Source organism: Neofelis nebulosa, chromosome 5 (assembly GCF_028018385.1).
Source record: "Neofelis nebulosa isolate mNeoNeb1 chromosome 5, mNeoNeb1.pri, whole genome shotgun sequence".
NCBI classification, from domain to species: Eukaryota; Metazoa; Chordata; class Mammalia; order Carnivora; family Felidae; genus Neofelis; species Neofelis nebulosa.
Window position 1 is genome coordinate 73,682,006 of NC_080786.1, and position 144,179 is coordinate 73,826,184.

General features: G+C 40.8%; 1 protein-coding gene, 2 long non-coding RNA genes and 1 pseudogene across 4 annotated transcripts; 3 read left to right on the forward strand and 1 right to left on the reverse strand.

The window, feature by feature from the left end:
• Positions 1-4,477: 4,477 nt before the first annotated feature.
• On the reverse strand, positions 4,478-33,455 carry LOC131512217 (uncharacterized). The gene is made up of 3 exons (XR_009262030.1): positions 31,902-33,455; positions 5,773-5,856; positions 4,478-4,752 (listed from the first exon to the last, which is right to left on the reverse strand). It is a non-coding gene; the product is annotated as an uncharacterized LOC131512217 (long non-coding RNA).
• A 20,033-nt stretch (positions 33,456-53,488) lies between these two features.
• LOC131512215 (uncharacterized) lies at positions 53,489-98,822 on the forward strand. 2 transcript variants are annotated; one of them, XR_009262026.1, is made up of 4 exons: positions 53,489-53,920; positions 69,400-69,506; positions 95,490-95,808; positions 96,248-98,822. It is a non-coding gene; the product is annotated as an uncharacterized LOC131512215 (long non-coding RNA). The 2 variants fall into 2 exon arrangements; XR_009262025.1 differs by having other exon boundaries at positions 53,511-53,920; positions 95,490-98,822.
• SOX2 (SRY-box transcription factor 2) lies at positions 65,626-68,638 on the forward strand. The gene has a single exon (XM_058730599.1). It carries the CDS (start codon positions 66,552-66,554, stop codon positions 67,515-67,517), a length of 966 nt encoding a protein of 321 aa, XP_058586582.1. The 5' UTR covers positions 65,626-66,551; the 3' UTR covers positions 67,518-68,638.
• A 16,838-nt stretch (positions 98,823-115,660) lies between the features above and the next one.
• On the forward strand, positions 115,661-116,301 carry LOC131511380 (ribosomal biogenesis factor-like; annotated as a pseudogene).
• The last annotated feature ends 27,878 nt before the right edge of the window (positions 116,302-144,179 follow it).

Below are 144,179 nucleotides of genomic sequence, written 5' to 3' on the forward strand. Positions count from 1 at the left end.
CTAAGTTGTGAACATGGTTGTTGTGCTTCAAACAACAACAGCCATCAAGCATGTTTATATCTTCTAAGCGTGAGATTGGGTGCGGCTTTTTACTTATTGACCACACCTATTTAATACAAAGAATCAACTCTGAAGTGAAATAAAACTTACTAATAGTTAATAACTATTTATTGAGTGGTAATTATGTGGTAATTCGCATGAATAATTGTAATCAGTATTGTTGTTCCATAACGAAAGCACATTTTTAGCTTTTGTCTTCTCTTTTTATTCACATTTTGTTCACTTATCAATTATTTATCTTCAATATCAGTATCGAGAGACTGTATAGAGCAAAGTGTGTTGGAACATTGGTTTCCCAACAACATAGCTCCAAAACCCAGTCTGTCACCCAACTAACCCCCAAATCTCTGATAAGAGTTGTCCTTGCTTGGGGTGTCCGGGTGGCTCAGTTGGTTAAGCGTCCAGCTCTTGATTTGGGCTCAGGTCATGATCTCATGAGGGTTTGAGCCCTGCATCTGGTTCTTCAGAGCCTGCTTGGGATTCTCTCTCTCTCCCTCTCTCTGCCACTCCCCTGCATGCTTGCATATACACACATGTGCTCACGCTGTCTCTATCAAAATAAACAAATAAACTTAAAAAAAAAAAAAAAAGATTCTTGCTTGTGTCATAAGTCTGCTCAGGGTTGGGTGACCCTCCTTTATCCTGTAGCTCTGCCATCTAATAGATGCCTTCCAAGATCATCCTCGTAGGGAAAGCAGAACCTGCACTCTTGTAGGAGCCAGTCCATTAGCTAAAACACAGTCATATAGCCCTGACCAAATTACAAGGGAAGCTGTATTCTTCCTCTTGCCCAGGAAGAGAAAATAGCATGGTAAATACATAGCATTTTCACTGCCACAGCTTCTTACGCTACACGTATAACTCTGAGCAAGTTATGTCTTCTGAAGGCCTCAGTTTTTTCATTTGCAAAGTGGCAATAATAATACCTATCTTGCAGAGATACTGTGAAGATAAACAAGGAAAGAAATGTAAAGGGTTTAGCATATGGTAAGTACTTCATGTAATTGTTTTATTACTAATAATCAATAGCTTCTCCCTAGAACACACATGTCTAGGGGACCTGAGTTATTAGCACCTAAGTTATCTGGCCCCTACCAGTCTGGCCCTTTAGTCTCTGCCCAGCCTGTCGGGGGTGCAGGACTCAAGGCAGGTGAGACTCTTGGCTATGGAACTGACATCAGTATGAGCTCGTACTACAGGGGCCGGGATAAGAGGAGACCAAAGCCAGGGCACGACATACAGAACGGGCTCTGGTTTCTCCAAGAGTCTTCGAGGGGAGGACTTTGAGGGGATGAATTAAAGGGGTGGAGGACAGAAGAGAAAACTCGCCAGTGGTTTGAACTTGTGCTTAAAGTAGGCCCTAAATCCCAAGATAGCAGCTGCGAGAAAGGGGGAAAATGAACACATATTGAGTCCTTACAATGTGACAGGCATCATGCTAGGGCTTTCACACAGGTGACCTCATTTAATTCTTACAGGGATCTCTAGGTAAGAATCATTAACCTCAGTTTCCAGTACAAAGTACTCACTCAAGCTGACATAGCTAATAAGGGACATGGCTGGAATTGGGTCGTCAAAGCCCTAGTGTGGTGTTCTTTGTACACACCACCTCTTTACATGGTACTGAATTGTGCTGATGACCAGCAGATCTCAGAGAATACACAGGAAGCGTAACCTCCCTCAGAAGAGCAGGAAGTAGAGCCATTCACCTCCTCAAGCAACCCCTCGACCCCCACTTCACACATGACCAAAGCAGCTTAACTGAGGGTCAGCTTCGGGTACAATGTATTTGCAAACACACACAAATGCATTCCTGTCTGCTTGCAAATGTTTGAAATTAATTTCACTGAGAGAAGCAATGAGTGTGTATATAGGTTCCTATTAACATGCATGTGAGATCATTTCCTTTTGGGGGCACATGGAGGATGGACTGATTTTACTGAGTAGACCACAGAGTTGGATGAAGAAAACTGATCACACCAAGGCCACAGCTCCTTGATTTCATAATCTGACAGCCTGGGCAATGAAAAATGTCCAGAAGTTTTGAGCCCTCTGTAGCCATGAAGGCCTGGAATATGGTGGGAACTTGTCCCATAAAACAGTCCCATGAAATGAACCCTGAGTACCATGCCATCGAGTGCCCTCGGGGTATCCAAATATATCCAGAAAAACCAAGGGATTTGGGGCTTGGCATTTTACAGGAACAGTATTAAAACAGAACTACATCTGCAGCAGCAGAACTGAAACGAATATAAGACTAGGTTTTTCCAATCTGTCAAAATAAATTTACTTGGAGTTGTGAGCAGCATTAACTCTGTAAGTTCCGGTCTCTGCCTTTATTTCTAACATGTGTTAGGATCCAAACTACTGATTTGGACAAGTGTAAGAAATAGTTTATGACCCAACATGCCCCTCATACTTGCAGATATTTTGGAACTTGTCATTTCTATGATACGGTATCTTCCTTACCATTAATTTTCATAGATACTACTTAGAACAAGGTTTTCATGATCCGCATCATACTCTGAGGCAGTACAGTGTAGTGGTTAGTGGTTAAGAATATAAGTTCTGGGGGGCACCTGGGTGGCTCAGTCAGTTAAACGTCCAACTGTTAATCTCAGCTCAGGTCATGATCTCATGGTTCGTGGGTTCGAGCCCCACATTGGGCTCTGTGCTGACAGTACAGAGCCTGCTTGGGATTCCCTCTCTCCTCTCTCTCTCTCTCTCTCTCTCTCTGCCCCTCCCCTGCTCTCATTCTCTCTCAAAATAAATAAATACACTTTTCTTAAAAAAAGAATATAAGCTCTGGAGCCCAAATACCTTTGTTTGAACCCAGGTTTCATCATGTACAAGCTGTCTAACTTTAGGCAAGTTACTCCTGTGTGCCTCAGTTTCCTCATCTGTCAAATTCAGAGGTTAATAGTGCTACCTCATAAGTTTGTTTCAAGGACTTAGCAAATATATGTATATGTAAAGGACTATACTTAAAGGACTTAGCAAATATATGTATGTAAAGGACTTAGCAAATGTAAAGGACTTAGCAAAGTGACTGACACATGGTAAGAGCCCAGTTCCCTAGCAAGGACCTCAAGAATGAGGGAAAGGGACCGGTGGGGAAGAAAAGACAAGCTCCAAGCACTGTTGCCATGCAGCAGGATGGAGAGGAGCTAACACAGAGCAGCTAAAATTTGTCTCACTAGTCTGTGTCTCAACAGTGAGAAACAAAGTTGAGAATCGAATCTTCACGTGCTTATGAACCACCTGTAGATCTTGTGAGAATGTGGATCCTTATCCATTAGGTCGAAGATGCAGCTTGGGATTCTGTATTCCTCATAGGCTTCCCAGTGATGCTAACGGTGCTGGTCTACACACCTCACACTGAGGAACGGGAGTCTAGAGAACACCGAGTTGCTAAACACTACATAGGCTCTTTCTCTAGGAGGAGAAAACTTCCCAGGGATCTTTCCTTTTACCCAGCCTCTTCTGCATTTTGGTCACACGTCATGGGCCAAGAAAATGTTTGAAAATAAGTACTGCTGCAGAGGAAGAAGGCACAGATATCCTATCTTGAATGACATAAAATATTTTTCATCCTTAAGCATTAAATGATTTTCCCCTTAGGGGAAAAATTGGCTTCTCTGATCTGGTCTGAATATCTGAAAAATTGGCTTCCCCTTTATGCTCATTAATTACAAACTAGAGGATTGAGATATTTTTTGAGATAGGCAAAAGGTCTCCCCATCTGCTTTCCAAATAGGGATGGCATCAGCAAGACCAAGCACCCTCTTGCCAAATGATGACCTTTGCCAAGCAACCAGTCTTTTAATTCTAACTTCATGCATATTTCAAGGGAAATGTAAACCATATGTTTGTGCTCCACGGACACATACATCATTGACATAGAAAGATTTCCAGTTGTTAAAGAGCTTTAAAGTGCCCCGCAGGGTTTCGCTAAGACTAAAGTTGGATCTTCGCAGACCGCTAAGCCGAGTAGCATTCCAATTTTAAGAGTCTAAAGCCAATCAGATGACCGTTTTCGACCTTGTGATTCACAGATTCAGGCAAAATTAATTTTTAATCATTGGATCCATTTCTTCACTATCCTTTATAGAAACCTCCTCATAGAAACTCAGGATAAGTAGAAAGTTGAACTTTGTGTGTGTGTGTGTGTGTGTGTGTGTGTGTGTGTTTTAAAAATATATGTAGGAGCAAAATCATCAAACATCATTTCTACTCTTTTCTGAAACCAGCAGAAGACCTCAGGAAGAGTGATCTATATCCCACCATCAAGCCACTTGTGGCAAAATCTTACCTCTAATTCCACCAGGATTAAACCTTAGGCTTGCTCTCATTCTCTCTCAAAATAAATAAATACATTAAAAAAAAAAAAAAAAGAATATAAGCTCTGGAGCCAGAATACCTTTGTTTGAGCCCAGTCATACCATATATTCTTTTGCAAGGGCATTTGTAACAAAGTAACACAAACTGGATGGCTTAAACAACAGAAATGTATTGTGTCACAGCTCTGGAGGCTAGAAGTCTGAGACCAGGGTTTCTGCAGGGTTGGCTCCTTCTGAGGGCTGCGAGAATGTGTTCTGTGCCTCTCTCCTGGCTTTTGGTGGTTTGCTGCCAATCTTTGGTGTTCCTTGGCTGTGTCACCCAGGTCTCTGATGTCTTCTCACGGCGCTCTCCCTGTGGAGAATTTGGCATGCCTGTATCCAAATCTCCCCTCTGTATAAGAACACCAGTCATATTGCAATAGGGGCCTACCCTACTCCTGGATGACTTCTTAACTAATCCTAACTTAACTAATTACATCTGCAATGACCCTATTTCCCCAACTCACTGTTGAGACATAGACTAGTGAGGTCACATTCTGAGGTACTGGGGGTTAGGACTTTAGCTTACTGATTTGGGGGAGGGAGGGGAGGACACGATTCAACATATAATATACAGTATCTGTCCCAGCTACTCAGCTCAGCCTCTATAGTGCAAAAGCAGCCACAGAAAATACATAAACGGGCCTGCCTGTGTTACATATGATAAAGCTTTATTTACTTAGAAAAACAGGCAGCAGGCCTGCAGGCAGTAGTTTGCCATCCCAGTCTTTGAGTACCTCTGATCTGTTCTGAATATGAAAGAAAACAGGAAGAGGTTTGACAGCAAAAAGGGAAGAAAGCATTTGGCAAGGTATTTGGGAATACCTACCATATTCTAGGCACAATTATTTTACATGTAGCTTTAATATGTCTCATGTTTACATCCAGATATAATCTGAGTTAGTGTACATAGCTTTAATTAAGCAAACTGATATAAATTTTATAATGGTGGCTCTAGTTACCACGATACATTTTGTCTTTGGGATGTTACCAAGTTCTAGAATGACAGACAGACTTTTCCATTTGACATTATGCTGCATTCTTTTGATTTTTAGTATGAATGTGTCTAAAACATTAATAATTATTTATGATTTTTAATCCCTTTAGAAACATATATATATATATATATATATTTATCCTCATAAATAGAGATGTACATTTATTTTAATATAATTAATGTTGCTAAAAGCCCTATGTTAGGTTGTGTGCAATGACACCTGAACAAGACACAAATATTGTCTCCAGGGATTTATTCTGTCCTAGAAGATATATACAAAGGAAATAGGTAGTACGGTAACATATTCAAACATCATCCAAAGATTTCCATATGTACCTGCCATGTAGGGGAATTGCTTTGTCCCGTTTGGGTCCGTATACATGCATATACATGTGAATCTTGCACCTTCGCTTATGGAAACTTAAACAGAAACAAATTAGAGTTCTGTAGAGGGTCATAGATGTAAAAGTGCTTTAAAAAGCTTTCACAGAAAGCTTACAAGTTAACTATGGAGTAAAGAAAAGATATCAATCTGGCACATACTATATATTTTGCAATAGTAGCAGAAGTCATGCTCCCACTTACATTAAAACATAGACTGGGCTTATTAACGTCGTTTTATATTAAAACACTGGGCCGCTCAAAAACCCCAGAACTCTTCCTCTACATGGTTATGAAGGTGGCAGGAGTCAGAGGCCAGAATCTGCTTTAAATTTGGAGAAACAGATATATAAGTAGTGAGTGGCCTTATTGAGGATGAAGTGAGCCCACTCACAGGTATCAGTATTGGATGTAAGAGGCCCATTCATCTTCAACAGAGGTGCCTCACGAATCACTTATTGGAGTGCCCCAAAATTGGCCTTGTACTTAGGATCTGAAAGAAAATACCCACGGGATTGTACCAATTATAAAACAGGTCAAATTTGGGGGCCAAAAAAGTGGACCATCTGCCTTTAATCACGTTTGTTACTTAAAAGGTTTTCAGTTCAGACAGATTTTCAGAGAAAGTATCAGCTATGATGATACATATATAAAATTGCTATCTGACCTGCAATGTCAGATGTATGTGGCCTTAATAATTTTAACCATTTTTAGACCCAAAGAAAACTTTCAAAATCATAATTAAAATGTGATTGTTCTCTTATAATTATGGAAACACTACCACATTTCCTGACTGCCACACCCAAGACCTTCAATAGTACAAGCCAAAATCTGCCTTTACATATACAGTTGATTTCATAACCACATATAACTGACTTTATATTGCCTGAAATAGGTTTGAGCTCAAGGAACGAAACTAGAGTTTATTTCACAAACACAACAGTAGAGCCTCCATAATTTTTTTTTTTAATCACGAAATTCTTTTTATTTCTTGGATTCCCTGGCCTGTAGTTTAGAAGCCACTGTCTTATTCTAAAGAATCTTCTACATGCTTGTTTGGATATGGGGCAATTTCTCTCTTTTCCTTCTACTTTTACTAAAATGAAGAGAAGAGCCTTCAGTCTTGTCACAGAACTAGAAAAGGAAGATGCAAGTGAAAAAAAAGGAGAAAGAGAGAGAGGTTGGCTTTTTTTTCCTCTCAACACTTTGCAAACTTTAAGAAATGAAGCACGACAGCATGTCAATGCAGAGTAATGATAATATTAATAATGATGGTGATGATGATGATAATGATGAATTAGACAATATAATTCTCCTCTTATTCTAAGTGTGAAAACTGAAGCAGAATGATGAAGTGCCTTTCCCAAGATCAGTGGCCCCACAATTAGAACTTGGGCTTTGCCTCCCTGCACACCTCTTCTTCAGAAGAGAACAAATATCACTAATGTTCATCCTCCCCAGAAGAAAACCATACTGGCCCATTCAATGGCCAATTAGAATAAATTGTAAATTAGGACAAATACGATAGGTAGTACAAAAATCAAAAGCTCTCTAAAGAAAAGGAACAAAAAACCTGAATAAATAAGCTTAACGGTCCATTGTTTGTGGGGAAAATGATGAAATTATCATCAAAATATTCTATGAATTGAGAATGAAGATAAATTTTTATGTGGAAAAAAAAATCTACCTAGAAAAGTAAGACTCCTTCCAGGACAGGTATTAGTTTTTATAAAAGGGGCATTGGTCTGTGTCTGATAAGAGATAAAAATATGCTTTGTATGAATATTAGTAAATAAACCAGGCAATTAAGATTCTTCATACTGACCGATATTTAAGGGAATATGTGCAACTGTGCTAAGCATTTGGACATTAAAACCATGTCTGCACAGGAGAATGTTCTAATTATCTCGGAATCGGCCTCACAGAGTCGGAGTCATTCAGGTGAAAACACCCTTTCTCTTTAAGAGCAGTTTTAGGGACACAGGTTAACAGTAAATACTACAATGCTTCATTTGGCCTGTAAAAAATAAACCTAGTCTAAATATCAATCTGCAGATGCCAAGTGTGTGTTTAAACAATGTGCCAGTCTGCTTCCTTCATCAAAAGTCCGGGTGAGGTGTTGTTTTCCACATTCAGGGACATTAGCCCAGCAATGCAAGAAAAAAAAAAAATCTTCATTTGGCCAGTGCATCTTTCAGACATTCCCTTCTTTTATTGATTTGTTTTCTCCTGTCCCTTTTCTCCTTCTTTTGTTTCCTTATCATAGCTTCAGGTTATTACGTGCAAAGTATTGATGGGAATGGATGGTTTTGGTCGATGGAGAGCTAATGCATCCCTAATCCCACTATTGTTATAGAGTTATGCTTTACTCTGGTCTCTGATGGGGGAAAAGGTGCAAAGCTGTTGATCCTAGTTTTATTTGTCACAAACCCATCCATCAATCAAGCGCAAGCATGTCTGAATGCTGAATGACATGTGGGTCTCAGCTGAAAAAATTCGATAACACTGTATTGTCAGGTCTCTCACTCTTTTTTTGATAAGAAATACATTTGACTGAAATAGATAAGCATGCAACTACTAAAGACTTGAAGAGAGAAAGTGACATATTGGCACCAAAGGTTATATATCTTTGGTATTAATGATACTTATGAGTAAATAAAATGGGAGGGGGCAGCTGCAGCGGGAGACATACAACATCCCTAAGGCTTGGTTATGTTTAAGTACCGTGGCTCTACTACCATTGGGATTTTCAAATATTAATCTGGCCATATTTCACAGTCGGCTACCCTGGTTAAAATGCAAGCAAATGTGCCATTGGTGAAGGTGGTGGGATGCAGGGAATCAAATAGCACTTGTCTACACTCCTCCGAACAATACAGACAGGTCCCTTTTTGTCATGTATGGTAGGTAAATCGCATGCAATATTTTTATGTATGTGTGAACTCGTAAGTTCACAACTGTCTCCTCTTGTGAGTGAAAGCATTTATGGGGGAAAAAAGCTTTAATTATTTTAAACTGGAAATATATATGTGTGTCATTTTAATAGTGACTTAACTTATAATTACAGTCTCAAAAATGGTTTCTGTGTGTCCCTTTTATCCTAGTTACTAAATTAGGTACTTTAATACATTATGAAAGCCTGTCTTTTCAGTTAGATACAATTTTCTATTCATAGTTATTTCAAGATAATTGCATTTGGAAATAGTTAAAACATTAAAAACAACACCAGTATAATATAATTTTAGGGGCAAAATTAATCAACAAATCAGAACATTTTTAAAACCATTTTATTTCCTTGTCATAACATTTTTAGAGAAGACGAGATTTTTTTTAAATGACCTAAAAAAGCCCATCAAGAAAGGTAACAAAAAAAGGCAGACCTGAATTAGAGGGCACTAAGATGAACGTTTTGTAGCCTTAAATATCACCACACTAGGAAAGTAAGCCATTTTTGTTCTGTTCAGTGACTGGGGGCTAGACAACTGTAAAAATCAATGTGGGAGTGCTTTAGATTTGTGGGGTAAATTACATGTGCTTGGCCGCTCCATTGTATCTGCCCTATATTCTATACAAGATACTTTAGATGGAGCTGTCACATAATACATATACTTCATATTGATTTTTATAGATTTAACAGAACTTGAATTGAACTCCATAATAAAGCAAGAAGAGAAACTATATCTCCTTCAAATCCCTAATACTTCAACTATTCTTGAAATTAACTAAATGGTACCTCCCAATTCTGAATCACGGAGGGAGACAAAAAAAATCATTTGATTCCTGATTCTCCTTCCCTTCCGTTCTGCTTCTCTTATTTACATTTTATCTTAACTTCCTTATATCTTTAAAAGTATGTTAATTCTTAAAGAGTTCCCAGGAGGGCCCATGAATGGGCAGTGGGAGCCAACTGAACCTTTGAGAGTTGCTGGAAGTTCCAAGCAGGGACCTGTCTGTTGACTGTTTTTTTGAGTTTCCAACTTGCTTTAGTTTGGCCTTGCCTTGCAGTGATTTTTAGGTTGATGTGAATTCTGATGCCATTTACATAAAGTATCTAAAGCCACCATAAGGGTTTGAGCAAGGGTTTGGGGAGTCTGTGGTTATGCTACCGGCAACCTCTCCCAGCCAGACACTACCTATGAGGCTCCAAACCATCCCAGTGGAGAGAAAAGCAGTTCAGCCCCTACTCAGAGAAATACTATGAGGTGGTTACAATCAACTCTGGATATGTAGGTCTTGGGCTGTAGGCAGAGCTGTACATACCCTTAGAATTAAGTATTTATTGAATACGGAGTGGGCTTACTTCCAGAGTGAGTCTCCAAGAAGAATATGGACTTTGTAATTATAGTTAGGATGTGAAATGACAACAACATCAAAAATACAAGGAACTGTCTTCAGAAGTGGCAGTATTAAGGACTCCTCTGATCCAGAAATGCCTTGGGCAGAAGGATGAAATGTGGGATAAAAGGGATTCATGTTCTGGTGGCATTTCAAAACCATTTTTCAAGTATTTTAGAAACTATAGAATATTATAAAGAAGAAAATGAAATCATTCATAAGACCATCACCCACATGTGACATTTGTAGCTTCTACAATATAGGATATGTGATACAATGAAATATTAAGAAACAGATTATTGGTCTCATGGCAGTATTTTAATGTGACTAATTCTATATTAATAATGTTACTTCAAACCTCTTCTGATTTTTTTTTTATTTTTTTTTAACGTTTATTTATTTTTGAGACAGAGAGAGACAGAGCATGAACGAGGGAGGGGCAGACAGAGAGGGAGACACAGAATCGGAAGCAGGCTCCAGGCTCTGAGCCATCAGCCCAGAGCCCGACGCGGGGCTCGAACTCACGGACCGCGAGATCGTGACCTGAGCTGAAGTCGGACGCTTAACCGACTGCGCCACCCAGGCGCCCCAAACCTCTTCTGATTTAAAAATAAAAAATATTATGAGAAGATCTATTATTTTGAAGTGACTTGGAGCCTTTTTTTCCCCATAAATGAATGAATGTTAAAGTTATCCAAGATTAAAAAAATACCTATTTTCCCATGAGACAGAGTTTTGAACTCTACTTTCTCAATGGTGAAAAGGTCTAGAAATAACTCTTTCCCAATGACTATGAGATAAAGTTTTTTAGTACTACTTAGCACAGCTTCTCTCTCTCTCTTTCTCCCTGTATGTGTGTGTGTGCATGTGTGTGTGTAAACACATTTGACTTTGGGAACATTTATTATTGTAAATAAATCTTGTCAATCAAACATTTTCTTAAATGAGAAGAAAATAAGATTAAGGGAATAGACATGTATCAGACTACTCCAAACCTCTGTTAAAGAACACAAAAGATTTGAAAAAAAAGAAAGATACCATTTTCTTGATTGAGAAGACTCAATATGATAAACAGATTATTTCTTTCCAAGTGCATGTAATACAAACAACATAAAAACCCATCACCATTTTTAACCTTATAGACTAACTATCAAATTTATTTGGAAGAATAAATGTGTTATCAAAGCCTGAAAAAGTAGAGAAAGAAATTTGAGAAAGGACTTCTTTTCTGCCAGGTGACAAAGTATATTGTAAAGCTTCAGTAATTAAACAGTGTGTGCCCTAGGGATTTGTATCCCCTGGGTCCCCAGTTCTGATGATGTTCACACTTAAACTGTAGTGTCCTGTAGCCTACAGCACTCTCCAAACCCCAAGGGGGAGAGAATAAAATTGTAGCAACAATGATGAGAGACCTTTTCTTCCTACCAGTCTTCCTCAGATTTGCCTCCTAACAAAGGACCAAGGGGTAGAAGAGACAGTGATCATAGGAACACATAAAGAATGGAGAAACCTGATGCACTGTTCTTCCATCTTACAAAGAGGTAGAATTCATTTCAAAAGGGCACAGTGATGGGTGACTGGGTGGCTCATTCGGTTAAGTGTCCAACTTCGTCTCAGGTCATGATCTCGGGGTCTGTGAGTTTGAGCCCCTCCTCTGACTCTGTGCTGATAGCTCAGAGCCTGAATGAAGCCTGCTTCAGATTCTGTGTCTCCCTGTCTCTCTGCCCTTCCCCTGCTCACTTGCTCTCTCTTTCATGAATAAACATTTTAAAAAATTTAATAAATAAATAAATAAATAATTTTTAAAAGGGCACAAAGAGAAATATTTTACACTATTCCCAACCCCCATTTCCATTGCATTAGTCAAAGTTCTAGTAGCTGTGCCTTTAAATAGCTTAAAATCCTCCCCCAAATAGTTATTTTAAAACTCTAACACCTTTGTAGAAAAGAAGAGAAGACAACCCTGCACCCAAAGCTCACTCAAGCTTTTCTGGAACTGATTGTAGAAAAAAGAATTATCTTAATATGATTTGAAAAAGTAGAAACTGTCGCATGGCTTTTAGTCCTGGCCCTGGTTCATGGATTTCCCAAATTCTACCCAAAGAGTGAGATGTTAGTAAAACACACAAAGCAGTATAATAGAAATAGATTCTGGGAATTTGGTATTGATAAAAGTGAGATTTTAAATAAATAGCATTGCTCTCATATACTACTGGGATGAATGTAAAATTGGTAAGCCAATTTAGAAGTCAATTTTGCAGTGTCTGTTTAAATGAAAGACATGTGGAGCCCATGACCCAACAATTTCACTTCTCCATATCTCCCTGAGAAACACGGCCACATGTACATAACAAGACAGGTACATGGATGTAGCACTACTTGAAAAAAAATGAAAATTGTAAATGACCGTCAGTAAGGGACTAGCTAAAGGAATTATACTATCTATATGGAAAGGATGAGATAGATCTCTTTATACAGACACAAAAAGATCTCCAAAACATGCCATTGATGATTTAAAAAAAGGAGCAAGTTTCAGAATATCACTACACAAGGTATTATATGCTGACTTATATATACCTCATACATACACCAATCATCATGAAAAACATCACATAAATTTTCATTAATCTTTATTTATCTCAAACCATACACAAAAATATATTTCTTATGGATTAACAACTTAGATATGACTTTTTTTAGAACTACAGAATTACTAAAAGGAATTATATGAGAATATGTATTTAACTTTGCTAAGCTTAAATAAAGGCCAGAAATTATAAAGGAAATTTCTGACAGCTTTAACTTTATGACAAAATAATAGCAACAAGCTTCTGTATTGGAAATACCACCAAGAAATATTAAAAGAAAAATTGTTGAAGGGAGTTTAATGACTGTAGCATCTTTTAGGGAGAAATCCATCAATATGTACGTGTAAAACACACACACTCTGTATACCCCAGCAATTCCACTTATGAGTTTATGCCAAAGAAATAATTGTACAGATTGTCAGTTATATGTGTAAAAGGATGTTCAGTACAGTATTTTGCATTTATAACAGTACATAAAAAGGGGGGCAGTGATAAGTAAATGATTCAGCAGATAATGATGCTTCCATATGATGGAATACTATACAGCTGTTAAGTTGGATATTAGCATTAACCTTTGTTGAGTTCCAATGGCAAACTCTGAGTTAAATGCCTTATCTCATTCAATCTCTCCAGCAATGCTTTGAGATAAGTATGATTAGAATTCTTATTTTAAAGATGATAGGGCTGAAACTTAAAGAGCTTAAGTGGCCCCAAAACATACACTGTCTCAAAATCTGGAATTTTTGGAAGATCTGTATATAATGACAGAAAGATATTAATGAAATACAGATATGGAGAAAAGGAAGTTGAAGAATAATATATATAGTGTGATCACATTTATGTAAATAAATGTAAAAGTCTGATGGCGAGAGAGAAACATGTCAAAGTGGTGGTCTCTAGAGCGATGTAATATGGGTGTTTTTTCCTTCTTTTTACTTAACTATATTTTCTGACTTTTTTCAGCAAGGAGCATATATTGCACTTTCAAAAACAATTAAATAATTCTAAGATAAAACCACTAGTGTTTTAGAACAATTAAAATTATTATTCTAGCAAAGATAATTATTTAAAATGCAGTTTTGAGACTTAGTATGATTTTGCCTGCAGAACACATTCCAGTTGGTAGATGCTCTGTAAGTTAGAATATGAAAAGAGAGCCAGGCTTTTTCAGTGGTAAAAAAAAAAAAAAAAATTGATATACCAGTGGCGAGATGAAAGCTGTTTCTATTGTCTAATTACCTAGAAGTTCTGGTACAGTTTTAAAGAACATTGGAATAATAGTTTTTGGCCAGGCTAACATAAATTGTGGGTTTCTTGACAAAAAGGAGAAACAAAGCAAATTACTTTAAACTTATTGTCTCGGGCACCTGAGTGGCTCAGAAGGTTAAGCCACCAACTCTTGGTTTTGGCTCGGGTCACGGCCTCACGGTTCATGAGTTCAAGCCCTGCATTGGGCTCTGTGCTGACAGCACAAGCCTGCTTGGGATTCTCTCTCTCCTTTTATCTCTGCCATTCCCTGCCCCTCTTTCTATCTCAAAATAAGTAAACTTAAAAAAAAAAAAAAAAACCCTATTGTCTCCATTTTTCAAACACCATCCTCTGAGATCACATTTTTTTTTCCTAGGCAATGTGCTGATTGATCTAGGGCATCCCCAGTCCGGTGGGCTGTGCCTGCCAGATCAGTACAATGGAACCTGCACTTGTCACTTCCTGGGATGTAGTTCCTGAGACAAAATTACCATCAAACATGAACCCTCAACCCAACTATGATCCTATTAACCACCTCTGCCATTATTTCTTTTCTTTCTCTTATTCTTTTTTTTCTTTTTTTTTGTCAAGTTTATGTATTTATTTTGAGAGAGAGAGAGAATGTGCATGCACCCCCAATGGAGGAAGGGGCAGAGAGAGAGGGAGAAAGAGAGAATCCCAACTAGCTGCCACGCTATCAGCACAGAGCCTGAGGTAGGGCTTGATCTCAGGAACAGAACTGTGAGATCATGACTTGACCAGGAAGCAAGATGTCGCCACTTAACCAACTGAGCCACCCAAGCACCCCTCTTTCTTTTTCGTTTTTAAGTCAAATCAGGTTAAAATGAGTATCAGGAGGAAGGCATGAAGGCACTGTAACGAGACACTGCAATTCTACACTCTCAATTGGCAGATATGTTAAATGGGACCTGAAGTATCAAAAGATTCCCTAGATCCTATAGCTAGAGTCAAAGCTAGAACTGGAATTTAGGCCTCCTGACTCCCCCTGACATCGTTTTTTTTTGGACAACACTAAGTGACATTTGATCTGAGGGGACTGGTGTATGATAAACAGGTAGGGTTTGCCTCAGGGGTAGTGTCAGGTAGAAGTGAGGATGTAGTGAAGAGACAGGGGTGCAGGCAGACTGTAGACACGTACGCTTTAATAGAGCCACTTTCTTTTCCCTTAACCACATTTTCCCCGAAGATGACAAGCCAACGGTCCCCATGTTGTCGATTCCAAAATGCCATATGCTAAGGAAGGCTTGTGTCCACCAGTGAAAGGGCAAGGACTGGGAGGAAAAGAGCAACAGGTGTTTTCTCTCTTCCCCTCATTTGCAATTTGATTGAGAGATATCTAAGATTGGATCGAGGCACAGATAACCACTTTCTGGTATGATTTAAGAAAAGCCGCCCTCCTGCCCCTAATGTGTGTCCTCTAATGACTTGCCGAAGTGCTTGATATACCCATATTGAAGACTCATTCCTTTGGGACAAAGTATTATTAACGTATTCAATATTGGAGAAATATTTATTAAGAACCTATGTGCCAAACACTGTACTTGGTGCTTGCCCGCCCTCCCCCCAGCAGAGAAAGGTGATGCATGAATAATAAACAGTCTCTGTCCTTAAAGCTCTTAAAATCTAGATGGGAATCAGACAAGAAACAAGATAATTTACATTAAACATGATGTGTTAGCACATGGTTAGGATGTTTGTCAAGCTTTCGGGACACCTGAAGGGCAGGTGGCAGGCAAAGCAGGAAAGGACAAAAGGAAAGTGAGACAAACCAAGCAGCAGACAGAGATAGTTCTGACAGGCCCCAGAGCTGCAGAGAAGTGGTGAGATGAAGACAGAGGGTAAACACAAGCTTGCATGATCTATGCTCCCATGATCTATTCATTATATTAAATGTATAATGTACCGGAAAATGTGAGGAAAACATCATCCGTAGTTGACCACAGCTTACATTTAATATAATTCTTTTTTATTGTGTGTATTTAAGCTGATTATCTCATTAAAGCTGGGCTTGCTATTTATTAGTAGATACCTTCAGGTGCCCATTCTGACCGCAAAGCACAAGCAACTATGTTAACTAACCCAGTTTTCCGACCTGTTAACGTACAGTTTTAAGTTTATGTTCAGGGTAATATAGATTTCAGGTTTTGAGCTGAAAGGAATCTCAGGGATTAAGGTCATTGCCCTGGATCAGTGGTTCTCAAAGTGTGAACCTCAGACCAGCAGCTCAGGCTTCACCTGTGGGCTGGTCAGAAATGCAAAATCATAGACCCCACCCCCACCTGCTGTATATGAATTTCTGAGAAAAGGGCCCAGGAAAGGGTGCTTTAACAGATCATTCCCATGCACATACAAGTTTGAGAACCAATGCTGGAGAACACATAGCTAGCTAGTAATAGTCATGAATTTACAGCAAGACTGGGGGAAAACATGTCTGATGTTGCCTACTGTGACTCACACACTGACTTGCACAGAGTAGGTACTTAATAACTGCTTGTTGACTGAAAGAACTGTCTCCTAAATTCTGCCAAATTTCCGGGCTTTTCCCCATACTCTTTTGAACAGCATGGACATTAACTGTCATCTTGTTAGAAAAGTAAGAATGTCAGGCCCTACCCCATATCTACCTGTAGTTTAACAAGATCCCCAGGTGATACATTTACACATTAACGCTTGAGAAGCAGTAGTCTAGGGAGGCATTTACTACTCTTAATCCTGTGTAGATGAGCTTTGTAATAAGTAAATTTCAATATTAACTTTATATGACACTCATTTACTCATTCAATAAGTATTTCTGAAGCACCTACTGTGTACCCCGAGGGGTGGTGTGGAAATACAAAGATGAAGACATGGTCTCAGATTCCTTAAGAAAGTCTCAACAGCTATACTACCAAGCAGGATATGGTAGGAGTTTGCTGAGCTTTCTGAGGTCCCCCTTGTGAAGACATTGAAGAGTATAGTAGAAAGACCCTCCTTGAAAACAGAGAGGCCTGAGTCCAAATCCAGCCAGGTGATTTTGGGAATGTTACTGAGACTCTCTGAAGGTGACATCCTCATCTACAAAAGAACATAATATCGATGTTTCAGGGTTGTTCAGAGGAGACTATGTACAGCTCCCAGAAGAATGTCTGGCACACAGTAGGCACTGGACAGTGGTATTGTTGTTGTTCTTGTTCCCAAAGTTCCCTGTGCCCTGTGCCCTGTCTCCCTTGACTCTGGAAGATGGCAGTAGCTACTTGAATGTGGCCACACTTGGGAGTGGCTGAATATGGCCTAATGAGGTCAAGATCTTCATCACCATCATGTAGCACTTTCTTCATATTTCAATCTCAAAATGGCACATTAAACCTGAAAATTATGTGCGTTTTTGTGAAAATCACTTACTGATCTGCACAAAACAAACAAGATAGCATCAAGTTAATTTATGATTATACGATAGTATAGATCTGGTTATTTTGAAATAGTTTGAATCTGGACTGAATAAGTGAGTTTTCGTTAGGATAATTGGTATCATTTACACATGGTCTCCATTCTTCTCATTCTATCTAGATCAATTTGAACTTGAGCTCAGCTTATGTCTGGTAATGCCAGAAGCCAGGCCCCTTGGAATCTTTACTCTGCCCTCCTTTCTTCTTCCTTGCCCTCTTCCTCATCCTTCTTCTTTCCCTCTCTTTCTCTCTCTTAGCTACTAAATTTTTCATTCACTTCTCTTAAGAACGAGGCTTTACTCTAGCACTGTGCTGCTAAGAAGATGAATAACTAGACTGGCCTGATATCTTACATAAATTATAAAGCAGTCAAAATACTGGTTCAAAATGGTGGTGGTCTAGTGGACTATCTCATAGTCCTTAAGAGGTCTTCATAATTTGTAAAGGAAAGATGACAATATTTTTTAAATGTTAAAGATTCATAAAATAGTAGATGTTGTACCCTCCTATTTCTCTAAGGAAAAAAAAGCAAATGTTTCAAAGCCCAAAAGATTCTAAGGAAGAAGGGGGCAAGAAAAAAATCTTTACAATTACTCTTGAGTACGAAGTTCTTAAAATACCAAGTGTCTCATCCTCCAGTGGACAGATCAACACAGAGGGAGCCCCACACAATCAGCATTGCTATGTAGTTAAAGTGTTCCAGGGTGGTCTTGGCAAACAGGGATTTTTAGCCATCCTACTGAAAGACAAGCAAGGATAAAAATAAGATTCAGAGAAGAGGTGATGGCAGGCAAGGAGATATGGACAAACGATATTTTCCTGCATTTAACAGACGTTTGATCAGATAAGCATATTCATAAAATCAAATTCACTGGGTTACAACTTGATAGGATTTTAGCAGACTGCTTAAAAACCTGCCTCATCTCACTTATTTGGCAAGCTCAGCTACACGGAACATAGCCTGGACCTGAGTCTCTGAGTGGCAAGGCACACCCATTCATAGAAGACACAAAAGAGAAGCCCCTTAAACTTTCCCTTAAAGCTTACTGAATCTTCCTTGAAATGCAACTCATTAACACATTCAGTTAACTAACACTAGCCATAGTCCGTAGAAATAAAAAGTTGTATATCAGGAAATATAATGGGCTTAGCACACTCATGAGCTACAGAGGACCTGATAGCCTCATTATGAAAGAATAGACAGAAGAATCACAAAACACAGTCTCTGTGGCCTATAAACCTATAGCTTCTGAAGACACCACTGTTACACAGCACAGCACAATAACCGATGTTCATCATTATGATCTTGAGTCATCAAGAAGAAAGTTATAATTGAAGTAGAGAAGCAGTGTAGTGACATAGAAAGAACATTGACAATGGAATCAGAAAGACATAGGTTGCAGCCCTAACTCTGCCGTTCACTAGCTTTGTGATCTGGGGTAAATTATTTAATCCCGCTAAACATTATTAGCATTAGCACCACCTGCAAAATAGGAAGAATACCTACCTAAGGTTAATTATAATGACGAATTGTGGCCATGTTTTTAAAAGGCCCAGTACTGTGCCGGCCATGTGGACCTCAACAGTGGAAGTTATTCATAATAACAATAAAAATAAGTTTTATATGTTCTATTTAAGAAGAACATTATCCTGAACGGCAATGGTTGCTAACTGATCCAGTTTAGGGCAGCAGATACCATGGCTTGCTTAGGCATAAAAATCAGATAGCCAGGCATGGTCATAAAGAAAGAAGAAGAATATGAGTAATAGATCCTCACAGACCAACAGACCAGAAAGTGGTTGGGGACTGGATACGCAATGATATCTCAGGGACTAAGTTCAGGCAGTAATAGACTACCCTGGATAACAAGGTCCTCTTTCCAAAGTTGGGGCCTAGAATTGGTGGCAGGTAATTTGACCAGCATGCATAAAATTTAGAAGAAATTTAAATAAGGGGTACCTAGCTGGCTCAGTCGATAGAAGATGTGACTCTAGATCTAAGGGTCATGAGTTTGAGCCCCATTTGCATGTGGAGCCTACTAAAAATTTAAAATAAAAGGTTCTTTTCATAAAATATTAGACTTGGAATTCTCAGAGTAAAATATATTTATAAGTGAATTGCACTGCCTTGAGAAGTAGTCAGTTTCCCATCAACAAAAGAGTATTCAAATGTAACTTAAAAGCCTCTTAATATGGGCATCGTTAAATAGATGTAAGCACTGGCTAGAAAACTGAATTAAATCACCTTACGATGTTCCTTTCTAAAACTAAAACAATATTTCACTTATGTGGAATAATTTAGAGATTCATAAAAATGCGAAGTAAATGAGATGCTATTATAAATAGTTTATTTTTTCTGAATATAAAGTGAATGTAAGTTAATTGAAGAAATTCATAAGGTATCAAAAAATATACACAAGAGAAAATAAATAATCATGACCTACTCTTCCAGAGATAACTATCATAAACATTTTCTTTCAGTCTTTCTTCCACAGATTTTTTTTCCAAAGTTGAGAATATATTGCACATATAATTCTTATCCTACATTTTTTTGCTATGTTATATCATAATCATTTTTGTGTCATCATAAAATGTTTGAGGCAGAATTTTATGATTGAAAAATATTACATTATCTCAATACATCAAATTTGGGCTCCAAAATCACATGCCTAGGCAGGAATCCTGCTTTTCCATTTACCAGCTGTGTGAATTTGAGCAATTTACTAACACCTCTGTGCCTGTTTTCATACCCGTAAAATGTGAATAATATCTACCATGTACTGTAAATGTAGTACTACCTACCATAGTTTTATATTAAAAATTAAATGAGTTAATACATGTAAAATACTTAAAAGGGTGTCTGGTACATAGTTAAGTATTCAATAAATCTTAAGGATTATTGTTGCTACTCATTTTCCTAACATGAGCCATTTAGGCTGCTTTCAATATTTCACTCTAATAAATAGTTCTATGATAAACATCTTTATAGCAAATGAGTTCTTAAAGAGTTCTAAACTCTTCAGCCATTAATTTTTTGTATTTGTATCAGCTGTTCATGTGAGCTATAAAACAATGGATGAATAGGTGCTATTTACCTGTAACCACTGGCTTTGCCAATATATTTTTAAAAAAAAAAATAATAGCTGTCTCTACTGTTTTCTTTGTTATTTGTGATACAATACATAAAATTACTGACATTTAGTACATGCACAATGTTGTACAATTTGTCAGTACGTTTTGAGGCCACTCTTTCCAAAGACAGTCCATTATAATGCACAGAGTGAGAGAAAGAAAAAGTAAACTTTATTACTCTAAAAAGTCTCTCATGAAAGAGGAAAAATAACTTACTCATTCTCAAATTTCCTGGAAACCATTGGGTCCAATCACCAAATTATAATCACCTTAAATGCTTTCTGGAATGTATATACATGCTTATTAATGCTTCAATTGCCTTTATCTGTGGAGTCAGGAGGAGGACAGTCTAGAGAGAACTAACACCTAAGGAGTCCTGTTCAGACATTATGGAAGATGGTAACGTAAATTACCCTACATAGTCCTTACAAAGAGTACAAATTATAACTCCTGTCTTCTTTAACACAGATGAGGAAGCTGAGGTATGGGGACATGAAGAAATTAGTCTACATTTATACAGCCAAAAAGTAGCAGAGGGGGGCCTGGCCGGCTCCATAGGTAGAGCATGCAACTCTTGATCTCGGGGTTGTAAGTTCGAGCCCCATGTTGGGTGTAGCGATTACTTGTTTACTTAAAAATAAAATCTTAAAAAAAAAAAAAAAAGTAGTAGAGATGGGACTCAAACTCAGACCTACCTGATTTCCCAAGGTCTATGCTCTTTTCATGACACCATACTGCTGTGTTGATATAAGTACATAATACTTTTCTAAGAGAAAGAGATTCTCTGAAAGCTACAACAGAAAATCCAATAACCATCTAGATAGAAAATAGCAAGTCTACAAACCAGGGAATCCAGTTTTTGCAGCTTTTCTTGATGGCTGACACCTTTCTTCTAATATTTCATCCTCCTCTATTGCTGTCAGTTTATCGCTTGGGTATCTCAACACCCCTGAAAGGGTTATTCTGAGTGGATTAGGCACTAGCACTCTGTTTTATGCCAAAATACACACAGGCTTGTTGACCCAACAAGAAACTGCTTGTAAAGCAGCTTTACATAAACCGAAATCACAGATCTCAAAAGCTTTCTCCCTTCTTCTATCACAGTTATTTTTTTCATATTTGACAACAAACATACACAGACTATCAAGAAGAAAAGGAAAAAATGTTTTTCATAGGAAGAGTCACTAGAATTCAGTGATAGAAATTCACTACCAGTGAAAAGTAGAAAGTAAGAGTATTATGTTCATAATCTCATTCTATCTAAAGCCTTGTTTTCTGTTTTGTTTTGGTTTGTTTGTTTGCTTGCTTGCTTGTTAAAGTAGGCTCCACACCGGGTGTGGAACCCAATGCAGGGCTCGAACTCACAACCCTGAGATCAAGACCTGAGCTGAGATCAAGAGTGGAACCGACTAAGCCACCCAGGTGCCCCCCCACCCCCCGGCCACCAAACCTTGTTTTTTATTTGCTCATGTTCTTGAGTTTTCCACGATGCTTAATGTCTCATTTGCAACACGGGAATAATTTAAAACCAGTGGCTCAGGAGCACATAAAATCATATTCATAGAGCACTTTGTTTTTAGAAGGGTTAGAAAGTCATCCATGCAGATATGGAGCCCCTAGTTCTGTGCTAAGCACATTTAAAGCAAAGTGATTATACTGACTAGGCATTGGCTGCCTTATGAACACGGTTCTCTCATCCAACCAGTGCCGAGTGGGTTGGTATATTGTGGCTGCTGAGTTCAACCTCCCCTAGTGCTAGTGTGGCCAGGCTGCAGGAATGCCCTGTAATTCACTAATATCGGAAGCCACTAAACTTTAATATATTATATATTAGATAAGTTGTATATTCCTGCCGTCCTACTTCTCTGTTCTTAGCGTTTTTTTTTTTTTTTTCCTGTGGAGGTCCCTGTCTGCTTCACCTGCTCTTATCTTACTTTTCTTGCACCTCCCCAACTCCCATTCTACTCTCCGAGGCAGTATCTGGTTTTCTTGAGATATGACTAACCTTCAAGGAAAAAGAAAAGCAACTAACAAATACTGTAAACCTTACAGGAAAAAAATTTCTTCTTGGATGACCACAATTGAGAAACTTACTATTTAGTCTAAACAGAAATGATTGATTTTAAGTTAACCTTCAACTTTTTTAAGTGAGACCAGAGTTCCTACTCCTGTCTCATGTTCAGCACTTTCAGGTCGGGGTCAGCATGTGTCCATAGAACACAATGCTCTCTTTTTTCCAGAGTGACATTCATCTGCCCAGACAAAATTAACCCCATCAGCAGGAACAAGTTCACAAACAATAACTGTGCAGGTGCACAGTGAAAATTTAGAATCTTCCAGGGCATTTTAACCACAAAATTGTGAAGAATTAAGTTTCTCTTTCCCTCCTTCCCTCCCTGTCTCCCCTCAACTCCCAGAATCATATTATGTGTAATTTGAACATTCCACATGTTTAATAGTAAAAAGGCCCTGGGATGTCACCTCAGTCTGTCAGTAGATAAAGAGGAAGTATACACAAGAAAAAAGAAAGCATCAGAGAGGGATTTTATAGTTTATCAAGATATGAATACTAGTAACTAGTTATTAAATCAACAACAACAACAAAAGAAAGCATTGGGTATGATTGTCATACAGAAAGCCTCTATGGATTTCCTTGAATGACACTGTGACAGGCTGGTGACTTCCAGATATTTGCACTGGTAGGACACTCAAGGCTCCTTAAATCCCTCCACTGACATGGTTGCTTATTCCACTTATGGACTGTATAATTCAATTTTCTAGGGTGTGACTATAGACTATGAAAAAATCTGCTTGTAGAATAGTTTGAGTCAAGCAAATTGTTAAGAAAAAATAATTGAGACCTATCCTTTAGGCAGTTTGGAAAATATAGAATAATAATTCTATAGCCAAGAATTTATCCTGATGAAATACATGTGTACAGAATGACACATATACAAAATTATTTGTGGTATCATTGTTTCTAATATACTGGAAAATGTATTGTAAAATATTGGAAATGACTTAAGTGCTCATTATGGAGGAATTGTTTAAATAAACTATAGGCGATCCATGCAACAGAATATGGAGCCATAGAAAAAGAAGAAGCTCTATAGAAATTTATATAGAAAGCTCTACAAAAGCTAAATTTAAAGTAGCTGAGAAACTACACAAGAAACTAATAACATCAGCTGTGAGGAGGGGAATTAGGTGGCCAGCGATTAAGGATGGGAGAAGAAACTTTCTACATTTTGAATGTTGACCTCTACGAAAGAGTCTGGTTGGTTAGATCAAAATAATGAATGGACAAGGCCTCCAAAAGTAAAACTGCTGTGAACATTCCTCTTATAAATGCTCTCAGACTCCAAGATTTAAAAACTAGTAAAGTAAATAAGCCAATCAACAATAAAAAGGCTTTATATAGTCTTTAATATTTGTATCATATATTGCAAGGCAATTTAATGTTTTGCCTTCACACAGTTACAATTACACTATGTAGACATCATTACTTATTTTATCAATTAGGAGAGCAATTCTTTATTCTTTTAGATATATTATGAGCACCTACAAGGTACCAAATACCAGTTTAGATTCTGTAAATTCAGTGTTGAATAAGACAGACATAGTCTCTGACCTCCTGGACAGTTCTGGTGCTGTAGCTATTAAGGACAAAAAAAGTTCCTTTTTTAGAATGATACATGCAACACTCAATAGCTGCTTTCCCAGCTCAGTAAAATAGTAAACATTCAAATGTGAAATGAAAACAGCTGGAGCAGCTGGCTACAATTTAACTTAACATGAAAAAAAAAAAAAAATGTCCTCAGACATAGATTACTTATTCTCTGCACACACATGAGTAACTCCTGTTCCGGAGGCTCAATGTTAAGGATAGAGTGGGACAAGACCCTGTCTTTCTCAGGTCTCCACCTCCTTCCGGGACGTGCCGACTTTTCCTCAGCCCAGAAAAGGGAGGACACAGGAGGAGTGCTTATAACAAGGCTCCATAATTTATGATTGGATTAAATGATCATTTGCTGGATATAAGCTGTTTGTGTGATACGTGCTCTATTTTTAGAGAGTCTAGGAACGTGTTGCTTAAAACTCGTGAGAAAATGATTGCACAGTCCCTATTAAGATTCATTAGCATACTTGCTCCTTTTATTTGAGTTTAGACATACAGTCATAAATCTCTCCAAACTAGCAAAGCATTCTTGAGTGAAAGGTGACATAGGGAATGGTCTTCAAAAAAGCAGCAGCAGTGAAGGGAGAATGGGGAAAATGCGGTGGGTAACGTCAGCCTCAGTGCCTCCTTCGTGCATAGAGACATTATATGTTAGAAATAAGATGCTCTCCCACCCAAGACAACCAGAGTCAGGGGAGGAGAGCAGTCCCCAGATGAGGGAATAAACAGCGAATTGGTGTACATTCCGTGCAAGCCTGAGTAAACCACAGGAAGGAGACATCGGTGAGGCCCACTGGCTGGGGGACCCCAGATGGCAAAGATGGAGAAACAGCAGAATCACAAACAAGACATCTAAAACATGTTGAATAGGTAAAATGGTATCATCACTGATCATTTGATAAAGTGGGGTTTTTTTTGCCTCCGTGATTTTTTAAAACAATTATGGGACATACATTCTTGTGCAGGTACGCACAAGTTTCACAAGCACAAAGCCTTTGGGAAAACGATACATACATTGCAAAGTCAAGTTCCTTTGCTGAATGAGAGAGATCATTTTGGAAGTGTTTTTTGAGAACATTTAATCATACATAGGAAAGGAAAGAGCCTCTAGTATATCACTGCATTTCTTTTGGCTACCAGGGTAGTGGCTATGATTTGAAGCGACTGTATGTCACTAACTTTATGCTGTAAAGAATTCCAGTCTGCCTCATAGTTTGTGAGACCACACACTTTCAAATGTCTAGCACACACAATAGAAATAATTAGTGAGTGCTGAACCGCATGCGTTGAAACAGGGGAGGAGACACATAAATATGTTAACATGAGATGAACTAGCGACAGCAAATTTACTGTCCAAAATTCTAATATCCCACAGAAATAGCCCTGTGTTGGCTACTTATCACATATATAGTAGACACCAAAATTTTTTATTTGTTAAAACCATCTGTGCTTTTGTATATTTGAGACTTAAATCATGAAGATGCCAGTGCAATTCTCTTATGGCAATAGCCCATGAAATGGTATCTCTTTCGGCTTATGCGGAAATTAAGTCCTATAAAGAGAAATAACAAAATCGAGATCTTATATGTAATCATACTTCAAAAAAGCTAATCTGACAAAATGGTAAATTTTCATGAACCTCTCTCATACATTTTCCTTACCAAATTTTGGCCCTTTGGCCAAATAACTTCTAAGCACCAATAATAAGCCGTTTGTTTTTGGTAAGTATATGCTATCTGAAAGTAGGCCTGATGTAACACAGTGCAAAATGTCAATAGCATCTTTGAAAATTCATTTTTATAAGCAGGAAAGATGATACAGATTGTCTTTGAAATTGCTTTCCAACTCTATTGGTGATTTTAAGGAGCTAATAATGATCTTAGGCCCATAAATATGTAACTACAAGTGAAATTCTTCACATAAAGAAAAAGATCACTAAAGCTTTAGAATTACTAAGGGATTTAGGACCATCTTAAACCACAGAATTCCTAGTCTTCTAGTTATCATGTAAATTCCAGTAGTAGCAGCTGTTGGCCAATACAAAATCTTTTTAAGTAAATAATTCTGAATATCACCATCCATAGTGTGGTTGCTAGAGCAATTGATAGCAAATAAGATTATGTTGCCTGGATTAAAAGAGGCCTTCAAAAAACTCTGAATTGATTAGCTATTCCTAAAATTCATCTTCTTGGTGTTCTGCACAATTTTCCACTGTTGCTTTCCCAGCAGCTACCTTCTCTTTCTTCTTTCATGTTCTTCATTCACCAAATATTTACAGAGAACCTTCCAGGCACTGGGACCAGAGCAACAAATAAGACAGGCAAAGAGTTCGTAGTACAGGTTTTAATTACCTTTGGGCCCTCATTAATCACCCACTGCTCACACCATTCTTAATTCATCAAGTTTGCAAAAGTGATCATCTCCTCTGTTTAATCCTAGATTTAGTTGGCTCAACGTAATATCTCATTTCTTAAAGCCAAGACTAGAAAATAATTTCACCATCATGGCAAGTGTGACCTTGCAATCTGTTAGCTTCTTCCTTAGCCCACCTATCCCAGGCTAAGGTCACTTTTTATACTTTTTTAACTCCCTTTCAAATTCACCCCATGTTATTTGTTGACCGTTTCAGTAGATTTATTCACTAGTTAATTTTTGTGTATATAGCCAATTGTATTAATTGTTGATCTAAGGCAAATGTCTCAGGATGCCTGAGTGGCTTGGTTGGTTGAGGGTGCGATCATTGACTTGGGCTCAGGTCATGATCTCACGGTTCGTGGGATTGAGACCCACATCAGGCTCCACGCTGACAGTGCGGAGCCTGCTTGGAATTCTCTCTCCCTCTCTCTGTCTCTGCCCCTCCCCAACTCGTGCGTGCGCTTTCTCTCTCTCTCTCTCTGTCAAAATAAATAAATAAACTTAAAAAAACAAATAAAGCAAATATCTTCATGTCTTGAGGGAAACGTATTTAGTAAATTAAATATTTTGAGGCACTAATTCCTGAATTTTCACTTTTTATGTGGATGTTTTAATATTGTATGAAATACATTTCCTACATTTCTGCATTTAAAAACTGGTAAGAATTTCAGGGTGCCTGGGTGGCTCAGTCAGTAGGTGTCTGACTTCAGCCTCAGGCCATGATCTCACAGTTCCTGAGTTCAGGCCCTGTGTCGGACTCTGTGCCGACAACTGAGAGCCTTGAGCCAGCTTCAGGTTCTTTGTCTCCCTCTCTCTCTGCACCTCCCTCTCTTGTGCTCTCTCTCTCTCTCTCTCTCTCAAAAATAAATAAACACTTAAAAAAATTTTTTTAATTAAAAAAAACTAATAAAAATTTCAAAAACCTAGAGAGATTACAGAAAACTGCCACCAAACATATGTTAAAAACAAACTATTATCCATCAACACTGTTATGCAATAAACGAATGGACATTTTAAACATTTAAAAGTAGGATGTGACATAATCTTAGTGTAAAGGATAGTCCTAATTTAAAGTGAACCAATTTAATGATGAAAAATGCACCATGTTGTCTTAATATTCCTATTTTACCATAGATGGGTGAAAAGATGAATCATGAATCACTACTAAGGAACCACTTGTATAGATAATGCCAAGTTTAGACATACCAATTATTTTAGGAATTGCATTTGAAAGATATTTGTGAAAATTTTGCTGCCTTTATTTAAAATGTTAGATTAAATTATTAGGCTTTGCTGACCAAAATAGTCATACGTTCTTAAGACACACAAAAAAATCATACATGTGCTTCTAGGTGAGATTTTAATAAAGCTATTTTAGAAATGAGGAACTCTATCCTGTTCTTAAATAGTAACTTTTAAGAGCTTCCAACACTTCTCAGTGGATAAACCATTTTGAGGTTTTTCAACCATGTTGAAGAACTTGGGAGATGTGTTGCCATTGTATCTCAGAGCTCAAGCTGGGTCTGTAGGGTAGTAAAATAGCTGTTACCTATTCAACAGTTTGATTTGCATGCACTCTCAGAAATGAACCCCAGATGTAGAAATCACAAGTTTCCGTAAACATTTTCGGGCAGGCAGACAATGTAACTTTTCTGCTAGTAATGAAAAAAACCTTTGACAGACTTCTCCATAGCTGTGCTCTGGCTCCTCCCATGTGTGAACGGGAGGCAGTCACTGAAGGGGAATTCTCATTCCAACCATATGTGGAAATGGAGCAGTGATGCCTCCAAGTTTGAAATGATGCCTTTTCCCAGAAATTTCTATGCCACACAGTAAAGATAAAAATGAATACCCTCCCCATTAGAATTATTTCTGATTTTTCTTCTAACTATAAAGGTCGATCTCCTAATTTTCCAAATAGAACATTTAAATTTAAATAAAAATGCCTGGGTGGCTCAGTCGGTTAAGTGTCTGACTCTTGATATGGGCTCAAGTTGTGATCTCGTGGTCAGGAGATGGAACCATGCATTGGGCCCCATTCTGAGAGTGGAGACTGCTTGGGATTCTCTCTCTCTCTCTCTCTCTCTGCCCCTCCCCCCTTACATGCACATGCTCTCTCTCGAAAAAAAAAATAACCTTTAAAAATAAAGTAAAATAAAATAAAATAAAATAAAATAAAAATGAAGTAATTTGATCCCATCATGTGGAATCAATTTAAGAGAGTATTGGCCTGAATTTTGTTAGTTATTAAAGTTAAGAGTCTTTAGGATAATAATTTTTACTTAGAAAATTAAGGAATCATTTTTATTTTATTTTATTTTTTTTCAATATATGAAATTTATTGTCAAATTGGTTTCCAAGGAATAATTTAATCATGGAGGTGTATCAAAAACAAATGGCTACAATTATGTCATTTATAAATACACATTTTTTCATCAATGCAAGCTTTAAAAAAAGTGGTGGATGGATTATTTTGTGTTAACACGTGTATATGCCCCCAAAGACATATGTCATACTGTAGAATTGTTCATCAAACAAACTGAATTGCATCTTTGCTCTGTTTTCCAATTACATGTCAGAAATTTGACACAATGGGGGCAACTGGGTATTTCAGTAGGTGAAGCATCAAACTCTTGATTCGGGCTCAGGTCATGATCTCACAGTTCATGGGATCGAGCCCCATGTCAGGCTCTGTGCTGACGGTGTGGAGCTTGCTTGGGATTCTCTCTCTCTCCTCTCTCTCTGCCCTTCCCCTTCGTATGCATACTCTTTCTCTCTCTCTCTATCACTCTCTCTCTCAAAATAAATTAATTAATTTAAAAAATTGATACTATGTAAATGTATTTTGAACTTCTGTTTTTTATAGTTATAAGGGGGAAAAAAACCAAAACATAGGTAGGTGAGGGACACCTAGCTGGCTCATTGGGTACGGTGTGTGACACTTGAACTTGGGGTTGTAGTTTTGAGCCCCACGTTGGATATAGAGATTACTTAAAAATAAAATCTTTAGGGGTGCCTGAGTGGCTCAGATGGTTAGGCATCCGACTTCAGCTCAGGTCATGATCTCACGGTTCGTGGGTTTGAGCCCCACCTTGGGCTCTGTGCTGACAGCTCAGAGCCTGGAGCCTGCTTCAGATTCTGTGTCTCCCTCTCTCTCTGCCCCTCCCCCACCCACAATCTGTCTCTCTCTCCCAAAAATAAATAAACATTAAAAAAATCCTTAAAAAAATAACAAAGTAGGTGAAAAATTTATGGTAATTACAGTATGTGACAATAGGAGTTTATAATAATTTGTATTATGTATAATAGTTCATAAGAGTTTAACTGAGAAAACAAGAAGCTTTTTATTCTTATTCTTGACACACATTAAATATATATTACATTATTATAACGTATTATATTGTATTATATTACATTATATTACCTTACAGTGCAGTAAGTATATATTTTGATTTACTGGACTCTAAGTTCTTATGGAATGTTTTCTGACCAAGCAATTGGTTAGACATAGGAAAAGTATGCACATTCAGAAATCAATGGGTCAATTACAAAATCTCAAACTCTGGGCCTTGTCCTAGAGTTTAGCAATCCAGTTTCTGTCTTCATGTACACAGAGTTTTAAATAAAATTTTCAGTTTCCAGTCCATTTATTTGGCATAATATAGACCCTGTTATATAGTTTGTAAAAGAAAATGGGCATAATTCAGAACCACCAGGATCTCTTACAGACATCTGCCCATTCACACGGAATGTTTCTTCCTTCAAATATGCTTTTATTCAGGTCTAGGTAGTGGTGCATGCGTGGAAACTCACGTTTATGAAAATGAAAAGAACTAGGAAGGAAAGAAGGGTAGGAAAGAAGATTAATGTCCCAAAGAGGAAAGATAATGGAACTAAAAGTGAATTTTATCTTTTGTGTGCACCGTTATCAGAAAATCTACCTAATAGCAATACAATGTCATTACCCATTTGTTTCATTCATCCAATCAATATGCATTAGGTGACTACTGAAAATAAGATACCCTACATAATTTCAATTTCACTTCAGCAGAAAACAGAGGGATTCCTCTTCTTCCTATTTTCTATCTTAGTAACCAGAAAAGAGAAATTTAGTACTTGCTAGGTGATATAGAGAATTTTTTTGAGCCTTTAAAAACTGAATAATATACTCAATTTTTTTTTTCAAAATAAAGTATATAAAGACAGATACACAGTGAAGTCTCCCTCCCTGTTCCTGACCTGATATGCCTCATTGCCATTAACTCCTTCAACATGCAATCATTGTTATTAGTTCCATACTAACAGACAGTTAGTTATTTCTAAACTTTTACAAATACAACCAATATGAAAAAACAAAAATAAAATGAAAACTTTGTATAAATGCAATTTCACATAAATGCATGTGCAAGTCCTTCTGTAAGAAAAATTCCCCACAAGTGGAATTGCTGAGGCAAAGGGTAATTTGCAATCTTGAGAGATACTTCTAAATTGTCCTCTACAGGGGATATAACCATTTATACTCTTCTAAGCACCGTACAGTAATATCCTTTGCCCTATAGTCTTGCCAATATATTATCAAATTTAAAGATTTTGTTGATTCGATAAGTGGGAAATGGTACTTTATTGTAGCTCTAATTTGCACTTATAAAGAGTGAAGTTGAGCATCTTTTCATGTGAAAGAGCGATTCATATTTCCTTTTCTGTAAAATATGTTTATAAGCTCCATCCATTATTCTTCCATAGCCAGGAGTTCTTTATACATTAAGGAGGTTAGTCCTTTGACATAAGTCACATATATTTGTCTTTTGACTTTATGAAATGGTTATTGTCATGCAGAATTGCTTTTTTAAAGGCATTTTTTATCATATAGTTTCTGAAATCATTGTTAGAAATACTTTCCCCACTCTGACACTCAAAGGTTAAAAATAAGTTCTGACATGGAGATTTCTAAAACTACAATACAGTCAGACTAGAGAATATAATTCAAATCTCTCTCTCTCTCTCTTTCTCTTTCTTATTCCTCCCTCCCCTCTTTCTCTGGTAACTTCTGGGTCTTCCTCCCAGATGTTGTTCTGTATCTCAAGTCAAACTCTACTAATTCAGTAACCCTTCTTCAATTGTAAGGAGTGGGAAGAGAAGGACGCTGAGAAAGGGTGTTTGAAATTGAGAATTCTCAAAACAGCTTCCACCCTAGCATATATCAAGACAGTCACACAAAACCCTCCTAGCATTGTCACTCACCACGGTGCAGGGAGGAAAGCCAGTTTCATTTAAGAATGTCCTTGATGGGGGCCTTGGTGGCTCAGTGGGTTAAGCTTCCGACTTCGGCTCAGGTCATGATCTTAGGGTTCTGGAGTTTGAGCCCCGCGTCGTCGTGCTCTGTGCTGACAGCTGGGAGCCTGGAGCCTTCTTCAGATTCTGTGTCTCCCTCTTTCTCTGCCCCTCCCCTGCTTGTGCTCTCTCAAAAATAAACGTTAAAAAAAAGTCCTTGATGAATCAGTAGAACTTATTGATTTTATTAAAGTTCAACCCTTGAGTATGAGTCTTTTTACTATTCTATGTTAACAAAAAGTGCATGAAGCACTTTTCATGCATACTGACTGAAGAGAGAAGCACGGGTATTTCCTCATACTTTAGCCATTGAGTTGCAGACCAGACTACTCACTTGCACCTTGTTTCACCAAACACCATTTCTATTTGAAAGAACAATTGGCAAACAAACCATGGTTTATTCAGACTTGAATATTTGGTGTTTTCTCGAAAATAAACAAAGTGAATCCGTAACCTCAAGGGGGAAAAAATGACAGCATTGTTGCCAATGATAAAATTTGAGCTTTCAAGTAAAAATTAAAATTTTGGAAAACTTGTATCTATCACTGTGAACTTCACAGCTTCCCAATGCTTAAGTGCTCTTCTTACGACATCGGTGTCATAATTAATGAATGTGATTTTTTTTATATTGTATAATGATATGCACAACTCAATGAACCAACAATTTCCAAAAGACCAGTATGTGAAATTACAAAATCATGCACGGGTAAAAGATTCATCAAAGTACAAGACGTGCCTATGGATTTTAATATAACAAACTACAAAAAGTTCATTGATAGTACTTTCAGATTTCACATTGAAAATAACCTTTAAGAAACTAACCACTTGTCGAGCTTTGGTGCAGTATCAAAGAAAAATATCCACGACGATCTGAAAAGGCTGTTATAATACTCCTCACTTTTCCAACGACATGTCTGTGTGAAGCTGGATTTTCTAGATACACTTCAATCAAAACAACATTTCACAAGAGATGAAATGCAGAAGCAAATATGAGAACCCAGCTGTCTTCTATTAAGTCAGACATTAAAGAGATTGTTACACATGTAGAATGATGCCACTCTTCTCACTGTTTGTGTTGCAAAATATAATCATTTTTCATCGTTAAATATTATGTTAACATTTTGTGGTCTTGTGATTCTTTTTTAAATTATTAAATAGTTAAAGTTTTTATTTCTAATGTGGTAAATAACACAAGTTCTTTGGAATCCTCAATGATTTTAAGAGTATCAAGGATTCCCGAGACCAAAATGTTTGAAAGCCGGTGAAGTTTGTCTCTCAGATCACTGAACCTGCAGATCAGTTATGAGGCCACGTAAACACCCTGGGTGGTAGGTAGGCACATAATTATAATTTTACCTCTCTGGTTGGAATACCGTGAGCCTGTCTTAGGAAAGAACAGGAGTAGAGGAGACACCCCCAGAAATGCATAGTACAAGAAAAATGTTGCATTTGTTATTACAAAATGATATAGGACAGACATAGCCGTTGTAGCAAAAGATTGAAAACCACCTAAATGGTTGGTTCATTGTTATTGTTGTTGCTTGTTTTTGAAACTTAGGTGCACAGACAGCAGGTTGATTTAATTGTTGTCTCAGTTTCTCAGTGTGTTATCATCATGGGTCCGTGCAAGATCCCTTTTCTTCACTTTATTTCACTCTTTAATTTTCACTCTCATTTCCTCTCATTCACCTATTTTAAAGAGATTGCTATGTATCTTTAAATGTGTGAAGCGTTATAAAACAGGTATAGTGGTTTTGTATACAATTATGTACATCGTATTTAAATAAATAATATTGGGGCACCAGGGTGGTTCAGTCGTTAAGCGGCCGATTTCACTCAGGTCATGATCTCACAGTCTGTGAGTTTGAGCCCCGCGTTGGGCTCTGTGCTGACAGCTCAGAGCCTGGAGCTGCTTTGGATTCTGTGTCTCCCCCTCTCTCTGCCCTTCCCCGACTCATGCTCTGTCTCTGTCTCTCTCAAAAATAAATAAACATTAAAAAAAGGATAAATAAATAGTATTTGTGCTGTAATTCTCATTCCTATTTTTTCTTTCATGATTAATGTTTTTTCTAACTTTCTCCATGATCAGTTAGCTCATTGGCTTCTTACTGCTGCACAGCATTTCATAGCATGCACCCACTGTATTTTTACTTATTAATTAAATTCGCTTATTGGACACCTCAGATGTATCTATGTACCTTCATTAGGGACGGGTACTATCACATCCAGAAACATGCCCCACTCAAAGTTTTGCCAGTTCTCTGGAAAAAGATATCCATGAGAGGGATTGCTATGCATATGATCACTTTCCAGAAGGATTGTACAATTTATACCCCGAAGGATTGTACAATTTATACCCCTCCCAGCTGTTCTGAAAGATCCACAAGCCCGTATCCTCTCCAATATTTGCTAAGCCACCTTCTGATTGTTGCCATTCAAATACAGTACTTAAAAAGCGTTATTTCCTGGTTGCTCTACTTTGAATTGTACCTCTTTATAATGAACTTCAGCAGTTCATCATATATTTTTTTATTCATTTAGGCCTCTTCTGTGAACTACCTGTTTACCCTCTTAAGAATTTTACGAATTGTTCTCTTTGATTTCCTACCTCGTTCTTATTGATTTAAGGAGTTCGTACATATTTTGGAAATTATCCCTTGCTGGTTTTAAACACTGCGATGCCCTTTCCCAATCTAACATCGGTTTGTTAACTTTATCTGTGGCACATTACATTGACCAAAGTCCTCGGTTTTGGTATAGCCAAATCCACCCACTCTTTTTTGACTTACAATTGGTGATTTCGAGATTTTGTTTAAAAAGCCTCTCCCTGGGGCGCCTGGGTGGCTCAGTCGGTTAAGCGTCCGACTTCAGCTCAGGTCACGATCTCGCGGTCCGTGAGTTCGAGCCCCGCGTCGGGCTCTGGGCTGATGGCTCAGAGCCGGGAGCTTGCTTCCGATTCTGTGTCTCCCTCTCTCTCTGCCCCTCCCCCGTTCATGCTGTGTCTCTCTCTGTCTCAAAAATAAATAAACGTTAAAAAAAATTTTTTTTTAAATATAAATAAATAAATAAATAAAAAGCCTCTCCCTACCCCTTGGTCACAAGGATTTTACTTCACATTTTTCTTCTATTATCTTCATAGATTTATCTCTTAACATTTAGGTCTTTAATCTGTCTGGAGTCAACCTTTGTGTATTAGAGGTCTATGTTTTTCTCCATATAATGATACAGTTATTCTAATATCTAATAAACAATTTATCCTTTTTAAATTGCCATTATCATATAATAAGCCACCACATATACATGGATCTATTTCTGAGCTCTGAATTCTGCTTCATTGGTCTATTTACATTTTGCTGGAACAACAGCATCATCATTTATAGTATGTCTTAATATCTGATGAATGAGAGTGATACTATATATTTGGATCATCCTTATGTACTTTTTTAGAGATTTCGGGGCCGTGAGTCATTATATAAATTTTAAAATTTGTTATGTTCCTCAAAAATCTTTAAGAATTTTGATTAGAAATTCATTTACTTTGCATGTATACTTGGAGAGGATTGATAACGTTACTGGATTAATTCATACCAACCATGAAAACAGTATCTCTCTCCATTGTCTCAAATCTTATTTCTGTTCTATTCTACTAAAGGAAACCAAAAGCATAAGGCTTTATATTTCTTAAAATATCTTACTTTTATTATAAGAATAATTTGTCTAAAAGAAGTGCTTTTTTGAGTTGATTTGTCTATTAATCTTCCTAAACTTTTGTTAGCACTCAAAGTATGTTTATTCAGTTGGATTTTCTATATAGACAATCATATCATCTGCTAATAATGATTTTTATCTCTCACAATCATAATATGCCTTATGCCTTTATCTTACCTTAAAAGACAGGACCTCCAATGATTATGTTTAACTGGTAGTGGAAATTGTAAACTTCCTTTTCTTGTGTTTTTGTTTCAATGGAAATGCTTCTAATTTATTCCAGTGAATCTATCACAAATTTTTCATAAATAGTTCAGGAAGTTCTTTGATGCTTCCAATATTCTGTAAATTTCATCATAAGTATTAATACTTTATTCTGCAAATTTTATCACAAATAAGATGCTTTCTGTGTCTCATGAAATCATCAAAGGATATTTCTTCTTTGGTCTGGTGTTAAAGTGAAATACATTGATACATTTTTTTGATGTTGAACTATCCTTTCATTCTTGGAATGAATACTACTTGATCAATATGTGCTATTTTTTAATAAACTGTTGGATTTGGTTAGCTAATATATTATTTAAAATGATTGCACCTATATTCACAAGTGACGTAGGTTTATGTTTTTCTATATCTTCTTTATCCTTTGTCTTGATTTTATATCAAGATTATGTAAGCTTCATCAAATTAGCTGGGCAACTGGACAGCTTCTCTTCTGTTCTTTTTTTTTTTTTCTAGAGCAATTTATATAAAATAAATACTATTTATCACGTGACAATTTTATAAAATCTCACTAAAAAACCATCTAGTCTAGGAGCTATTTGAGAAGACCGGTTATTGATTATTTTTCTCTAATCATTATTTGTACACTGAGGTAGTTTATAAATTTTATATTATGTGAATGCATAAGTGTCGCAAAAAGGCACGCGCACACACACCCACACACACACCTTTAAAAAAACCAGAGAAGTAATACACAATTATGTTTTAAAGTCACACAGTACAGTTTGTGCCAAATATCTTCCTTTGCCCATACAGACCCTTGCCCACGCTGCTATGCCCCAGGAGGCTGCCCTGTTATAGACATGTTCCTGGACATCTAGCTCCTGATTGGGTTAGGCCAGTCTGCAGCAAGATGCAGGAAGATGGTGGGTGGCTAAGGTATTTATTCCCTTAGTTTCCTTGCTGGAGGTCCCCTCAGGCTTGTTGCTTCTCTGACCAAAGTCATATCTCCTCTCAAGGTCGTCCTCCCTTGACCACTCTTTCTGTCTGAGTTCCAGAAATTGCTCCCTCTCCTCATCTATATGGCCTAAGGACACTAACAACCCCTGCTGTTGCTAGTCCTGGGATACTACACTAATCTTTGTGCTTTCCCAACACCTTTTCCACGTGTTTGTAAATAGTCTCGTTATTAAACACTTCTTGATTATCCTAATTGAAAGTGCCATCTGTTTCCTCCTGAGATCCTGACTGATACACTTTCATGAACTTATACAGTGAAAATCTACCTCCTGACACTCCTCTGCATTAACCATTACTAACAGTTTAGCAGATGTCCTTCCAAACACAACCACACATGTGAGATATAGAACACCAAAAACATGCAGATAAAACATAAACGATGTTTTTAAATGAGAACATTCTTTAAAAAGTGAACATTTCTGGTTGCTATTGACCTCCTCTCATTTTTAAACTCTTTCCCTTCTTGGTCCTTATAACTCTTCCCTTAATCTTTTTGATGATTCTACCTCTGTCTCCCCTTAGGGGTTCATCTTGTTAAACTTACATGTCCAGTTTCTGCGCATAGTTCTCTTCTCTCACCGCCTTCTCTCTCTTTTTGAGATCTTATTTCCTTGTGAAAGTTCAATTATCATTACAATAAAATGATTCCAAAATCTCTGTCTCTAACTCTGACCAGTCTCCCAACTTCCTCCATTTCATGACTCTCTGAGGCTGTCCTCAACCTGAACATACTAACAGCAATTCAAATACAACAAGCTCAAAACCAAATTCATATCTTTCCCACTAACCCTGTTCCTCCATTTGATTTTCCTCTTTCTATTCGTAATACCACCAATCTTTTTGTCTTCCCCACTTAAAATTTTGAGGCCATACTCAATTCCCATCACTCCCACTTAGGACAAATTTTAGCAGCTCCTATCACTATAGTATTCATCTAGTGTGCCCTGCTTCATTTAGTTAACACAGCCAAGATCCGATAAGTGATACCCCTATCCTGTGATCTCGCATCAGCCTCCCAAGTCAGCTCCCCACTGCTAGTTTTTCTCTTCCTCATACCTGGCCACTCAACAGATTGACAGCCTAATCTTCTAGGAAGAAATATTTCTATTTTCTGAATCAAAAAATAACTGCCCGGTATTCCCCAAATTTATGTCTAAACCTCATGGTTTGTATCCAGATGCCTCTACTGTATGACCTTACCTTACACAAGCCTTCATCCCAATACTTCCACCGTGATCGACTCATGGAACCTAAGCATATGCTGTTTTACCTACTTATAAAGTCATCCTCACATCTCTGCTGGTTTAAATTCTTCAAGGTCTGGTTCAAGCCCTACTTCCCTAATGTCCCTCCCTTGAGACATTAATCATATTCTACCTTACATTATATTTTATGTGTGCTTTCATCTTGTTCACCAGATTAAAAGTTCCCTGGGGGACAGGGACTATTTCTTATTCATTTTTGTTTCCCGCACAGCATCTATGCAACCTGTTTCACAAAACCGGTTGTCAATAAATATGTATTGAGTAAATTAATCAGTGAAAAACAAATCAAAAAGAAAGAGCCAAATTTTCTTTCCTTTATTGAAATTTAGAAACCATTTGCTTTTTGGTTTGTTGATAGTTGTTTTCCTTTTAAATGCATGCACACCTATATTCTGTAATAATTTTTTTATTTTAGACTTATAAAAATGATTATGAATCCTATAAACTACATACAAGAGATGTAGTCCAGTACAAGATATGACTGATCACAACATAACCCATGATTGTGCCATGATCTGTAACCAAAAGTATCGCTTTGGGGGCGCCTGGATGGCTCAGTCAATTGAGCGTCCAGCTCTTAATTTCGGCTCAAGTCATGATCCCTGGGTCTGACAGCGCAGAGCCTGCTTGGGTTTCTCTCTCTCTTTCCCTCTCTCTCTGCTCCTCCCCCACTCATGCTTTCTCTCTCTCTCTCTCTCTCTCAAAATAAATAAATAAACTTAAAGTGTCACTTTGGCATAAGGCAATCTTTCTTTAGAGAAAGAGTAAAATAAAAACTCTCACTCTATTGGGTCTTTACTGAAATGCTGCTTGTAGTTACCTCCTCTTTAGTGACACCACTATCCAAATCTATTTGAATTGAATTTTCTTAATTATATTTTTGTAGAAAATCATGCAAACAAAAAATAAATATGGTGCATCTGGCTGTTAGGAGTTGAATGTATCAAGTCACCAGCTCATCTTAAAAGCAGAACTATGGGGGCTCAGAACTGGGTGGCTCAGTCGGCTAAGCGTCTGACTTCAGCTCAGGTCATGATCTCGTAGTTCGTGGGTTAGAGCCCTGCGTTGGGCTCTGTGTTGACAGCTCAGAGCCTGGAGCCTGTTTCAGATTCTCTGTCTCCCTCTCTCTCTGACCCACCCCGTTCATGCTGTATCTCTCTCTGTCTCAAAAATAAGTAAACATTAAAAAAAATTTTTTTAATTAAAAAAATAAAATAAAAGCAGACCTATGAAGTATTATACAGTGTATAAAATAAAAACAACAACTTGTGGTTTCAAAAATGGAGTGACACGGGTGGCTGAATAGATCTGTTTACTGCTACTGTGTGAAGAAAAAATTGAACATTCCCTTCTTTCACTTCTTCCTTCCATCCTTCTTTCTAAACGCATCCCATGTGCCAATCACTATGGTAGGCATTGGGGCTATCAAGTAGAATAACAACATGAATCTTTCTTTAAAAAAGAGACAGAATTACAAGCAAATCATGGGAAAATAATTTAAATGTAAAGCTTGTGCCAGGCATAGCAGTAGCATAGAAAAGGAAAAAAATATATTGTTACAAATAGTTTTATCCTTGAGAGCCTTTGCTAATCTAGCTTTCTGTAACTTACTATAAAATACCACTCGCCAGACAAAACCAAGAAAAAAGAACATATTATGAGACTTAAGTATTTGAATAATTTATAATGTCTGCATTGCTTAAAAACCTCAATTCATTTTTGGCAACATGATGAGATCATTGGTCTGAAAGTTGAAGAAAAAGCATACGGCATCGCAGGGCCTGAAAAAAGAATACAATTGTAAGTATTTAAAAGTGGGCACTAGTTATTATTTTCCATAGTCAGGAGGGAAATGCCTGTTTACTTCAGTTTTTAGCAGCATCGTTGCCTACCTTAGATTTCTTATCTCGGCCCCAAAAAGTCATTTTAATTTCTAGCAAAGCCACGAAACACTGTTTCTCAAAACATGTATTCAAATGATTGTTTATTTACTTGGCTTTCTCCTCACTAGACCATGAGCCTCTTCTACGACAAAGACTCTTTCCTGTTCATCATTACATCTAACGCCCCAGCACAATTCCTGGCACGTAACAGACAATAATGTTTGTTGTAATATTACAAATGTAAATACAGCCCTTTGGAACCCTATCAGTTCTCAATACTCAAGCTCTCTAAGGCCCACCATTTGCATCTTTTCTCAATCTCATTCTGCTAATGAAAACAAGGTGAGGGGAGAGAATTTTCAAACAGCCTAGTGTCGAGTGTATCAGAGCTTCCACAAAGTAAAGCCGCAAGGCTTACTAGGGGACTTTAATGCTCAGAAAGAAAAAGAAAGAAACCTTTTGTTTATATTTCAACTCAAAATTGTACACCTCCGGAAAATGTGCCTCTTATTGGCTGCCTGTGAAACACCTTGAGCAAATAGGAAACTGGAGACACAGCCTTAAACTTCACTTAAAATGACTGTATTTATTATTTTTATTTTTATCTTCATTTTTGCTGCAGTTGACGTGAATAGCATGGAACATGCAAAATATGCTAAGCAAGAAACACAGCCCATACCTGAAGAGTTAGCAGTTGAAAGGCACAAAGAGGTACAATGGATTTAAAAGCCTCTTGAAGAACAGCCTTTTGCTGCATAGATGCCAGGCAAGACAGTATGTGGCAGGAAAAGAGTTGGGGAAACTGCTTTAAAAACCTATTAACTAGGAATGTGAAAAAGCAGGGAACAATTGGGAAAGGAGGGAGGTGCTCACTGCTTAAAAGGCTTTTAAATGTGACCATATTTTTGTTGGCTTTTTGCCTGCAGCATAAAACGGGGATGGTGTACTGAATGGCTAGCTGGCTGTTGAAGGTGGAATGAATGGGAGCTGGGCTAGGAAGTCAAGGCTGAATTTTGAGATGCCACTCTGGACTGTGTGCAGCTGTTGAGACAACTCTCAGCAATGATTTAGTGAAGTAAACACAAAATTCAGTCAGCCTGCTCAATCACCCTTTCATTCTTGTGTTTTTCTTGATCCCATAAATATTTGCCTGTGTGGTCTTTGCTGCAGATATTAAGGAGTTAATAAATTAGCCAGCCAACAGGCAGGAATCAAGAAAAGCCACAGAACTTAGAATTGAACAGCTGACAGCGGATTCTGCAGGTGCGAGATGGGAATCAGCTCTGAATTTTCTCTGTAGCACAATTTTCTCTGTCTGGGCTGTGGCCTGATTTTCTGGTCCCTTCAGGACAAGCTGAGTTGTAAGAGAGAATTCCAGAGGGTCTTGCTCTATGATCCTCTGAACTCTAACCTTCTTTAAAAAGGAAGCAATCTCCTTCTATGTTTAGATTGATAATATTACATATTGCCAGTGGCCTTGTAAGATTTTAGCTTCATGTTAGGAACGCAAAATACTCTAGACGCCATCCTACTTAAATAAGAAATGGCGGATCACACTGCACAGCACAATGAATCAGCCGCCTACAACTGGGTGTTAAGGGGCGAGCCCGCATATGTGTGTGTATGCTTGTGTGTCTGAGGAAAAGTGGATCACTCCTTGCCATGAATATATAAGTACCACAGCAGTTAGTAAGGTCGTAACAGAGGAGGGAAAGGAGAGAAATGAATTGCACTAAAGTGCATCTCTCCAATACACTGGTTCGACATATTATTCTATCACTCCACTTGCTGATAATGGACATTCAAAACTAAACTCCACATTGTGGCAGTTCTCCCTTATCTTTTTGATTTACAGGGATAAAAATACTAATTACATGACACTTGGAAGTGTTCCATGTGATCTTGTGATTAACAAAATATTCCAGTGTTTCTTCTCTATAGGGTTTTGCCTGCAAGTGGGATAGTGACTAAGTAGGTTGATAACAAGAAAATTTATTTGATTTTCCTTTACACTGGTGATATGGCCTACACATCCAATGCCCACCATTTGCCTCTTTTCTCAAACTCTTTTATGATATATATATTTGGAGTAAGGATAGAAAGACTCAGATCTGAGACTTTTCTCTAGATAGACTCTGTGAAAGACAGATAAATGCCTGCAGTTATTGAAAATGGAAGTTAGTGCCTATGATTAAATCTCATTTTGGATCTTCCTTTTCTCTAAGACCTGCTTTACATACCTAAAATCCTATGTTCCTAATTTCTCCTTCTAAAACAGAAAATCCTGAGTGCCTGGGTGGCTCAGTTGGTTAGGCTTCCAACATTGACTCAGGTCATGATCTCACAGTTCGTGGGTTCGAGCCCCACATTGGGCTCTGTGCTGACTGCTCAGAGCCCTGGGCCTGCTTTGGATTCTGTATCTCCTCTCTCTGCCCCTCTCCCACTTATGCTCTGCCTCTCTCTCTCTCAAAAATAAATAAACATTAAAAAAATAAAAAATAAAAATAAGAACAAGATCTTAGAGAGCTCTGAAAAAGTTTCCCCAATCCAAAAATACCTTTTCAGACATTTTTTTGGGGTGGGGTCTCTAACTTCACCATTAGAAATTTTAATATTTAGAGTAAGTCTTTGTCCCTTAATGACAAATTCACTTTCAAAACATAGTAAACTAAATAAATATAAACATCCAAAAATATGTGAACGACAAATATAATTTTTAAGTATTCGTGAGCCAAAGAATTTTCTATAGAAAATTAAATGGTGTTAGGGTGGTAGTATTATAAATTACATTTTTTCTTTTAAATTTCCCTTTAATGTGCTCATTGTAAACATCAATAAGGAAAAGAAAGTGTCAGTTTTAAAGACTCCAATTCAGTTTGACCACTGTATTTCTCTAGCTAGGAACGTAAAAAACAAAAACATAAAATTTTAAAAAAGAAAGTATAAATACTCTCAGTGACTACACTGAGTACACACTCGATTTAGGAAGAAAAACATAAACATAACATATTTGTTAATATTCATTTACAAGTTAATGTATATCTATTATGAGGAAGGCACTTTGTTGGGTGATACAGTGGATACAAAAATGATCAAGATCTGTGCTCCACCACCCCCCTACCCCCCCCACCCCCACCCCACCCCCCCTCCCCGTTCAAAAAGCTTCTGGCATAAAGCTTGTAACTTTGATGAAAGAATACATTGTTATTATCAGTCATTAGTACATTACGGTGAATCCATTTATTAGCCATTTGTTTCAGATTTTGAAAAGCAAAAGATGGAATAAGCCTGGGACACTACCTAGGGAACATCAGCCTGGATTAAGATACTTAATGAAGGAAGAGGAGGGCAGTGGGCAAAGCAGGGAGAGGCCAGAACACAAAAGAGGGACAAAGATGAGAGCGTGCTAACCGCGAACTGTGTCTCTTTCAGAGGGTTGATCAGAGCTAGCTCGGACTTGGAGGAAATATTTTCAACATACAAAATGGACCCTAACAAAGTATTCTTCCTCTCAATCATGGTGCGCCAAGTAATCAAAAGGGATATTTATACACAAATGCACCTTAATATTCACAATATAAACTTCGAAATAGGATGTATCTCCTTATAAACTGTAGTGAAGGCTGTTTTAGTCCAATCACTTTTGAAGCTGATGTTGCAGATACCCTTGTGCTCTTATTCTGTTCCAAACATTTAAAACCAGATGGAAAAAGTCATGCCCTTAAGGAGTTGAATTCATCATTAAAAATAAAGTATTTTTCAAGGTGTTTTGGAAATGAGTTACTTTCTCTTTTTTCCCCCTTTTCCTGGATGTCAAAATACATTGTTTTTCCCCGCTGGTAAAGAAATATGGAATTGAGAAATATCAAATGAACCCACTTTAACAGATTTTAGCACCGTAGTACTGAGTTATTATTTGTAAACGTTTCTCTTTCCAAGACTCCTTTCTTAACAGCTGATCATTCTCATTAGGAAGTGCTTACACTCATAGGCCCTAAACTGTCATTTGGTCCCAAATACTCCATTTGGTAATCAATAGCCTCTTTTGCTCCTCCCCCTAAGCCCCACAACCTTATTCTCTGTCAGCATCTATCACACTTTTCTCTTTCTTTAGCCCCTTTCATTTTTAATCCTTCTTTTTTAGCCAACTTGTCTGCCTTTTGTATCCATATTTACTTCCTCCTTCTCTTTCTCATTCAACCCTTTCTAGACCTTTAGATAATGAACACTGACATTTGTGACTCAAAAAAAAATTTTTTTTTCCATGGTGGCCTCCTATTAATAAAATCTCCCTTCTTCACAAGATTGTCCCACGAAAGCATAATTATAAGCATCCGTTGGCAACTATTGCCCAGAGATTCACTTCATTTGATTCTTCATGCACTAAATCATATGTGTTCAAGAATATGATTTCCTACTCCTATTCTTATTTAGCATTTTTGTGTGTGAGAATCTCCTTTATTATACCTTTCTATCGCAACGTGGAAACTTAAGCTTTCTGTGGTCTAGTCTAAACTGTACATGGGACAGTGATAATGACCTTCTGACCCTACCGTTCTTCCTGGCTATGGGTAGAATTGATAGCACTTTTTCAATTTCTCCCTTGTCTTTGCTTGAACATACTGGAATTACAACCTCTGACAAAGGTAACATCCCTTTTGTAGTGGAAACAAAAGGAGTGTGTAATGAATTGGTTAAGATTACATTGCATGTTTAGATGATGAAATCCAACTGCAGCTCAATTCCTTTATTTCCCCTAGCTGGGCCTGGTCTTTCAATAAGACATTATTGACTGGCATCTTCCTCAGAACAGGTGCTTTGGAATATAGTCTTGCTGCTTCGAGTTCTTTAAACTGAAAAACAACTGTAGGGTCAAGGGAATCAGATATGAGACAATAATGCCCGGTCTCTTAGGATGAGCCCTGTGGATGATCCATATCCAGGTGGCACCAAAAAAAAAAATAAAGGATCCTTGCATTTCTATGATGTGCTGACCCTTTTCAAATTAACTTTAGTTACCGAGATGGCAGGATGTGAATTAGAGTTTTATATGCCATTTCTCTGCAAGTTTCTAGGACTGAGAAAAGCCAGGAAAGAAAAAGAAGACAAATTTTTATAATTCATTACTATAGATTTTACTGCCACTCACATTATAAAGTGAATCTTTAATCTTTACGAATATGGACTCAGTTAATGCCACAGTTGTAGAGTATTAACAAACTCCGTATTTTTATCACAAGACATCGTCTTGTTGCTCTGAATAGCAAATTATTGGCCTCTTTCTACCTTTCCTTTTATTTTCCTTGTATTTTTGCCTTTACTTAAACAAAAATCACTTAGAATTTTTGCTTAGCATAATAGCAATATTGGCTGCAGAAAATATTTAAAATGTGTGTTTTCAAAGAATTATCAGATCGTTTATTCATCTTCGAGAGAAAAATGATTCTATTCATCTCAATTATTTTTGCCAAGGACTGTAACACTAATTTTACTCTTTCTAAAAATTAAAATAGCAAACAGTTTATATAAGGTGTTGATAATTACCTATATTATTGTACTGCTGTGACAGATGTTGGCAAAAAAGCCTAAAATGCCTACAGCTGTGCACTCCATGACATCTAGTTTATACTCAGACAGAAGGCTAACAGATGTTCTGAACTGTCACTTTGCCTAAATGTTTTTTAAAGTCTAAGGACCTGCTTTATAATTCACCAGGGTCTGGTTTGGTTTCACAGAGGTCCTCAGAATTCCCATCTGTGACAATTAATGTTAAAGACATTGATAAATCAACCCTTGTGTTTTCCCTCTTCTTTAACAAACAGGCATCAGTTTATATATGGATTGTGGACTGTAAAAGCTGTTTTTATATACGTCCTAGCTGGGCAATTCTTCCCTTAGACACAGATAGAAGTGGGCTGCCAGAATTCACGAAGATTTGTTTTGAGCATATGGAAAGCGTGTTCGTTTTGCGTATTTGGAAAAAGCGCGCCAAGATCATCCATTCTTTTCATTTTGCTAAGTCCTATGCACCTTGGAAGTAAATGTTACCAATTTCCAATGACAGTCCTCTTTTTCTAGTGCATAAAAAAGTGTTCTTTTTATTTCAGTTATGTTTATTTGCCATTTTAATAACTCTGCTCATAACAACAACTATTGACTGTGTCGCCTATCAGAATGATGGAAGAACAAAATAAATGGCATTCACACAGCATACAGCACATCTTCTCCTACTTGACACCCTAATACTTCCTCTTCCCAAACATACCTTCAGATCCTTCATACAGAATTACTGCCCCGTGCAAAGGCCATCAATGCCTTATTTGCTATTGCTCTTAATTTTAACAAGCAGGATTCCTGTAGTACACTTGCTTAATAGTTTAAACATTCTGTTAACAATCGGGTGTTTGGCCTATCCTGTTTCTCCTCCTTCTGTATAGAAATATAACTCCAAATAGTACATCTTTCTGGGTTTGTTTCTAAATTAGTCCCCACACTTAATTATGAGGATGAGAGGGATGCCTTATTCCTCTTTGTTATAGGCTAAGCTCTCAGTAATCCCAAACAAAAGAGCCAGTTCTGGAAGATATAGGATTTGCTAGCAGGATTATGGTCTCATAGATAATGATGTGCAGTCAGCAGAAGCGAAGCTTTATTTTAATTCAAATAAGCTAGTAAACAAACCACTGACAAGTCTGCTGGTGAGAGTAACTGGCTGCTGTTGCCACATTGGCAGCTAAATTACAGAAAATCTATTATACCCTGTTCACCATATGTTTAATTTAATACAAGATACAAATTAAACTATCCACAGTGCCTATTAAAATAACAATACTTTTTTTATATTTGAATGTCTTAAAAATAATTTCCACTGACCTTTTAAAGGATGGTTTTGATATAGGTGATTATCTGGAGGGGAAAGGTAGTTAATAGAAGGCAAAAAAAAATTTAATTGCCTTTCTGAGAAAATAAAAATATAAATGTTAGCTGGTTTGCAGTTGTTAATAAGGTTAATTAGCAGTCATGTGTTCTGTTATTACTGTATTTCCCTCCCACCCTTTTGGTTGCTGAAGCTGGGGTTTTAAGAGTGATACACTTCGTTTGACCTGTATGAGTCTGTCCTCATGAAATCATTACCTTGGTCAAGCCAGCCTGTGGGTAGTCTTAAACCTGATGCCGGTTGAGATGCCTATTCAGATAATTCAGTTTAGACTCTAGGTCCAACTTTGGTATGACACAGGAAAAAGACATAGACTTTTATAATCCCTGCCTCAAGCCAATCTCTTCATAGCCAAAAGATCCTAAGAGGGCCAGAACTGAGAGCCTGCCATCAAGAGAAAGGAAAGAAGAAAAAGACAAGACCACACACTGTTCACAACCAATTTCCTCAACAGTCAGTAACCAATGATGCTTACTTGAGTCCATTTGGACTCAGTCCACCAGACTGTAAAGACCAGTCTGGGTTTTAGAATTACAGATTTGAAACCCAGATCTACTGTTTCCCAGCTGTGTAACCATAGATATTTAACCCAGCTGGATCTCCCCTTACTCTGTTAAAGAAAAGGGGGGTGGTGGTTAATAGTTCCAATTTTATAGGATTATTATGAGAGTTAGATAAGAGAAAATATCTGATAAATAATAGATGCTCACTAAAGGTTAGTTCCTTTCCTCTTTTTACCCTGAAGCAAACAGAATGTTGCTCTTTCTTCAAGGGTGAAGGGAGAATGATAGGAGAAGGGATTGGAAGGGATGTATAAAGAGAAATTCTGCCTAAAATCATTTTCCTCGGCTCATTAACTCCTTTCCACAGTCAAAACTCCTGTTCTCCCAAAATTTATCACAATAAATGCTCCTCTTCTCCCAAAATTTATCACAATATTTACTCTAAGAATGTATCAGTAAGCCACCCAGACTCATTGCTTCTCCTTGGGCCTCTGCAATAGAGAAAGAGTAATCACCACACTTTGGGATACTTCTTCAAACTTTCATGTATATCAGCTTTTGCACTGGGTCTGCAACTGTGCTCAGGGCACTGCCCTATGTGAATTTTGGTCCAAATATAAGCCTATCAAATCCAACTATGTACTGGTGGTAGTTACAGTATTGCATAAGGTGTACATTTGGAAAATAGCCCCAGGTTAGGTTATTCTTGAAGTCCAGCAGAAGTTAATAATATTTTACCCAAAACACAAGTTAATTTATCTCAGAATGATGCAAGAAGCAACTTCAGGAGTATGGTACTGGTAAAGATATGCCAGAGAAACACAGGACAAATATCCCATGGTCCCACTACCCTGTTACTCAGGGGTTGAGAGCCTAGAGACATTTCCATTTACTGAAACTCTGAATTATTGCTAAAGTAAGAAATCAGAAAAAAGTGTCACAAAATGTGTGGCACATTTTAAGTGTTTAACATTTTTAAATTAATACTGTTAACACATAAACACAAAACGTGTGCGCATATAACTTAATTTTATACATAACAAGAAAATACATTTTTATTTTTTTAAGTTTATTTATTTATTGTTTTAGTAATCTCTACACCCAACGTGGGGCTCGAACCCACCACCTGGAGATCAAGAGTCGCAGGCTCTTCTGATTGAGCCAAGCACCCCATAACAAGAAAATGTAAAAGAGGCTATTGATGAATGTGCGCCATAGGCCTTGCTACTACCTCCAACTTTCCTCTAAATGATAAAAGCACACCTTTCTCTAGTCCCTGGTGTCAGTCTTCGCCTGAAACAAAGACTGAGGGAGCCTGAGAGAGTTCCAAAGTTTTCCCACCGGTAGGAAGGAAGGTCCTGCTAAGTATCTGGCCACCGGAAAAGCAGGCCGCTTTGGAGCCTATGCTCCTACCTTCGCCACCTGGGCTTTCCAAGTCGGGCTGGCCAGCCTGGGGGCTGCGCTCCGCTGCCTGGTTGGCAGGAGCTTGGTTCCCGAACTTTCCATATCTAAAGCACCGGGGTGACCACGGACCAGGTCTCGGGGAGGGTGCACGCCTCCCACCACTCCCAGGGCTCTCCGGAGCTCGCGTCTCTACACGCGGCGCACTGGAGGACAAACCAAGCTGGCCACGCTGAGCGCTCGCGCGGAGGAACGAGCGGTTACCAACGTCACTTGGACATTTGAGCCTAGAGTTGGGGGGGGGGGGGGGGCGGGGGCTTGGCCTGCCAGCCGCCCGCCCGCGCGCGCCTCGGAGAAGCCCCGAGGCCCGCCAGGCCCGCCAGGCCCGTGGGGAAGGGCGGCCTGGAAAGCCTGGGCCCGCAGGCGGCCCCGGGGAGCCTGGCTTCGACTCACTCGGCCCGCACCGCCTGTCCCTCCGCGGAAGGCCCTTCACCTTCCTTCTCGGGGCCGGGGCGGGGCCGCGCCGGGCGCTGCAGGCCTAGCGGGCCCCAGACGGATCGGCACCGAGATGCGGGGCGGAGAGCGCGGGAAACGGGTCGGCGCGCGAGGGCCGGCGGGCCGGTGGGGGCGCAGCTCCTCCCGGGCCAGGGGAACGCCCGCCGGCCCGCCGGCCGAGACCCCGCTTACTAACGCGAGCGACGTAGTTCAAGGCTAACCCGTCCCGCAGGGCCCATAAGACCGAGAAGGATCGCCGGGTCTGCGAAGGCTCGTGCGTTCCTCCTCAGCCCCAGGTGTCCCTCGGTTTTCCCCGGCCAGGGAAAGGACCGATGGGGGAGCGCTGAAAGTCGAGGCTCCGACTAGAAGCTTGCTCCAGAGGATTTGAGAAATGGGGCTTCCAGTCTTTAACGCACGCGCGCGCGCTCTCGGGTTAGGTCCCAGAATGTGAGGAGCTCGCGTCTGAACCACGTCCTTCCCAGGGCCGCGGCCGGCACAGACGTCTGCCTGGCGGCGCTGCCGGGTCATTTGGAAGCGTGCATCAAGTGGCGGCGGGAGTGAATAATGCAGTCGAGGAGGGCGAGTAGAGGGCAGCAACACGTTCACAGTCCCATGGTATATTTGATAGCACTTGCAGTTACCAGCCCCCGCAGATGGGGAAGCAGCCGTCCCCTCCCACCGGGCGCGGCCGCTCCTGCGGAGCCCGGCAGACCCGCGCAGGGGAGAACCTGCTGGCCCGCGCCCCGCCGCCGCGAGAGCTGGCGCCGGGAGGCCGCGACCGCGGAGCCTGAGCCAGGCCGGGGGGCCGGGGGCCCGAGCTGTCCGAGTGAGAGCGACTTCCACGTGCAGACGGTAGAGCGGCCAGTTAGTGGACGATTGGTTGCTTGGGGAGAGCGAGGCTGTAGCTTGCACGGTAGCTGGTGGCCAAAGCCGGACACTGTGCCATATCTGTGAAAGTCGTGGTGTGTATGGCCATTGGGTCGCTGAAACACCCAGACCCTGATCGTGCGTACAGTGTTTTCCTTACAGGCAGCACTCGCCAAGTTAAAACCGGGTCCGCCTCGGTGCCCCTCTTGCTAATCCTCTCTGCCATTAGTCCGCTTAAATCCTCCTTTTATGCTCTTTCTACCTTTCCTTTCCCTTTCTCCCTTCCTCCCATCTTTTCCTCTTCCTGCCCTCCCTCCCTTCCGTCTTTCCTGAATTCTGAATGCCACTCACTCACCGGCATCTCAGTCCAGGAGTCGGGGTTAACAACCCCACATCTCCCCAGCACAGCTTGCGCTTGTAGAATTGGAGAGCTGTGCTTTGGCCCCAGAGCACGTCTCGGTAATAGTGAAGTTTCCAATTCAGAGCAACCCATAAACGCCCATTACTCGGTTCACACGGACTCCCCAACCTCGTCAGAAAGCCTTTTCCACAACTTAGAAACGTTTTGGTGGTTAGTGTTTGCTCGGAGAAAAGGAGCTGACCAGTCAGCTTAGTTTCTGGATACAGAAAGGTTATTTTAAAAGCAGTTTTCCAGTCGCAGAGAACTGGTTCTTGATTCCCTCACCTACCAGGGCAGTATGTCACTTTGGCCCTTCACCTTAACACATTCCACATTTTTGTTTGTTTGTTTGTTTGTTTTTAGTTCAAGGCTAAAGTCTTCCCCCATGTCAGATAGAATGTCACTGCATTACAGCATATGAGACAACTTTTGGGGACTTGCCTACAAAACTATCTTCCTGATCATTCACAAGAGAATGAGGCCAACAGAGATTTTAAACTTTCTTATGGCTGGGATTGAATAGATTCAATTGATCAAATGTGTGAGGTTTACCACTTTCAGTCACCTGAGGCTACTGTCTGATGCCTTCCTGTCTTACAGACTTAGCTTCAGCCCCAAACCCCTCCTTCAGTGGAGAGAGGACAGTAATTCAGATTCTTCTCTCAGTTCATTATAAAAAGAAAAATAGCTTTTTTATGAGGTTGGAGCATCTCTTATAAGTTTTGATATTTAGAAAAAATATGACAAGGGAAGCAGGAAAAGGTCATTCCGTTATTTCAGTGGATCACTTTTTTAGTGCAAAGTTAGGAACACTGGATTAAACATTTTACATTTGCTCTCTCCCACTCCTCCTTTAGTTGGAAGAAGTGTTTCCACTATTGACTTTCAATTTTGCATAATGCTCCCTACCTTTCCTACAAGGCCAGAAGACACAGGTACACAATCCTTACTTAGCCTGTTCTATTGGAGGAAGCTCTTGATTGACACTCTTCATTTCCCCTCCCCAATGCACTGATACTTACAAATACACTTTTCTTGATCCGGATGGTGCTGGGGTGTGCATAACTTTTTTGGTATTGCCCTCCCTGACTTTTGTTCTTTTCAAACTGATATTAAGGTGTTCGCCCTGAGATAAAAAAAATGAATTATTGAGAAACAACCAGGCAAACATTTGTTCAATTTTCTGCTATTTTGTGTTTGTTTTTCAAGTTTCATAGGGAAGGCTGTAACAGGTGTCTAAGTAACAGTCTCCAAGAATCCCTTAGTAGATGACTTCTAGACCAGTTCTAAACCAATAACATTATTGTTTCCAAAAGGGAAAGTGGAAGCTAAGCTCGGTTTTGTCAAGGGATTCATTTGAGCGTTTGTCTTTATTTTATTCATTTTATTTATTTGTTTAATATTATTTATTGAATGGTTTGTGGGAAGAAAAGGAGGACTAAATGGGGCAGGGGGCAGAGATAGAGAATCCAGTGACCATTTGTTTTTATGACTAAAGCCATTTTCCCAGACTATTGTCTTGCCACAAGTGACGACACAGAGAGCGCAAGTCATGAAAGTGGATTACTGTCATTCTGGGCTATTGGAGGCCTGGAGAGCCCTGGCATTAATTCCTATAGGAAGGTAGACAAACCCAGCCATCTCCCCCTGCAGCACCTCATTGCCTCAGAGTTCAAGGCTCTCTCAAAATTGCTACTGACCTCATCTAGGTCTAGGTGGCAGGGCTTCCCCACTTGGGGGAAGCTGACGCTCTGTGAGAACTGAAGAGGAAGCAGGGTGGCTGTAAGAACAAGCCTGAGGGGATGGGGCACTATAACAGGCAGGCTGTGGCCACCAGTCCCCGGGCAGGATAGCAATCAGTGAGTCAAAGCTAGCTAACAGTGAATGAAAGAGAGCCAAGAATGGGACCCTTTGGGTGCTAGAGACTACCCTTTAGCTTGTTCCACTCCTCCCCCTGGGCTCCACTCCTAGGTTTTCAGGGTTGGAGATCTAAGAGGAGAAGACAAGCATGATAAGAAAACATGCCTAGCCCCCGTCCAACATGCAAGCATGGGTGGACGCTTGCAGAGATCAGGACAGATGCCTCGAGTCCTGGGTGATCTGTGTGACTCATGCAAGTTGTACATGGTCAACAGGAGAGTGGGGTGCAGGAGGAAAGCCTTGTTTTCTTCAGTCACTCTGTCTGGAGTTGTTGTGTCTCCTCTCCCTCAACCCTCCATCTCACCCCATCAGGACCAAATAGCATTGAAACTCCCATTGCCTTTGCCTGCACTCAGCCTAAAAACTCAGGATTTGATAAGGTTACTGCACCATTGATACAATCGCAGATTTTTTTTTAAGCCTCCTCAAAGAGACAGATGTTTAGGCTGATTAAAAATTGAGGAGGAAACCTGCAGCTGCACCAAGGAATAATCTATTGGACAAATATTTTAATAAAAAAAAATATGAAGAGATCAGCCCGACCTTGCAAGGTCTTCTGCTTTAAAAAAATCTTTATCAAACCCCTATTCTATGGCTTCAATAAACAGAACCCATTACCTCACGGCATCTTTTGTTGGCCCCATACAAGAGAGAACAAAATGGTTATTCAGGGGAACGCTTTCGATTTTTATTGTGGGTAGCCTGCACAAAGAGCCGTGTTATTGTATTTAAAAGAACCATCTGTAGCAGAAACAATGGCATCAAATTATCTTTGAATACCCACTGAAAAAACATAAAGCTTTTTTTTTTTTTTATTCTTCTTCTGTACGGTGGGGGGATAGAGCAGTGTTAGGATAACTGACTTTTTTGTTGTTCTCTGGGTGCATTCTTCTCGCTCCCCCTCTCTCCCCCTCACCCTCTCTCTCTCTCTCCCTCTCTCCCTCTCCCTCTCTCTCTCTCTCTCTCTTTTAAAAAATCAGCCATTTGGGGTTTTAAGCCATAAACGATTTTTCTTGTTGCAGGGGATTGCAGTGGCAAAGCTAGGCTAGGTCTTGGAGGCTGGTGTAAGGCGAAGCGGGTGAAGGCAGGAGGCTGATGGAGAGACTGGGGGGAAGAAAAGCCGAAATGGATTCACGGTGCCTTGGATGGAGGACGAGAGGGGAACTGCAGGCTCCTTCAACTCGTTCTGTCCGGTGAGAAGTGATCAAGCTTGGGCTGACAAGAGGCTCAGGGAGTCCTCACGTTCTTTCGCTTTTTTACCTGCCAATCAAACTGCTACAAGACAACACCCTGATCTGGCATGGACATGTAAGTAGCTTGCAACCCAACTTTGACATTCACTGCTAGCTCACTCCTCTCCGCCCACCCCCCCAACTCACTTTCTTCCCCTCTCATTCTTTTTTTTTTCTTTTGACCTTTAAGAGATCTGGAAATACACCCTGTGTAACAGTCATTTAATACAGACAGATTTAAGTCTGAAAGCGTTAACTTTTGGAATTAAATGCTAATTGTGATTTCTTTAACAAATGCATAAGTGAAGACATTATTTTATCCTCTTCTGAACAGTTTTAGTGGTGAACATAATCAGTTGCCTTGCAAGGGCGTGTGTTTCTTTTTCCTTTGAAAATAAAGAAACCCGTGAGCCCCCAGAGAGAGATGCAGAAATGAAAAACTCAGGCTTCCATCTTAAAAATGTCAAATGCTAGCATCTCATCCCTACAAACACACACACACACACACACACACGCACACACACACACACAAAGAAAAAAACCAAACCAAAACAAAACCAAAACCAAAAACAAACAAAAAAACACCCTTCTCCAGACCAAGGTCACACAGAATGGAAAGAGTGATTTGAACCAAAAGGTACATATCATTAAGGGGTTGCTACTCTTTGATCTGGCGTCTTACTATTTTGGTGGTGGTTGGGGTGGGGGTGTGAAAAAAGAGAAGGAAGAGGACATGGCGATACCTCATTCTTTATGAGAGACTGACATTGAAGGGGCTAGAGATACAAGAGGACAGGAGAAGCAGGAAATATTACCTGAGAGAAGGAATCACAGAGCATGGCGGAGCTGGAAGCTAGGAGGGCTTCAGTGGGAAGTTGTGCGAGAGGTGATGGGGCTTGCTCTCTGGCGCCCTCTAATGGCAATCGGAACCAATGTTTTACTTTCTTAATTCAGTACTAGGAAAAGCAGCTGGGTTTTTGTTGTTGCTGTTGGTGGTTTTTCTCCGCAGGCTTAGAAACTAGATACTATTAGTGGAGTAAATTGATTGTTTTCATCCCAGAAACTTATGTATATGCCTTAAAATTATCAATGTTTTCTCCTCAAACATCCCCTCCTCTCCCCAAATTTTGTTAGACTAATAGAGGAGGAAAGGGGTAATGGCAGATTGACTTATTGAGGATGGCCCAAACCCAATTAGTAATTCGCAGAAAGGGATTCCTTTCCTACCTGAACAGCATTCTGACTCTTCTAATATGTTGGAGAGGTCTTGGGGGCTGAGGTGGGGAGGGATGATTTGGAAATTGCAGATTCTGACACAGGCTCATTAGAACACAATTTCAGGGGGCCTCTTAGGAACCTCTGTTATTGCGACATGTGGTGGTCAGGGGGCTTTCCTTCCCGCCTCCTTTTTCTTTTTTTCTTTTTCTTCTTTCTTTCGTTCTTTTTTTTTTTTCCTTAAATTTGGTAGATAAAGGTTAATCTTGGGCTGAATGATAGAGCTATGATTGACAAGAGAAAAGGTGTTGAGGGCAGGTCGCGCTGTCTTATTTACAGCCCACTGCTTGCTGTAGAGTCTTTGTTAGGACTGGAAAGCTAATTTAGTGCTGATCAAAAGCACCACAGAGTTAAAGGACTGGTAATGACTGCTAATTTCATTTCAGCCTCATGCATCCCCAACTGCTGTAATTAAAGACACGCTATTTAAATACAGGTGAAGGTTTTTTTTTTTTTTAAGTTAGGGTGGGGGTGGGTGGATTACAATATTATTTAGATTTCATCTTATACATGGGTGTTATGTAGTCCAACATCAGCTTTTTTTAAGAGCCGCTTCTTGTCATTTATACCTGGCTTTGCAGAATCGGCAGTGTGAAATATGTCAATCACACAAAAGCCCCTATTTAAAGAAAAAAAAAAGCAGGATGCAGAATAGTAAATGTTTAGGGGGGTATTTAAATATTTGGGTCTCTTTTATTTTTCCCCTTCAAATTAATGGAAGGGCCTTCGAAATAGCTAAAGTATTTGAAACTTAGGGCAGGGTTAACAGGCCAAAGGGATCAGTGTCAGCTTTTTAAGTACTTCTAAAAAGATCATGTGAACAGATGGAAAAATATATTTTTAATTAAATAATTTCCCCCACACTGTAGCTGCAGTGTTGGCTCAGAAACCGTGTAATTCCTCAACCGATAGGAGTTTCTTTATAAGAACATCAAAGGATAAAAAGCTCTACATTTTCGTAGTTGGTTAAAATTGATAACCCCCCCCCCCACACACACACACACACACACACCCAAAAAAAGAATTTAGCCTTTAATCTCTTTTTATCCACGAAGACTAAAGCTCTGTACTCGACCCCGCGAGCGGCTCTCGCCTTCCGGGGCTGGAACCCGGCTCAGATGTGAAGCGGCGCTGAGCCGCCGCGCAGGTTCGTGACCAGCGCCCCCTGTTGGACACAGTAGGAGATGCACAGCGCCAGTCCTGGAAATCGCGAGAACCTTGCTCTGGGGTTAGATAAAACTCTTTATTACCCTCCAAAAAGGAGATGGGGCGAGGAAACAAGTTTTTATATCCTTGAAAGATAGTATAATTTAATTCAATAAAAAATAAAAAGGAGTTAACACAATTTCAATCCAATCAAAAATGAAGACTAACCTATTCCTCTTTCTCACATTGCAGCCACCCCCTACCCCCGTTTGGGTTTGGGACTCTTTTCAGATTATGAGATAGTAAAACAGGTGGAGAAGCTTGATATAAAACAAAGAGAACTTTCTTTTGTAGCTATGGAGAACCAAGCAAATTACTTCTCCCGTTCTGTACACATTTACAAAAATAAAACGGAAGAGGCTACTGCTTGCTGCTTTGACGTTGTCAGCAGCATCTTGAATGCCCTCGGAGGTCCTTCAAGAATTGTAACTGAGTCCCTGACTAAACGAAATAACTTGCTCGTTTTTATTTGTTTATTTTCAGAGTGTAATTAAGAGGCCAGTCTCTGCTTTGAATGTTTCCCATCCCCCAAAGCAATCTTGATCAAACTTTTCCTTTCCGGGCTAGCGGTTAAATTCCAGATATTGTTTAAGAAACAGGTGCCTGACACCTTTCTTCTTTTATCTCAGCATCTCAGCCGTAGGATTTCAGGAAAGGTGTGCCAATGGTAAAGAGTATTTTCTTTTGAAATTCAGCATTTTCCTGGACCAGGAATCCAAATTATCCTAGGGGGAAGAGGAGTACTTTTACATCTCCAAAAGTATTGTTAACATAAGAAAGAGCTTTGCCTTTTTCTTTGGTGAGCAAGTAAGGGTAAAAGTACACTTTGAATTCTTTCAGAAAGATAAACTATAAAAATGACATATCTTCTGGCAGGAAAATAATGGGAAAATACGGGTTTGTTTAGGTGTTTAAAATGAACTTGAAAACAATTCGAGTGCTAAACGAACACCTGATCTCAACAAGGTGTTTTATGATTTCGATCTTCAGGGATGTACTTAAAATTTTAACTTTTAGGTAAAAACCTTAAGATGTTTAGGACTTGCTTTTTAAAATTTTGCCTATTGGAGGAAACCAGATTAGTTTTCATAACAGAATTACTTTTTAAAATATTTAATACTGTGGCCACGAGATTTGTTTATGTTGATCTTACATTGATTCCTCCCACCTCCCCAAATCAGCGGATCCGAGATTGTGTTTTCAGGGGGATTGCTGTTCAGTGCGATGAGAGAGGTCTTCTCCATCTGATTCCAGAATCGAATCTCAGCTTGTGTTTCTCAGTAAATGACTTTGGATACAGTGGCAGGAAAAGAATCAAGGTTTTGATCAGTTTTTACCCGGAATCCTATCGAAATAACGGGCAAGCGGGATTCCCTGCTACAGGCAACCCCACCCTTTGCTTTACCAAAAAACAAAAGCAAACAAACAAACAAAACCGAGTCCCCATTACAGAAATGTTAAGTCCGGGCCAGTTTGTGAACGAGCGCCAACCTCCTAAAGTACCAAACGGTGCGTGACAGCCGCGGTCCAAGGCTGCCCGTGGCGAGAGGAGGCCAAAGCCAGCAGAATCTTGGAGGCGACCCGTGAAAGGGGATATATGCCTGCTGTTCGGAAGGGAGGCAGAATTTGCAAAATCAGAGGCCGGGAGATTTCGACCTGGTACCGCCCCCCGGGGGGTCCCAACCTGTGGGGAGAAGCCAGGGGGAGGAGCCGCACTTGGCTGCAGGGGGGCAGTGTGTCCCCAACTTCCCAGGGCCCCAGGTGAAAGCGCAACCCCTAGTTTAGCAAAGAGAACTAAATAAGTGGGTGGCCTAGGCCTGGGAAAGCCACCCAGCTTTCCCAGCGCAGTGTCATTTCTGTGGTTTCAGGCTGCCTCAGCCCCTGCCGGAATCCCACGCCCCACGGCGGCCAGCAGGAAGGCAGCCCTTCCATCTTGGGGGACTGGGGAGGGGACAGCGAGTGACTGACTCCTTAGAAGCAGGCAAAACCGCACGGCTGGCAACGGGGCCGCATTTCCCTGCAGCAGCAATGCGCCTTTTAGGGGAGGAGCGGGCATTTGGGGTCTCTTGTCCCAGCGGCCAGGCCTGAACCCGCGCCTCTTGGCAGAGTGCCCTGCTTTATAAGTAGTCAATCTTGACCGATTCTGGGGGCGATCCCGGATAATGGGCCAGTCTTGCCTGAGCCCACTAACTCTGTGCCAAGTTTTCAGTCCTCTCTCCCCTCCGTACCTCAAACCGTTCTTGCTGAACCCAAGCCTGACTATGAAAGCCAGTGTATGTGGCTCGGAGTTTGGAAACTATTCGGGGGTGGAGCAGATGACTCATTATTAAGACCAAGATTCAAGGATGAGCCTTCATTCATTAAGTTTGCTCTTTTACTTTGTTTTTAAACTTTGAAGAACCTTTAGTTCCCTTGACCCAGCCCTGAGACAGACGAAGGCACAGGCTTGAAGGAGCTGAGATATTGACAGATACTCATCTCTCTACCACTCAACGGGCAGATAAACGCTGCCAGACTGTGGGTCCTAATCCAAGGCCCAGCTGCTACGTGGGTTGCTGAAGGGTGTTGAAACCACAAGTACAACTTGACACCACTGAGCCCACGGTGCTTGTCAATAATCTGTGAATTAGGTGCAGAGATTGTCACTGTAGATCATAACAGTTTCTGAAGGACTCATTACAGCCTATCGTGTCAATGATCTTCAAATTAAGGAGGGGGGCTGGGGCGGGAGAGAAAAGGAATGGGGAGAGCCTACAAAAAAGGGAAGAAGGTTGGGAGGGGAGATAAAAGTCAGAGTCCTAGCTCCGAAGGAGCCTTTAAAGATTATCATCAGGCTAGTCATCTGAGAATTCCATTGGGATGGGTTTGGAAACCCAACTCCATCTGAGCCAGGGCTGGAAAAGGGGCAATAGGGAGTAAGTAGAAGTGGGCCCCTGGGAAGGCAGACTTCTCAGACATTTCTTTTGAGGCCAGAAGAGCTTTCGGGAGAGGGCTCCAGATGTCAGTGGGAGGCCTTGAGCATGCCAGGCCGCCCAGGATGGGTGCACACTTTGATTTAGAGCACTTTCCAGGGCTAGCCACCGCTGCAACTCCGAGAAAAAGTGGGTAGTAGTTTTGTTTAGGGCTGATGGTGTAGGTGATTTTTTTTTTAATGATTTGCTTTCAGCTTCTTTTCATACAAACAGGTGAAAGGCTTCCTTCCTTTTCCTTTGATAGTACTCCTGTCCCTCACACATGGTAACAGATCTAATTTCTTTCCCCAACCTGCTTTTTGAGGTGCCAAACACCTCTGCCTTCTGCCCTCTCAAAAGTGTTGTCACTTTTTGAGTTTGTATTATGTCTGATTGTACTTCTGCAAAGGGGGCTTGAAGGTAACACAGAAGCAGTGCACACGATGAGATCTCCAGAAGAAAGAAGACAAATCCCATTTCAGGAGTTTGGAAGGAACCAGACGAAGGGAGAAATGTTCTCCCTTCTTGGTGGATTGCCGGTGCAGTGAGTGTGAAGCTTGGCATGCACTGGGGTTGTCATTCATGTACCATTTAATATAGTCTAGAGAAATCCCAAGGAAGCTTCAGTTTGTTTTCCCACAAAGGTTGTGGTCACAACTCAATGAAATAATCACAGTCGGAGAATTTAAAAATGGTGACTGTCTTTTTCCTAACATCAGGGTAACAATCCTAGTCACTGGAAAACTGGGATTCTAAGGAATCCCTGTTCCTTTGGGATGATTAATTGTGCAAGATAGCATGGTCAGTCAGGGAGATATGTATTTAGACTCCCAAGCAATGATTTAGAGGTGTAACAGGGCCATGGATTTGTTGGGCCACTTGCAGTTCCTGGTGGTCTGTTGGCTTGGTTTTGTTTTTGTTTTTCATTCCTGTCTTCTGATTTTTAAAATCAAAATCATAGGTTCATTTTTTGTCAATGTAATTGGAAAACACTGTTAGCAGTCTCTTTAAATTCTCAGTTTGTCTTTTTTTTTTTTTTAAGAGAATTTCTATTTAAAATAATTAGATCATTTAATGGGCACACTGCATTTTCCCCTGGACAACAGCTGCAGTGCAGAGACAGGTCTTACGTTAAAACTACTTGACAATTCAGAAATGGAAATGAAATCGTGAAATGGGAATCCTTTTTTCCAGAAAATATTTGAGCTGGGATATATGTAGAAGATACATATATATGAAATACTCTAAGCAATATGATGACTGTTATATATAGCCCTGAAGACATACACAAGTGATTATATATTACTTTTGTTGCTATAATTTGAAGTAAGGGAGAAATATATTTGGTTTTCTTTATATCCTTGAATTCTTTTTAAAATGTATTTATTTCATCAGTGGGATTCAGATGAAAGAGAGTGAATAAAAAAGGGAGCTGGATTCAGAGCAGCTCTGCATTCCTTAGGTTTCAAGGGTCCTTACAGCCCTTGAGTGAAATTATTTGGTGAAATTGGGTCTGGACTGAAATAGCATTTGTTATCCCCTTGTTCATTTGTTACGTGTAATACCACTTCTGGAAATTAAAGGCAAGGTGCTGAAGGGACAGACAAGAAGAAAAAATACAATTAAGGAATTTTAAATTGCCAATCTACCATGCATCCATATGCATATTTATGTCTTAGTAAATAAAAAAGGGATAGAGATATGTGCTTGCTCTGTGTATCATCTAGAAACATGTATTATAGTTCCTGTCAATAATTTTTCACACTTCCAAAATCTGACAAGTTTGGCAATAGAAAGAAAATGGAGGAAATGTAGATGAATGAATTTCTCTCATTTTGAAAACTGCTTTATAAAAATTGCAGTATCCCCTCTAGGATCTCACGAGGGATCCTTCACAGTCTAAAGCAAGTGAAGTTTGATAACAGCACAGTTCTATTCTAATTTTTGCTCTTAGTTTCAATATCCTAACTTTTTCTGGCTTACTTATTATTTTTGGAAAATATGCGATGCTTTTGTAAGGAAAAGAAATTTTCTAATGCTTTTCTTTACCTTCATTGATCTGTGTTTGTTTCACATATCTTGAAGAATTAAGTGTGGATCATTCAGGAAGCCTTGTGGCACACTGCAATTTGAGGTGATGGAGGAACATTTTTTTGCAACTTAGAGGGAAGAAGGAAACATTTTTTAAATTGGCTTATACCAGTCTCCTGACTCTAATTCTCAGTTTTCTTGAGTTACGGGATAAATATCAATAAAATCTCATCTTACCAGATTGCACCAGCATTGTCCTACATGTTGGAATTTTCCTCTATTTTTGGCTTTTAAAATCAGAAACTTTTCTTGGCCTGCCGTACTTCTCTTTTTAGTTTATATGCCCCTTACCACACTACTGGTATCATCTTTTTCACTGCAGTCTGTTCAGTGCTATGGTCGCTTTCAGTGGAGAAGGCTGGAAGGTTAGGATCCGGAGGAAACATAACAAAAAAAAGGGAGAAAAAAGCCCTTCATTTGGCCAAATCTGGCTCCTAATATATTTAACCACTTCCAGAATTAGAAAGCCTTTCTGTACATTTTATTCTATTTTTCTCTTTTTTTTTTTCCTTACGTAATGAAATTAAAACTTTTGGAGCCCACAGTTGACATTTTTCAGAAAATTGAGTTATCAAGGCAGTAATTATTTCACGGGGAGATAAAACTCTCATAGCCCTAACTGTCAAATAGGGCCCTTTTCAGATTTTAATTACAAAATAAAATTAGTCTGCTCTTCCTCGGAATGGTTTGTGAGTGGTTAAACAGAGCTTTCCCCCCAATACTGGTGGTCGTCAAACTCTGCTAATTAGCAATGCTGAGAAATTCCAGTTAACAAGGACATTCTCCAAGACTCTGCAGGTTCCCTGCCGTTTGCCTTCATTTCCATAAGAAGATTAAGAGAGGAGGGAACACACTCAAATGCAGATGCAGAAAAGAAGCGTTTTTTAACAAGCATCATAATAGTAAGATGCTTGGCTAGTTCTCACCTAATTACTGCAAGTTAAACCTCTATTTGCCACTAAGAAGAAAAAATAAGTCTACAGTCCCCTATCTCCACAAAATTGTTAGTTGGCTTCAGATATAATACTTGAGGAGGGATGAGGGGAGTTTAGGAGAGAAATATCAGTGCAAATGATAAAACTGAGCTACACTTAATCAGTTAAGGGTTTGGGGCTGGGGCCTATAGTAAAACAAAATTAAATCAGAATATCCTAGGAGTTATGCATTTTGTTCTTAATTTCTAATCTTGCTCTAAAAGTATACAGCTTTTTGCTGCCCATGAAAGGGAAATGTTATAGTTCCTTTAGATTAAGCACTTTAAATTTTCATAAATTGTGCCAATGGCAACATTTTTAAATTCTTGAGGGATGAAGCACCCTCTTCCAAGTCTTATTTTGATACCCTAGTAGTCAATGGTGTATTGTTATTAGTACTGTAGCCATCTGTTATAAACCTAAAACAGTGCTGCCTCTATCATCTATTGTGATTATTATAGTTATTATTATATTTAGGGGCCAGTGATGATGCTGGATTGAAATAGAGTGGCCGGTGATCTGATTTTTTTTTTTTTTAATGCATATGTTCTAAAAAATCTAATGAGAAAATTGTTTCTGCTATCACCATCTTCTTTAATCTTATTTTCATAGCACATTATTATACATAAATGCCAGCCACAGTTAGTTTATTGCCTTGATAAGTACAGCAGGCTTAATTAAAATAAAGCTGTAAATAAATGCAACCAATGATAACACAATTGTAATGTATTTCCATAGCTTATTTATATGATAAAAGCAATTAACAAAAGACCTAGCCAGCCCCTTTAACCTCTTAAATGCATTATTATAGAGTTCAGGCACAAACACATGCATCTGAGAATGTATAAAAGCTTTTATATATTATCCCAAGGAAATATTTGTGCCTCCTACTACTACCCCTTGAGAGAGAAGATTACAAACATTTGCTTCTGTAACTATCCATTATTAATATTTATTTTAATGCACATACACCATTATCCACATCAATCCCTTGTTTGTTTGTTTGTTTGTTTGTTTGTTTTTCTTTTCCTTCAAACTTAATTACCCGTAAGCTTTTTTAAAGTTTTCAGAATAATGCTACTAAGTGCAGACCAATGCATACGCAATCATAAAGTGAATGCTTGGTCTGCCCTTCGTGGCATCTGGACAATCATAATTCATTCATATGTTGAATCTCATAATTTGTACCTATTTTTTCCCAAGGTTTAACCTCCTACTTATCTGGAGGTTATATGTACATTTCTAAGTTAAGCAAATTAAATCTGATTCTTATGATTTAGTTCCATAGCTTATATGATATGTTAACTTTTCTTTTGTTTAGATTACGTGTAATTAGTGGATCTTCCTCCCAGTCCCCTCATTTAAAAAAAAAAAAAAATATATATATATATATATATATATATATATATATATTTCCAAACACCTTTTTTTAAAGGTAAAAGCAAAACTGTAGTCTTGGAAAAGCGAATTAACCAGTAGGGGGCGCACCAGCTACATCCCTAAAACCAGACGCGCTGAAAAGCCTGGTGGCTGCGGTGTCGTCTTCCGAGCCTCTAACCTTTTCTCTTCCTAATCTCCACGTCCGTGTTTAGCTTAATATTACACCCAGAATAAACAAAAGACATTATTTTGTTCTAAAGAGTGCCATATATTTATCCGTTTCGAGAAGGCCAGTCTCACCCTTCCCGGGTTCCCAAGAACTAAAACAAACCATAACTTGCGAGAAAAAGAAGACACTGTTGGGGGAGGGGAGGTTGATTGGAAATAATAATTTATAAAGAAAAGTCTACAGAATTCTTTTCTCAACTTTTCTGGCTTTCCAGTGAGCATGCCTATTTTGAGTTTGACGGGAACAGAAAAGCCCCGGAGGGCAGGGATTGGAGAAGTTGGAGTGGGGGTAGTGATGGTTATGGGAAGAAGGTTAGTAAGGAACAAAACAATGCAAAGTTTTGTAAAGATAATAAATGGAACGTGGCCGACAGATACTATTCAGAACATTTTCTTAGGGTGAGTAAGGGTATATAGATCAGGGAAGGAGGGGGGCGGAGAGAGTGTTACAGAAGAAAGAAAATAAGTAACCCTCATGGTTTAAGCCCTTTATAAAAAAGAAATGGCATCAGGTTTTTTTTTTTCTCCCAACTCCCCCCCCCCCCCCCCCCGCTTTGTAGTCAAGTGCATTTTAGCCACAAAGATCCCAACAAGAGAGTGGAAGGAAACTTAGACGGGGCTTTGTTTGACTCCGTGTAGCGACAACAAGAGAAACAAAACTACCTATTTGTAACGGACGTGCTGCCATTGCTCTCCGCATTGAGCGCCTACCTATTGAAATCTTTACGTCGGGACAATGGGAGAGCGGCTAAAATTACCCTCTTGGGTCCTGGGCGGGCAGGATTCCTGAGCCCCTAACCCCCCCCCCTCCCCCCCCCCCCCCCGCCTCCATCGCATCCTCCTTCAGCCCCGGCCTCGCTGGGCTCCCTCCGTCCCCAGTCCTGGCGGCCTTCTTCCTGCCTGCACTGCCTGCACCTGTGCCTGGAGAGCACCACACCCGCCTCCCAGGCCTGGAGTCCCCTCCAAGCGCTGTCCCAGGCCCGGCGGCCCAGGCAGAGGGGCCAGGCCACCACAGTAGAAGTCACAAGGGGGAATGGCAGAGCTGGTGCTGCCCGAGTCCTGGGAACTCTGCGTGGGAGGGAGTTTGTGAGTGCGGCCCAAATGCCGCCTCCATACTCTGCCGAGGGATGCCAGGAAGTTGACACGACGCTGCTCTATAGTCTGCGCTTCTAAAGGTCCTTCTGTTGATCTCCTTCTTCCCCTAACCTCCTTTTGAAACTCGCCCAACTGAAATCCTGCTTTGGGGGAGGCTCAAGAGGAGAACGGGGAGAGAGGAGGAGAGTGGGGGCATCCCCCTTCTATCGACTGAACGGAGAAAGATGGTGGGAGATGAGGCTGGGGGTAAGGGGAGAAGCCGCAGTGTCGGGGCCAGAGCCGAGCTGGTCAGGGGACAGCAGGCATGCCGCAGCTTCCCCAGGCCCGGCCTCCCCTCAAGTGCGGAGTCGGCCAGAGTCCCAGCAGGATCTATGCTTAAAACAGAGCAAAGTGCGTGGCAGCTAGGAGGGTTTGGAGCACTGAGCTTTCCGTCTCATAACTTCTTGTCGGGACAGTGTAAGAAAGGGGCGAACTAGTGCCGGCACCTGTAGAGGAAGAGGGGCGAGGGGAAGAGCGAGGTTAGGCAGAAGCACGGAGGAGGCTGGAGCGGGGGAGGGAGTGGGGGGGGCGGCGGTGGATGCGGAGGAGCGGGACAACAATGACACACCAACTCCTTGCACCGCCTGTTTCCTGAAATACTAGTAGGACAGTCGTCCTGAACCACCCACTCTGCCGTGCCCCACCCCCACACCTTAGCGGCTTCTCGCGCCCCTTCCTCGTTTCAGCAGCCCGCAGCAAAAAGTAAATCAATATTAAGTTTGAAGAAGAAAAAAAATCGCAGTCTCGGTGCTGTTTACCCACTTCCTTCGAAAAGGCGTGTGGTGTGACCTGTTGCTGCGAGAGGGGATACAAAGGTTTCTCAGTGGCTGGCAGGCTGGCTCTGGGAGCCGCCTCCCCCTCCCTCCTTCCCCCTCCTCCCCTCGCCTCCCCCGCGCGGCCTGCGGCGCGGCAGGCCCCGCCCCCTTTCATGCAAAACCCGGCTGCGAGGCTGGGCTCGAGTGGAGGAGCCGCCGCGCGCTGATTGGTCGCTGGAAACCCATTTATTCCCTGACAGCCCCCGTCACATGGATGGTTGTCTATTAACTTGTTCAAAAAAGTATCAGGAGTTGTCAAGGCAGAGAAGAGAGTGTTTGCAAAAGGGGGAAAGTAGTTTGCTGCCTCTTTAAGACTAGGACTGAGAGACAGAAGAGGAGAGAGAAAGAAAGGGAGAGAAGTTTGAGCCCCAGGCTTAAGCCTTTCCAAAAAATAATAATAACAATCATCGGCGGCGGCAGGATCGGCCAGAAGAGGAGGGAAGCGCTTTTTTTGATCCTGATTCCAGTTTGCTTCTCTCTCTCTTTTCTTCCCCCAAATTATTCTTCGCCTGATTTTTCTCGCGGAGCCCTGCGCTCCCGACACCCCCGCCCGCCTCCCCTCCTCCTCTCCCCCCGCCCGCGGGCCCCCCAAAGTCCCGGCCGGGCCGAGGGTCGGCGGCCGCCGGCGGGCCGGGCCCGCGCACAGCGCCCGCATGTACAACATGATGGAGACGGAGCTGAAGCCGCCGGGCCCGCAGCAAACTTCGGGGGGCGGCGGCGGCGGCGGCGGCGGCAACTCCACCGCGGCGGCGGCAGGCGGCAACCAGAAGAACAGCCCGGACCGCGTCAAGCGGCCCATGAACGCCTTCATGGTGTGGTCCCGCGGGCAGCGGCGCAAGATGGCCCAGGAGAACCCCAAGATGCACAACTCGGAGATCAGCAAGCGCCTGGGCGCCGAGTGGAAACTTTTGTCGGAGACGGAGAAGCGGCCGTTCATCGACGAGGCCAAGCGGCTGCGAGCGCTGCACATGAAGGAGCACCCGGATTATAAATACCGGCCCCGGCGGAAAACCAAGACGCTCATGAAGAAGGATAAGTACACACTGCCCGGCGGGCTGCTGGCTCCGGGCGGCAACAGCATGGCGAGCGGGGTCGGGGTGGGCGCCGGCCTGGGCGCGGGCGTGAACCAGCGCATGGACAGCTACGCGCACATGAACGGCTGGAGCAACGGCAGCTACAGCATGATGCAGGACCAGCTGGGCTACCCGCAGCACCCGGGCCTCAACGCGCACGGCGCCGCGCAGATGCAGCCCATGCACCGCTACGACGTGAGCGCCCTGCAGTACAACTCCATGACCAGCTCGCAGACCTACATGAACGGCTCGCCCACCTACAGCATGTCCTACTCGCAGCAGGGCACTCCTGGCATGGCGCTTGGCTCCATGGGCTCGGTGGTCAAGTCCGAGGCCAGCTCCAGCCCCCCCGTGGTTACCTCTTCCTCCCACTCCAGGGCGCCCTGCCAGGCCGGGGACCTCCGGGACATGATCAGCATGTACCTCCCCGGCGCCGAGGTGCCGGAGCCCGCCGCCCCCAGCAGACTTCACATGTCCCAGCACTACCAGAGCGGCCCGGTGCCCGGCACGGCCATTAACGGCACACTGCCCCTCTCGCACATGTGAGGGCTGGACAGTGAACTAGAGGGGGGGAGGAATTTTCAAAGAAGAACGAGGGAAATGGGAGGAGAGTAAGAAACAGCATGGAGAAAAAAAAACCCGGTACGCTCAAAAAAAAAAAAAAAAAAAAAAAAGTCATCACCCGCAGCAAATGACAGCTGCAAAAGAGAACACCAATCCCATCCACACTCACGCAAAAACCGCGATGCCGACGAGAAAACTTTTATGAGAGATCCTGGACTTCTTTTTGGGGGACTATTTTTGTACAGAGGAAACCAGGGGGGGTGGGGTGGGGAGGGCGAGGGAATGGACCTTGTATAGATCTGGAGGAAAGAAAACTACGCAAAACTTTTTAAAAGTTCTAGTGATACGGTAGGAGCTTTGCAGAAAGTTTGCAAAAGTCTTTACCAATAATATTTAGAGCTAGTCTCCAAGCGACGAAAAAAATGTTTTAATATTTGCAAGCAACTTTTGTACAGTATTTATCGAGATAAACATGGCAATCAAAATGTCCATTGTTTATAAGCTGAGAATTTGCCAATATTTTTCGAGGAGAGGCTTCTTGCTGAATTTTGATTCTGCAGCTGAAATTTAGGACAGTTGCAAACGTGGAAAGAAGAAAATTATTCAGATTTGGACATTTTAATTGTTTAAAATTGTACAAAAGGAAAACATTAGAATAAGTACTGGCAAAACCATCTCCGTGGTCTTTAAAGGGGCAAAAGTTTTAGATTGTACTAAATTTTTTTTAACTTACTGTTAAAAGCAAAAATGGCCATACAGGTTGACATCGTTGGTAATTTATAATAGCTTTTGTTTCCCAACTTTCCATTTTGTTCAGATAAAACAACAACAACAACAACATGAAATTACTGTGTTTGAAATATTTTCTTATGGTTTGTAATATTTCTGTAAATTTATTGTGATATTTTAAGGTTTTTCCCCCCTTTATTTTCCGTAGTTGTATTTTAAAGATTCGGCTCTGTATTATTTGAATCAGTCTGCCGAGAATCCATGTATATATTTGAACTAATACCATCCTGATAACAGGTACATTTTCAACTTAAGTTTTTACTCCATTATGCACAGTTTGAGATAAATAAATTTTTGAAATATGGACACTGAAATTATGTTTGAGTCTTTCATTTATTTGGATAACACTGATTATACATAACTCCTCGGGGTATGTACTGTGCTCAGCCAGGAAAGCAAAATATCTATAAAACCTTGATATTCTAGTCCAGTAGCATGTGCTAATGTTAACTGCAACAAATAAATGTCTGAATGATTAACTGAATAAGTACTCTCAAAAAATTCAAATGCTTGTGTCATTTCTAAAATAGAAACTAGAGACATATATTGTAAATCCACCCCCTCCTTTTCTAAGCAGCATGAATAAGCATGATGGGGACTTATACTTAAAACTGATTTATGCCACTTGTTGCCAGAAAGGAGTCAATTCTGAAAATTTTCATGTGGCTCAGCAGATGGGGTATTGAGCCAAATCAGAACCAGGTTGGCTGGTTTTGTTTTCGTTTTCTTCAATGCACAATGGCCCTTTGGAAACCTGGTTATAGGGGAAAATGATGCTTCTTGTATCGGAATAATTGCAAACTAGACATGCAAAGTGCTCATCTGCTGGGTGGGTGTTTGGATTACTTCAGCCCTGCTATTGTTTGAGAGGAAACAAGTGGTTTGCTTTCTTTGTTCCTTGACTTCATAAACTTTCTCCTCTACATTCTCCTGTTTAGGGGAGAGGGAAAGCAAAGAGCATCTTACAACCCCCCCCCCCGACTTATCACGGCTATTTATTATTATTATTATTATTATTATTTATTTTCTTTTTTCCTCTCTCTCCCTCCACGAATTCCATTTCTTAAATTGGCAGCGCGGGTCCAAGCCTGTAGTCCCAAATCGGATATCTCTGCAGCTGATAACAAGCAAAAGAGAAGCCAGGCAACAGCCATATTAAAGAAGAAAACAATCAACTCTGAGGTAGATATTTTACTTTGTCCGGGCTAATCACAGTTGGAGATGATTATGCTTTTGATCTGTTAACCATGTTTTACTACGGTAGTAGAGAAGTAGGGGGAGGGGAAAGGGGTGGGGAAACAAGATTGGATTTGTTGTTTTCTTTTGCCCTAGGAAAGGTAAAGAAAGACTCTAGTTGTCCACAGTGGGAGCGAAAAAGTTGGGGGGATCGCCACGGTCTTTGAATTAACGATGTTTCTACATCACAACCGACCCGCGCTTTGGCGCAGCCGGAGAATCTGTAAAACCGACTCAGAGACTTTTCTTCCTTATTTACTGCTTACCTCGCTCATCTTCCCCCACCACAAGGGACCAGGAAACAGGAGCCAGGCATACTTAAGAGCGTGGGTTTGCTACCCACATTTCAAGGGCTTGTTGTGTCAACTTGCTACAACTTTGGAGAAGTTGGAATCCGGCAGCGCCTTCCACCCTTGAGTAAAATACCGGCTGCAGCCACTAAGTTAGCTCAACCCGTTGGTGTGCACTTTCGCCTTTTCCAAGAAAAGTATTCCTTTCTCGTGGTGTTGCTAATATTAGTTCTGGGCTCAGCTGGAAATATCCTCATACTTTCTGTATTTTTATTTCATATGGATTGCTTTATTTTAGGCGTGTATTGGTTTTTATTTATTTCTTTTCTTAAAATCCTCATTTTAGGGTAAAGGACAATTATTATGCCAGTTCCCAATTCTAAGCGAGGCATTTCCCCCCCTAATTAATGCAGAGACTCTAAAAGAATTTCCCCCGGCCTGGCCAGCCATTGTAATGCATATACGGATTATTCACGTGGTAATGAGCACATTCGCCAGTTCTTGCTCACACATACGAATAAAAGAAACTTTGAATAAAGATCCAAATGATCTTGCTGGGGGGTGGGGAGGATATTCTCGGAATTTGAGCCAATCAACTATATGGAGTGTATATATTTGAAAAATTAGAGATATATTAGAAATATGTATTGCATTCAGAGTAATTGCACTGCACCAGGCTCCCTTAAAAAAAAATAAATAAAGTAAATAAATAAATAAAAGAACCCACAGGATCAGACTAAAAAAAGCAACAACTTTTTGGCCAAATGCTCAGGTTCAAATATTTTGCAAGAGGGAAGAGAGCAATTTCAGGAAGTTGAACTAGTTTTGAGTGATTGTCACTTTCTGCCTAAAACAAGAGAACTCCCATTTTCCCTCCTATTCCTCCATATCCCCTAACTAACTGAAAGCCAAATTATTTTCTTCTTAAATACATTCTTTTTATAAACTGCATTTGAGGAAAGTGGTATATATTTCATCATTTATTTGATTGGATTAAATGATTCCCCAAGATGTGTAGTTTCATGACTAGATTAATAGTGAACATACAGTATTTTAATTATAATGTGATTTCCAAGAAGGGGATAAACCCATAAACTTTCCCAGAGATGGTTATCTCTCAGTGCTGAAGTTAGTTGTTGAATGTTCAGTTTCTTCCTTGGGATATTATTCTATTCACTAAAACCATTCAATTTCCAGTCAAAGGGGGTGAATTTAATGTTTTGTTAAACTTATACATGGAATGGAAATGTGTAGAGGGATGAGATTATAGTTTGTTCCCTCTGCAATTTTTTTTCTCTCCCCGTGCTCCCCGCCCCCACTTTAAATAAAGAGCGTTAAAATATTTTGCTGAGCTGTAGTAGATTAGCAAGGTTTCTTGCCAATGCTGGGAAGCTGGTATTACAGACGGTCCCAGGGGAAAATGGCTCACATTAACCACTAAATGAATATTTGACAAGGGCTCATTCGGAGGTATTATTACTATAAACGTGTCCCTACTGGACTTTTCCAGGGTCAAAGAGCAACGCTTCAATTAATTATTTAGTCTGCTAGTAGATTTGGTTGTAATAGCTGTACTTATTTCTAGAACCGACACATTCTTAGAGTAGGAAATCTCAGGAGAATCTTCTCCATCAGCCATGCCTTGGATTGAAATACACGCAGAGCCCTGGCATTCTGAAGCTGACTTTGTCATAAAACCTTTTCCTGGGCTGAGAGTTGGGGGGGATTATAGTTTCCTTTTCTATTTCATTTGCTGGTTTTGATTTAAAAGAAAGAAACAAGAACATAGTAAGTTATCTTAGATTCTACATCACGTCTGGCAATGTCTTTTAGGGCCTTGCAGTTTAGGGAGAGAGGGGAGGGAAATTATTTATAACCTTTGCCTTTTCTAAGTGGAGATGTCACAGGATTTCAGAGACTCGGGCAGGTTCTGAATTTAGAAAGGGCACACACTGCTGTTTGCCAATAAAATTCGGGTTTTAAAATGGAAGTCTCCATAGGCTGAGTACGCGGAGTTCTAGTACACTCAGTAAATTGGGGTAAGAGATAGTCCCTCCTTCCCTCCCCACCTATTGGCTTGAACACCTCCAGGTGTAGTGGGGTGAGGGGGGACCTGGTGAGTGTTCCATTTCTGCTCTGTCATAAGTTCCTCCGTGGCCCTGGGTAAAATGGTAAGGGAATGATTTTGAGAGTAAGATTCCTTGACAATAATATAAGGTGAATGAATAAGAGATAAGCTGCAAGGGGTGGGGGAACGGGATGCAGTAATTACAAACCCAATTCATTCAGCTTTTCAGAACTTTTGTTGTGGGAGCTCCATTGACGGGTTTTGAGTCGCCAGTTTTCTCACATTAAAAAGAACTGATCAGCGCCTCAGGGGGACAAGAAATACCGCTTAACTGCATAGTGATTGGGTCTTCATTTAGAACCCTTACAAGAAGAAAATTAAACAGTGCCTTTGTGTGCACAGGTTTACTTTTCAACTGCTAACAGTTTATAGCTAACTGCTTTGGGATTGAAGTTTGACTGTGGTTTGGTCGTCTGCTAGTTGGCACTGCTTATTTATTTATTTATTGTAATGAAAGAGTTTTTTATATCCTCTTCCCTTTATTTCTGGTTCTTGGAGAATTTTGTAAAACAGGTCCTCATATTTTGATTCATGGAAGGAGTTTCCTTTGCCATGAGCTTTAGCAGAGACTTGAATTAACACTTCTCCAACACTTTCCACACACACACACCCCCATTATTGCCTTAAAATAATTTGCATCTCCGTTTTTTATGCTGCCTTTTCCTGCTTTCAGAGTAAAGACTGCCTGGGACAGCCACAAGTGAGATTGAGGATGAGGGTTGATTTATTTCTTTCCTTTGCTTTTTTTTTTTTTTTTTTGACTGAAGTTGGAAGATGGTTGGTGTATTTCTTTAGGGACCTCGTCTATGAGGTAGATCCCATAAAGACAGAAGAAGGGGGAGAAACACTTGAACTTTACTGTGAAAGTGTGCATAAAATTCAAAGGGACACAGCCTCTGGAGTTTTAGAGTAAGCAGCTGTGGAAGGAGCTTTCCAAAGACAGAGAAATTGCCCAAACCAGAGAATTAGTTTGGTGTCTTTCATAGTTATTTTCTATTAAAAACTTCCTGGGAAACCTGCCTCTGATATCACCCAGGGAGACTGGTAACCACTCTTCCTTCTCATAATGCTGTCCAGTTTTACAATTCTTGTTTTCAGTGGTTCTATTTTGCTTCTGTAGCTTTTAGGAAATAATGGACTTGACTTTCTTTTTTTAACCTATGAGACATCTCTGGGAGAATGGATTTCTAAGACAAGGCCAAGATTTCCCATGGCAGAGAACTCTTTCTGCATGCAGGTCTAGATGGATTTTATTTTATATTTTGGTGTAATAGTGATATTTCTGTTTCCTTGAGTGGTGTATTCAGTTTCTCTTCAAAAGCAAACAGAACGTCCTCTCATTTCAGGAGGCAAAGATATATTTGCTGCTTCTGGGCTTTTGGACTTGAGATGCTTGCTCTACTTTGCAAAGAAGTGTCAGGTGATTTAAAACCTTCAAGGAGTCGTTCATTTCATTACCCTCGTCTATCTGCACTCACAGAAAGAAGTGTGCGCTGTTAGTAAAGATTTCGGCGCTTTGAACTATCTTCTGCCTTCCTCTCTGGGCTTCGGTGCGGGGCGCGCTGCAGGGCCGGGAGCGCTCGGGCCTCCCACCCGCCTGCCCTGGGGAGCCCGCCGCAGCCCGCGCCGCGCCGGAGCGGCTGCGCGGGCAGATGGAAGCTGAGGCGGGCCAGCGCCGACCGGGGACCTGACGTCACCGTGGCCCTAGCCGAGGCTCCCATGGGGCTCCCTGGGAAGGTGCTGCGTAGGGCTCAAGTTTTCTCCGACCGGACCCTGCCAAAACGGCCCTATTCCCTCTCTTAGCTCTGGACGGTCGCGCGTCGCCCAAGTCTGGAATGTCTCCGGAGGTGTTGTGGGCCCTCTCGCTTACTCCGGAGTTCTCTACCTCCCTCACCTCAGCGCTAGCAGGCTCCATGTTGACCCCGTGACCCCAAGGATGGTTCTAGGCCCCAAACCTCCCAAATCAGAGATTGTGTTACTTGAGTCCTGCCTTCCTCTCCCCTCTCCCCCTCAGTCCTTTACTTTTAAAAGGTTGTGTGCCCCTGATTGGTGCCAAAGCTCACCATTAGTAATCAAGCTCTTAGTACTTGCCGATGCCAGAGGCTACGAATTGAAATTGACGTGGCTGTGGGTAACCACAGGAGTGGTTTGGGCTCCCCGGAGCCCCCGAGTATTGGGCCCCTCCAGGATCAGAGTAGATAGGGATGGAGGATACATCCATGTCTTATTTGTGAAATAGGGATAATGCATCTTTACCCGGGAGAAAAGGAGTACAAGGCCACTGACACAAAATGGGATTAATTGATTGCTGTTACTTTTCTTACAGTCCAACGGAGTTAGGTGGTAGGGAAGGCAAGAGGTTCCCATTTTAGACTCTAGAGATCAATCCAGAAATTAGGCCCTCCTCTCTGGCCTTAGCAGGTGAAATTCGCCTTCTTCAGAGGACCCTGCTTCCTTTGCCAGTTCTCTTTCTGGCTTCGGGTTGGCCTAGGAAGTTATCCTGCAAACTTGCCATCCCTGGGCATCTTCTTGAAGGGAAGGATGCCGGCATTCTGGGCAGGAGCCGCCCCCACCCGCAGAAGGCAGAAAAATAATTACTGTATTAAAAGAAGCGGTGAATTCTTCCCAAGGGTTCTTATCGCTGGCGGCCAGGCCAGAAGCGGGACTGCGCCCCCACCCCCACCTCGTGACGTCAGGGTCTGCAGGGCCTCAGGGATGAAATGATTCGTTTGAGTGTTCCAGAAAGGGCAATCCGTACACTTGCAGGGTGAGGCCAGTGGAGCCGGTCTCCATCCCCACCAGTCAGCCCCAGCTTTTGAGACTGACGCTCTTGCCCCCCAGAGTATAAGCAAACACGAATAGCCAGTCTTAGGCACATAAACAGTCACACAGGCAACACCACCCACCACACCACCGAAGCTCACAGGCAAACCCTTGTGTGTGTGTGTGTGTGTGTGTGTGTGTGTGTGTGTGATTTGATTTGCTAACTAGAGTTTGCTGTGAGATCTGAATGAGTTGGGTTTTTGTTGCTGTTTTGTTTTATGCTTGTTTTATTTTGAGACACTGGACAAATCACACCAAAGCCTTTACAAAGTACACTGCAGCTTTATTTTATTTGGCCTTACATGAGTTTCAGCAGTGGATTAATAATTGGACTTCCAAAAGTTTTCTGGTTCTGATACTGAGTCAGGTCAGGACAGCTGCTTCTGGCTTGCTATGGCCATGCCACCTCCATTTTCTCTGTCCCCCCACCGCTCCTCCTAACTATTTGTATAGCTGTTTATAACCATTTTAGAATTGAGAAAATATTGCTGAGAGAAGAATGATTTAAACTGTAGACAAGAAGAAAGACATTTGATCCCTGACTCTGTAAAATGGATAAAAATTATTTGTTGGTGGAAAGTACCTGAGCATTTCCAGAAGAAGGTACACTTCCCAAGTTTTCTTTACAAATCAATTTAATTCATTGAATGTCCTTCCAAAGGGAAGGGTCCTAGAAACTACACCTTGTTTTGATATTGGTCCAGGATCTCACAAACTACTGATTTGCTGAGAATTAGCCGATACTTCACATGCAGTCAATTCAGTATCAACTCACATCCAGGTCGATTTGACTATCACACTTAACAGTTCAAATCTCAGTTATTGCATAACATTACAGTTTGATCAGTCTGAAATAACTAAGTGGCAAACCTGTCTTCTCCTGCTCAAAGTCTGCTTCCCTTTGTTTGTTTCCCCCTTCTTCCCACCTCCAGGGAAAGTATCTTACAATCAAGTTTTCCTTGTGAGAGTTTGTTTACCCCAACTTCTGTGAAACTAGATGAACACTCCTCAGCTTTCTAAACACTCGCTCATCAGCTTTGTGAAATGGTGCAAAAACATCTTGGAATCTAAGATGGCAAAATAAACCTGAGCATATGGGGGGAAGACTTCGTTGTTAGGAAATAGATTTAAATGTTTAGCTCACACTTCAGCCTTGATGCCTCCCTTACTACCCTCTCTCGCTTCTCTCACTGCCTGCCCCTGGCTCTTGGGTACCTCACCTCTATTAGCAAGCTGGTTCACCGGCATAAATTATGAATGCATTTTGAGCCGGCCCTTTTGATAAGATAAATCAGGGCTTTTCTCTTTTGCATGTTTCTGCTTTCATTCCTATTGAAACTTCCTGCGCTGTGCTGCAGGGTCTTTCTACAAACTTACTATCCCCACATAAACTATGGAGGTATGTTTTTAATAGGAAAAATCAGGTAACCTTTTTTTCCACGAAGCCTTACAAGTTGAGGATACAAAATATTTCATGGTTAGTTGTGTGAGCTTCCAAATTAGCTGCATATAAAGTATTTTAAGATTTTTTTTTTTTTTTTGGCTGTCACTGGCTGGCAATACTCATTTTGTGTGTGTGTGTTGGTTTGAAAAGCAGGAAGAAATGTAATGAATTGAGTGCTGTCAGAGATGTCTTCTGTTTGAACAATCTGCGATGGGCTGAATGGCAGGGACTCCCTCATCCAGTGCAGGTGCAGTAGAGCTGGGGAAGGGGGGAGGGGGGCTCCCTCTGTTCAGTCAAAAAGCACCATTCTCCACAATAGACCACACACTGACAGCCAGCGTGACATCAACTCACACTTTCATACTTTTCCCCCCATCCATAGTTCTGAGTTCACAAAGTGGCCATACAGTAGCCTTGGTTAGGTTCCTTTAATGAACATTTTGTGGCTCCTATGACCAACATTGAAATCTGCTTAGCCTGGGAGGAACAAATAGATTTTTAATCATGAGTTCCAAATCAAAATGTAAAGCTATAGGTATTTCAAGTTAGCTGGTCTCCCTACTCTCTCCCAATGCTAATGCCTACAACAGCCCCCAGATGATCTGAAAACTCGGAGTTAAAAGTTCTTCTAAGACTGACTTAGGTTCTGAGACACTGTTTTCTGATGTCCCAAGAGAGACTAACCAGTAAAAGAGAGAAGGCACGGATTTCATGTATTTATTTAAATTTAAAAGGACCTCTAGTATTTTATTATGCTGCGTGAGAGGGTTAATCCTGCAAATGAACGGACATTAATCTTGTGGAGTGGAGTCTGTCCTCTTTGAATTGGTTTTACTGGGGAGAGGGGTGGGAGATAGAGCAGGGAGTTAGGAAAGGCAGCAACTGTTTCAAAACTCTGGACAAAGATGCGACCACCCTTTGGCTGTCCCACCGCTGCAAGGGCTGGACCTTCCGAAGATTTCATTTCACATTTGTTTAAACTCAGGCCTTGGCGCCTCGAGTTTTAAGGGGAATTGTCCAAGGAAGGAACGCTACTAGGGAAACTATTCCAGTCAATCCGTTCTTCCCGCCACCCCCGCCCGGTTCCTACTCCTCTCCGCCCCCACCCGCTTCGCCAACTCACTGTCTGGTATCCGAACATTTAGCAGAAGGAGGGAGGGGCGAGGAAAGGGCTGTGCGGCCAGAACGGATCCCCCGGCGCCGCCGCCGCGCGGGGCGAGAACCTAGCCGCCCGGCCACTGCCCGATTTCCCTCTGTGCCGGGACTGAAGCATCGCGCCGAGGAAAATTGATCCCTGTTGCTTATTTAAAAACAAAACAACAACAACAACAACAACAACAACAACAACATGTAGCGGTACATATTTTTCATCGCGGCAACAACAGCAAAAAATCAACTTTCTAGCTCTCGGAGCAAAATCTTTTTTATCATTCACCTAAACGCTGTTTAGTAGGTTGGGGTGGGAGCAGGCAGACCTCCCAGGGCGGCGGTCACAGCATTTCCCGCACTCCTACCTCGCGCGTGGAGGCAAAGAGTCCGGGGTCCGGCGGGGCGGGGCGCAGGGCAAGGGGATTTGGTGTGCAGGGCGAATAAAGGCCAAGTTCTTTAGAACCTCCACTAACACAGCAAGAGATGGGTCTTACCATCTCTGTAGAGTCCTTCGCTTGTGACCGCAAGGAGTTGTCGGGTGACCTGCATTAAGTATGCCTACGGCGCCAACTAAAGTCTGGGCCTAGAAGAAGAGGCATCTCCCTCCCCTCGACCCCACTGCCCGCCGCTACTTGATAGCTGCCGCGTCTTCTGGCAGGTTACACACCCACAATTAATCTTTCTTATTAAAGCCTCCATTCTGTACCCAAGGGGCGACTCAAACCTATTTAGATTTCCTTGGTTGGCTGCACAAATTTAAGTGGGCAAAGAGTTATAAACCTAATAACAGAGGGCGAGAGAGAGTGATTTGAGTAGAGAAGACGCAAGATTGACTAGGGGTGTAAGGACGCTGCGGGCCTTGCCCGCCCCAGACACCTGCCTCGGGGTGCACGCCAGGCTGTGGGAAAGGCAGCGAACCCCAGCGCACCCACCGCATGCAACGTCGGCACACACACCTCCATCCCTACCCTTTTCGCTCACAGGTATACTTGCAATGAGATTGCCTCTTCCGGATTTCTTATAAACCCCTCCCAGCAAGGCAGCATTCTCGCAACATCCCAAACCAGGGAACTTCCGGAGAACCGGGGAAGGTTTGCACTGTTTGGGATTAATTGAGAATAATTAACACTGGAGACCGTTAATCACCACTTTGCTGCTCTCTCCCTCCTTTCGGGTCTGCGGCGACTGCCTCTCGCTCCGGCTGTCGGCGCGGGTGGGTTCGCTGGTGAAAGTGAAGACGTCGCGGTAGCTGTCACCCAGTTCGGCTGTACTTTTTTAAACGCTCGCATATTGTTTGATTACTAATTCGAGTTAATATGATCTTTATGGCAACATAACAGTGGATAATTGGCCTTTTTTTCTGAACAACAATGTAAATCACAATCGCTTTATTATTTAATAACGTCAAACGCTTCGTTGGATTGGCCCCGACCGAGAAGACCTTTTCTTTCTAGACAGTGTTATGGAGGAAGAACAATGAAGATCTAATTGTGGAGATTTCATAAGTTGGCTCCCGTAAATGAACAGCTTAGATATGGAAGTTCCAGCAGATGTGGGCACTATTCGCCGTAGAAACTCTACCCCCACCCCCCCATACACACAGCCCAAACACTCTATTGGAGGTTTTTTTTGTGGTGATGGTGGTCCTCAGATCCTAGCAACCACCTAAATCTTCCAGTAGCAATTAGAGCTTTTTATCGGGCTTGCTCTTCAGCCCTTTATATTGCCGATTTAGCATTAAGGCATTGAGTCCACTCACCAAATTACCGCAACTCCCAAAGAGCCACAGCTACTAAGGCTCCCTTTCGGTCACTTTGGTTGTTGGACATCTAGAGTACCTGCCCGAGGCTTTCTTTAAAGTCTTTTTTTTGTTCTTATTTGATTTTTAAAACGGATTCACCAATGCAGTGTCTTGGAATATATTTGTTTCAGGCAGAGTTTTGCAAGGGACACGAGCCATTATTTTGCAAATGCCTGGAAGAGCGGACGAAACCTACAGACCCCTCAAATGCAGACGGCAACGCTCGGAAGGAATGGGTCCCCGCTGCTCCAATGAAAGATTAATCACATTTGCCCCCAAAGCCTCCATTCTAACGGTCTCTATCACAGCTTTTGCCGTCGCTGGAGGACCGCTGTCTCTGGGGTCTTAAGACTTCGGAGTCTTTTGCAACTGGAGAGCCCCCATCACTTGGAATTCGGGTCAAAGAGAGAAACTCCGAGTCTACAGCAGGTTTTGTTTTTGCGTTTGTCCGCCTCTCCATTTTATTCAACTTCCACTGCCTGTCGGGAGGCAGAACAATTCGCTCCCCCCCCCCCCCCCGTCCCCGCCTCGCTTCTAAGATAAACAGGAGGTGCGAAATGCTTCGCCTGCACACGCGCCCTCGGGGCCCCTCTCCCCTCACCACCACCCCCACCCTCCCCACCCCCGCCCCGCGCGCACGGTGCAGCTGTCCTCGGCCCGGACCTGGATGGAGACATCCCCCTTTTCTCTTCCCACCCTCATTTTAAAACCATCACATGGACGGTTCTAGAGTCATGGCCACATTTTCGGCTACCTTCCAATTTCTTTCCGGCTCACTCTCCCCCTTTCTGAGAACCTAAAAAGTGACAAGGGGAAGAAGAGTCGAGGAATTGAGAAAAGGCAGCGGATTTTCAAAACTTATCCTCACCGCACCCCCGCCCCGTTAAAAGTGTATTTTACCACAAGGAGTGCATTAGGAAACTTTCCCTAACAGGAGTTGGGCGCACTGTTATTCTTCTCCAGGGGCCCGCTGGCCTCCCCGCCCCCGCTGGACAATGCGCGCTTTGAGGCTCGGTGGCCTGCAGGCAGCGGGAGACAAGGGGACTGGGCGGCCTTCCTCCAAGGAGCCCGCAGCTGGGGGAGCGCTGGGGAGGGAGCAGGGCCGGGGGAGGCGGGCCACGCAGGAAGAAAAACCATAAAAGTACAATTTTTCTTCCTCCAGCCTTCCACAGAGACAAGCTTTGAGGACTTGGGAGGCAGGGTGGCTGGGAGGGGGGATATGAGAGGTTTTGTTTCTTTCTTAGGTCTCCCCCCCCCCCATCTAAACATTTTATTTGGACACAAAATTATACATCCTAGGTTTTCTAACCCGATCGTTCTCATTCTTGGGCACCTGGTCTTTGCTTAGTAATAGCTCAACCCCGGACTTTAACGCTCAAATCGACCCCGGCGCTCACCCCTGCCTACAAGCAGTCTAAACATCACCCTACCCTCCCCCCGCACTCAGGGTGCCGCGCCCTGGGAAAAGCTCCCTGCAAGGCACTCTGGGACACTTCTTTCTAGTTTGGGCTTTTTCACCCAAAGGGAACACCACCATCCTCCCCTCCGGGCACCTTCTAGAAGAGGACCTCTGAGATCAGCAGAGGCCCTCAGAGGGTTACCATATTGATGGAAGCGTTCGTCTGATGTTTTAAAACGTGTACCAAACGGGGCGTCAGGGCCACGTGCTGTGCCTTCGAAACGCCGCGCGGGGCCCTGGCTTTCAGAGGCGCAGAAGCCGGGGCTGGCGTGGAGGGGAAGCTGAAGCTACTGGCGGGCGTTAGGGGCCGGCGCTGCGCCGCAGGTCGGGCCGCAGCGCTCAGAAAAGCGAATTATCTGGAGCGTGTTTGATCTGGGACTGCGTAGTCAGCTTCTGCTTTATTTGTTTGTTTGTAATCTCATATTTAGCAAGCTGGGACAGTGGCAGCAAGGGAGAAAGGAAGAGATGGAGGAGGGGGCTACGCGGTAACCACACCCCTTCCTAATGAGTTAATTTCCATATTTGCGCCTCCCGCATCTAGCGCCCTCTTTTTCCGGACGCTACCGTGCTGTTGCGTCTTGCGCAGCGCAGACGCCGCTAGTCTGGATTGAAATGAAAAAGCTCGCGGTGGGAGCAGAAAATTGGTCTATTGATACATTCACTCCGAGTGTTGATCTTGGCATCACCGGCAGCCGGTTATTCCCCCTCCCCGCCCCAAATGGGGCGCACACGGATTGCCCAGGGCTTGCAGACACCCAGGCAGGCAGCAGACAGAAATCGACATTCCTCCCGTTTCCCCGCCTCCAGCTGTCCGACCCCTACGTCCCTTTCTTTTAACCCAACTCCAGATTTTTTTTTTCTCTGTCTCTCAAAGTTAGGGCAGTGAAGGCCGGTTGGCATTGAAAGGGGGCATATAATCACAAATGAATGAATCAAAAGTGAAAGTTTCAAACTAGTCCCCGGTCCTGGTCGAGAAAAATGTGATCCCGCACTCGATCCTGTGCTGGCCCCAGTGTGTGTATTTAAGGGAAAGCAGAGAGACTGAGGCTGCGAGGTTGTGACTGTGGGCTGAGTGGGCTCAAAGTTGTGTCAAGGACAGTGAAGAAGTTTTGGAAGAGCCCTCAGTAGAAAACTCGAGGCGGGTTTCAGCTGCTTCAAACCTGGATTCCTATACATTCTTGCGGTGATTCTGCTCAGGAAATTGGAGAAACAGACTTTTACAATTGCTCACCTCCCCCCACCCGACCACACCACCCTCCTGACTTTGCCCGGCTCACTAGGGTGTGGGCTCGGGCTTGAGTTCCAAAATAGCTTGCTTGTCAATTGCGAGCTGTAGCAATATCAAAGTGAACTGTCCCAAGTAACTCTTGTCTAGAAGCTGGGAAGAAGCTTAAGCAGCTCGCTTTAATGATGATTTGTAGCTCGGCGAGGGGCACGGACAGCAAACACCCCGCAGGTGTGTGCCGTAACACCACCATCCGGACTTGAATGTAGATTACTCTGGTGATCGTTTGATCGGCCCTTTGAAACCCTTTACAATTGCCTGTGACGAACGGCCAGTCTCAGTTTTTCTCTGAATAATGCCTTGAGGGTAAGTCCTCCGGGCTTTTAAAGAGCTCTAGTATTTTTTTTTTTTTTTAAGAAGAAAAAGAAAAACGTTCGATTTTAGTTTAGACATCGTCAACTTTTAGTCGCTAACAGGCATCACTCAAACCATTCAATACTTAATGACCGTTACTTCTGCTGTCTTCCCAGGAGCCATATACATAATATATACATATGAGATATATACACACACGCACATATACATGAAGTTAATAAAAAGGAGAATGAATGTATTAACTTTGTTGTCTTTACTTCAGACTACCCTGTCTGTTTATAAATGTTTGTGTGGGTGTTTATTATAAACATGCATTATTATTATTAAGGCCATTGTTAATATTGTCTTAATGCTTTCTCTGTTCTCTGTGAATTGTATCTGTTCGGACAAGTGGGAGTTTAACCTAAACATTAAGACTTTCCAAAGTACAACTCCGGAGTTTAACCCAGGGCAACACCTTTGCAAAAACCCCCATCACCAAAATGAAAAAAGGTGGTGCTGTTCAACCTTTAATATTTACTTAGAATGCTTACATAAGGGGAGGAAAAGGAACTTTTGTCTGAAACGTGCAACCAGCGGCACTTTGATTTCATAAAATAAATGTCAACAATTGCAAGAACTTATCAAACTAGGGTAGGGGTGGAAGGTCGGAGTGCAGTTGAATTAAAGACCCATTCCTGCCACTTCAGACTACAAAGGGTTACACATAAATAAGTGCCACATTTGCCTATTGCAAAAGTTTTCTCGGTGTTTTCTAAGTCACAACAGGGGAGGGGGAAAGCTGTCGTTTATTATCCAGCTCTGGGCAGGAGCAGACCCCAGTACCAAGAGGCTCTCAGCTTTGGCCCGCAGAAGAGGGGTAGCCTTTCAACAGCAGCCCCCTTTGTTCTCCCGATCTCTTTCCCAATTTCAAGCTTCACTTGCACATCCCAAGTTTGTGTGTTAATGACGCTATTACCATCTGGCTCGCCCTACTTTCCAAAAGATATAAATCTCCTAGCTCCATTGCCCACATTATCATTTAAGTGCCACCATAGCCAGAAGAAAAAGATGCTTTCAAGACTCCAGATTCTCTTGCACTGACTACCCCTGGCATGACTATTCCACTATATTTATAGACTATACATTGGGTGTGGGAGAGCTCCTTGAGAGACCTGATTTCCCAAAAGCTGGCCCTCCAAGCCAATGAAGACCTGCTTCTGGGTGAAAGGAAGGCTTCAAGATGAATTTCCCCTTAAAATATTTTTGTTTTGTTTGTATCAGGCAGATAGTATGTTCCAATGCACTTTTACGCGGTTGTGCCTTCCTTTCTCCCTCTCAGGTTGGTAAAAGTTACAGTGCATTTCCCAGACATTCAAGATGTGCCACTCTTCAAACCCTATTTTGAGTGGGAGGATAGATTGGTCTCTCTATAGGATGGGGGCAGGGGTGGAAGGAGATAAAAAGAGCCCCATGTGGCAACTTTTGGGAACTGGGCCAACTGCATCCTTCTCTTAAACCCTTACTTTTACAATGCCTGCAAAGATGTGTAGATGTTGTGGGATTACACACTCCTACCTGTAGATCGAGATCCACCCTTCTTTCCTGGATAATCAGCGATTTGTGTGTTTTGAGCACAAAAGCTAAGAAACTACAACAAAAAGAGTTAGGCTGGCTTGTGCACAGCTTCACAATGACTTCATTTATCTGGCCAGGTCCAAGTGAATAGAGCACAGCAGAGTCTGCCTCTAAACGCGTGGGCTCTTGGTTCGGGCCCCTAGCAGATCTGAACAGCTAATTTCCCTGCGAGGGCTCCTGTTTGTGGCCCTAGACTGCCATGTCTGGGTGCATCTCTTTCCTTGTGAGGCTTTCTCTCTTCTTCCCAGTGCTGTCTTCACAAAGGCGAGTTTCAGTAAGATGAGCCAACCCTACAGGTTGGAAGAAGAATCGGAAAGGTAAACTTCCCAGGTTCCTAAGAAAAGCTCTTAAAATCAGCAGGATTTCAGATTTTAAAAATAATCCTGTTGGACAGAGAAAGCATCTTTAGTGAAATACATTCTTTTTGAGGAATGAAAGAAAATCACTTGTTATATATTCCTAATACTTTGACCTGAGCACAGAGATGCCTAAAACAGTGATTAATTTATATCACACTGGTGGAGCTGTTTGCATGCAAAAGCTGCTTTTTCTCCCCCCCTTTCCGTTCACTTTCCTGCTTTTCCCCCCAAACTCAAAAAAGATCTTGTTTAGGAATTTGTATCCCTACTTTTTCCTTTTGAGAATATTATCGAGTTGATACGAACAAATTGCAGAGGATATACCATTTAAGTAAGATGCACTTTTAATCACTGATCATTAAAATGGTTATGTTAAATATACTCAATTACATGCATGACTTAACTCTAACAGTACTTTCTATTCTCCCAGCTGCTCACGTATTCCTTAACGATAGTCTGTGGTAGAAACTTGATTATGCTGAATTCATACATTTCGATGGATTTCATCAGCCTAATTAATGCCTCAGTGTGGTCCTGGGGTCTTGAATGAACCCTTTACTATGTTTGAGGTTAGAGGCAGTGTTGGAATGCAGAAGGTTTTTCTTTCTTAGTTACTCAGAGGTACTTTGGGAATCCACTAAGCAAGGTAGGCAGCAGTTGTTCAACAGAAAGACTATGCAAAACAAGGAAAGCCATCCGTATGGCAGAGGGGAGAAAATGAGGCTAATTCCTCATTCTTACTTCCATGTAAATATTTTTGGATTCAGTAGACAATCTCCAAATATTGAGGAAAGAGGAAATTACCACCTCTCTGTTGTACCTTAAAACGACCCTAGAAAGGGAACGTTGAAAATAGATTTACAACTGGTGGCTAAGTAAACTTCCTTTAACTCCTCAAGGCTGTCCCTGCTCCCTCCCTTCTTGCTGCTCCCAGAACTTTGAGGCTGCTTTTTCTCCTCCATTTCAACTTTCATCTTTCCCAAGGAAACACTCAAGGCCAGGATTCCTGAGAAACTCCAGTCACCCCCCATGTGGGTGACTGCCAGTCTTTTCAGGTGTAAATTAACATTTGAATACATCTCAACCCTGCTGACCCTTACCGCCACCACACTGCCATCCGGGCCTCAGCAGAGCAGCCGCTAATCTGCAGCTCCACTACTGGCCCGGCAGACTGAGGTCCAATTTCCCAAAGCCCACCCCCAACCAAAGGACCAAAAAGTGCTTGTATTGCCCACAAGTGAAATCCTGATATTTGTCCATATCCAATGAGACACCTGTGGAAGAATATCATTTAAGACATACTTTTCTTGGTCAAAGAGGAAGAAAAAAAAAAGAGAGAGAGAGAGAGAGAGAGGCCTCTTGGTTCTTTAAAAAATGTCCCAACTTGGGCAGGTGGGACTTGAAACTTTTACCCCACTCTGAGTTCCCAGACACACTGTTCACCCAGCAGAACTTTCTTCTTCAAGCGGTGAGGGGGGGTGGAGGGGCTGGTGGGGTGGGGGGGTGGAGGGGCTGGGGTGGGGGGGGGGGGGTTGTCCACCGACCCAGACTGTAGTCGCAGCAAGGCAACATCTACCTCAACATCTATCTGATGGAGCAGGAAGGATTTCAGATCTATAACCAAATTACCATCTTGGAACTTTGTGCTTGTTATGCTAATGTAATGACTTCTGTAGTATGAGTATATTTGCAGGGTTGGAAATAGCTTTTTAGAATGCTTTGTGTAATGACAGACAAAATGTGCCAGCGACGGTGGCACAATACTCCTGGCAGACACCCTGGGCCATTTTAACAGATAAATGGAGACCCAGATATGTTTGTGAAATGAAGCTGAGAGGGAGCTTGGTGAACTGGGTAAGAAAGCAGGTGCTGGCGCAAGGCTGCTGCTATGGTAAAGATGCTCTTGAAACCCCCAGCTTTGCTCTCAGACCTAGTTGAGTAGCAACAACATAGTGCATTGCTTAGTCCCTTGGGGTGGATGCCTAGGGAGAAAAAAAAGAGAAGTGTGTCATAAATAGCACTGCAAAGAAGCAGTTACCTCCAGCTCATGGTTTGTGCACTCTTAAGTTTAGATTGCAGAGAGTAAGGGAAAGAAATATTTTCTGTGTGGTTTGGTGGGGGGAGGGAGGGGTGTATGCAAGTATAGACAGAAATGAACAACTTAGACTTTTTGAGCCATATACGCTGGGGCTGTCCGGGTCCTGTATCCAGCATACCATATCTCTGCACTGTGTGATTAAGAATTTAGACAAATTCTCGGGGTGCCTGGGTGACTCAGTCGGTTAAGTGTCTGACTTCAGCTCAGGTCACAATCTCGCGGTTTGTGAGTTCGAGCCCCTGCATCCGGCTCTGTGCTAATGAACAGCTCAGAGCCTGGAGGCTGCTTCAGATTCTGTGTCTCCTCCTCTCTCTGCCCCTCCCATGCTCATGCTCTGTCTCTCTCTGTCTCTCAATAATAATAAATAAATGTTAAACAAATTAAAAAAAAGAATTTAGACAAATTCTCAAATTTTTGGTGTTGACCTCATGTGGTTTATGTCTTGGGAATCAAGGACAAGATAGTTTAATATACCCTATTTCTAAAAATAAATAAATAAGACTCTTCAGTGTACAGGGCACAGATGTGATTGGTCATTTCCCGCAATTATAATAAGGTAAATTCACACACTCAAGTATCCAAGAAGGGAACTCTTTTCGTCAGTTACCTGCACTTGACGGGCACCAGCTAAGTCACTCACAGCCTGGTTATTGTGTACCCAGTTCTTTCCTGTTCCCTGCTACCTCTTTCTCTCCTTCACCCATGACATTTACTTTGGAAGTAAGTGACTTGGTTCCTAGATGGATTTTTAGCCCTTCTGCAAGTTCCAGATGTCAACTTGCAGCTATGGAGAATCCTGTGAACTATGATAATGGATAAACTCTACTGTGTTACAGTCCTGTTTGGGGCTAGAGCAAGGTTGCCAAGACATAGTCTGAATGAGTTGGGGGGCTTCTGAGATCTTGTCAAATGAGGCCAGTTTGAAATGTTGGCACTGAACGCTGGGCTTTTTATAATAGCACATGTTGTCCCGTTTTCTTCTAGAGTTGAATAGAAGCAAAATACCTGGCTTGATGCGGTGGTTCTCTGATGACAAATGAACTAATTAGAAGTGGTGTTTTTTAGTTTATCCCAAAGATCTTAGTGATGGTATGTGTGGGAAATGCAGGCTCCAACAGCTTTAGTTTTAAAAAAGAGAAGTTTTACATATCTATGCTTTGACATTACAAACCGAATTTGTCTCACCCGCTTGCTACTGTTTGATCCCCTCTAGTACTTTTCTTTGTATAGATGGGTCCAGGTAGGCTAAGGGTAACTAATATTTACTACGTCAGCTCACTGATGGAACATATTCATGGGTCAGATTATCTTTCACCTTTGGTGTGTAAGTAATTTGTAGTATGCCAAGGTCATGAGGCTTCTTAGCAAGGTTCTTCTTGAAATGAATGAACATGTTTATCACATAATCTAATCTACCAAGTGGGCTAGATTCTGCAGTAGGGCTGCCCCATACCACTTTAAAAAAAAAAAAAATGCCTGAGGTAAAATAAGTCATTGAGTCAAAAGTACAGACTAGTATATCATAGTTAAAGGGAGAAGATACAGATAAGGAAGGATTACATGTTCTTCGTGATCCCATATGATATGGCAGCATTCGTAGGTGGCAGATTGTAGAGAGAAGGCTGAGAGAGAAACAAAAGCCAGTGACATTGAGGCAGAGAAACATCTTGCCAGAGATTTATGGGTTCCTGTCTACTTATAATCAGATGCCATTCAGTTACTACTGTTGAGCTGAAGGATTTATATACTGTAGAACTCCTGATCACATTGATGGGAATGATCCAGGACTTCAAAGGATAAGTTTTGAAATTGCTGGACATTTAGTTTCAGAATTTAACTCCAAAATTCAAATCTGAATTGTTCATTGGTTTTGGCGGGGGGAACACCTAATTTCAAATTCTGATATAAACTCTACAAGAGCAAACATACTTAGATGAACTTAAAAATAGCTTTGAATCCTAGATCCCAATACTCATACTTCCTGTTTATGGAAGAAAAAAGGAAGCACTTGGTCTCTAACCAAGAGAGAAGCCTGTTCCCAAATCCCCTTGGTCTCTGCAGATCAATCCTCAGCCACTCATAGAGACTACAACATCTAAGCTGTCTGGGTAATAGTTTTGGTCTCATGTCATCCAAACAGCACATTTTTCAAACTCAGAAATAGCAGATCATGGGGTTCCTGGCTGGCTCAGTTGGTAGAGCTTGTGACTCTTGATCTTGGGGTTGTAAGTTTGAGCCCCACGTTGGATATAGAGATTACTTAAAAATAAAATCTTAAAAAAAAAAAAAAAAAAGGAAAGAAAGAAATGCCCAGATCTTGTTATTTCTGTGGCAAGGGGTTGCTTAGGGCCTATGACAGCTGAGTTTTTCCTATCGATTATATGACAATGTAGTTCATTTATAGAGTTCAGGGAAATGAGAAAAGCCTCCAGTTCAGCAAGAAGACCCTTAATTTAAGCGCTGTATTGTATTTAAAAGCAGAAATCTAAATTCAAGTTGGAGAAAGAAGAGTGAATTAAATTGTGAACCCAAACTTTTGTAGCTAAATCAACCTTCTGGGAGGGCTGTGACTGATAATTTAATCTGAAATCTTATGATTAGGTAACTGGATTTATAAACTTTGCAGGAAATCACATCATACATAAAAAATTCATGTTTAGATCAGTGCATGTGTTTAAAGTTGCTTCTAAATTTAAAAGACAGAATCCAAAATGTATAAAAAAAAAAAAAAAAAGGCCAAGGGCACTTTGGTGAATGTGTGTGTGTTGGGTAGAAGGATTTTGTAGAAGTGATAATGTGTAAACACTTTGAAAGATCTTTTTCAGATATATCTTAAGTTCTGAAAATGCTTAACTTGCACACATTCTTCCAATTCCTAATAATTTTCTCTGTCTCAGGGTACAGACAAGCATGCAGGAGTAACTAAACGTCCAACACGTGGCAACTCCTACGGGCCCAGCATTTCAAACCAAAGAAAACTCGGGTAACATGACTGTAAATCAAGGGCGCTTGAGACCACAGACACAGGCACCCAGAAGGGTTAATTGGAGGAAAGGTTAGAGAGAGCTCCAGGGGAGCAGTCTGTGTGAGCAACAGGAAGAAAGAGAGCAAGGGCCTGAGCCGCTGAGGGGCGCCCCGCAGTCCCGCACTGAACCACTGAACGCAGTCCCTTGCTGGGGGGCAGAGTGCAGCTTGGCGTGGAGGGCAGACCTGGAAAATTGCACACGGGGCTGCACCCTGCACCCTGCATGCACCCTGGCCACCCCTTCGTGCACCTGCTTCTTTATTGCCTGAAAGCCATCCAGTGTATCGAAGGCGTGATTATTGACAATTTGTCAGTCCGAATTTGTCATTGGCTGGCAATAACTTTTCTCAAAGTTTCACTCTCAGGTCCTTGAGTTTGGGAGTTAGGAAACTGGTGGTGGGAACGCATTAAGCTGTGGCCTGCTTCCCACCTAGAAATGGCAGGCAGAAGGAGGAAAAGCTACATGAACCTGACCATAGTCAACTCCAGAGCACAAGCCAGGAGGATCCAGGCTCCAAACTGGTTCCACCTCCCATAAAACTCTGCCCTTCTCCCGAGGTCCCTCCTCTCTCACAAAAACCTGTGTGCATGGGCCCACAGTTCATTTGAACAACCTGGGACCGAGACCCGAAGTTACACTTGCTTTTTTTGTTGGTTTTGGTAGCACCGTTTTGTTTCTTTTGTATTTGTGGATGGGGATGACTCAAATGCCAAGCGCTGTGCTGGGGCCTTACTCTAAAGTTGAAACCTTCACCTTTTTGCCCCTCCTTTTCCGTTCCTCTTGTTGGATGGGGAGGGTGTGGTGGCCCAGGGGCCAGCATGGCCTGCGGACGGAGCAGCTGGGGCAGCTGCCAAGCCTCACCCTTCTTTTCCGAGGATCGATCGTTAAAATTCAATTTCAAAATTTCTGTCTTTAACAATTTCCCAAGCGGCCTATGAAGGCTGCCAAAAGAGTGGGCCTTTTCTCAAGTGGTGCTATCTTGGGAGCGGGCGGGTACCTGTTGAGTTGCCTCAGACTGTGCCCTTCTAGCAGCGGTCGGGTGGATAGTGTCCAGAATGGAGTGCTGTGCCCATAGGACTGAAGGAACAGCTCTGGGAGAGTGTCAAGGCGCTGAGAAGCTGGGGGCGGGGCGGGGGGGGTAGGCAACTAGCTTTTTTGCCATCCACCTAGCCCCTGGAGTACAGCCAGTCTGGTCCTGGGGCTGGAGCTCAGAACCAAGTGCAAAGTTCTCCCTCTTTTTTAAAATTGTTTTTAAGTGTATTTATTTCAAGAGACAGAGTGAGCAGAGGAGGGGCAGAGAGAGAGGGAGAGAGAATCCCAGGCAGGCTCCGTGCTGTCAGTGCGGAGCCCCATGTGGGGCTCGAACTCAGGAGCCATGAGATCATGACCTGAGCCAAAACCAAGAGTCTGATGCTCAATCAACTGAGCCACCCAGGCGCCCTGAAAGTTCTCCCTCTTTAATCTCACAATTCCTCACTTACTTTCTTCTCCCTGCTTAGCTCACTCACCCCTCAGCCTTGATTTCAAAAGGAAAAAATATTTCTATATCAGCAAGTTCTCTTCTGTCAAAAAGCTTCCCGTAAGAGCTCTTTCTCCATTGGGTGGAGAAGTCGGCTTCTGGGTCAACAGGAGGCTTTCTAAAGTGTTTTGAGAAACAGAACAATAGATGCACCTGGGCAAAGTGTGGTGCCTGAGCTCCATCGGGGTTCTTTGACTGAGAGTGACCAAGCAAACGCTCTTCAGACCCCACTTCAGAGTGGTTTTCATTCATGGCTCCCAAACTTTAACATGTGATTAGTACCAAAAATGGTGCCCCCCTTGGAATCTATGGAAAAGATACAGCATTTCTTTGAAATTCTAGGTGGGAGTAGGGCACCTGACACCTATTGCCATCACCTCTTAATCCCATGTAACTGTCTTCCTAAATACCAGCTCTCTTCCTTATGAAACCATTGCCTCCTTGGCATACCCAGTAGTTTTTCTCCTCACCTTAAATTTTTATCCCTTACTCTTTTTTCCTCTGGGGCCCTGAGCCAAATTCTCAGAATGAAATCATGACCTCACAAATGCCATGATCACTTAAAAGGAGAACTTGGGGGCTGTGCTGAAAATACATGGTACAACTGAATGCAGAGAGTTAATGTTACAACTGAACGCAGTTGCAAAGTGGCAGTTTGGGGTATCAGCAATGAATTCCACATTTTTCTATAGGCTTCTATTTGTTTAATTTTCAGGATCCACTGATCCTAATGGATACAAGTTAAAACTGAAGTAAATTAGAGAAATGTTAAGGAAGACCAGATTAAGCCCTTTCCAGACTGACAGCCATGGTATTTATCTAGCCTGTGATTGTTTGGACGGACTCTTTCATACCACCAGAAACCTAGATGGGCTAACACCAAATGCCCTGCTCGTTGGTATTGATTAATTACAAACCTGGCAGAGTTTAGCTCTGTACCAATTCAAAGAAAATCAATCAGTGCTTATTAGCCATAACAAATCAATGAAAACAATCAGCTAGAGGAATAATATTAACAACATGCCCCTGTTACCATCAGACTTAAGTTCCTAAGAACTTTGAAGCTTCCTACAGTACATACTCTTTTATTGTTTTACTCCTGATTTTGTAGCATTTATGATCACGTGGTCCCTTAAGGTGTTTCCTGAAAGTGCAACGTTGATGAGTTTTGCAAATATTTTATACCATGGCCTCAGAATAACTATGTCTCCAAGTCTTTGAATATGTCTACTGGTGGGGACTTGAAATATTCCTCCTGTGAAGAGGCCACTTACTGTCATAGAGAACACACCAGGCTAGAAATGCCAAGCAGGATCTAGGTTCCCTTCTGGGCATGTAACTAATACTCTGTATGGAAGGCAGTTCATGTTTCTGCACTTCAGATTTCACACATATAAAGTAAAAAGCTGGGACTAGGTCATCTCTTAGGGCCCTCACAGTCCCTAAACTCTATCGCTCTCTAAAATATTTGTGACTTTTCAACGTCAGAAAACATCCAGGTCTATGAGTTACTGAATAAAATACCCATTTCATCATTCTTTTAGTAAAAGTTTACGCAGAAGACTGACAAATGGTTTTTGTTTCTTTTTTTTTTTCCCCCTAAAAGATCCTAAATTTGACTGGAGGAAATCAAGCTGAGATTTGGCATTGTTTTCTTGCATACAAATGAATCATTGTCTTACACTTAAACTTCGTTTCCTTTTCAGATCCAACTTAGAAATAGTTTCACTCAAGATAAGGCTTGTGGTTTAGGAGATTCTGGTCTGGCTTGCTTCATTTTAAGACTTCTATCATCTCTTTTCAAAACCTGAGGAGGACCTCATTTCCTGTTTGATAGTTCCTCATGCTTTGCCAGCCTCCGGGTCTTTAGGGAAGCTTGCCAAGAGTTCCCGACTGGGAAGGACAAGCTGAGTTCATCACAGAGAATGAGCTGGCACCACAGTTGTAGTGACTCACCAACCTGGTTGCCCACTTTGCAATGGCAAGAACCACACCATTTAGTTGAAAGACCTGTGCTTTAGTGAAGTGCATTTGGATCACATGGCAAAATCATCTCCGATCTTCCCTTTCACTGGCTGTTTTGAGAACAAGACAAAAAAGGAAATTACACCCTGAGTTATATTTTGTTTCTTAAAAATTAAGATTAATTAACAGATACTTGGCTTTTATGTCCATTCTGTTCTAAGAATTTGGTGGTGATTACAAAACGGTGAAAATAGGTCACAGCAAAATGAACATTCAAGATTAGGTTAAAACACACCTCTGAAATTTGAAATGAATCAGTATTCATTTTTGGAGTGTCAGTTACTACATTTCTGTAATTCATCATTTTTTTTTTTTCTTGGCTTAGAGTCAGGATGAGAAATAATATTTAGACCAAAGACATCGTTTTGTTATATAGTCACTGCTTTTTAAAATGCAAATCCACTCTCCCCTCACCCATGCTTGATCATTTATGCGTTCTTATGCTCTCGTGCTCCCCCCCCCCCCCCCCCCCCCACACACACAGCACCCAGATGCTGGAGAAAGCCCTTTCAAGACATCTAGGACCTGGGTCATGTAAAAGGTAGATGGGAAAATTAAAGGAGTTCCAGAGTGGTAGCAACACTAAGAATCATTGATTTCATTTTATGTAAAGTCATTGTATGGTACATAGGTATTTTTTCTAAGAAATATTGTTATGATTAATGGATATTACACTTATAAATGATTACAATTGTCATCTAATTTCAAGTCACAGGAGGAGCCATTTAAAGTATTTTGTATTACAATCTGTCACCAAAAATCAACCAGTAAAGTCTTAAAATGTGCATAGGTTTGCCTCATGGGGAATTAAATTTTAATTTACAAGTCTTTCTATTGTGGAAACTTAGGACAAGATAGCATTTGATATTAACATAGAAGAATATTCTATGGCTTTTTTAGCTTAAATGGCATTGCTCTAAAATTAAGTACACATTGCATTTTTTCCTCCCTGTGTTCTTTCGTTACACGTAGAATATTTTTACAATGTTGTTTTTAATGTACACATTATTTCTATTAAGTCACTTGGTAAAGGATAAAATATACAATAATGATAACACTCCCTTGCTTTTCTCCTAATTTTATTATTTCAAGTTAAACAAAAATGGACACTTTTCTCTCAGGGAAAAAAAATACTGAGTTTATTTTTGATGCAAAAATGAGTACTTAGTTACAGTATTTTTCCCTAGTAGATTAGCATTTATGATGGATCTTATTTCAAAGCTGATTATTCTCAAAGAAAAGCAGAGTGATATTAAATATTCCAAGTAAATTACATTGTTTAAAAAGTATTTTAATGCATTATTCAAATTGTTGTCAGCTATTGGAAAGAAAAAAAAAAAAAACAGTATCTGTTCCAAATGTGAAATTTTGGTGTTTGGAAGACTTTATAAATTCCAATTTCTTTAGGGGAGCAGTAGAAATCAATATCAAAGGCATATGCAATTTAGAACTCCCTCAATTTTTTTTTTTAACTTTAACTGTGATAAGCATCTCTGCAAGGTAGGTTTTAACATATTTTTTTCCTAATTTTTTCCCCTCCTTTCAGTAAGAAGGATAAGCTTTTAGAGTACCCAGTCACCGTGGTAACTGCCAAAAAAATTCTCCTGAAGTTTGAAGAGGTCAGCTAGCAGGGTCAACAGCTCTGGCCTCTCTCTGAGCTCGGTCTAGCATGCCCCAGCCTGTGGTTGGAGTGTCAGACCAGATCTGACCCTGGGAGGTGGACTATTCCGGCTCTGATATAAATTTTTTGAGTCAGTTCATGGCCTGGACTCTCCAGGTGGCCTCCAAAATCTATTTTGACCCCCTGACCCTGTCTCACGGAGGCATAGCATCCACCCTAAGTAAGGATTTAGCCAGGAATGACAGCTTTCCACTGAGTGTTATTGGGGACAGTATAAACAGTTTGGAAAGCAAGTAAGGAGGTGTGAGCGCTAGAAATCATTAAAAGCACATTAAAAAACAACTTAAGAAATCTTTCTTTGTAAAGCAAAGTTTAAAACATATATTGTTACATAATTTCTATATGATTTGAAGGATTTTTTAAAGGAAGAAAATTTTTGAATATAAATACTCAATAAACCACACATCTTTATCCTCTTAAATACTTTGTTACAAATATGCAGATAAGAGGGACTGACTTGCAACAAAATAGGCACAGCAGAGATGCAACATATACAGAATGGGAAGCTAGTTATTAAAATACATGAGGAGATAGAGAGTTTCTAGGATTGTAAATACAAAATTATGTGCGTGCACCTTGATATGTTTAAAATGGGAAAATTAGGAATCCTACAAAACAACAACCATCTGGAATGAAGACACACGGGCACTGCGGCACTGCAGGCCAAGTGCCTTGCAACTTTGTAAAACAAATAGCCAGTATAACCATTTGGATACAAAGGAGATTAAAAATTTTAACTATGGAAGGTGAGATGCGAAAGCACAAAAGAAGAAAAAACAATACGTTAATAGTGTCTCTGAATTAACTATGATGTTTAAGTTTAAGATATTAAAAGCTTGGAAAATAAAAATAATGTATATAAATCATCAGTGATTCTTTCTTTCTCCTTTTTTTTTTTTTTTTTTTTCAGGATGCCACCCTGAAAGTTTTATTTTCTCCAGGAAAGTAGAGTTCTCTTTGAGAGTTCTAGCCCGTGAACTCAGTATGTAAATGTGGTCATCAAGCAAGACGGAGCTGCCAAGAGGGGAAGATTTTGAATGTTTCTCTTTCCTAAAACCCTTCCCAGCGTTCCTTCTTTCGGGGGTGCTTCACTCAAAGTTTCCCCCTTCCCCCAGCCCTGTTGAAAAAGGCCCCAAAGCAACATTGCGGGAGCTAAACCAATTGTACTGTGAAGTTGACGAGCTGGCATTTCGTCTGAATCCTTTGTAAAAATTAGATTTTAAGTAGGGGTGAGTGTCCTTTTGGGAGAAGGGACAAGGGAGAGTGGAAGAAGAGGGGGAGGGCATGAGCAGTTTATATACATACATACTCTTTGTGTTTGCGGGCCTCTGTGTCTTGCCTTCTCACTATGTTAAATCCCTATTATAAAACTTATCTTCACAAAGCCTATTATAGTATCCTGAGAACAAATTGGACCATGAATAACTTAGTTGGAAGTGTAGATTATTTTCTACTCGGGGAAAGTTAGAGATGACAACAGCTTAACTAAAAGAATAGTGATTACTCTTAAATAGATGGATTTCAAAGTTTCACTCTTGATGAAGAGTGCCTTTGATATTTCCCCTCTTCAGACTCATGTTTCCACTTTCTTTGTATTAAGAATTGTCCCGGTGATTACACTGTCCACCTAATGCAGCCTGACTCTAACTGTAGATCTTTTTCTTACAGGTTGCGAATCTGTCAGAGAGGTGAGCAGAAAGACACTCTACTTCCCATTGATTAAATATATGGTTCCAAAGTGGCACCTGTGTTTAGATGGTGAACTCACTGTTAGAAATAACATCTTGCATAAATCAACATTTCTCAATTGGATAAAATTATTGTTCAGAAACATCTTAAATTTGTTTAATGCCCTACAGCTGACAGAACACTTCTCAATTCATAATTTTGTTTGATCCTTAGAATGATGTGATGAAATAAATAACATTAATCTCACTTTACCAAGGAGGATGCTGAGTCGCTTGCACACTGTGATCCAGCTGATAAATGACAGAACTGGGATACCAACTCAGATTTTATGGCTTCAAAATGTTTTAACTGATTAGCCCGTAGCAATAGGTATTTAAATAGTTTTTGTCTTCTGTATCCCTGAAAATCAAGATTTTTGTATTAAAGAGCAAAGCTCTGTATTTCACAGATACAGAAGTTAAAAGACCTGATTTTAAAAAAAATTCTATCCACTTACACGTAAATGTCGTGAATTATTGTGTGTACTTCAATAGTCTTTCAGAGTTGCAAGTCTTATTTTCTAAAGATCAAAGCCCTATATGAATTAAATAACTGCCTGCAATTTTTAAAATGTACTTGAAAACCATACATTGTTTCAAAATAGAATATAACAACAAATAAACCTCTAGAAACAGGTTCTGCCTGTAAAGTATTTGAGAGCATGGCATTGATTAAGTTCTAGAGTGCTGTAAGGGAGGTTTCCCTAAAAGTGTTTTACTGTTTTTCAGCTTCATTGAGATAAATTGACAAAATTGTAAGATATTTAAAGTATATATTATGATGATTTGATAAAACATACACATGAAATTTATTCCTCCTATTTAGTTAATTAACACATTACATCACATCTCTCTCTCTTTCTCTTTCTCTCTTTTTGGTGAGAACCTTTAAGTTCTACTCTGTTAACAGATTTCAATTATTCATTATAGTGTCATCAGTTACAGTCACCGTGTTAAGCATTAGATCCTCAGACCTTATTCTATAGCTGAAAGTTTCTACCCTTTTACCAACCGATTCCTAATTCCCTGACTCCCCAGTCCCTGCCCTTCTAGTTTTTCTAGACTGGCAATTTGTAACATCTTAGCAAGTTGGATAAACAACGTTGTATAGGGCTACTTTTATTTTTCTTTGGTTTTTTCTCTTCATTAAAAAAAAAAAAAAAGTTTGCAAAAACTCTAGAAATAATAAATAAAATATTTATTATTTAATAAATAAAATAGTGTTTAATAAGTAAAATATTTAGTTAACTTGCTATTGATGTAATCTATCTAAATCTATTTAATGTATCTATGTAATCTATCTAATCTATTTAATAAATAAAATATTTAGTATTTAATAAATAAAATATTTAGTTAACTTGCTATTGATGTAATCTATCTAGACAAACAGAAATCAAGAAATACAAAAGGCTAATGCCTTGGTGATTCTTCTTAGGTTTTTAATTACATTGTTTTAATTAGGTAATGAAGTCAGTGTGGATGTTAATGTGGAAATTATTTGTTTATTTCTTAAATTGTATGCACTTAAATTAGTCATTTTATATATACTTAAGTTAAGGTTTTTGTCCTTGAATTATGTTGGCAGCTAGACAAATCCAGTCAGACTTTTGGGGATTAGATAAAATGAAAAAGTGTCCAGAAAAGGAAAGGCAACTGTTCTGGTTGGATGTTACATTTGTGAGTTTGTATCAATAATGACATATATTATCACCTCTCTTATGCTAAGGTTCCTCAATTAAAACACGACGTTAGACTGAAGATTGCTCATTTTGATTTGGAGATAGATGTTCAGGCCCCCAAATTCAAACTTGTCTACTAATCTGCAAATTAAGCAATGAAAAAAATAACTCTCATATTAACACTAATATGTTTGTTTAGATGCCTTTTGCAATTTTTAAGTTTCTTATTATATTACCAATTTCATTTATTTTAGTCACATGTGTCTTGATAATGTCTACCACTGTCCAAAACATGTTTCCTTCCTTCCTTCTTTCCTCCTTCCCCCCTTCCTCCCTTCCTTCTTGTCTTCTCTTCTCTCTTCTCCTTCCTTCCCTCTCTTCCTTCCTCCCCTTATGTTACTCATCAGTTTTCAGGTAGTTTTGTTTTAAAATGTAGAGCAGCTTGGGCCTTAAGGGGCTTATCTAACACAATCTCACGACAAAACCAGTATGCTTGCACAAGAAAACATTTACTTCAGTTAAACTTATAACAAATCGGAGAACCCCAAAGTGTAATATCAACACTTCTCTGACAACCAAAATTCAATCCTGAGGGATTAACTTTTAATGTTATAGATTCCGGTAATTTTCCTCCTGTGCTGTCTTCATAGTCTTTTTAAGTCATTTAAGCTATCAAATAGTTTTTGTGTAAGCTTCTCATGTTGTAAAAGGAAAAGATGAAGGAGGAGGCGAATTATTTTAGTAATCTGAAAAGAAATGTTGTCATGTTTATATGTGAGTACATAGAAGCACCATGGAAAACATTGGAAAGCATAAATAAAGATCAGAGATTACTCATTTTTCTTTTAAGTCATCCTTGCCCAATATACTGCGGTAGCAAAAATGTGTATCCTTCCTACCTTCCTTCCTTTTTTCCTTTTTCTTTCTTTCTCTCTTTCCTTCTCTCTTCCTTCCTCCCTCCCTCTTTCTTTCTTTCTTTCTTTCTTTCTTTCTTTCTTTCTTTCTTTCTTTCTTTCTCTCTCTCTCTTACTCCCCTGAAGCTGTTATTGGTCTGGACAGGTTAATATCATTTTGGCAAAATAAGACTTTACTTTAAAAGGGACAAGAATTTTTTTCTAGTGACATTTTTAAGTAAGTCAACCAGGCATAAAAATATTCTATATTCTTGTGAATGGAAAAGTATATATACATATAGTAGAAAATCACAATGTATAGTGAAAAATTTGGTCAACTGTTTGAGTGTTAGTTTCTATAATGTCAGATTTGTCTCTACTTCTCAGTATTGTGAATATATCTCATTTATTTGAGTGCTGATAGATACAATTGATAATTGTGAGGCTTAATTTACTAGAGAAGCCAAGAGTTGTCCCCTTTGCGTTGAATATTGTTAGGTGTCTACTATCCATTGAATAATCATAACTGACTACCTCTGTGAAAAGTATGAGGCATTCTTCCAAGTTTTTTAAGATGAAAAGACTAAATCCCTGCCATCATGGAATTTTGTGTTAGGTCTTGGGAAAAAGTAGGGATTGGTGGGGCGCCTGGCTGGCTCAGTTGGTGGAGCATACAACTCTCTATGTTAGGGCTGTAAGTTCAAGCCCCACGTTGAGTGTTGAGAGTGCTTAAAAATAAAATCTTAAAAAAAAAAAAAAAAAGGAAGTAGGGATTGGAACCAGAAAGTACCAAAAAGCTCAAGATTTGGACCCAACTATCCAAGAAAGACGAATTGCCATGTACACAAATGTGTCTTCAGAATAAGCTATGGTAAAGGTATGAACAAACAACTATGAAAATATAGAATAGCCCGGAAAAGCTTATTGGAGAAAATAGGGATTGAGGAATGGGTAGGATTATGGCAGACAGACATGGGGCCGTATTCCAGGTGGAAGGAAAAGGTAGACATATGAGATTGTACAGGGTACCATAAAAAATTAGTGAATTTAAAATAAAGTTTCTAGAATAATACAAAATGAGGCTGAATATCATCTATTTTAATAAGGTGATTTATAGCCTTGCTTATCCAGGAAATAATGTCCTTGCAAGTGCCATGAAAACATTTTACCAGTTATAAAACCATTTCTTTTAAAGAGAGTTAAGGGATGCCTCCGTGGCTTTGTTGGTTAGGTGTCCAACTTTGGCTCGGGTCATGATTTCACAGTTTGCAAGGTTCGAGCCCTGCATCGGGCTCTGTGCTGACAGCTCGGAGCCTGGAGCCTGCTTTAGATTCTGTGTCTCCTTGTCTATCTGTCCCTCCCCCACTCATGCTCTGTCTCTCTCAAAAATAAAAACATTAAAAAAAACAATAAAATAAAGAGAGTTAAAATTCAGTGAAAAGGAATAAGTATGAGAAATCCAGTGCTTCTTACCCTGGGTTATTCCTGGGCCTGGGTACCTCTGTGTTCCTCAGTATCCTCATCTAGGTATCTATTTCTCATATTTGCAAAGTAACATCAAACATTAAGACGAAAACTCTTATGGAAAATCAGTCATCATTTTTCAAAGATATTTCATGGGTCACTTATATGTCACTTGCTCCCAGAGTTCCAATGTAGAGTTACAAATAAACACTGCATCTTAAAATGTATTTTTAAGTGAATGACTCTTCAGGCTAAGAGAAGAAAAAAAATCACTTTTAAATTCTGCATTCAGAAGCTGTACATTCATGCTTATGCAAGTGAATGAAAGTTTAGAAATATATTTAAATATGTTTAAAAGCCCACAGAGATATCTTGCAATCAGGAAGTATCAGCAATTGTATGAACAACCTCAGAATCTTCAATAAAAAAATACTAAAAGGCAAAGAAGCAGGGAATAAAGGCATACTACATACACTCTAGAAATGTCATTTTCATCCAGCAATGATCAAAATAGTAAACTAATAAAACGTTTTTGGTGATTTAACATGCAAGAGTCTAGGAATAGAATATTGTAAGTGTCAAACTTCTGGATATGAATCCTCAAGCCAAGTGGAGACTGAATCCTAGATCTAAAGCTTTGAAATCAGGCTCAAGGAATATTTCACAGGGGAAATGAGTTGAAATGTATACAACATCAACTTAGACTGAAATATGAGGCAAATATAGATGGATGCAAGGGTTTTCAAGGGTGAAAGAAACACTCATTCTTACCTGTAGCTGGTTATACAAGTCGGATAAAGCACCGGTTAGTTGTCCAGAACCATATACTTAATTTCCACTTAACTTTGCTCTACTACCTAGCCTCAAACTGTAGCCGCATCCAAACAGAAGTCTTTCACTGACAGTCTCCTTTCAGTCAGTAAACAAAGCTTTTGAGTGCTCAAAAGGGACAGGGCATTATACAGGTGCTATGGAAAGGAAAAAGTTGTTAAAATGAAAAGGAAAAGGTGTTATATCTCCTGCCTTCATAGATACAAATATTCATATTTAAGGCTCTGCCTAAAGTAAATTATTGACATCTCAGTGCCCACTTAAGGACCACTTGTTTGTAAAGCTTTTCCTTTACAGTTACTATCACTGTATGTCAGATATCCCCGGTACCATAATTCTAAACTCGATTACGGCACTGCCAACAATACAAAAGTTTCTAGAAGAAGAAGTGAAAGTGGTGTGTGGAATAAGTGAAAGTGTCCATTGTCACTTCTCCGGAAGCATGTGTCCTTCCAGGTCTCAGATAGAAAGATGTATGTGTGAACGTATGTATGGAAAGAGGTGGATAGATGGTAGCTAGATGATAGGTAGTAGATGATGATAGATGATAGATAGATAGATAGATAGATAAACAGATAGATGGTAGCAGTTAAGAACACAGACTCTGGATTCGGACAGTTAAGGTTTGAGTCCCAGCTCTATAACCTACTATATATATGACCTCAGTTTTCTCATCTGTAAAAGTGGGACGACAACAGTACTATCTTACCGGGTTTTTGTAAGGATTAAGTGGATTTATATGTGGACTGCTTAGAGCAGTGCTTGGTACGTAGCGTTTTATAAGGGTTAGCTACTCTTAGTATTATGAATATACACATATACTAATATATTTTTTTTTTTTTAATTTTTTTTTTTTTCAACATTTTTTATTTATTTTTTGGGACAGAGAGAGACAGAGCATGAACGGGGGAGGGGCAGAGAGAGAGGGAGACACAGAATCGGAAACAGGCTCCAGGCTCCGAGCCATCAGCCCAGAGCCTGACGCGGGGCTCGAACTCACGGACCGCGAGATCGTGACCTGGCTGAAGTCGGACGCTTAACCGACTGCGCCACCCAGGCGCCCCTATACTAATATTTTTTAACAAATGGAATTTTATTATGTGTATTTTCTCACTTCATAATATGTCAAGGGGAACGTACGTGTAACACAGACACCCGTTTCACTCTTTGTAACTGCTGCCTAATATCCCATAGTAGGGTTGGGTCAGAATTTCTTTCACTGTTCTCCTATTAATGGTCATTTAGGCTATTTCCAGATGTTTCTGCTTCAAAGCAACTGCTAACACCTTATCCTTGAATATAAAACGAGGAATGCAGAAGGGGCGGGCATGTAATCCATCACCATTTGATAAATGACCAAACTGAGGCTCAGAGAAGTTTGGTAAATCACATAAGGCCGTGTAACTAGTAAGTAACAGAGTTCAGAGGAGAACTTTGTTTAACACAGTTGCACCTCAGCTTTTCCCATGTTATGTAGAATAGCTTCACAAACACAGTGGTCCTTATGTTATAAGAAGACATTTCAAAAATAAAGACATAAATACATACATACATACATAAATAAGACATTTCTTTCTGAAATAAGAACCAGGCAACCACAACTTAATGTGGTGCCAAAATGGGTGCGATAGAGACGTATAAAGAAATGTAAGAAAAGATCGAATAAAATCGTAAGCCTGGCAATGTCCTAGGTACTAAAGAGAATACTAAAATTATGACACCAATCTTAAATATTTCCATGGCTTGAAGTCAGGATAAATAAAACATGATGGTGGGAGCAGAGTAGAGAAGAGAACTTGCTATTTGACTACTTGGGAGAATACTATTTGAATAACTGCCACATTTGACTTCTCGTCTTCCCAGATGGTCTATCTCCATGAACTCTGACTCCATTAAGACCGATACCTGTGCCCCATACCCAAATTCCGTAACCTATGGTATTCTCCAAGCCATATTAAGATAATCCAGCTTCATGAATACATTAATACAAATACATAGAAAAGCCAATTAAATTGATTTTAAGTTATTGTGATCTTAGAACATGCAGCCCAGTTATAATACAATGAAGCCTCAGCCAAGTACAGTCCTCTCTCAAACAAGATCCTGTGGTACCGTGACTTGAAAATGTGCAGGGCTCATTGTGAGAATACTCTTTTGATAACTCATGTTTCTGGAATACCTGGCTGGCTCAGACAGGACAGCCTGCAACTCTTAATCTCAGGGTTGTGAGTTCGAGACCCACATTGTGTGTAGAGATTACTTACAAATAAAATCTTAAAAAACAAAAAAAACCCACTCTTCTAATTCCAGCAATATTTGGTATCTAAGAAAAGAGGACAGATTTTTCTAACCTCATCGATAGTGCATATATATATATGTGTTGCTGGTCTTGCTAGGCTCCCAGCGTTGGGAGAGTATGATGCAAAGACTAGAAGATTTAGCTTCAGACTTTCTTTCTCTGCTAGATCCTTCCATGACATTAGGCCTGGGGCAAAGCACTTGCCCAACTTGAAATCTCCTCCTTATATAAAAGGGTCGGAATAAAATAGGTAGATTCATTTTGTTGCTATTTATGAGTAAGTGTGAAGAAGCCCAGGAGATGCAAATTGTCATATTTTACTGCAGTGAGACAAATACTAAAATTTAGACACGCGACTGACATAATGTAACGTTAAAGCAGAGAATGGGGAAAAAAAATGAAGTGCCATGGCTTTTTCCAGATCTATTTCTTAGATAGCACTGCCAGTGTATTTATCAGTCTGTTTACCTTCCCTGCCTCTGTTTCTGAGTTATGATAACATGTAAGGAGCTTACAAAAATACTTATCAAAATCAGTTGGACACAGTGCAGCAACTTAACTCCTAATGACAACCACCTCTAACTATGAATGACATATAATAAATTATGTTTGAACTGGATTTTCAGCTGCAGATCTGTATTCTGCCACCCAGACAGGCCTATAAAGTTGCACTTGTGGCCTTAATCCCACTTGGATGTGTGCCCTACTGCCTCTACTTTCCATCATTCTGGTGCTTTAGTCTTCTTGAATAAGTGAACAATCTTTGTTTCTGTACCTTATTAGGCCAAAGACCATAACAGCTAGTGATGGCATCGGCCAGCCCTGCGGGCAGGATTCTCTGCAGACCCAGCCAACCTTCAACAAACCCCTTTTTATACTCCTGTTTCTAGGAAGAATTATGATGGCAGTGCCCTGCTGTTGATCAGTCAAATCTGTGGTAGGCCTAGAGATAAGTCCTGTAAGTGTGGTGTACTGTAAAACAGCGGCTCCCATTCATTAGTAGCTTGTGTGTAATAAACCACCAAAAGAGGGGGGTGGGGTGGGGCGGCAGCTGCAGTGTGCAAGAGCAAACAACGCATCTCATTCTTGGGAGCCAAAACTTTGTCATTTGCTACTGGGCAGCCTGCTCGTGCTGACATTCTTTCTGATAACATAGTAGTGCCCTATCTATATTTATAGTTTGTGAACCCAAGAGAGTCGATTTGGTAACTCTGTATATATATTATAACAGATTGCAAGTAAGGAAGACGTGAAAATAATATCAAACGGACTCTGGCACACAAAATTGCCGGGTTAAAGGGACATTGTCCTCTACCAACTGATAACCTTAAAAGCATTTATGTTAGCCATTGTTTTATGGCACTAGCTTTATAAGGATGAAACTCCAAAAGATAACCAGCTAACATGCACACAGTAGGAATATTCCCTAGGAATGAATTACATCTCTTTGGTGACACTTTTTTTAGACATAAAAATGTTCATTGAATAGAAGGGTATTTAGGAGTGTGTGTGTGTGTGGGGGGGGGAATGCTTGTTTTTGTTTGTTTTAAATTAAAAATAATCTGTAAAAGTGTAAGCTAAGTTTTATTTTTTGGCTACGAAGTATCTAAGAAACACTAACTTTGCAATATCACTACGAATTACTTGTCTGCCTAAACCAAAATGTAGGAAGCAATTTAATTGTGAAAGGAAGACAATATACCTGTTGCAGAAAAAAAGAAAAAAGTCTCAATACAGCCTTTTCATTCAGGATGGGTTAACCTAATAAAAGGGAAGCACACTTGAATTTGCTCACCACTACTTAATGAGAAGATGAAAAAATGCTGCCGTTTCTGCGATAAACTCTTTCTTTTTACATCCAAAGCAGGTGCGTGGCATTGTGATATCAACACTGTACTTGTTCCTCATCAGCCCCCCACCGCGCTTCCAAATGGGAATGGAATACTGTACATTCTAGGCATTTTTTTCTTTACCAGTCGGGACTCAGTGTCAGAGGAGTGGCCATGGCAGAGTGGAAGGCCTGCCAGTTGTTTGGAATACTCTTGCAGGTGTTTAAAAAGCAAAGGATTCCTTTCAGAGGCACATCTGCATTTGTCATATGTCATTTGCGCTAAAGCCTGTGGTGTTTTTGTTTGTTGGTTTGACAGATTGACATATAATGGCCAGGACCATCGGAGGCTGCTCCCAACAAAGTCATTCTGGTAGCTGGAGTTCTCTAGAAATCAACAGGCCTGAATTACCCATGATTTTTCTCTGCCCTTCAAGGGAAAATGTGTTGTTCTAATATTCTTTTGGCTTTTGTGAAACGATTTTTTTTTTTTGGTTACATTGTTTTAAATTCTAAGTTTAGATGAAATAGGGACTTCTATAGGATAATCATACCTACAAACAGTTTTCAAAGCCAACCAGTCCTTAAAATTTACTTAGAAATTGTAAAAAAGATTTGTGGCATTTAAATAAATATTGGGATGTCATAAGATTTAAAAAATTGAGAACACTTCAGCGTCAGTGATGAACAAGGGAACTTAATAGAGGCAAGAACACAACTTTCTATACTTTTTCATGTTTTTAAACACTAAAATAAAATTCTCATTTTAAGTTATTTTTGAAACCTCTTTTCCTTTTTCTTATCAGTGAATAATATACCTGAATTTATATATAAGCATGTGACTTATCGATCATATTACCACCAAGCCAAGTAAATATGTGTGAAAGTAAACTTTAGTATGGTGTCTTTTGTTGACAGTGCTAAATCAGAAATCCTTATTAACATTCCCCATACATAGGTAGTGGCTGACAGAATTAAGAGTTCAAAGCTCACGCTTCATGTATTAACTTCACTGTTGAAGTAAGTTTCTGAATTTTATTGTGCTGTGATAGGCCTTTACTCTGTCACCACAGAAGACAGAAAAATAACAAAGGAATACCAAGCAAGTGTTAATTAAGCACATGCTAATGTCACACACATGTCCCTAATACCACTTTACAGTTACTCCATTGACCTAAACATTTCCTGAACATAATTTCCCCTCACCTACAGAACACCATTTTACTGGAAAGAACCATTCCTTTTGACAAAGAATCTCAATGTGGGTGTCGTTGGTGCCACAGGCCTGTGTGCAAACTCCAGTTTCCATGGTGCCCTGCACTGGAGAGAGAGGAAAGACAAAACAAAACAAACCTGTTCCAGGCCTGGGTAGTAAGTAGCTGGTTCCCAACTGGCCAAGGGAACCTAGAAACAGTACATTGCCATGGTTTGGGTGGAAGGTTATTAAAAACCAAAGCCACTTGGTTAATATGAAATGAAAACATGGAAATATTTTTTAAACATTTTTTATATAGATAGGTTATGTTCTGGATATTTGAACACTTTGAGTAATATTAATTTCATTTATTAATTTTTAAAAAAAACCTTCTGAAATAAGGATTCCTTTCCTATTACCTCCATAGGAACTTGGGCTAAAAGAACTAGGAATTAAACATACTTGGGTTTTTACTGTTTGCAGTTAGGTTGCCAGATTTATTTAAAAAGAAGAAGAAGAAGAAGAAGAAGAAGAAGAAGAAAAAGAAAGGACTGATCAGTTACACTCAAATTTTAGATAAACAACAAACAATTGTTCAGTATAATATTGCATGGGACATACTTATACTAAAAAAAATTTGTTATTCATCTGATATTCAGATGAAACTGAACCCTGTTTGTAGCAATTCATTTAATAAAATCATGACCAGAAGCCTCATGGTTTGAAGGGCTTAAGGTGTGGCTTTTTGTTTTTTTAATGAGTTTTTATTTTCCTGGGGTTTATAATTTTCTTAAGAGTTTCTGTTACCTATTGGGATGTCTGGGTGGCTCAGTTGATTAAGTGTCTGAACCTTGATTTCAGCTCAAGTCATGATCTCACAGTTGGTGGGATCAAGTCCTGTGTCAGGCGCTGTGCTGACAAGCCCAGAGTCTGCTTGGGATTTTCTCTCTGCTCCTCCTCTGTTCGCGCTGTCTCTGTCTCTCTCAAAATAAATAAACTTTTTAAAAAGGCATATGAAAAGCTTATACCCACTAGCAAATATTAAATGAAAGATTTTATTTTTTATTTTATAAATTTTTAAAAATGTTTATTTATTTTTGAGAGAGAGAGATTGTGAGTGGGGGAGAGGCAGAGAGAGAGAGAGGGAGACACAGAATCCAAACCAGGCTCCAGGCTCTGATCTGTCTGCACAGAGCCTGACCCGGAGCTGGAACTCGGGAACAGTGAGATCATGACCTGGGTTGAAGTCGGACGCTCAACCGACTGAGCCATCCAGGCACCTCTTATTTATTTATTTTTTAAAAATTTTATAGAGATAGAAAGTGCAAGCAGGGAAGGAGTAGAGAGGGAGGGAGAAAGAGAACCCCAAGCAGGCTCTGCACTGTCAGCACAGAGACCGATGTGGGTCTTGAACTCATGAAGCGTGAGATCATGACCTGAGCCAAAGTCAAGAGTCGGATGCTTAACTGACCGAACCACCCAGGTGCCCCTAAATGAAAGCCTTAAGAAAGAAAGAAAGAAAGGGAAAGAAAGAGAAAGAAAGAAATAATTTCTGTTACCTATTTAGAATGATCGGATTCACCATAACAGCTGTTATGATTGGGCACCTGCCCAAATACAACCAGGTGCTTTCCATTTATTATATTATTTAATCCTCACAGCAACCAGAGGAGGCAGATGATGATAACCTCATTTTGCAGACGAGAAAACTGAGGCCCACGTGTATTACATAATTTTCCCTGAGCTAGAGAACTAACAAGGGGAAGAACTAGGATTGGAAACCAGGTCTGTGAGCGTCCAGAGTTGGCACTCTTCCTTTTACCTGCAGTAACTTGTCAAATGTGCAACTTCCTTAAAAATCACAAATAGTGGTGCAATCAGCTAACTACAACAGCGTATTAAACAACGTCATATTGCTTGTCATCTTTGTTGTACGTGTCCTCGCTGTCTTGCTAGTTTCCAAGACAGAGTCAGGGTCTCGTGTTTCTTCGTACCTTCCCTTAGACAAGCGGCCACATAATTTTATAATGTCACATTAAAGTGTCATTTTTTTAAAAAGATAGTTTGTCTTTGGACTGAACCAAGTGTGTTTTCGTTATTATTCAAAATGTAAATTAACCCTCACTTGGTCAACAGCCTCTGACTCTGTTTGTCCATTGTCTGTATATTCTGTGTTGTTGCACTTCCAAAGTTTTACTTGCTTTAGAAACTACTCACAGACCTCCAACAACAGCATTTCCCTCACCCATATTGCTTCAGCGCCTTACCCTTCCTTGCCTTAGGTGGGCCACGGCTATAAAGTATTGAATCGTAGACTCTTCTCCCCCTAGAAATACTTCAGCCCCTCGTTTACCTTTGCCTGCGGTGCCCTGTATGATGTAAAGACTCTTTTACAATGACGCCCCTCCCCCTAGCCCTTCTGTGGTTCTTTGATATTACTTAGAAGGTGATTACATAGCTTCATTTATTTCTTTGAATGCATAGGTTTCATGGTCATTAAAACAATCACAGACTCATCAGCTCTCCCCATGCTTAAATAAGATCAATACAAACCAGAACAAGAGGCTTCTTCACTCCTCCGGTTCACCAAGATTTCTCCTTTCCTTCTTTCACTCCCCTTCTCCCTGCACTGTAATCCCTTCCCTTCTTCCCTGCCCTCAAACTTGGCAGAAAGGAGAATGCAATAATTTTTCATAGTTCTTTCTATAATGAGTCACAGCATTTATTCGCCTGTCTTCCAAGACATGGTGAAGTTTTGCCTTCATGCAGACTGCCAGAAGCAGCTGTAGCAATTTTGGTGTCTCCTAGAGAAAAGAGCCTGCTGGCCCTGCCTTAAAAACCAATGCAGCAATGAAATGGTTAATAGGATGAGTAAAGGCTATTTTTAAGTCTGGCTCCCCTCTCTGATGCACTCTTGAAAATTCACCCTGTACTGCAGAAATCCTAAATTGCAGTGCCCTGCACCCCACTGAAACTCTTCAGTCTGCTGTAAGTAAGCCTCAGCATGGGCAAGATTGGGGGTGAACAGCTGGAGGAGGGGCTCAAGCCCTGGGCCTTTGTAATGGAGGGGCGAAACACTGAGATCCTGCAGAGAAGGAACACAGAAACCCTCAAGGCACAGAGAAATAGACCCAGACAAAAGCCCCGTTACATGGTTGCAAATCACCCCACTGCTGTTATTTTATTTATTGTGGTCTGCAGGAGGATTGTTTTCTCTTTGCAAAATTTTTAAGCTTCATGGGCTTTTCTCCTCCACAACAGCGGTCACTTATACCACAGTGCCACATAGAGACAGTCTTCACCTTCAGTTTTCTTAAGGAAAGGGGGCGGCGGGGGGGGGGGGGGGGGGGGAGGAATCTTGCCTAGTCAGGATGCAACAGATGTAGAATGAAATTGATGAATTACCAGTTCTTTTCCAGGGATAAAAGATGGAAATACTGTGTATTTAAAATATTGACTTATATTGGTTCTTTTGGTGTAGATTTTGTTCCATGTATTTCTGGCTTTATTTGATTATTTTTCTTAAAGATGACACCTGCATTCATGCTTTTGGATTTAGGTTTATTTAGATGTGGGAAGGAAAGACAAGGCAACAAAAAATTTTGTATTGCACCAATTAGAGATACATAAATGATTAAACATTTTTCCCCAGGAAAAAAGATTTTTTTTTCAGTTTCAAAATGGATAGAAAGAAATACCATCCTGTCACTATGGCCAGGCATATTCTGAGTTTGAGGTTTTTTTTTTCCATCGGAGGGTTACTAGAGGAGGAAGTCTGACAGAAACAATTATTTTAAAATCTGAAGGGAAGAAAAGGAGTGCGATTCTCTTTTGTACAAGTTTCTTCGGGTATTTGTAAAGAGTCTCTTGCCTCAGTGCAGAGGAGGGGAGAGAGAGGCCCTGGAAGAAAAAGCAGCTTACTTCTCTGTATAGAAAGATGTGGCTGACTTCGGTAAACATTTCTCTACAATTGAGGCAGAGCTGCAAGCTACGCCTTGGGGAAGCTGGGGAGGAGTGAGCGTCACTTCTCAGTAACCAGAGCAGCAGAAGGCTCTGCTCCCTCAGATGGCCTTTATTGTCACGACTGGGAAGTTAAAAGAGGCCCTTGCAATAAGTGTGCTCAATTTAAGAAAAATAAAAAAGTGAAATTTTCCTATGACAAATCCACGGAGGTATTTCCAAGGTGTTTGAGCAGGTAATTAGCACCCAAACCAGGTTTCAGGAAATGGTTCTGGTCACCTCAAATGAAGAATATATAATGAGCTGAAGGGCTTGATTTTCAATGGATGATTTACCCAGGACAATAGGCCAAACAGAACCGGGTAAAGGGTTTACAAATGGTAACTTGAGAAGCAGTAGGCTTCCTTCCCCGGGGAGTTTAATTCTGTCCTCTTCTTCTACTCCCTCGTCCCTTCTCTTCAACCTCTCTTCTTCCATCACTTCCACAAAATACACACCATAACTTTTCCTGAAAACTTGAATGTAGACCGTAAAAAAAAAAAAAAATCTGTCAAAGAAACATGGGGAGGGAGGATAAAAAAAAAAAAAATACAGAGTGAAATTTGCCTGTTGGCCTCTAGGCCTGACTAGTTCTGGGTTATTTCAGGCTGAAACTTTTGAGACTGCATTTTAGCCGACTTGCTGAGGGACTTTGTAGAGTCTTTCCTCATTGGTTTCTTGCACCGGTTAACAAGCAATGCTGAAAAGATAACTTATTCTCTTCCAAGGCTGTTCCAGAAGATTGACGACACTGACACCTGAAGATGACCACATGAAAAATAGTTCAACATTTCTTAACTGACAATGTTACATGATTTTGTTGATTTCAGAAAGGCTCCTTTTACCCATAGGCACTATGGTTTGCTATGCTGCAAGCATGAATAGTTCTAGGAAAATAATATGCTCTGCCATAGGAACTCTGGGAACAACATGAATAATAGGAGTTACCTTTCACTACTGAGCCTCTTGTATGTTGAAAGATGGATTTTACTTTACCATAATGTTTGCATGATTCTTATTCTACCCATTTACACTTAGGCTCTCCCTGACCCCCCAGTTGCCTGGGGTACACATTTGAAGCTAAAAGAAGGAATTTAGACATCATCTTATAAACTAGGAAATAGGTTCAGAAAGTTCAAATTACTGCCCAAGGTCACCTAGTGTCGCAGCATGGACCAAAATCAAGATTTCCTAATTTCTAATTTTGACTGTTTTTTTCCAGGGCATTCGACCATCTTCCCTATGCAGTTAATAATATATGAGAGCTGCCTAAGAGTACCAATTTCTACTGAGGCATGCTCTCTGTCATTAAGTGCTCCAGCAAACTGTTAATTAAGATTGTTTTGAGCTGTTTACCAATTTAGGTGATGTCAGATACTTCTCTTGGATTCTGTTAGCCTCTTGGGATGGCAGAAAATTCTGTTGATTCTGTTGCCTGAGGTTTGGCCATCTGTTCTAAATCATGATTGTGGCTGCCATTTGAAAATCCATAATCTGACACCGTTACCAGAACTGTACATTTAAAACGCTTTAAGCTCTTTGTGAGTCACAAGCCCTTCATGAGCTCCCCTTAATTTTACAGGATATCCACAGAGAGTGCTAACATTTAAAGTTGAAGGGTATAGTGAAGAAGCTCCACTCCTGTTCTTTTCCCCAGGCATTTTGTTAAAGAGGTCCGAGATAGAAAACAAAACCCTGGAAGGTGCAAGGTGATGGCCCAGCACAGAACGGTCAGGAAAGGTCAGACATAGCAATGAAATCATAGGTACTTCAGTCAGACTTACAAAGTTCTCCAGGAAGGCACATTGGGTACTCATTTGGGGAAAGGATCAACATGATTCAATGTACGTAGAAGACTTTCAAGAAGTATTCTGTCTTAAAATAAATGTTTCCCGGGGCAACTGGGTGGCTCAGTCGGTTAAACGTCTCTGACTTCGGCCGGATCATCATTTCACCGTGTGAGTATGAGCCCCGTGTCGGCCGCTTCCATGCTGACACCACTGAGTCTGCTTAAGATTCTCTCTCTTTCTCTCTCTCTCTGCTCCTCCCCACTCACACTCTCTCAAAAATAAATAAACATTAAAAAAAGGTTTGTGAAAAAAATCTTTACTTAAAAAAAATTTATATATCACACCTTGAACTTTCTAGAGTTAATTCTTAGTACCTTAATGTTCCTAATATCCTTTATCTTACAAGTTAATGATTATGCCCTTAAGGGCTAAAATATCTTCTGAAATAATGAGTTAATACACAAAAAAACCACATAGGACAGTGCCTGGCACATGATACGTGTTACTGTAAATGTTTGCCGTTATTATTCATTTCTTCATGTATCATTTACGGAGTGCTGATTCTAGTCAGTGGAGACTCACCGAAGGTGAGGGCCATGGATCGTGCCCACAAGGAGTTTATAGACACCTGAAGGAAACAGATAAGTAGCTTACAACAGAGAGATACCTGGAACAGTATACAGAAGATATTGTGGGAACAGTTGCGGGGGGGCAAACAGATTTCCTGGGCCCCACGCCAGACTTGCTGAATCCCGACATGAGGTGGAGGGGCCCAGAAAGCTGTATTTTCAAAAAGCTCCTCAAGCAATTCCAAAGCAGCCTGGGGTGTTTGCCTAATCTAAATTAGGCTGCAGGAAAATTTCTGGGAGAGCCTTTCTAGAGGGGTTGATACTAGAGTTGGAATCTGGAAGAATTAAAGGTATCCTAGGCTGAGGAAAAATTGCTCAAAGAAAGGTACAAAAGAGTCTTTCTTGTTTGGAGACCTGCTGGTGGATGGGCCTGGTTAGAGTGAAGGCCTTGTGGAAAAGGGTGAAACAAGTAGGATGACCATATATATCATGACTGAAATCGGGACACTTTTGAGAATGAAAAGAGGTGTTGCTAATATCAAGTGGGGGAATAGGTGCCCTCTATAGGAGATGATGCAAGGGGACACACAAGAGCTCTGAAGAGATCTCAAGGGTCCTTCAGAGCAGAGTTTTTGAAGATTGCCCAGAATGATGGCAGCCACTGAAGAGTGGGGCAGACAGGTGATAAGATCAGGTCTATGCTTTAGAATTCTTCCTGCCATCTCGCCTTTGGCATAATTCTAAGTGAAATTGCCAATTTTAGAGAATAGTTCATGTTTATACAATTTCTTGGAATATGTCATTTACAATTGTTCTTTTTTAAAAAAAATTTTTTTTAAGTTTATTTATTTATTTTGAGAGAGACAGAGACAATGTGAGTCAGGGAGGGGCAGAGAGAGAGGGAGAGAGAGAATCCCAAGCAGGCTCTGTGCTGGCAGCACAGAGTCCGACCCGGGGCTCGAACTCACGAAACTGTGAGATCATGACCTGAGCCGAAACCAAGAGTCCGATGCTTAACCAACTGAGCCACCCAGGTACCCCTATAAGTTATTCTTTATAAGGATCCTAATGTAATGCTGAAAATGCACTTAGCAGTTAAAATCAGATATAAAGGTGGCAGTCTGAGAAATCCACAGTGCTAACTAATAACTGGTCCTAGAATACATTATTTCATTTATATAACAATATCCACATTCACTCATTCATTATTTATTAAACGCCTACTATTTACCATTCATTCCTTTAGGTATCGGGGAAATAGAGTGACAAGGCAGATGAGGTCCCTGTCTTTATGAAGCTTACATTCTAGCAGAAGAGATAGACAATAACTAAGTAAATATGTAGTATAATTTCAGGTATTGGTAAGTGTTGAGGAAAAAAATCCAATCAAGATAAAAGGCTAAGGGATTGAAGAGTGACTAGTAGTCAGGGCTATGGTATTTTAATTAACTTGGATAGAGACAGCTTCCTTGAATGGCACAGTATGCAGTCAGGGAGTGAGCCATGTGACCACCTAAGGTTCATGTGTTTCTTTTTTTTTTTTAAACATTTATTTATTATTGAGAGACAGAGAGACACAGAGCATGAGCAGGGGAGGGACCGAGAGATGGAGAGACACAGAATCTGAAGCAGGCTTCAGGCTCTGAGCTGTCAGCAAGCAGAGTCCGACGCGGGGCTTGAACTCACAAACCACGAGATCATGACCTGAGCTGAAGTCAGACACTCAACTGACTGAGCCACCCAGGCACCCCGGTTCATGTGTTTCAAGCAGAGGAATGAGGAAGTGCAAAGGCCCCGATGTAGGAACAAGCTTGGTGAGTTGGAGGAACAGAAAAAAGAACCTCAAATTGCTTTCTGATCAGGTCACTCCGAAGTCCATGCCATGGCCTACCAGGGTTCCTGTGATCTGACCTTTACCTACCTATCCCTACCTCCTATCTGAGTCTTACAGTTTGGGAGGGGGCTATGGCCTGCAGGTGGAGGGTCCTTGAGAAGGGAGAGGGAATCCTGGTACCTCAGCCTTCCTTAACCTTAGTCTCCTGACTCTCTAATTCTGGCAGCACTTTTTCTTTCAAGAGAAGGAAAAGAATTCTGACACCAAGCATCTACAATCTACTAACAGAGTGGTTTGCGAATGTCATTTAAGCCTTATACCAGCCCTGTGGGATTGGCAATATTGTCACCATTTTGTAGGTGAGGAAGCAAACTCAAAGAGGTCAAATAACTTTTCCGTGGTTATATTCTATTAAATGGTGATTTCAGGTCTTTTTGCCACAAAATATCTTTCAATCCTGTGAAGCCATAAGTCATATTAAGTAGGGTATACCGCTGGTACACTACCTGAAAGTCTGTTCCTGACATCGGCTCCAAGACATTGCTTGTAGAATAGTACTTTTCTCCCCCCATGAGGAAATCTCGAAGACTAGGATATAAACCTTGTATAGAGAGTAGTACCCCATTTCCCCCCACAAAAGAAGCTCATAATAAATAAGAAAGCCAGATTTTAATTCTGGTGCGGTGACTAATTCATTAGGTCTGCGACCTTGGCATGCCCCTTTGTCCATCTGAGTCCAGTTTCCAGATCTGCAAAATGGGTGCTATAATTTAAGTCTAGCTGTTGTGCATGCGAAAGTGCTTTGAAATGGAAAATGATATACACATAAAAGGAATGACAACCTTATTGTAAATATATTTGGCCAATTAAAAAAATATGTCCTGGTGAATGATGGGTTCAATTTCCGAGTTTTGGAATATTAAAACACACATAAACGCACACAACTACTGGAGTGATAAATAACTAAACTTCTTTCTGGTTGCTAGTTATTTTCATCCTTCATTCTTTTTCATCCTTGAACTTTAAAGTCTATACAGAAAGGCAGATGTCTTGCCTGGAGCATGAGTTGCTGCAAGGGTATGGAAGACAATGGCCAAGAACAAACTAAGAGGGCAGAAGTCCAGGAATGTATTCCATATAGCCAGGCAAAAGAACTGTAAGACGAAAAACAAAGCAAAACCAGTTCCCACCAATCTTATGAAGATAAACATTGTGAGTGATGAAAAAGTTAACAGTGAAATAAAGCTTTTGTAGATATACAAAAGAAACTTCCACATTTCTCAAAAGGCCTTTCCCCTGAACCTCTGCAGCAACAGCTGATTCCTCAGCAGTGACATGAAAATGAACCAATTAGGGACACCTGGGTGGCTCAGTCAGTTGGGCATCCGACTTTGGTTCGGGTCATGCTCTTGTGGTTCATGGGTTCCAGTTCCGCCTGAGGCTGTCTGCTCTCAGAGCACTTCGGATCCTCTGTCCACCTTTCTCTCTGCCCCTCCCCTGCTCATGCACTCTCCTTTCAAAAATAAATAAACATTAACAGGAAGGAATGAAAGAAAAGAAGAAAATGAACCACTTAATGGTGATGAAGCAACAAGATTAACGGCTCAAGTGTAATACAGTGTGGATATACCAAGTACAGCAAAAAGAGCAATAAATTCAGTATTTTGTACGTTTTTTAAAAAGTAAATAAGGTCTAGGGGCGCCTGGGTGGCGCAGTCGGTTAAGCGTCCGACTTCAGCCAGGTCACGATCTCGCGGTCCGTGAGTTCGAGCCCCGCGTCAGGCTCTGGGCTGATGGCTCGGAGCCTGGAGCCTGTTTCCGATTCTGTGTCTCCCTCTCTCTCTGCCCCTCCCCCGTTCATGCTCTGTCTCTCTCTGTCCCAAAAAAAAAATAAAATAAAAAATGTTGAAAAAAAAAAAATTTTAAAAAAAAGTAAATAAGGTCTATATAGAAAGGATAAGGAGCTGTTTAGGCTACTGCCAAGTGAGATGAACTGTGGGGTGCCTTTATGTAGGCAGTCGAAAAAGGATAATTATTTCTAGAACTAAAAAAGAGACAAAGAGAAGGAAAGGAAGGAGAATGGGGGGCAGGTAAGAATGAAAAATTTCTATTTCTCTAGGGCCATTTGGCCTTCTACGGAGTGACTCAATTTTAATTAGCGGGTTTTGACCAATTGTGGTCTTCCTCATCTATAGTCAGGGGTAGGCGCAGAAGAGAACTCAACTCCCTAAACACTGTTAGTATCCTAAGGAGCTATCCATCAGCCCTGCCCAGCAAACATGTCTTTAGCCTCGGTAGGCACTTGGACTCCTGGTTGGACTTACACAAGCTATCACCATCGTTCCTGTAGTCCAGGGAGGGAGGTTGAACTAGGAGCAGGAAAGTTTCACTTAGGAAGAGTGGAGTTTGGGGAAGGCTATAAAATGTAGAGGTGCAAAGAGATCAGCTAATACCAGGGATGGCTGCAGGCTTTCAAAACAAGGTTTGTACAGTGGGACCTTCTTTCCTAACTTTTTGATTTACAGTTTTAAATTTTTGTGTGATTTCCTTTCCCAGAAAAGCATAAGCACTATTAAAGGGAAGGAGAATCCAAGCCCTCAAAAATGTCCGTGTCAACAGTGATCTTTTAGAACTGAAAAAGGAAGGTTCTACCTGGAAGACTTTAAGTGGAAAGGAAGGAATCCCACTATTATTCTGCTGTTCAGAAGATTAAGAAATTAATAGTTGCAATATTTTTCTTCTAAAAAAGGTCCCTTCTACTTGAAGAAGATCTCATGTAACTCTTGTCTTTTCAGATGAGGATTACAGATCTCCTTCCATCGGACGTAACAGGGTGAAGGGGGCAGCTGGCAATGCTGGACAAGAGCATGGACTCTGAAACCACATACCATGGTTTGAATCCCATCCTCTCCACTTCCTAGCCCTGTGATGATGGGGAGGTTACTGACTCTCCTTGAGCCTCGGTGTCCCCATCTAGGACATAAGACTATTTATGCCTATCTATTAATTAGGATTTAATAAGACAGTGGGAAAAATAAGATGCAAAATCACTGAGATACATTTAGTGAGTTAACATGTGTTAATTCCTTTTCTTTTTCTTCCTTATTTGGTAAAGCACCCACATGTTCTTAGTAAATCTTTCTAAAGGGCAATCAATAGGAAAGTATTTTGATCTGAGATTTGCATAGCTAAAACTTTGAAGCTTTTCAAATTTTAGGGTCAAACGCAAAAGGCAGAGGTTTTAGAATAAGAATTCATTAGACTGTAAATCCCTTTGCATTTGGGGATACTTCTTTCATATTTGTATATAAAGCTATTCACTCAGTATTTATTATGTGCCAAGAACTTATTTTAAGTGATTTACATTTATTCTTCCACTTGATTCTCACACACCCTGAAATAAAGGGTCTCTATTCCCATTTTAGAGGAGAGGAAATGAAGGTTCAAGCTCACAAACACTGTACAGCTTCCTTGGACCCTGATGCATAGTAGATAATAACTAATCAATGGTTGAATTAATAAACTGCCCTGTTATACTTATAGAGCACTTTGAATGTATACATCTTTTTCACATAGCAGATCTTGTTTTATCCTTTTTTAGGCAATCAAATCATTCTTTCCTTCTTCTTTCCCAGATTGGGAGGAAACTTATTACTGTTAGATACAAGTAAGCGCCTTGAAATATTAATGGTTTTGAATAGAGTAAGACAGGTTTTCCAGTTCGGTCCTTCTGATTGGTAAAGTCTTCCAAAGGGAGGAGGGAGAAATTGGCAGGAGCGTGTCCGATTCTGAATAGCCCAAACCTGCTGCTTATATGCTCTATTCCTTGCTAAGAGTGGGAAGCCAAATGACAAGACAAAAGATGAAAGTCAGTTTTGATGTTAAAGTCTGCTTTGGTGTCCTTATAATATTGTCATAGATCATTTATATTAACTTATAATTACTTTAATAGTGATGCGTATTATAAATAGATGAATCATCTTGAATGCAAACCATAGAAATTAAACAAATTAAGTGTTTAGCTCAAAGGTTTTTTTTTTTTTCTTCCTTCTCTTCTTCTTCTTCTTCTTCTTCTTCTTCTTCTTCTTCTTCTTCTTCTTCTTCTTCTTCTTCGTCTCCTTCTGTGTCTCTTCCTGAACACAGGCAGCCAGAGATTCAGGCCCCCAGATTTCTCTCTGCAGAGTGTACTTTACCTTTTGGATGGGACTTTAAAGACTTTAAACAGCTTGAGACTTATAGTTTGCCACAGGAGCATGTAGCAAATTCCTGTTTCTACTTTTTGAACCAGGAGCTGGAGTATAAGAGCCCTGCGCAGGAAGTCGCAGGTGGTGGGAAAGGGGAAACAAGGTCATTTTCAACCATGTACATTGAGGTTGTACCTTTAAAGTCAATTCTAAATTTAATTGAAAGCTGAGGGCAGAGAAGCCAAGATCGGAGCAATGTGGTGATTTATTCTGAAGCCTGTAAGAAGTCATGCGGCTGAATGTGGGATGAGCTGGGGCTTTAATAAAAATGGCACTGGGGAAGCCAGCGGGAAGAGGCACAAGAATGGAACTGGGTTAGATGAAGGATCTCCAGGCCTGAAAGGGAGCGGAGGTCTGAGAGCAGTGTTTGCCCAAACTCTGCTGTTTTTACCATGATGGATGCACATAAGTAATCCGCATCAAAAGCAAAAACCAAGATCAGACAGAAGCCACCAAGACTCTTTAGACAGAGAATTTTGCATGAAATCATTAAGGTGTCCAAATTACAGAAAGGCTATGAAATGAAGGGCAATGAAAACTCACCTAATATTATTTCTAGCTGAAATTTAGCTGAAGAAAAATGACAGGTTCCTTTATTAAAACACTACAGGACTTGACAGCAAAGCTCCCACACATTTCTATGGGTGTTATTGTCTACTAAATTATATTGGACCATTGCAACAGAAAATCCATAACATGTTCTCAGAATCAAATCTTCTCTGTTGACAAATGGTTTAGGAACAATCTTTGTAAGCTAAAAAAAAAAAAAAAGGAAACAAAAACTTGTTAGCATATATTATATTACAAAGGAACTGAGCTAGAAATTGTACTTCCTGGGTTCTAGGCTCTCTGACCTGAGGGAGGGGTTTTTGTCCCTCCAGTGGTGAAGACTGCATTATCTATCCCCATGACTCTAATTTTTATAGGCCCCTTTTTTTTTAGATCAACCTCACATCCTATTCAGCATGACGATTATTATTGATTTTAATCTTATGACGAAAATATTACATGTTCATTGCAGAAAACTCAGACAATGCAAGAGAGAATCAGGAAGAAAATAAACATCCCTTATAATCTTACCATCCAGAGATAACCACTGCTAACATTTTGGTCAGTATCACTCTGATTAAGATAAAAGTCAAAGGACCGGGAAAGTTTCACTTCGGAGAACCAGGCACTGCTTCTTATTGAGGAGGAGTTGTCACATTCAGAATTTGGATGTAGTGGTGGCTTTTGTCAAAATCTTTAGCTAAGCAATCACTGACTTTGGGTCAGCCTTTCCCTCATTGCTCTCTTCTTTCCAGTTGGCTGATTCACACCGGGAAGATCTAGGTCACTACAGAGGAAACCACACAAGGGTCAGTCTGGATTCTGTGAATCACGTGCTTGTCACTAGTCACCACCAAGTTCCAAATAACTCCCTAGGGGAGTGTAAGTGTTTGGTGTGTATGTGTGTATGTGTATGTGTATGTGTGTGTGTGTGTGTGTGCATGCTCATGCGTGCTTTTTGGGTAATATTTGGACAAGGACTAGATAGTAATTATAGACACCTGAAAGTGATTGATATGTTGGGGTATAGGAATTATGAGTGAAATTTCTTTTAATTATTTCCTTTATTCTTGTTACAATATTTGTGTAGCAAATGAAAATAGTAAGAAAAAGAGATGGCAAGGAGAGGGGCAGATGAGGACAAGGGAGTGGGCACGAACCAATTCTTTAGAAACAAGCAGTAGTGTATATGGCAGACTTTCTGCCTTCTAGGTTAAAAAAAATTCACAATAATGATGCTTTTGCATTTCAGTTTACTAGATCTGAAAGCGAAAGACCTGGGTTCAAATCCCACTGCTACCTGCTGCTTAGTTTCTCTGAGCTTCAGTTTCTTCATCTATAAACGAGATCATAACACTGCTCTTACCTAATTTACAAAGATGTAAAAGGAAAGTTTAAATGAGGTCATAATGTGAAGAAAAATGTTATTTTAGGATACTGAGACCTTGTGTTTTACAATTATATTTGGCAGTTAGAATTACTTTGATTAGCCATAAAATTTCTACATTACTAGATGTCCCTCATGATGATATTGGTTCTGTTATAGTTGATGGTGTTTAATTTCTTTGTTTCAGGAATCAGGGTAAAGCCATGAAAATCTGGGCATGAATTTTGAGAGGTCTTGGACAGGAAACTTAGGCTCACTGAACCTCAGTTTCCTGTCCTGTAAAATGGGGAGAGTAAGACTTACCTTGCAGAGCTGTTAAAGAAATTAGGAATAATATATGTAAAACACCAATTGGTCACACAATAAGTATCCTATATGTATGATGGCTGTTATTGTTATAACAGGATCAATTTTTAAAATATTGTCTCTCAGCTCCCTACTCTCACGGTTCATATGTAAAAATACAAGGACATGTTGCTCAGAAGCTCCTGATACACTATCCTTCCATTCCTTGGGAAATATTTCTTCTTTTCTTTTTTTTTTTTTTTCTTAGGAAAAATTTTTAACTCAGTACTCTGGGAGCACGACCAATACCTTAGTCTTCTAAGGGATTCTGTTTGCTGATGATTCTGTTTGAAAAGGCAACTAATCAACACAGTCAAGGCAAAGTTTAGTTTTGTTAGCAAATTGGGACTTTGCTATAAACTATCAGGATGGAGATAAGACTAAAGAAAGTCACGGCCTTGGACTAACCTATACTAAGGGAAATAAGACACATAGTCAAGAGATTTCTGTCAGTATGTTATGCTTCTGGTGGTTTATTCAAACACACGTCTTGGACACTAATTATGGATTATCTAGAGCTGGCTCAACTCTGGGGATGCAAATCTGAGACAGGCAGTATTCACCATGGTTACTTTCTTTTTTTTAGTTTTTATTCAAATTCCAGTGTGTTAACAAATAGTGTAGTATTAGTTTCAGGTGTACAATATAGTAATTCCGCACTTCCATATAACACCCCATGCTCATCACAAGTGCCTTCCTTAATTCCCATTGCCTATTTTACCCATCCCCCCACCCACCTCCCTTCTGGTAACCATCAGTGTGTTCTCTACAGCTAGGAGTCTCTTTCTTGGTTTGCCTCTCCCTTTTTTTCTCCTATGTTTGCTTTGTTTTATTTCTTAAATTCACTGTGGTTACTTTCAGTTTCACCATTCAGGTTGGGAGTTAGAAGGACATGGGTTTGAATCCAAGTTTAGCTGCTTTAAGCGACCACTGCTCCACTGGTTACTAGCTGAGTGACGTTATGCACGCTGGTCCATCTCTCCAAAAATCAGTTTTTACATCAGTGCATTGGATAAAAACAAGGTGTCTGCCTCATAGACAAAAGAATGAATTAAAGGGCCCAGGTCTACCACATAATTAGTAGTCGGAAAATGATAATAGTGGTTGTTAATAGTAATGATGAGATGGAATCTTCATCTGTGAGCAATGCTTGCATAGCAGCAGGGAAAATGTACATGAATAAAGTCCTGAATAAAAGTATATGCTCACGGTGCTTCAGTATTATGTAGGCAGAAGCGATGAAGCCTGTGTGAAAAGGGTATGATAGATCAGGAGAGGCTCCAAAGAGAAATGGAGTCTCACCTTGAAAGATGGGTAGAAATTTTCCAAGAGGAAAGGGAGAGAGGGTGGTCCAGACAGAAGAGGAAGCACAATGTGGGCATAAGTATACAAAGAATGAAGCCTGGGCAGGGACACTGTCCTGTGTCTTTTTTTTTTTTTTTTCCCAACGTTTTTTATTTATTTATTTTTTTTGGGACAGAGAGAGACAGAGCATGAACGGGGGAGGGGCAGAGAGAGAGGGAGACACAGAATCCGAAACAGGCTCCAGGCTCCCAGCCATCAGCCCAGAGCCTGACGCGGGGCTCGAACTCACGGACCGCGAGATCGTGACCTGGCTGAGGTCGGACGCTTTAACCGACTGCGCCACCCAGGCACCCCTTCACTGTCCTGTGTCGTAAGCGGAGCATGGTCACATGGTTAAGAATGGTGGGAGAGGAGGTGGAAGGCGAGGCTGCTCCAGACTGGAGATGGCTTTGTATATGCAGTGTCGCTGCTCTTGCTTTCTTGAGCAAGAGACGGACATTGCACAATCAGAGAAAGACAAATACCATATGATTTCTCTCATGTGTGGAATTTAAGAAACAAAACAGATGAACATATAAGAAGGCAGGGGGGGAGACAAGAGAGGGAAAAATAACCAAAGTTATTTATTTATTTTGAGTGAGACAGAGACAAAGACAGCGAGATTGGGGCAGGGGCAGAGAGAGAGAGAGAGAGAGAGAGAGAGAGAATTCTAAGCAGGCCCTGCGCTGTTAGCACAGAGCCCAACGTGGGGCTCAAACTCATGAAACTGTGAGATCATAACCTGAGCTGAAACCAAGAGTCTGACGCTTAACCGACTGGGCCACCCAGGCTCCCCCACAAGAGACTCAATGATAGGGAACAAAGTATAGGTTGATGGAGAGAAGTGAGTGGGAAATGGGCTAGATTTGTGATGAGTACTAAGGAGGGCACTTGGGATGAGCAAGTGATGAATCACTGGATTCTACTCCTGAAACCAATATTGCACTGTATGTTAACTAAAATTTAAATATAAAAAGAGGCAGAGAGAGACAGACAGACACGGCAGTGGTGCTAGACAGCCTCTACTTGCTCCTCCAGATTCATCCTTCACCTGCTTATGACCTAGGGAGCTGAATGCCATGCACTTCATCAATGGGCTCCCTTGACCTGTGGCTTCCAGTAGGATTTGGCCAATGGGACACAGGGAAGAAATCAAAAGGAAGAAGACTGAGATTAGGGCATTTATTCCCTTAATGGAAATCACAGCACCTGGCAGGTGGCTTCCCCACATAGCTCTCTACAATTACTCCTTTTATTACCCCTCCCTAAATTACCCAGTTTGAGATACCAAATGTTCTGTGCCAGGACCCTGACTGACACATAACTTAAATAAGTAATAAAAATCAATGTGTTTGTGGGGAGGACTAGGGCAGAGAGACCATAGTGCTAATGCCAAGAGACATGAAGTTTCATGGCATAGGATTTCTATAAAGAACAATGGTTCGTCCATTCCTTTGTGGCTGCTGGTCTGGAACAACATGAAGACATGGCGTGGTTTCTTGGGGAATGTCTTCTTACCTCTAAGCGAGGCACTCTTGACATGACTGAAGGGTAACACTGTGAAACTCTGTTCTCCATCTCTGTGGGTGGACTGACTTTAAGAGGAAGACCTTGAGATAAGCTGTCTCATGTCGAGATTGTTCTTGTCAGGCTAGCTACAAAGGATAGACAAAAGGTGGAAGTGGTTGTGGTGACTGGGGTGGCAGATTATGAAGAAAAGCTGCCTCTTCTAGGCCTGCCTTTCCTTTGCAAGGAGCCAACAGAGCTTCTATTCTCCACGTCTGCTCTTCATCTAACCCCAGGTATGTAGGAACAATCTATTCCCTCTCCCCAATTCCTGTCCATCTTGTGCTCTGGGAAGGATGGGATGCAACCATTTGCTTTTTATGGCTCTCCCTAAGGCTTTGGATTTTGAGCCTTAGCTCTAATTATGTAATAAAAACATATGTTTTCCATTGTAAGAATTTTAGACAGCAGTGAGGAGGAGGGGGAGATGGGGTGAGGATGTGAGGGTAGACAGGACTAAGTGACTTCCACTGAGCAGTAATTGCAGTGGAGAGTAGAAGACCATTCTCAGACCTCTGAGGCATAGCTGGAAGCATTTCATTCAATAATCATTTCAGATTGAGAGCTGTGTATGCAGGGCACTGCTGGGCTTTGGGGAAATGCAAAGTGGAATGGAAGGGGGGATGATGTGGTGAGAGGATGAGACCTGTATACACAGATGTAAGCAGATGAAAGGGCTGGGATGGGGTTTAGAAGACAAAGAGATGAAATCAGGTTGTGGGAACTGGACCATAGAGATGGTATTCAAAGTGGGTCTTGAAAGGTGAGCAGACGTGGAAGTATCAGGGGATTTCTGGGCCCTTCTTCATTCTTGCCGCCTCTCTTGCCACATCCCCCCAAGCAATGAACTGCTTCATTTGGTGTAGAGCACAGTTTCATATATTTGATGCATAAATATGATGTAGATAAAACTTATCCAGGATATGCTTCTAGGTATTTGTGGTTTAGCACAAGCTGTGTTTTGCACAGGCTACCTTCATCATCACCTCAACCACACCCGCAGTAAATACATAAATATCTGCTTCTAATTACAGAATTAATGCACAAATACTTTTTGATCTTAAAAAAATGAACCATTATAGTCATAACAGAAGTTCCCTTTGAAATCACCACCACCAAGCCCATATTTACTTCTAGAAATATATTGTTCTGTGTGTGGGTCTGTGGTTACATAATGGTATCACACTGTGTGTTCATTCTGCAGTCTGCATTTATCACTCAATATATCTTGGAGCTCATTCTGAGTTGCTTCACAGAGATTTACCCTCATTCTTTTTAATCCTGCCTAGCATTTGTTTGTTTCTAGAGATGGTTTTGGAAACACTTTTCATAAGTTTTTCAGAAACATTTCTGATGATAAAAAATCACCCAGACCTATTCACAGCCTGCCCCAAGAGAATCTGTTTCTGTAGGACTGGGAAGGGGGATGAAGAAATTATTTTCAACCAATATCCCGGGTGATTTTAATTTTCAGTAAGTCTGAAAACACTATCATGGTTTTTAAAAACTATTTCCCGGGGCGCCTGGATGGCGCAGTCGGTTAAGCGTCCGACTTCAGCCAGGTCACGATCTCGCAGTCCGTGAGTTCGAGCCCCGCGTCAGGCTGTGGGCTGATGGCTCGGAGCCTGGAGCCTGTTTCCGATTCTGTGTCTCCCTCTCTCTGTGCCCCTCCCCCGTTCATGCTCTGTCTCTCTCTGTCCCAAAAATAAAAATAAAAAACGTTGAAAAAAAAAATTTAAAAAAAAAAAAAAAAACAAAAAACAAAAAAACAAAAAAACTATTTCCCTAGCAAACTACATTTCAGTAGGTTGAATTGTGTGTGTGTGTGTGTGTGTGTGTGTGATTACCAGTAATGCTGCAATGCACCTCCTTGGACCTTCCTCCTAGAGCATGTGCTTTTTTCTGAGGTTGATACTGAGAAATGGCACTGTTGGGTCATGTGGTGTGTACATTTTAATATTATATTAGATACTGCCAAAATGCCTCCTAATGTGGCTATAGCATGTTTGGTCCCATTGCTATCTCAACATTATTCTTCTTAGCATATTAAAAAGATGAATTACATCCAATCTTTCATCATGTCCTAAAATCAAGTTGTACCAGAACTTATCATCATAACTCTCCCAATCTGTTCTTCACTATTCCAGTGAAGAGAACTAAAGCTCACCCAGATACTTGGGGGCACCTACCTGGCATAGTCATAGAGCATACGACTCTTGATCTCTGGGCCATGAGTTCGAACCTCATGATGGGTGTAGAGATTACTAAAAAAATAAAATAAACTTTAAAAAGCTCACCCAGATACTTAAGTCAGAAATCTGGGAGTCTTCTTAGATTCCTCTTACTTCTTCTCACTCCTCAGCACTAATTGGTCTCAAAGATTTAGCAAATTTTACCACTTTAATATCTGTAGACTCCTGCACGTTTACCATCATGACATAATTCAGTTGTGCCCTTTATTTAACCTTAGAAAATGTAATAAACTCTTCATGGATCTCTCTGCTCCTCCTACCACTCCCTCCTAATATTCATACATATTAATTGTATCAGCACACTGATTGCAACTCTGTAATGCCTACCAATTACCACCAAAATCAATTTTAGACTTAAGAATTTGCAAAGAATATGGGGCGCCTGGGTGGCTCATTCAGTTGAGAGTCTGACTTCAGCTCAGGTCATGATCTCACAGTTCATAAGTTAAAGCCCCACATCGGGTTTTGAGCTGACAGCACTGAGCCTGCTTGGGATTCTCTGTCTCCCCCTCTCTGTCCCTGCCCCTCCTCCAATCACTCACTCTTTCAAAAATAAGTAAACATTAAAAAAACCCAAAAGAATCTGCAAAGAACACAAAATCAACCAACCACTTTTCTGTCCAAATTTTATCAATGTCCTGCTTGATAGAAATGTTATCTATGAAGAAATATTTGAAGGCCATGCAGCCTGTCTATTCTTCGAGCTATTCCAGATTTTATTCGTTGAAAAATCATAAGCAATACTTAGTCAATACTATTATAGTTCCCTGTAAAAGTGCTTTTTGTGAGTTATTATGTGCTTTGTGTATTCTTTTAAGAAGCACTGCAAAAAACTATCTCTATATTCTCAAAATTTAGAACAATGTTTCATTTACATAAATATTGTCGTGTGTGTGTGTGTGTGTGTGTGTGTGTGCGTGTGTGTATATGTATATATATACACACGCACACATACACACACACACACACACACACACACACACACCCATCAAATTGAAACCAATAGGAAAAACCCAAACTTAATCATCTACCCTAGGATGTCTTTTCTGGTTATTTTTACCTACTATACATTATGTAACCCCAGACCTACTTACTCTTCCCTGCGTGATCCAAGCTTTGTTATGCCTCTGTGCTATATCCTCTGCCTGGACTCCTCCCCCCCCCCAACCCTTCTTGTTAAGCTGAAGACTCTAATTCAGCCAAAAGATCAACTCAAAGTCACTCCAGGTAAGCGGAGTTGCTCCTTCCTCTGTGCTCCCATAGCACATTATCTATCAATCAGCAGTTCTCACACTGCTTTGCAGGCACTTGCTTTTATTTCTATCCCCTCCTCTAGAAAATGTGTTTCTCTAAGGCAGGGTATATGTCTTCTTCATCCCTTACACTGCCTAATAGACACATGGAACCTCACACGGTAGTTGTTTAATACGTATTTATGGAACAAATGAGTGTAGAGCCGTAAGCTTTTTTTATATGAACAGAGACAACTTCTTTTAATCTTCCTTCCGTCCAGAGCAGCCACCTGGAGCTCTTGAAATAGCCATGATTGCCTAAACTGTCGTAACTTCTATGGACAGCTGTGACTGCAAAAAGAGATGTCTTGAACTATGAAGGACATTTCACCTCCTGGCCTTTAGCACAGAACCTATGTGACTGGGTGTTTGTGGCCAGAGGACACAGCCTGCCATGTCTGAGATTATTTTCCTGTCAAACTGCCTGGCTTGGAGGGTAAGAGCAGAGGCTGGATTGGGGAAGTTTGGATGTACTATGTATTTTTTTCTTTTGATGGTACCTTCTTCCTATGGAAGGCTCAAAAACCTTGGAAATTAAGTTATTCCACAAAGGGACAGTTTGTTGAGTTTGTTTTTAATACATCAGAAGCATACATACTAAATTCCATTAAAATACACAGATATTTTTCTAGTATCAAAGAGGTCAGCAAATATTTTCCATTATAAGGTGACGTTGTGCCTTTTGACCAGTCTGATAACATGTCTTTGGTTTTTGTCTTGTGTATGCAAAAAAGATCATAATATGTATTTTGAAAAAGAAAGCAATTTAAAAAAAAGGAAGAAAGCAAACCAAGGAGCCACCACAAGTAGTATAATAGAATGAGGAACAGCTGGGTATAGAAAGAACATAATCTTCATTAATGCTTATTAGGTGTCCCATGGGTATATGGTAAAAACATAATAAAGCAGCAGTTTTGACTGGACACTGTGGAGGGGATGGGGAGACCAGGGGAGAGGGAAGGTGGTCCTGCTGCCTGGAAAAGTCTTACTCTTGACTTTGGGTTAAAGCTTCCAAGAGGCCTTAATTAACCACCAAGTTGTTCCATTCAGGGATTTATGGTTTTCCATGATGATTTTTAATTTAGTGGTTTTCTCCATTTTGAGCCTGAGTTTCTGTTACGATTAAATTTGAGCCAAATTGTATTATGTTCATCGTACCTGGCTAAAAAGAAAAAAGCATTAGTCGACCTGATGTATAAGATACATGCTAGCACCATGCAAAGGCTCAGGTGTCCCACAGCCAGCTGTGGAAGGAGGATTCAAAGAAAAGCAGTGAGAAATTGGGTCACCAACTAGCACCCAGTGGCCTGGGCATGGGGACCCATGAGAACCTGCTATTGCCTATGCTCTCGAAGAGCCATGATTTGGTTTCAGCAAAATGTTACCAACTATCACATTAAATTAAGTGTTCACTTGGGAGCGCCTTGCTGACTCAGTTGGAAGAGCATGTGACTGCTGATCTCTGGGTCATGAGTTTGAGCCCCACATTGGGTGTAGAAATTACTTCAACCAATCAATCAATCAATCAATAAACGAATTAGAAAAAATTAGTGTTCACTTGAATTCCACTGGTTTTGTGATTTGGTTTTCATTTAAATTTATTTTTACTTTATTGTTGCTTAGGTTGTATGTACATAAGGAGTTAATGTATATAAAATAGTATTATAATATTTAAGTCATATTTTAATTAAAAAGTCTAAGTCAACCTTGGATCCCTAAGAGTTTGGTGTTTTATTTTGTTTCTCCTTTGAAAGGGATCTATAGCTTGTTGAAGATTGAGAAACATTGATTTCAAATCTCCTTCTTCAAACAATTGGACATTGCTGTAAGTAGAACTCTGCTCTCAGGGCAGAAAAACTCTGACTGCTAGTCTCCTACAGTGGTCACGTGAGGGGCTGAGAGCCTTGGCCATTTGACATAGGAGCTGACGTTAATTGTCCAATATGGACAAAGGACCTTACACATTAAACCTTATTTAATTTTCACAGCCACCATTGTCCTGATTTTACAGACAGAAACAAACAGGCTTGTAGAGGATAAGGAAGTTAAGCATGGTCAGATTTATTTTTATTTTTTATTTTTTTAAACGTTTATTTTTGAGACAGATAGAGACAGAGCATGAACGGGGGAGGGTCAGAGAGAAGGAGACACAGAATCTGAAACAGGCTCCAGGCTCTGAGCTGTCAGCACAGAGCCCGATGCGGGGCTCGAACTCATGGACCGTGAAATCATGACCTGAGCTGAAGTCGGCTGCTTAACCGACTGAGCCACCCAGGCGCCCCAAGCATGGTCAGATTTAGGTGAATGCCACAGTGGGATTCCAACCCAAATATGTATAGCTGTCAAAGCCAGCTCTAGCCTTCCGTTTTTAATTTCTCATTTTCTTTTATATTCTTGTATCAAAATTTTATATGACTACAGCTTAAAGAATAAAATGGTTCCACAAGGTTTATAAAGAAAAGCAATAGTTCTCTACCGCTGTGTCCCCCATTTTCCCCACCCCAAAGGCAATCAGTTTCATACATCAGCTACTGCTTTTTATATTGACCTCCATGTTTCTATATGACATGCTTATATTGCTGACCTCTTGAGCTTTCGGTTGTAGGCGCTAAGTAGTAACTTTTCACTACAGAAGATGAAGGTTAGCTTTCTTCCTCCCTGCCCCCAGGATGCTCCACTACACATACCACCTTTCTCATCCCCTCTCTCCTCCCAATTTAATTATGTCATAACTTTTGATTGGTTTGCATGAAGGTTTACATTACAATGACCATTCATAGCTGAGCCATCTTGTAAACCATGATATTGCTTTTTCTTTCCTATAAACTCTTATTTACCATAATTATTATCTTAACTTTCCATTTACTTTGTTTTCTATGTGTTTTAGTCACTATTTTAATGTTTGAGGCTTTTCTTAGAAATCTGTCAGTCTTGTCTGTCTGCTCATATCTAAGTGACTGGGGGCTTGTAGATTGAAGTTCATTTGGGAAGGGGTGCCATGTGGCTAGTCCTTCTGGCCAGGGAGACTCTAGAGTCAGTATCTTTTAGATTTTCTTCCTTTTGGGTTGTCAGAGAAATGCTTCCATTTTTTGGTTGGAGGGTGAAGGCACGGCAGCTGATTGGCAGTGAGCATGCTGGTGTGGTGTGTGGGGGGGCATCTCAGCGTCTACACTCAGACCCCCTTTGACTCTGTATAGTACTTCTGTCTTCAGCTGTGCCTGGTCTTTCCCCCTTCTAGAGACTCTATGTTTTACTCTCAGAGAATAAATCTTCAGTCTTTGGCAGGTATGGGGAGAGGTTTTCACCCAGCTACACAGGGTGGGGGCAGGATCTGAAGTCCCCTAGAGGAGGAAAAATAGCCTTAAATGTATCTTTCTTTCTTTCTTTCTTTCTTTCTTTCTTTCTTTCTTTCTTTCAAAAAAAGACGTTTTTGATGTTTATTTTATTTTTGAGAGAGAAACAGAGACAGAGACAGAGTGAGCAGGGGAGGGGTACAGAGAGAGGCAGACACAGAATCTGAAGCAGGCTCCAGGTTCTGAGCTGTCAGCACAGAGCCCCACATGGGGCTTGAACCCACAAACTGCAAGATTATGACCTGAGCCAAAGTCAAGACATGTACCTCACTGAGCCACCCAGATGCCCCTCTTTCTTTTTTTAAAAACTGTTTATTTATTTTTGAGAGAGAGAGAGAGCGCGCGCGTGCGCGCACGCATAAGTGGGAGAAGGGGCAGAGAGAAAGGGGGACAGAGGATCCAAAGCAGGCTCTGTGCTGACAGTAGTATACAGTCTGATATGGGGCTCGAACTCATGAACCATGAGATCATGACCTGAGCTGAAGTCGGACGCTTAACCACTGAGCCACCCAAGTGCCCCAAATGTATTTTTCTGAATAAAAGGCAAATAGTTGTTAAAAGTAGAAAAATTATAAGTAAACAAAGACAAAAAAAAAATGTAGAAAGTTAAAACCATTCCCAATCTCTATGTCCAAAGATAATTACTGCTAACCTTTATGGATATTTCCTCCTAATCTTTTTACCTGTGTGTGCATTTGCATATGTTTGTTTTATTTCTTCAAGCAAAATTGTGGTAATGTAATGAATATTTCTTTTTTTTTTTTTAATTTTTTTAAAACATTTTTATTTATTTTTGAGACAGGGAGAGACAGAGCATGAACAGGGGAGGGTCAGAGAGAGGGAGACACAGAATCTGAAACAGGCTCCAGGCTCTGAGCCATCAGCACAGAGCCCGACGAGGGGCTCGAACTCATGGACCGTGAGATCATGACCTGAGCCGAAGTCGGCCGCTTAACCGACTGAGCCACCCAGGTGCCCCTAATGAATATTTCTTCTTAATTGTTTTCTACTTGCCAATACATCATGGGAGATTTTTCAGGAATGGCTTTTAAAGACTTTTATCACCTTTCTGTTGGGAATGCCTTTTGGAATCTAATCACAAACATGACTGAATTAGTAAGCTAGTCCCCGAATTTAGAGGTCAAATCCTACCCCTGTCCCCATATGTACATTTTAACCTTCTAAGTTACTTAGTAGGGAAAGGGAAACATTTAGTGAAAAGAAGTAAAATGCCCTTAAACCCACCAAAGGTTTTTAGGAAATGCACTTAGTTGCATTTTAATTCATTCCTTTTCACTATCAACACCAAAAGTTGAAAGTGTCAGGAACTCAGTGAGAGAGAGAAAAAGGAATTAGTTTGTTATCAAAAGTAATAGGATGAAGCCTTGCTAACTCAATCCATTGTTTTGTAGAATTAACTTCAGCAGGTCACATGCTCCTTGCATTGACCTAAAGTCAAACGGGGGCAGCACAGACTGGGCATAAAAGAAATGCATGTTTCCTGATACAGGGGGTTGGGGGAGGCAGGGTTTGACTTCTTTCTTGGTTTGGGGAATTCCACCCCCTACATTTGCCCCCATTCCCCCAACGAAACACCTCTCTCCAAAACAACAAAACCCAGTCTTGCGAATGTGCCAGTGGAAGAACTCACTAAAATAGACATTGCAGATTAAATGTTCTTCTGGGCATCAGTCACATGAAGTATAACTACCTATTTAGGAGATGGGGGCAAATTGTATATTCTAACCAGGGCTACAGGGACCTGCTCCTCCCCGTGTCTCGCTTCCATTTTTTTTCTGCAGGGTGGTTTATTCTTTAAGTAATCGTGTCCAACTTTCTGCTTATAGATAATTTGTTAGGTATGTTCCCATCGAGGATGAAATTTATCATGAATATGTTTATTAATCACCAGGAATAAGGGGATAATTGTACTTATGAAGGGTCTCAAAAGCATACTGTTCAAAATACAAACTGTCCAAAACTATAGTCACAGTGGTTTGCATGGTGTCATGTCTGGATAGTCACTGGGGCTTTGTCAGTCACCTCACCATAGATAATTCTTTGAGACCCTTGCCTTTCTCCTTTCCCACATTTTTCTTCCTCCCCCTTTTCATTCCTGAACAACTATGTTCTGGACCAGCCAATGGGGCATCCTCAGTGCTGAAGCAATTGCTGATACTAAGTTGAGTATCTTTTTGAGGTATGACCTGCTCATGCATGGGAATTAAAACTGGTGTGATGCAGAGTGATTAGAAGAGGCCCAGGTTCTACTTTTGGCTCATCATTCCTGATCTTTTTTACCTTCTCACTTCGGGCAGGTCTCTTGTGCCTTTTGGACTTATTTGCTTGGTGATTTTTATTACTCTTGGCACTACACTATCCTGAAATGCTTTCATTAGTTGGGAAGTTTTTCCTTTTTTTTTTTTTTTTTAAGTTTTATTTGTTTGTTTTTTGTTTGTTTGTTTTTTTTAAATGTAAGCTCCACACCCAACACAGGACTTGAACTCGAACCTGAGATCAAGAGTTGATGCTCTATTGACTGAGCCAGCCAGGTGTCCCAGAAAGTGTTTTTTATTCTTTATCACTTTTATGCCACGAAAGTCATGAAGTCAGAACCCATGTTGTCTTAAGCAAGTTACTTAACTACTTTGTACCTCAGTTTCCTCATCTATACAATGGTGATGATTGTGGAAACTACCTCATAGAGCTGTAGTGAAGAATCATTCATTCATTCATTCATCCATCCATCTGTCCATTAGTTATTGATCCCCTACTATGTTCCAGGCATTGTTCTCATTCAATGAGATGATTTATACACAGCGCTTAACAGAATGTCTGGCATGGAGGAATGCTCACTGCACATCAGCTGACATTCGCACGGAGAAAGTACTTCATGCCATTGTTAATATTACCATAGATAGAAAATACAGGGGCTCCTGGGTGGCTCAGTTGGTTAAGTGTCCGATTCTTGGTTTTGGCTCAGGTGGTGATCTCGTGGTTTTTTTGTGGGTTCAAGCAGAGCCTGCTTGCGATTCTCTCTCTCTCTCTTTCTGCCCTACCCCCTCTCTTGCTGTCTCTGTCTCTCAAAATAAGTAAATAAACTTTAAAAAACATGGGGCACCTGGGTGGCTCAGTCGGTTGAGCAGCCGACTTTGGCTTCGGTCATGATCTCGCTGTCTGTGAGTTCTAGCCCCGTGTTGGGCTCTGTCCTGACAGCTCAGAGCCTGGAGCCTGTTTCAGATTCTGTGTTTCCCTCTCTCTAACCCTCCCCCACTCATGCTCTGTCTCTCTCTGTCTCAAAAATAAATAAACGTTACAAAAAAATTAAAAAAAAATTAAAAATAAGAAATAAAAAACAAAAAAAGAGTGGTGCCTAGGTGGCTCAGTCGGTTAAGCCACCAACTTTGGCTGAGGTCATGATCTCACAGCCTGTGAGTACGAGCCCCATGTAGGTCTCTGTGCTGACAGCTCAAAGCCTGGAGCCGGCTTTGGATTCTGTGTCTCCCTCTCTCTGCCACCTGCCCACTTGCACTCTGTCCATCTCTCAAAAGTATATAAATGTTAAAAAAAAAACTATGCATACATCGAATAAAAATGTTTAAAAAAAAGAAATAATAAAAAAAGAAAATATAGGAATTTCTTCAACTAGGTATGAGTACTGTAATAGTCATGTACAAAAAGGAAATGAAAAATAAAACGACATATTTTGTCTGTCTCATCCATCTGGGAGCTACTGAAAGCTGGCTAAAACCAATCTGATTAAGGTAACATTTCCCCAGTGCAGATTACAAGGCCTGGCCACAGTAGTGTCCTAATAAGTATTGAATAAATGAGTGAAATTGAACGTGACTTCCATTTTTCAGATTGAGTTTAGGAGAACTGAATTCAGTGTTAACTCAAAAGAAACCTGTGGGAGGGACTCATTGACAAGGAGGTAACCTGTGGGTGGTTTTCAATACAATGCAAACATTCTTTGCTTTGTCACCCTGCTCCTTCTTATAACGGGCCCATTCCCTCCCTCTTGTCTCCCTGTCAAGAAGGTAGAACTGGAGAAGCCCTTTGGCCCTTCTCCTGCCCTTATCATCCTCCATTTTCCTGGACTCTATGTCACATGCCATCGTGCACCATGGTCTCCCTTTACAACCCCTTGATCAGCATGGAAGCTTCCCAGATCCGTCGCTGCTTTCCCCGTGGTCTGGGTAGGACCAAGCCCCCCTCTTACATTTGCATTCAGGCTTCCTCCTTCCAGTTTAAATGATTCCAGTGCTGCTTGTGGGGCAGTCATCTTGGCTCTGAAGGAAGGACCAGGTTGGAGGAATAGTCAAAGAGAAGACATGACAAAGTGGAAAAGCTGGAGATGACTAGGTAAGGAAGGACAAGGAGAAAATGGTGGCAGGGGGGCAGTGATGGAGACAAAGCTTCCACCAGTTCACATAGAAAAGTAAAAAAACAAAACAAAACAAAACAAACGCAAAAACAAAAAACCAAACAATGTCTGGAACGTTTTATAAAGTTAAATATATTTAATTATTTTACTCTGAGATTATGAGCTCTCAACAGTTTTTGTGCTAACATGTTCTTTCTTCTATGAGTAAATGGCAATGAAATAAAGAGTGGGTAAGTTCGTTAAGAATTTTATTTTTTAAATGAAATTGTATTGGTCAGGGAGATCCCAGTGCCTGGCAGAGAGGTTAAGAACCTTTAATGGTTTTGGAGTCAGAGTCTAGGCTTAACCACTGCTTTATGTCCTTGGGCAAGTGACTTAACCTCCTGGGTTTCCTCATCTGAAAATAATAAGTGCCTCATAGAGGTTAAAGAACACAATGAAAGACACGTGCTTAGCAAAATGTAGAGAACGCACAACTCGATGATGTTAGCTTTTATTATTATTAATATAATGACAAAGGAATTTACTTGTATTTAGGTACTTGTCAAGGTGAATAGGACTATCTTAATGGGTAGGAGTTGGTTTTAAGTGTTGGCAGACTGGCAACAATTTGGGAGGACCAGGTTGATTTTTCCCTAGTGTAATTGGAAAGGCAGTGGACTTGGTGGCAGATCTGTGTTTACAGCCCAGTTTTGTGGATAGGGAAAAATTATGTTAGAAGATGGCCAACAGGACTAAGAGGGGCATTCCAGTCCCCGCCCAAAGACTCCCTTCCGGATTCTTCTTCCCGCCCCACTTGCCACATGCGCCAAATTACTACTGATGCGCAATGCGGAAGTAACAGACCATAGATTTCCCTCTGCTTGTGCTTGGGGGCTCAGACCGCTGGAGAGTGATGAGTGAAATAAACCTCCCGCCTTCCAAGATCCCCAAGTGCCGCTTGGTTCTTCCACCAGGTGATCCAGACCAGGTTCTGTAACATTGTAACGTACCAACAGAGTGGCCTTGGGTAGTTGACAATGGAGCCTCATTGTCCCCTCATCAATAAGGTGGGGGTAATAATGCTCACTAAGAAGGGTTCTTGGAAGGCACTGCGTTCAATTATGGGTGACAGCAATGGCCCAAGATAGTAAATAGTTATTAAGGCATAATTAATCCTCACACAACCTTTAAGGCAGGTCTCATTACTACCCCCGGTATAAATAAATATAAGAAAACCAATGTAACGGTGTTGTATGGTGACAGATGGTAGCTACACTTGGGGTGAGCATAGCATAATGTATAGAGTTGTCCTTTCACTAAGTTGTACACCTAAAACGAATGTAACATTTGTGTGTCAACTATACTTCAGTTTAAAAAATAGGTAAGTGTAAGAAAACTGAGAATAAGGTCAAGTACTTTACCCAAGGTCACACAGGTGGCAGAGCCCAAATCTGAACCCAGGCTGTCTTTAAAGGCCACTTTCTTGGGGCTCCCGGATGTCTCAGTGGGTTAAGCGATGGACTTCGCCTCAGGTCATGATCTCGCAGTTCGTGGGTTCAAGCCCCGCCTCGGCCTCTGTGCTGACAGCTCAGAGCCTGGAGCCTGCTTCTGGATTCTGTGTCTCCCCGTCTCTCTGCCCGTCCCCTGCTTGTGCTCTGTCTCTCTGTCTCTCTCTGAAAAATAAATAAACATTAAAAAAAATTTTAAAGGCTACTGTCTTAACCATAAAGCAACACCCTGAGGATAAATGTGCCATGTGGAGATGTTCTGAGGATACTCACAAGTGAATTAGATCTGGGAGCAGAGATGTAAATCACAAAGGTAACAACATCTATTTGGAGAGGAAAGCCTTTTTTTCCCTAGGGTGTATTTTCTTAATTTGTATTTCCGAGGGGCCATAACTTGTTAAATTTTTATGTATACACATGTAGTAAGCGTCTAATAAGTGTTTGTTGGCTGAGTCAGAATCCAGTTTGGGATTAACATACACCCCTAAAATAAGGGGATTTAGGCACCATCCCTGCCCTCGGGAGTGGGCAGTTGTTAGGGGAGACAAATGCACAATCCCATTGCAGGGAGACAAGCTTTGGAGATGTGCTTGAGCGCCCAGGGTTGGAGCTGGAGGCTGGGGATAAGGGGAGGCGGACAGGGGCGACGGCAGGAGGCTTTCTCTAAAGAATTGTCTCTGGGGCACCTGGATGGCTAAGTTGGCTGAGCATCCCACTTCGGTTCAGGTCATGCCTCGTGTGAGCTCTGTGCTGACAGCTCAGAACCTGGAGCCTGCTTCGGATTCTGTGTCTCCTTGTCTCTCTCTCAGCCCCTCCCCAACTTGTGCTCGCTCTCTCTCTCTCTCTCTCTCTCTCTCTCTCCCTCTCAAAAATAAATAAACATTAGAGAAAAAAAAAGGATGGTCTCCAGAAGTGAGTGAGTGCTGGAAGTTGAACAGGAGTTAGCCACATGACAGTGAAATGAAGGGCCTTCCAGGCCAGAGGTGCAAACTGGCAGCACACTTTTGGTCCACAGATGTATTTTGATTATTCACAACTACTTGCCAACATTTAGAAATTGGGAGATTTCACGTAAATAAGATGATTTCTGGCTTCTCTTGAAAAATTCGACGCTCCAGTGGCCACGGGCCCACCCTCCCGCCTGACCACAATGGCTGGCCTGGGGTAAGGGACACCGGCAGTGGGACAGCTCACTAGCATTGCATTGCACCTGGCAGCTGAGTTTCCTACCCTCTCTGACACGGGGCCCGAGAAGCAGGGAGACAACATGGTGTTTGTCCTGGCAGCTGTTTGTAGTTCCTCCGATATTAAAGTTTCTGACACAGAGCCTCTGAAGAGGGGCCAAACAAACCGATTAAAAATCTTATAAATGGATTTATAAATGGCCTGTTGATTATATCAAATGACAACAGGAGGGATGGCAATAGTAAGAATTATTTCCTTTCTCTTTGATTAAATCTTTCAGCTCAGATGAGGGGGAATTTCTTTTACCTTAATTTAACTAAGGCATAAATGTGAATTTTGTATACTTTAAAATAACGGTCCTCAAGCTTGGTTGCTTTTAGAAATACCAAGGCCCAGGCCATATCCCAAGCCAACGATATCAAGTCCAAGCATTCAAACAGTTTTGTAAAACTCCCCAGGTGACTCCGTTGAGCAGCTAGTTTTGAGAACCAGAGATCTAGTGCCTTCTTTTTCCTCTCAGTGTCCACGAAGCACTGGCTCATCTCCAGCGACTTGCAAGTCAACGGCAATAATGTCCTTCAGAACATCAATTTCCAGACTGCCGGAAAGCTCCAGCTTAAAGTCCACACGTGTTTGTCCCTTTGATTCAGAGGAGAGCCCAGTTCTAAGCTCTAGGGAAAAAAACAACTTCTCTGCACATTGAAGAGGACTGTTGCTTTTTGGCACCTGGAGCGTTTTTACCTGAGGGTTCTGACAATTTAAATAATTGGTATGCTAGAACGATTCTGGCTGACACAAGTGCGGTTTTGCTGATGAGTTGTAAAAACATGTAACAAATTGGCTTTAGGCTAGAGATATCTGGAGAGAGAGAGAAAGAGGGAGAGAGAGAGAGGGATGTGGACAGAGGAGGGAAGTAAGAAAGGCAGGTAGGTAGACAAAACAAGTAACCTAGCTCTCTAATTTCATTCCACTGACTTGTTTAACACATTTTAATCAGATCTCTTCCTTTGGGATAGCAACTTAGTGAATATCGCCATATTTCCAGATGTCCAGGTTCTTCTGGATGACTGACTTGTATAAAACTCGGGGTGCACAGTAAATATTGTGGCAATTTCTCATAGGGGGTGACTGCATGGCTTGGTCGATTAAGTGTCAGACTCTTGGTTTTGGCTCAGGTCATGATTTCTTGGTTCACGAGTTCAAGCCCTGCATTGAGCCCCTGCATCAGGCTCCCTGCTGACAGTGTGGAGCCTGCTTGGGATTCTCTCTCTCTGCTCTTCCTGGACTCATGCTCTCTCTCTCTCTCTCTCTCAAAAATAGATAAATAAGTAAACTTAAATTTTTTTTCTCATAGAAGTATTTCTGTGAAAAACAATTGCTGAAAAATATCTCCAATTATCTAAACACAAGTTATACATTTGACCAAAGCACTGAATTCTCTAGTCCCCAAGAGGAAATATCAGTGAAAATTGTAGCCTCTGCCTTCATATAGTAAGTCATTTTTGGCTAACGTACAAATGGATCATTGACTAAAAATGATGAAAAGTGAAGACATCCTGAGCTTTTTTTCCTCCCTCATAATCATTTCATGTCTTGGAGCTGAAGTATTTTTCTGTGAGATTTAAAACTGAAGGGGCGCCTGGGTGGCGCAGTCGGTTAAGCGTCCGACTTCAGCCAGGTCACGATCTCGCAGTCCGTGAGTTCGAGCCCCGCGTCAGGCTCTGGGCTGATGGCTCGGAGCCTGGAGCCTGTTTCCGATTCTGTGTCTCCCTCTCTCTCTGCCCCTCCCCCGTTCATGCTCTGTCTCTCTCTGTCCCAAAAATAAATAAAAAACATTGAAAAAAAAATTAAAAAAAAAAACAACTGAAAATACATGAGTTACAGATTTAGCAGCTCTAACTTCTCTGAGAAGACAATGTTTGGAAGCAACTCTTATTTCTGGGGCAGATCACACACTTGATGCTTGAAGAAAATGAGTCAAGATAATGTCTTACATTGAGGAAACTTGGCAGTCATGGGTTGACTGAAGAACTTTTGGAGCTAATCAGAATGTTGAGTTGTCTTCAGCTTTAAAAATGATTTTGTTTTAACGTATGTTAGCTGAAGCAAAAAAAATAATACAGTAGGAGCTATGCGTCTATCAGAGTGACTGACAGATTGAAATTCTCTAGAAAAATAGATTATTTTCCCTCAAAGAGAGTAAAGTTTTGGTTTTCAAAGTCAATCAGAAAACTAACAATTTGGACAGGAGAGGAATCGGCTTCTCTTTTTGAGACAGTATATTTCTAATGATTTTTATGGAGACTATAATAAGGATCAAGAAACAAAAGCTTGATATGGACATGTTTTTAGCTAGCAGATTGAAAAGAAATAATGGCATGAAATAAAGTGGGGTTTTTTTATACTGACAAAGTTCTCATTTCTTTTATATTGTCTGAAATAAAATCGATAAATGAAAAAATCTGTTAACAGTTCAGTTCTCTGATACTAGCTATGTTTTTTTGTGGTTCAAACTTTATCAGATATGTTCATGTGCATTTTAAAAATATTTTGGGGAAGATTCGAGTTTATATAGCAATCTTCCAAATACTAGGTATTTATTTATATGTATGTATAGTTTTCAAAATGAAATTTCAATGATAAGAAAATTTGCTGATACCCAGATGTCAACACAAAATTTAAAATGTGATAGTTTTATCTTATCAATTCTACTTCCAACACTACAGGGGCAAACATGTAAGAAGACATCTTAAACACTTGTATTTGTAAAAATATCAGCATTTTTTGATGAAGAAAGGGAAACTCCCTCACATATCTGCCTGCCTTATGGTCTTTAATTTCCTTTCCATAAAAAGGCTTTGATGGGCTTGAGTGAAAAGTAGGTCAGCATGTGGAAGAAAATTTCAGATGCAAACAGCAGTCTTTCTCATTTCTCCCCTAGGTGTGGCATCGCACCTGGATGTTCTCTGAAACAGCAGCATACTTTTTGTGTAGTTTCTACAGCATCCTTCCTGAAAGTCTTTGGGGATATGTTGGCCCTCTCTGTCATCCCTAAGAGGAACGTGCATTTTCTAAGCAATGAGGCCGTTATCCCCATTTTGTCTGGTCAGGTCCAGTCTCAAGCCCACCCCCCCTTCTCCAGCTGGCTAACTTCAGGCTCAATTTGGGTGTCATGGACTCCTTTTCAGGGAAGCCTGCCCTGACCACCCCTCCCTGGAAAAGTCTGGATCAGTGCTCCCTCTCCAGGCTCCCATGGCACCTGCGTCTGGTTGGTGTCACAGTCTGCACATGCCTATTATCATTCTTTATTACTCCCCTTTCTTCAGATTGTCCACGAAGGCTGTCTTCTTCACGACTATATTCACAGTGCCCAAAATGGTGCCTGGGAAATAACAGCCCTCAGTTCATATTAGTGGAATAAATAAATAAATAAAGGATAGATCTAAAGAAGAATTCTCAGATAGAGGTGGAACAGAACCACAGACTAGGAAAACTTCAGTGAAATCTGGTTAGCAGTCAGTTGGCAATGCCAGTTGACCACATAGCTTCCTTCCATGGGAAATGAGAAAGTAGACGTCAGTGGTCTGCATATTTAGCTTTGGAAGCTACTTCCTTTAAATCTGTCTCTCCCTTTCATCTGCATTAAAGAGCCTCCCTGGATCTATAATAGACAAGAATATAAAAGCATCATTCTCTTTCTCATCCCATCCTGTTTACTCAGCAACCCTAGCCCCCGCCTTCGCCTCAGCCCACATGTTCTCTATTAATAAGAGTTAGAGGAGGCCAACCTCACCCAGCACAGTTTTCCCCCTTTCTTTTCTCCTCAGGGAGGCCTCAGCCAACTGCCAGAACTCATGAGTGAAAGGTTTTGCCTGCTCTTGGGAGCTTCTGGGGGAGGGTGAGGACAAAGGTGATGTCTGGGCCTCCAGTGTCTCTGAGACCCAAATAACCTCAAGTGTTTTCAAACCAACAAGCAGCTTATTTAAAATTTGGTGATAAGCCATAGCCCTCATTTGGGGAAACTGAGAGGCACATTTTGAGGAGTAAACACATTTACTATAACTGGAAATGGGGCCAAATTCTGTGCCTTTGGAAAAGTCAGTAAAGCAGTCACACCCTGGTGCCTTCTAAGTGAATTAACGTACTGTATTCCATTTGAGAGTCATTTCTCTCTTCATCTTTAATTCCTGCCCCGAGGAGCCATCTGTACTTGGAGGGTATGTGCACAGGATAACTCACTGTGGACCAAGGACCTTCGTGCTCAGCCCTCAATGAATGACCCTTTCATACACTGGGGGCTCCTTCCGATTTTCTGACTAACCAGAACTTACTTGGCGTAGAAATTTCTAACTGCAGAAAAGTTCACATGAATGTAAAAACAAAAGGCAGTGAGTACACTTTCTATGTCCTTTTTGTTGTTGTTGTTGATGTGGTGGTTATTTTTTAACCCATAAATATCATATATTCATCCACGATATTCTTCTCAGGATCTCAAGCTTATCTCTCAAAAAGACAGATGAAAAGTTCAAGTTATTTTAGGGCTTTGGGGGAGGGACATTACATGAATTCTTCTTTCAGTAGAGGCAAAGTCCCAGAGTCCAGGAAGAGTTAATGCCTTTATAAGGTGAATGGTATATTTATTTCTTACCACGGCTGAGGCCCGATGCTTGATTTAAAAAAAACAATCAATTAAGTAGCTGGAGTCATGCTGTCCATCAATATGATTGTCAGTCAACTATACCAATCAATGGACTTATTTACATTTGAATCTCTTCCTTCTTTTGTATAGACTTTTGGAGACTCTTTTTCTTTTAAGATTTTTACTTTATTATTTTCTGTTTATACATTATATATGCTTATTGTAGAAAAAAAATCAGAGTATAAAAAAAAAAAGCATAATGAAGGGAAAAAACCCACAATGTTACCACCCAGAGACATACAGAGACCATTAACATAATGGCCTGTTTCCTTGGAGAATTTTTTCAAGCCTATTTTTTGATTCTTGCCTGCCCTGCTTCGGAAATGCTTTTTTTCTTTTTTTTCTTTCCCCAGTATTTCTGCCAACAAAAGAGAATCCTTGTTGTGGCCCCATCTGAATGTGAATAAAACTGTCCAGCTGCTGGTTCTCATGTGGCACATAGTAGGCACACAGGAAAAGTGTGTTTACTAAATATGACTGATTATTTCCAGAGACCCAGTGAACGGATTCGTGACTAACTGGTGCTATTCATCAGCTAAACCACATGAGATAGGAAATTAAATGCAGGTTAGAGAGAACAACATGTTACAGAAATGTTAGTTAGTATGGTTTTTAATAGTCGCTCAGCAGTTAGGACGAAGAAGCTAAATTAAAGAGGACGAGAGCTACAGAACTTCTCTTTTCTTGCCAGAACACTTGTAAAGGGCAGACTCTGGGAAGCCATAGGACCCTACACCATTCTGAAATCCAAGCTTTTGCGTTTGGTTTCCACATTATATGTCACCTAAGCCTACTCAAAGTCTCCATTAAAGACTGAGAAAATAGCCCTTATTTTACATAGAATAAAATTTGGGGTTCTGAATTTCTAATTCATGCCTCTTATTTAAGTTCCCACACAAAACCTAGCATTCAGTTTTTGTAGCACCTCCACTGGGTTTCAGCATATCCTTTTCAGATCATTCACCAGACAGCATCCTACAGCTCTCATTCATAAAGTCCAATTATAAGACAAGAAATGTCAGGAATATACACTTTGAGAGTGGGAGGCAAACAGAACAGTACATTGTGACTTTGTAAGAACAGCCATGCATTTCCTCTGGGCTTGTTTTCAGTTCCTTTGTCAGCTGATTACATGGTCTTTTATAATTTCTCATCTACAGAATGGAGCTATTTGCTTGTGGATTATTTGAAAGACACAGGCTTATGCAAAAGAAAAACGAAATCATCATGATGTAGAATGATATTTCTGGCTACATGTTTTTGCTTTTCTTTTTCTTCTTTAACGTAATTATAAGAATACAACTTATAATAGTGACTCTTTAGATGTATGAGACAAGTAAATATTCTATTAATTCAGTCTTAACGCATATGTAATGCTATATATGCATTTGTTATTTAC

Bases quoted from the DNA above. Each gene is read 5' to 3' on its own strand.
- SOX2 (XM_058730599.1), top strand. From the start codon at position 66,552: ATGTACAACATGATGGAGACGGAGCTGAAGCCGCCGGGCCCGCAGCAA.